The sequence below is a fragment of the Talpa europaea genome, assembly GCF_964194135.1.
Source record: "Talpa europaea genome assembly, chromosome: 7".
In the NCBI taxonomy this organism is placed as follows: Eukaryota; Metazoa; Chordata; class Mammalia; order Eulipotyphla; family Talpidae; genus Talpa; species Talpa europaea.
In genome coordinates this window covers 118404977-118529292 of record NC_140074.1, presented here as the reverse complement: position 1 = coordinate 118529292, position 124316 = coordinate 118404977, and the positions used below count along the sequence as shown (strand labels likewise).

Genomic DNA, 124316 nt, shown 5'->3' with positions numbered 1-124316 from the left:
ATTTTTTTCAGAATCTTTAAATGAGGTGAGTCCATTAGGGATTGGGGTAGTGGCCTCCCTGGTGGATCAAGGGGTTAAGTCTCAGAACTATGAAGCTATCTATAGCACTAGTTCGATCCCCTGCCAAGGATCTAACCCACATAGTGAAGCAGACCTCTCCTGTCTTGCCCGCCACTCCCCTCAGCAGTGTGTTCAATGTGCCTATTCTGCTCCCCACTCTGTCGCTGGTGAATCCTCTCACCACCCCGCACCTCTGGCCTACACCCCAGCTTTTGTGTGCAAAATAAATAAATCTTAAAAAAAAAGGGTTGGGGTGGTGTTTGGTGTTTTCATGTTTATATTGCCAACTCCAAAAATACTAAAATCAGGACTCCATGGATAGTTGTTGAATTAATTTGTTCTTTACAGAGGACACAGAATTTAATTTTATTTTATTATTTTTAAAAAATTTATTTATTTTATTTATACCAGCACTGGGTATAGTCAGAAGAGCCGGAGGGTGAGAGAATTCACCAGACCCAGAGTGGGGAACAGAACAGGCCAACTGACAAAATACACTGCCGAGGGGAGCAGCAGGCGAGTTAGGGGAGGTCTGCGCACCATGTGGGACCCTCGCCCAGTGGCCAGGGATCGAACCGGCACTGCAGCAGCTGCGGGTAGCTTCGCAACCCAGCACTCAACCACTGCGCCACCGGGGAGGCCCTGTGAAATTTTTCAAAATGAACTAATTGTGAAAATTTTCACTTTGATAAATGCTCCCTGAACTTCATTAACTTTAAGGTTGTAAGAATTAGATTATATAGTATTTATAGCATACTTTTTAAAAAAGAAAACATTTATTTTTGTGTAGAGGACCTGGGGTGTAGGCCAGAGGTGTTGGTGGGGGGGATGATTCACCAGAGACAGAGTCGGGAGAGGAACAGGCAGATTTTCTTAAGTACACTGCTAAGAGGAGCAGCAGGCAAGACAGGAGAGGTCTGCTGTGCCATGTGGGTTAGCTTCCTGGCTGGGGATTGAACTCAGGCCATAGAGGTGATAGTGCTGAGACTTAACCCCAGGCAGGCCCCTGTGTTTACGACATACTTTTTTTTTTAATATTTAAAAAGCAGGTTTATTAGGGAAAGGGACAGAAAAGTAAGAGACACTTGTATAGACACAAGCAGGCAGGAAGAGCTGCCCCAAAAGGGACAGGTTTGCTAAGAGAGGACTGCATGGTTGCAGGCTGGAGGTCTTGATGAGAGCTGCCTCTGCTGAGGGACGTCAGCGAAGACAAGTCCTGGCATGGAACAGGTCAAGGGCAGGCAGGAAGGCTGCTGCCCTATAGAGGGAAAGTTAGTGAAAAGTAGCACCTGCATAGTCACAAATGGGCAGAAGGATTGCTGCTACAACATGCTTTTATGCCCACAAATATATGTTATCTGAAACTCAAATTTAACTGAGTATTTTAACTGGCAGTCCTGTCGATTTATCTTAACAATATGCAGTAAATCTCTGACAAGTATTAAGAGCTGGGTTGGGCAATGGAGCACATTAGTGAAAGAAATAAACCCAGCATCCTGGAGTTGACAGTCTAGTCTAGCAAGGAAGACAAACATTAAACAAATTATCATGTACTTAATTTTTTTAAAGATTTATTTATTTATACAAAAACAGGGGTACAGGCCAGAGGCGCGGGAGGGTGAGAGAATTCACCAGAGACAGAGAGGAAAGCAGAACAGGCAGGCGGACCAAAATATACTGCTGAGGGGAGCAGCGGGTGAGACAAGAGAGGTCTGCCCCTCCATGTGGGTATCTCCCTGGCCGGCCAAGGATCAAACTAGTGCTGCAGAGGCTGTGGACAGCTTCACAGTGCTGCGCTCAACCCGCCAACTACCAGGGAGTCCCCATGTACTTAATTTTGATGGTGAAAACGTGCTATTAAAGAAAAGTTTTTTTTTTTTTTAAGATTTATTTATTTTTATACAAGAGCTAGGATACAGGCCAGAGGCAAAGGAGGGTGAGAGGATTCAGCAGAGACAGAGCAGGGAACAGAACAGGCAGACGACCACCAAAGTACACTGCTGAGGGGAGCAGCGGGTGAGACAGGAGAGGTGTACCATGCCATGTGGGAATCTCCCTGGCCAGCCAGGAATGGAACATGTGCTACAGAGGTGGTGGACAGATTCACAGCACTGCGCTCAACCCGCTGTGCCACTGGAGAGGCCCTAAAGAAAAGTTTTAAATAATACCACTGATGACCTTATCAAGTCAAAGTTTAGAAAAGGCTTGCTTCTCATTAGAGGAAAGTACATTTAAATTGAGATCTGAATAAGAGGGCCTTAGGTGGTGAAAGGGGTGGAATGGGGAAAGGCCTTCCATTAGTTAAAAAGACCAGTTGAAGGCCCTTGCGGGAAGAAAGTGTTATAGTACAGGGAGAGGGGCAGCCCAAACCCCGCAAACCTGCCTATTTTATGTAGGGTTCTGCCATCCGCCGCATCAACAGAAAACATATGAGACTTTAATGGGAAGGAACTTTAATACAACTAGGAAACAATACAGGTAAGGCAGAGTCTAGTTTCTAAATGAAGCACCCAAAGTTACCCGTCTCCTCGTGGGGAAAAGTCCATCCATATGGGATTGGCCCAGAGCAAGGCCCCAAAGCCTGCCACAAGTCTAAAGCATCTTCCAGTGGGGACCCACAGAAAAGGGTCAAAAACTACCAGACAAACCCGGAAGGAAAAGAGCAAAATCAACATCAAAATAAAAGCTGCCATTGTCACCTCCCCACGGGTCTCACCCACATCTGTGTCACCCAGTCCACGACCAAAAGACAAGCGCAGTTTCTTCACGTGTCTGTAGGCTTCTCGCGCCTCCTCCAGGTCTCCTGGCTCCATCCTGTTTCCTTCCTCAGTCTCTTCTGCAGCTTCTCCTCTTCCTGCTCAGCTCCACCCTCCTTTGGGTGGGGCAGGGAACCTCCCCCTTTCCTGGGGACCACCCTGTTACAATCCACCCTTTTAATTTTTATTACACCATATCTATGGTGGCACAGAAATTTTCTGCATATGAAAGAAGGGGATTACCAAGGGGAAAAGAACACAGTCTAGCAAGGCTTATAGGACTAAGTACAGTGCTAAGTAGAGGAGATTCCAAAATGAATTTCTGCACCAAGAAACTCAGTGTAGTGACTCTAAAGAATGGGGATAAGAGGAATAGACAGAAAATAAAAATTGAATTCTACTTTCAAGAGGCATGGTTATATATATCTTTGTAGCAATTAACATGTTCTGAGGCATTTCCAAAGATCTAGACTTAATACTTTCATACTGCCATGTCTGATCACCTCAACTGCAGTTATTTACTGGAATGGCCTTGGTGGTTGCTTGAATAACATTTTTGAAATGTGAGGAGAGTTCCAGACTACCAAGTCATTAGAAACCCACTGCTTAATACTCTTGGAGCAAACTAGCTAAAATCCAACCTTTTTTTTTTTTTTGTGGGATCCTCGCTGGCGGCTGGGGAACAAACCTGCGCTGCAGAAGCTCTGGGCAGCCTTGCAGCCCAGCGCTCAACCACTGTGCCACCAGGGGAGGCCCTAAAATCCAACTTTTCAGTGGTAAATTAAAAGTTTTAACATTGGGCCTTCCTGGTGGCGCAAGGGGTTAAGACGCAACCTATGATGCTATCCACAGCCACTGCAGTAGGAGTTTGATAGTCCAGCCAGGGAGCTACCCATATGGCGCAGCAGATCTCTCCTGACTTGCCTGCTGCTCCCCTCAGCAGTGTATTTCAGTCAATCTGTCTGTTCTGTTCCCAGCTGTCTCTGGTGAATCCTCTCACCCCCTGTACCTCTGGACTGTACCCAGTTCTAGTATGCATAAATAAATAAATCTTTAAAAAAAAAGTTTTAATATTCACTCAATACTAGCACTATTGTATTTTACCCCAATTCTTCAGGTCCAGTGGTCATGAAATTCTCAGAAGCATTACTCCAAAATTCTTTGTGAGGATTTACTGATATAAAAGATTAAACTACACCTCCTTTGTGACTTGCAGAGCATGAGCTAAATTGCTTGTTTTCACTATGATCTCATGAGACACAATTGTGAACACCGTTGGGACGCTAAATATAATTAATAGCATCTGATGATCCGACTGCTGCAAACACATTCACCTAAATCCAAATCTCATCTCTTTAAAAACATTAGAATTGCTCAAGGAACACTTCAGAAAAGATGGAAGGAAATGTCCCCTCTGTTTACCTTTCAGTAGTCGAGCCTTTATTTTTCTTAAAAAAAAAAAAATTCAGAAATATATTTAGAAAAAGGAAATGCAAAGAGTATAGGATCAGGTTGTTAGGGGGAAATTGTATCGGGGCTGCCCTGTAACAAGGCTTGGAAGGTCGTCTTTTCTATGGTATGATTAGTACACTAAATATCTCAAGAAAGTGTATTGTCTATACTAAAGTATTTCTAATGCCAATATTCTAGCTAATCTTTCAGAAAAGAGAGCCGGTGACTGTAATTTGCAAACTGCTTAAATATCAAAACCAAAGGGATAATTTTCCTAGAAAAGCCAAACGGCAGAAACAAGTAATCGGCGACTGTTGAAAGAATCTCGCGAGAAGACCCCCATTAAACCATTTTCCGCGATAGTTTGCTGCCCAGCCCTTTTCTTCTCTCTCGCAGGATCACGTTAATCTCGCGATCTTTGGGAAGTTCCGTTGGGGAAGATGGCGGCGGCCTCGAGCACCCTTCTCTTCTTGCCGCCGGGGACTTCAGACTGAGCCTTCCCGGGCATAGTGGGGACTACTTGTGCCCTGCATCCCGGGAGCTCGAACCAACTTGGTTCCCCCGTTAGTGGTGGGGAAAGGCTTGTCCTCTTGTGGAGGATCGAGGCCCTCTCCACCATCAGGATGAAGGCTCAGGGGGAAACCGAGGGTGAGTGACTGAGGGGGAAAACAGAGGGCGGGACACAGCTGGGGGGAACCAATCTGTGAGAAGATGTGGGGAGCCGATGTCTCCGCTGGGGCCACTCTTCTGAGGGCTCAAGAGTCCAGGAGGCGGGATACGTGTGAGTTTTAGATTCTAACAGTGTCTTCCCTGGTCATGGAGAGCTTCGACTTTGAGTTGATGGGGGCTCCCAACTTCTGTGAAGATTTCCTGGTAGGAGCAGTCAATCGTGCCTCTGGGCATTTTTAGTTTAAAGTGATGGAAGACCAGGGAGGTGACTCTAATACCTGCTTACAACTCCCACCAGAGAAGTCTGAATAATGAGAAAAACAGTAGTACACAGCTGTATATTGCAATGAGTGAAGTTATTAGGTCCTTATGATAGTAATAGCCAATAACAGTTCCTATAACGTGGCAGTGCTCAGAGCTTGTGCTATTGTATATTTTAAAATTGTGTTGATTTTCATCCTTTTAATGACTTAGATCCGCTAAAAAACAGCTTTTCGGTGGAACCTTACTTCGAGCTCTAAAGTTCCACACTATAGTTTAAATGCTTCCTTACCATTTGAACACATTTTTGTTGATACAGCTTATGTTATTGTTTACTTATCTTCTCCTTTTAGACTGAGCTTTCTAAATTAGAGACCTTGCCTTGCGTATCACTGTATAGTTGCTAGTACATATAGTTACTAAAAAATGCTTGATTTAAGCAATCATATTTGTCATCACTTTTCTCAGAAAAAAAAAAAAGGAGGGATGAGGAGAGGAAGGATGCTGAGCAATGACAAGTGTAAAAGTGGAAGCTTGAGGAGGAGGGAATTTTTTGTTTGTTTTTATGATTTATTATGCATACAAGAATTGAGGTCTAGGCCAGAGGTGGGGGTAGGGTGAGTGAGGGTGAGAGGATTCACCAGAGACAGAATGGGGAGCAGAACACATGAATCTACTAAAACAGACTGCTGAGGAGAGCAGCAGGCGAGACAGAAAAGGTCTACTGGGCCAAGTGGGTTAGCTCCCTGGCCTGGGATGGAACTCATGCTGCAGTGGCTGGCAATAGCTTGATGGAGCTTTGACTTTAACCCCTGCGCCACCAGGGAGGCCCGAGGTGTGAATTAAATTTTTATCTTGTTTGCTCACTGCTGTATTCTCGGCATGAAAATAGTCCTTGAATGAATGAATCTTGAAAGTGAGAATTAACCAAAAATATATCCAGAGCTATAAGCTGGCTAAAACAGCCACAAAACCAGTTTATCAGAAGATAAGGACATTGAAGGAGTTTGAATTTTGACTTAGATTTCACTGTGTCAACTCAATTGCCAACATACTGTTCCTCTTTCAGTTCTAACATCAACTGTCACTTTTTAATGTAACATCGCCACAACTAATTATGAGCATTTCCTCCTTCAAGTTCAATTATAATGTGTGTCTCTTTTTAATTGTGTGTCTCACATTGTATTGCATGATGGTTAATTCCATATTAACTTATTCACACTCTCTGTCATCTGAGGCACATACTATGTATTAGCATGCAAGAAATGTCATCCATTTCATGAAATGATTTTGTCACTAAATTGGTCTCTTGATCTTGAATAGAAAGCAATTCCATTTTATGGTGCTTGTTAGATTAGGCCCATAAAGTGTGTCCTGTCATTAAACAGAATTTTATTTTTATTTTGTTTTGTGTTTTGAAGTAAATGATGCTAAGTAAATATTTTAATGAAGTTCTTATCAGGATGAAGTGTTGGGGTTTTATTTTGCAAGGAAAAATGGAAGGTCTTCATAGAAGAGTTTCTAATGATGTTTTCTGATTTGTATTGTAGAGTCGGAAAAGCTGAGTAAGATGAGTTCTCTCTTGGAACGGCTCCATGCAAAATTTAACCAAAATAGACCTTGGAGTGAAACCATTAAGCTTGTGCGACAAGTCATGGTGAGGACTATGGTGAAGTGGGTAAAGTTTTGTGCATAGTTAATTATTTAATAAGCTAAGTTCCCTGTGTGGATTTCTCCAAACCAGTTATTAGCATGTGGTCAGTTTTATTTATCATAAAGCATCTGATTTCATGGTTGCTATCAAGTTTAAGAGTCTGTAGAAGGAGGTATATTTATAGAATTGTGTTAATCATGAGTTAATATACTTTAGGTAAAAGAACCTTAGGGATACATCTATAAGAGACACACATGGATATCCTGGTGTAAGAAGACATTGTTCACTTCCTGGTTATGCTCCTTGACTCTAATGTGGTAATACTTTCATTGTATCTATACCACTAGCAGTGTTTGTAGTTCATTCTTAACATAGCTACTCTTTTTAAGTCATTCACCAGTGTGGGGAATTGTTAGCCAGTAAAGTGGAAGATGGGGTAGGTGGTGGGAGTGGTGACTAGATGTTAATCGTTCACCCATATGATTCCAGAGGCAGTTAACTGGTGTAGGAAAACTTTACTTCTGTTTTGAACTGGCTCATGGTCATATGGGTGTATTCACTTTGTAATAATTCTGGATCTCTTTACTTAATGCTTTCTGTATATATGTTATATCTACTTCACTAAAAGTGCCTCTTCCTTTCCACCAGATCTTACTTTCGTTCCAAATAAGTTCAGTTTAGTAGACTTAAAAATGAGCACATCAGTATATTCTGGCAAAAGAATTGAATTTATTGTCTGAAGACTTGTATTTTAGGTTTGCCTCTAATCCTCACTACCTTTGACAAATTATTTAATATTTATGAGTCCTTACCTGGAAAGTAGAGGTGCATACTACCAGTGGAGGCACACAAAACCACCAGTTTGCTTTTTCTTTAAGTATTTATGAATACAAGAATTTGGGTACAGGCCAGAGGTGTGGGGGAGGGGGAGGTGAGAGGGTGCACCAGAAACAGAGTGGGGAACAGAATAAGCAGATTGACTGAGATACGCTGTTCAGGGGAGCAGCGGGCAAGTCAGGAGAGGTCTGCTGCGCCGTGTGGCTCACCTCCCTGGCTGGGATCGAACTCGTGCTACAGTGGCTGCAGATAGCTTCATAGTGCTGTATCTTAACCCCTTGCACCACCAGGGAGGCCCCAGTTTGCTTTTTCACATAGTTTTGTTGTAAAGATCAAATGAGATAATAGATATCAAAGTGTTGTGTTGTTAAAAGATTTCTCTAATTGTAAATTCTACAAGTGTATGTGTATCTTTTGGGTCAGGATTGTGTACAGGAAAGTATTTAAAAAAATGCTTTTAAGGGGCCTCCACGCTGGCACAGCGGTTGAGTGCTGGGTTGCGAAGCTGCCCGCAGCCTCTGCGGCGCCGGTTCGATCCCCGGCTGTTCCCCGGCCACTGGAGGAGGGTCCCACATGGCGCGCAGACCTCTCCTGCCGCCCGCTGCTCCCCTCAGCAGTGTACTTTGGTCCTGCCTGCTCTGCTCCCTGCTCTGGCTCTGGTGAATTCTCTCACCCTCCCGCACTTCTGACTGTACCCAGTGCATGTATAAACGAACAAACAAGTAAATAAATAAATAAATAAACAAACAAACAAATAAATAAACAAACATGCCTCTATATATATATAAATGCTTTTAAGTACTTTAAGATTCGCAACATTTCCAGTCTGGAAGTTCAGAGGTTCTTTTCTTTTCTCTTTTTTTTTTTTTTTTTTTGGAGGGACCCTCACTGGTGGCTGGGGATTGAACTGGCGCTGCAGAGGCTGCGGGCAGCCTCGCAACCCAGCGCTCAACTGCTGCGCCACCAGGGGAGGCCCTCAGAGGTTATTTTCATACTATGAGGTGGATGTGTGGATGTGTTATTGAGATATGTTCTCATTATTTGAGGTATGTTCCATAAATACTATCATTATAGTTTGAGATGTGTTCTATAAATATAATCATGAGTGAGACGTCCATGAGATAGAGGAGTTCCAGATGATTACTAAGACCCTCTTGTAGTACCAAAGGTCACCAGTTTACAAAAATAATGGTGTCCATCATTGATAGCCATCCTTCTTTGTTGAAAGTATAAGAGAAGACACATTATTGATGTGTCAGATTTTTATTCTGCGAGGGTGGAATTAAAGCAGAGATGGATTTAGGATGTGGAAAAGCCTGAAAAACTACCCTAATATCATGAAATTGTTCACAACTGGAAATGTTGTACAGATAGAAACTTCTTTCCTGAATACTGGTAGAAAAGTATGTCTTTTTTTTTTTTTTTTTAAAGATTTATTTATTTATTTATACAAGCACTGGGTACAGTCAGAAGCGCGGGAAGGTGAGAGAATTCACCAGAGCCAGAGCGGGGAACAGAACAGACAGACTGATGAAATACACTGCTGAGGGGAGCAGCGGGTGGCAGGAAAGGTCTGCACGCCATGTGGGACCCTTGCCGGCGAGGCTTGCGGGCAGCTTCGCAGCCCAGTGCTCAAGGGCTGCGCCACCAGGGGAGGCCCTATGCCTTTTGTTTTTATATTTTTGTTTGTTTTTTGGGAGTCCCTTTTCTGGGAGTCAATTTAGTTAGAGTAAGGTCCGGTTGTATTTCTTAGATTACATCATGTAAGCACCTTGTTAGATTTGGGAATTACCAGAGATCAACTACTTCATTTAACTAATTTTAGGATGTAGTTACGTCTACAGAAGACTGATCTCATTTATTAAATTTTATTCGTTCTAGTTTTACCCTGAAGGTTACTTAATTTTAGATCTGGGAATACCTTTTTCTACCTTCATGTGTATGGCTATGGATATATCTATGTATATGAACTTCTCTTCCTTTGGATGGATGGACTGGGAAACAGACATCTGAAGACAATCCAGAGAACATACAGTGTTTAGGCTAAGGCATCTAGTCCACAGACTATCCTGAAGTATTACTACTAGGATAATGTGTATTGTTTACCTGAAACACTGTTGGCTTGATTAATTTTTGCCTTCAATATATTCCTACTTAACACAGGAGAAGAGGGTTGTGATGAGTTCTGGAGGGCACCAACATTTGGTCACCTGTTTGGAGACATTGCAGAAAGCTCTCAAAGGTTTGTAAATATTGACATAGGCTGATTTCTTAAAACCCTCAGTTTAAAATAAACTATACTTGTACTTGATCTATTTGAGATAGGTCAACTGTCCTATGCTAGGTATTGCTCTTGCTTTTATTATGAGATAAGCTCCTTTCTGAACTTCTGAAACATTTATTTTTGATTCTGTACTGAAGGCTGGGAGAGACTTAAAAGATAGTTGTTGAAAGATAACTATAAAATACCAGGGGAAAGTTCTGTTTTTTCCTTTGCAAGTTCTCTTCTAATTAACTGTCATTAAAGATTTTTACAGTATTTATGGACAATGTTTTCAGGAAAATAAGCAAAATAATGAACTTGATTCATGCTTATAATTATTACTCCTGTCTGCTTGGGAAGTAAATGAAAGTAAAATAGATTTTGACCCCACAAATGAACTTGATTCCGCTAGATTTTTTTTTTAATTGTGGTAAAGTGTGCATAACATAAAAACTTATATTTTAACCATTTTTAAATGTACTGTTCAGACGTAATAAGTTTATTCACGTTGTGGTGCAACCAGTCACCACCATTAATCTCTAGAATTTTTCATTTTCAAGCTGAAATTCTCTATCCATTAAGCAATGACTTCTCATTCTAGTCTAGTCAAGTTTTTGTCTCTTAAGAATTTGGCTACTCGTGGAAGTGGAATCATAAAGTATTTATCTTTTTTGTGACTAACTTATTTCACTTATCATGTCTTCAAGATTTATCCATTTTGTAGCATGTATCAAAATTTCTTTTTTAAGAAAGCTGAATAATGTTGTGTATATATATATGTCACATTTTCTTCATTCATCCATCAGTGGTCACTTTGTTGTTCCATCTTTTGACTGTTGTCAATAATGTTGCCATGAACATTGCATGTTTGTTTTTAATGTTAGTTTTGGTGTTAATCTTTTTTATTCTAGCATTAGCAAACAGATGTGTATAAGTTAAAGATAACTTGTCCCAAATGAGTAATAAAAAAGGGAGAAGAGGAAGGTCCAACAGTATTTTCAGCTAGATCTTTTTTTTGACCCATATATTGCCTAAGCATTTGAACTAATAAATGCTTTTGTTTATGGCTTTGGAAGGCTGAAAATACTCAACATGTTTCTATCTTTAAAGATTACAATTTAAGTTATTTGGAGACTCCTTTGTGATTTTCTTTTTTTTTTCTTCACCGTTTCATAGTAACATCTTTACCAGCAATGACTGATCGTTTGGAGTCCATAGCAAGACAGAATGGGTAAGTAACCCATCTGTAGACAGAAATGTTTAACTTAGTGTTGACTTTGGGTGGCTTTATTTATGTGTCTTCTATTAATTTTTGTTTTGATTTGTTCCTGCTAGACTGGGCTCTCATCTCAGTGCCAGTGGCACTGAATGTTACATCACGTCAGATATGTTCTATGTGGAAGTGCAGTTAGATCCTGCAGGACAGCTTTGTGATGTAAAAGTGGCTCACCATGGGGAGAATCCTGTGGTATGTGTTGTTGATATTTCACTGGAATGTGTGGGGTTTACTTAGGGACATTAATTTAAAATGAATTGTTGGGGTTTGAAACAGTTGGGGTTTAGGTTTTTTCATGAGCCACTGTAGAGATGATGCCATGGGCTACAACATTAATAGTCATAGAGTGGAATTTAGAATAATATGGGTACATCTCTGACATCATCCAAAGGCTTTGACAAGTGGAACAACAGAGGAACCCTTTCCATTTCATATCAACAAACATGAGCCGCAATTGTATAATAGGTGATGAGGATACAGAGATAAATACCTCAAAGTTCCTATCCTCATAGAGCTTACTTACAGTCAACAACAGATAATCTTATACATAGCTAATGTCTCTGAAAAATACTGTAGTAGACATGAATGTAAAAATGTGTCAATATGGATTCCAGGGATGGCTTTAAAAAGAGGTTCTAATGTTTAAACAATCTACTGAGAGTTGATTCTTTTGTAAACTATTTCATATATTTTGATTTTTAATTTCCTGCCCCAACCCCATGGATTACAAGTAGGAAGAAAATGCTTTTTGATTACATAAGAACCTTCTATAGTTTTAATGTTTTTGTTAAAAAGCATGTGCTATTAATAAAAGAGAAAAGCTATTGATGTCTTCAGAGATCATAAAGTAGTTTAAAGTTTTAACATAATTTCTTTAATTTCAGAGCTGTCCAGAGCTTGTGCAGCAGCTAAGGTAAGCAAATAACATTTGTATTTTTTATAATGGGAGACAATGCTGTCTTCATAGCTAGGTTTTGAGGCTGGTCAGATGTTACTTTCCCGATGAACAGATTGATTTTCTTGGGTCAAGATTTTATGGAGTCTGTACTTGTTGACTTTTAGAATTGGTTTACCATGATTTCTTACCTACTTAATCTTTCCCAGGGTTTCTCATCCTTGGCACTATTGGCAGTTTAGAATGGAAAATTCTTTGCTCTTCGGAGGTCATCCTGTGCATTGTAGAATTTTTAATGGCCTCCATGTTCTTGCTCCAGTAGTTACTAGTAGTATCTGTTGTGATATGACACTCAAAAATAAAACCAGGGTCTCCCTGGTGGTGCAAGGGGTTAAGACACAACCTATGAAGCTATCCGCAGCCACTTCAGCTCAAGTTCTATCCCAGGCCAGGGAGCAACACACATGGTGCAGCGGACCTCTCCTGAGTCGCCATCTGCTCCCCTCAGCTGTGTACTTTGGTCAACCTGCCTGTTCTGTTCCCCACTCTGTCTCTCTTGAATCTTCTCACCCCCCACACCTCTGGCATGTACCCCAGTTTTTGTATGCATAAATAAATAAATCTAAAAAAAAAATAGCCAGATATTCTTTTTTTTTTTATAACTTTTTTTATTTTTTTATTTTTTTTCTATATTTTATTTATTTATTTATTTTAAGAGGCATGTTTATTTATTTGTTTGTTTGTTTGTTTGTTCGTTTGTTCATGCACTGGGTCCAGTCAGAAGTGCGGGAGGGTGAGAGAATTCACCAGAGCGGGGAGCAGAGCAGGCAGAAGGTCTGAAGTACACTGCTGAGGGGAGCAGTGGGCGGCAGGAGAGGTCTGCGCACCAGGTGGGACCCTCCTCTGGTGGCCAGGGAGCAGCCGGGGATCGAACCGGCGCTGCAGAGGCCACGGGCAGTTTCTCAACCCAGCGCTCAACCGCTGCGCCACCGGGGAGGCCCAATAGCCAGATATTCTTTTTTTTTTTTTTTTATAGAGGCATGCTTTATTTATTTGTTTGCTGGTTTGTTTGTTTGTTTTGTTTATACATGCACTGGGTACAGTCAGAAGCGCGGGAGGGTGAGAGAATTCACCAGAGCCAGAGCGGGGAGCAGAGCAGGCAGACGGACCGAAGTACACTGCTGAGGGGAGCAGCGGGCGGCAGGAGAGGTCTGCGCGCCATGTGGGACCCTCCTCCGATGGCCGGGGAGCAGCCGGGGATCGAACCGGCGCCGCAGAGGCCGCGGGCAGCTTCACAACCCAGCGCTCAACCGCTGCGCCACCGGGGAGGCCCAATAGCCAGATATTCTTAAAGGGAAAAATCTCTTAGTTGAGAATGACTGATCTAACTAGGAATTCTGTGTGGAAGAAAAATAAATAGAACCTAATTATTGAAACAGAAGGAAAAAATTCTTTCCCATGAAAATATATATTTTTTTCACTTTGAGAAAAGTTATTTTACATTTCAGGTGTATTTGTGATAAACTCATCACAGTAAGTTGCTAAACTTGAAGATAGTCTCTTTAATGATCGATGACTTTTTCCATTAGCTTATTTTTCCCCTTTAAATTGAGGGGAGATTTCCCTGCTTGAAATATAAACTCAGAATCACACTCTGGGCATTGAGATAATCTTTTATCGATTTTAGTTTGTTCTTTTTTTTTTTTTTTTAAGATTATTTATTTATACATAGTGTAGGCTCGGGGCCTGGGAGTGAGAGGATTCACCAGAGACAGAGTGGGGAGCAGAACAGGTGGTTCTACTGAAATAAAATGCTGAGGGGAGCAGCAGGTGAGACAGGCGGGGTCTGCTGCACCATATGTGGGTTATCTCCCTGGCCAGGGATCAAACTCATGCTGCAATGGTGATAGCACTGAGACTTAACCCTTAAGTAATGAGGAAGGGCTCAGTTTTATGTTTTAAAAGTAGTGAATTTCTCAGATGCCACATGGAGATGTCTTAGAAAAGGTGTTACTATTGGGCCTCCCCGGTGGCGCAGCGGTTGAGCGCTGGGTTGCGAAGCTGCCCGCAGCCTCTGCGGCGCCGGTTAGATCCCCGGCTGCTCCCCGGCCACCTGAGGAGGGTCCCACATGGCGCGCAGACCTCTCCTGCAGCCCGCTGCTCCCCTCAGCAGTGTACTTCGGTCCTTCTGCCTGCTCTGCTCCCCGCTCTGGCTCTGGTGGATTCTCTCACCCTCCCATGCTTCTGACTGTACCCAGTGCATGTATAAACACAACAAAGAAACAAACAAAACAAAATAAATAAAACATGCCTCTATAAAAAAAAAAAAAAATGAAAAAAAAAAAAGAAAAGGTGTTACTATTGAGGGAAAATGTTTTTTATTCAATTTTCTCAATCATCAGTTTAATGTATTTATAGCCAGATGCACCACATTTGAACCAGCGTTTAAGGAAATGCAATGCTTCAGGGAAAAAAAAAAGCCTTTTTATGATTTAATTGAATCGGTAAGTCTGGGAAAGGTTTATTCTCAGAATACTTCAGAAAAGCATTATTTCCAGATCTAATCTGGAATAGGAGATTACACCAATTTATTTACTGGTGATATTCTAAAGTTAATTTGTCAGAAGAACCTTAAAAGGAATATTAGCCTTTACTTGTTATTTTTAGTCACTTTGTATACATGGTAATTTGAAAAATACATTTTTCTGCTGCTCCTCATTTAATGTCTTCATGGCACTTAGGACAGGAGGTGTCAGTAAATGCTCAATACATGGCCAAGTATCTGACATTTTCAGGCTAATTTAACTTTGCAGACTCCTTTTTTTTTTAATTTGAAAAAAAGAGAATGGTTGAGTTGTGTTGGGTTCCTGATCACAAAAGCCAATTTTACTGAGATTCGAAATTTGAATATTGGATTCTAGGAAGCCATGGTTGTGGTGGTGGTTTTTCTGGGGCCATCTGAGTCATGGTAATATTTTGGAAGATGACTTGCTCCTCCATTACCCATCCCCTTTTCCCTAGGTCTCTAATTTTTTTCTCAGTGCATTTTCACTCTCTACTCTTATGTTGCTGTATTCACACAAATCATCTACCCTCCCTCCATTACCTCTCCATTCATAGCTGTGTCATTTTTTTTTTTTTTTGGTTATTACATTCAATCATCTTGGTTAACATAACAAAAGAAAAGGAAAATGATCTCTGAAAATCAGATCTTATTAATTAGAAGCTAGTGAGTGTATGAATTATGAGGTCTGTTGTGCCATATGGGTAGCTCTCTGGCTGGGGATTGAACTCATGCTGCAGTGGCTATGGATATCTGCATAGGTTGTGTCTTAACCGCTTGCGCCACCAGGGAGGCCCTAGACTTTCTTTTAGCATCTTCTCCAGAAAAATGAGACATAGAAAGGAAAACATTGTCTTCAAGTGCTACTTTAAAAAATTTTTTTTTAAATATTTATCTATGCATACAAGAGGCTGTGGTGCAGGCTAGGGTAGGGGGTTGGTGAGAGGATTCACCTGAGACAGAGTGGAGAGCAGATCAGGTGGATTGACTGAAATACACTGCTGAGAGGAGCAGCCAGCGAGACAGGAGAGGTCTGCTGTGGCATGTGGGTCACCTCCCCTGACTGGGAATTGAACTCGTGCTGCAGTAGCTGTGGGTTGCTTCATAGTACTGCCGCTTAACCCTTTGCGCCACCAGGGAGGCCCTTCAAGTGCTACTTTTTTTTTTTTTTTAAAGGATTTATTTATGCGTACAAGAGCTGGGGTGCAGGCCAGAGGTGTGGGGGAAGATTCACCAGAGACAGAGTGGGGAACAGAACAGGCAGATTGACCAAAGTACACTGCTGAGGGGAGCAGCTGGCAAGTCAGGAGAGGTCTGCTGTGCCATGTGGGTTGCTCCCTGGCTGGCTCGGGATCCAACTCTTGCTGCAGAGGCTGCGGACAGCTTCATGGGTTGTGCCTTAACCCTTTGCGCCACCAGGGAGGCCCTCAAGGACTACTTTTGAATAACTTAAGAAAGTTTAGGGGGCCTCCCAGGTGGCGCAGCAGTTGAGCGCTGGGTTGTGAAGCTGGCCGCTGGCAGCTCTGCGGCGCTGGTTCAATCTCCAGCTGCTCCCCGGCCACCGGAGGAGAGTCCCACATGGCGCGCAGACCTCTCCTGCCGCCCGCTGCTCCCCTCAGCAGTGTACTTCTGTCCTTCTGCCTGCTCTGCTCCCCGCTCTGGCTCTGGTGAATACTCTCACTCTCCTACGCTTCTGACTCTACCCAGTGCATGTATAAACAAAACGAACAAACAAACAAATAAATAAAAACCTGCCTCTATTAAAAAAAAAAAGAAAAGAAAATTTAGGTTATGGAAAAAGATTAAAGTAAATTAACAAAATTAGTTTATAAAAGTATAATTTGGGGAACTTTGCTGATGAAGTCGTAATTGTATATTTTGTTTTCTTTCCCTCTTCTCTATATTTCTCATAGGGAAAAAAATTTTGATGAATTTTCTAAACATCTTAAGGGTCTTGTTAATCTTTATAACCTTCCCGGGGACAAGTAAGTATTTTTATGTTTTCTTTCCTTTTTTGCTTTATTGAGAGAATCAGTATAAATCTATAAAAAATTTTATGCTTCAGAATTTTCCATACTGACAAACTATAGCTCAGCTTCCAACTTTTAAGGGTATTTTAAATAATAACTACTTTAATAGATTATGATGCCAAAATTTTGATAGATTGTAATCCTTGAAATAACTTCAAGATACTAGAAGATACTGATTTCAGGATATTGATTTCTAGACTGAAAGAAATTAATTGTTGTAGAACTGACTTGCCATTTTTATTTTTAACCTCCTTGGGATTTTTGTGAAACCGGCTTGGTTTTTTTAAACAAAATAACCTTTAATAAATTACTATTGGCTTTTTATTTTTATTTTTTTAAAGATTTTTTTTTTTATGCAAGTACTCAGGTACAGGCATACAGGCCAGAGGCGTGGGAGGGTGAGAAAATTCACAAGAGACAGAGCAGGGAGCAGAATAGGCAGACTGACGAAATAAACTGCTGCGGGGAGCAGCGGGTGAGACAGGAGTGGTCTGCCTCGCTGTGTGGGATTCTTGCTGTCTGGCCGGGATCAAACCGGCGCTGCAGAGGCTGCAGACAGCTTCACAGCACAGCGCCCAACCGCCTGTGCCACCAGGGGAGGCCCTCACTATTAAATTTTTTGAGCAGCTATTTTAGTTGCTGCCAATGCAAACTTCACTCTAGGCTTTATATCACTGTTTTTGTGTACATGGAAGTGTATATTTGTCAATTATTTAACTGATTTTTGTTTTTTTCATTTCCCTTAGCAAACTGAAGACTAAAATGTACTTGGCTCTCCAGTCCTTAGAACAGGACCTATCGAAAATGGCAGTTATGTATTGGTAAGTGTTGATTCCATACAACCCATCGGGGTATACCTTTTCCTAAACTTTTTTTTTTTTTTTTTTTTTTTTTTTGTGGGACCCTCGCCGGCAGCCGGGAAACCAACTGGCACTGCAGAGGCTGCGGGTAGCCTCGCAGCCCAGCGCTGAACCACTGCACCACCAGGGGAGGCCCTCCTCAAATTTTATCATGTAGGGGGTTACCTGGGGTCCTATTTTGTACATCTATATGTACTATATACTATACACTATGCGCATTTATATTTTACCTATGTTTTGCATGTTGGCTATTTTTTTTCACTTCCCACTTGATGAATGGATTGCATTTTCTAAGTGTCAGTATCCCTGTGTTGTTAGTTGGTATTCTATAAGTTTCTTTTTCTTTTTTTTTTAAGATTTATTTATTTATGCATATAAGAACTGGAATTCAAGCCAGAGGTGGAGGGGGGGTTGTGTGTGTGTGTGTGAGAGAGAGGATTCACCAGAGACAGAGTGGGGAACAGAGCAGGAAGACTGACTGAAATATACTGCTATGGGGAGCAGCAGGTGAGACAGGAGAGCTCTGCTGCACCATGTGGATAGCTCCCTGTTTGGGCAGGGATCAAACTCGTGCTGCAGTAGCTGTGGATAACTTCCTGGTGCTGTGCTTAACCCCTTGTGCCTCCAAGGAGGACCAATTCCCTTAATTTTAGCTGAAGACTTGTCAGACCTGGCCTCTCATCTGATAAACAATGGTCTACTTTTAATTTTTTTTTTTTAAAGATTTATTTATTTATACAAGCACTGGGTACAGTCAGAAGTGTGGTAGGGTGAGAGAATTCACCAGAGCCAGAGCAGGGAATAGAACAGGCAGACTGATGACACACACTGCTCAGGAGAGCAACGGGTGCGGCAGGAGAGGTCTGTTGCGTCAAGTGGGACCCTCGCCGGTGGCCAGGGATGGAACCTGCGCTACAGAGGCTGCGGGCAGCTTCGCAGCCCAGTGCTCAACCGCTGCACCACCAGGGGAGGTCCCTAATTTTAATTTTTGTTCAACATATTACATACTGACGCATACTTGAAAATAATCCCTTTGTGTTTAAGATGATATATAATTGTTATATGCCTAATTACAAGGCATCATCATTAGGCTATTATTGTAAGGCTTTTAAGAGCTGAACTTGGTAGTACATTGTGTACTAATACCTTGTTCTTAAATACAAGCAAACACAGATTACTTGTTTTGCAGGAAAGCAACCAATGCAAGTCCCTTGGATAAGATTCTTCATGGAAGTGTTGGCTATCTCAGTCCAAGAAGTGGGGGTATGTGATCCTATTTTCTTATTTAGAAAAATACGTTTTAGTTGATGAGTCATTCCATATATTTTCATCTTGGTTTATGAGCAGAGGGGGGAAAGTTGCCAGTCATTTGTGTATTTTTGAATAATTTCTGAGGTATCAATACTCACCCTCTTCTAGTTTTTTTTCATTGTATTAAGTAAATTATTGCCACCAAACTCAATACTTAAGTCATATTTCATAAACTGTTTTTGGAGTATTAGTCTTCTATTTGGGACACTTTTGTTATATACATGTTTATAGAAATTGAAATACTTAAATTTGTAATTTACGTGATAAAAATTGTAATGATGAGTTTTGTTTCTCATAGGTCATTTAATGAATTTAAAATACTATGCCTCTCCTTCTGACCTGCTGGATGATAAAACTACATCTCCCATAATTTTACATGAGAATAATGGTAAGATTTTTAACTGCAAAGCAACTGAAGGTTTTGTTCATTGTTTAAAAAAATAGTTTAAAAAAATGTGAGTGCCTGAACTGTATGTACTTTTGCTTTGCTACTCCCTATTAACTTTGCTATAGCTTCCAAATATTGCCATCCCTACCAGAGCTGGCACCTGATATAGACATCCATATCCATTCATAAGTCGTACATATGTATATATATAAAAATTTAATAAGTGCTTTTGAATAAGTAAATTAATGAAAAGATAAAAAAGTATCTGACTTAAAATAATCCCCTTTTGTCAAAACTTTTTTTTTAATAAGATTTTTTTTTTTAAAACATTTATTTATTTATACGTACAAGAGCTAGGGTACAGGCCAGAGGTGTGGGGGGTGAGAGGATTCACCAGAGACAGAGTGGCGAACAGAACAGACAGACTGACCGAAGAACACCGCTGAAGGGAGCAGCAGGCGAGACAGGAGAGGTCTGCTATGCCCTGTGGGTTGCTCCCTGGTTGGTCAGGAATCGAACTCATGTTGTAGTGGCTGCAGATAGCTTCGTGGGTTGCGTCCTAACACTTGTGCCACCAGAGACACCCTTAAAGATTTATTTATTTATGCATACAAGAGCTGGGGTACAGGTCAGAAATGGGGGGGGTTAGCAGATCCACCAGAGACAGAGTGGGGAACAGAACAGGCAGATTGACTGAAATATACTGCTGAGGGGAGCAGCAGGTGAGACAGGAGAGGTCTGCCTCGTCATGTGGGTTTCTCCCTGGCCGGCCCAGGATCAAACTCATGCCGCAGAGGTTGTGGATTGCTTCATAGTGCGGTGCTTAACCTCTTGTGCCACCAGGGAGACCCCATAACTTTTTCCTTTTTAAGATTATTTATGTATACACAAACTGGGGTGTAGGCCAGAGGTGCGGGGGTTGGGGGTAAGAGGATTCACCAGAGACAGAGTAGGGAGCAGAACAGGCGAATCTACTGAAATACACTGCTGCTGAGAGGAGTAGTGGGTGAGACTGTCTGTCTCGCCATGTGGGTTTGCTCCCTGGCTGGCTGGCAGTCAGTCAAACTCGTGCTGCAGAGGCTGTGGATTGCTTCATAGTGTGGCGCTTAACCCCTTGTGCCACCAGGGAGGCCCCTGGATGTTATTTTTTATTTGCAGTTTAATGTGTTAAAAAATGAGAAATAGGCCAACTGGTGGTGCAAGGCGTTGATTCACAGCACTGTGGGACTGTCGTTAGCCACTGCAGCACAGCATGAGTTTGATCCTCCGTTGGCCAGGGAGCTGGTTCACATGGCACAGCAGACCTCTGTCTCACCTGCTACTCCCCTCAGTAGTGTATTTCAGTTAATCTGCCTGTTCTGCTCTCCACTCTGTCTCTGGTGGTTCCTCTAACCCCTTTTTCCCCCTGCACCTCTAGCCTGTACCCCAGCTCTTGTATGCATAAATAAATAAATCTTTTTAAAAAAAAAATGAGAAATGGCCTAGTACTTCATTTGGTCCCTTTCAATCATTGACTATCCTACAATCATAATCCTTTTTATTTTATTTTTATAAGATTTATTTATTTATGCATACAAAAACTGGGGTACAGGCCAGAGAAGTGTTGAGTGAGAGGATTCTCCAGAAGCAGAGTATGGGCAGAACAGGGGGACTTTCTGAAACACACTGCTGAGGGGAGTAGCAGGCAAGTCAGGAGAGGTCTACTGCACCATGTAGGTCACTCCCTGGCTGGGGATCGAACTCATGCTGCAGTGGCTGCAGATAACGTCATAGGGCTGTGTCTTAACCCCTTGCACCACCAAGGAGGCCCCTCATTATCTTTTTTAAATGCATGATTAAATTTGAGAAAATATGTAAATATCTGTAATGAGTCTTTAAATTTTCATCCTTGGATACATTGTTTCTTGTATTTTGTCTATTTTACTGATAAAAATATATCCTGGTTGGTTAGAAAGGAAACATCTAGCACATCTAAGTATATGGGAATTACAGTATCTGGAAAATTATAGCAGGCATATTTATTATGCATTTTTGCCTTATTTTTAATGTTAAAATCTATATAATTTCTGTGATCTTGATACCCATTTTCTCTTATGTTCGCAGTTCCTCGATCTTTGGGCATGAATGCATCAGTGACAATTGAAGGGACATCTGCTATGTATAAACTCCCAATTGCACCATTAATTATGGGGTCACATCCAGTTGACAACAAATGGTAAGTTAAATATAATTCTAGTGTAGCAAAATCCATTTTTTCAACTTCAAACCCAGTGTGAGACAAAAATTAATTTTACTTGACTCTTCCCACACTTGACTTTTTAGAGATTTCTTGTTTTGTTCATTAAATTTCTCTTTCCTCTCTGAAGTCTGCTTATAGAGCAAATTCTCCTTGCCTAGAGAGAAAGAAAACTACTAATTCTTCTAGTTTAGAGATTGCTCCCTTTTTTTCTTTTGTTTTTTTAAATATTTATTATTTTTTTATGCATACAAGAGCTAGGTACAGGCCAGAGATGCAGGGGGTGTGAGGATTCACCAGAGACAGTGGGGTACAGAACAGCCACACTGACTGAAATACACTGCTGAGGGGATCAGTAGGCGAGACAGAAGAGGTCTGCCTCACCTTGTGCGTTGCTTCTTGGCTGGCTGGGGATCGAACTCATGCTGCAGAGGTTGCGGATTACTTTGTAGTACGGTGCTTAACCCCTTGTACCACCAGGGAGGACCTACTCCCTTTTTTCTTACGGGATTTGGAGTATATTGGAGTAATCACTAGAGAACATGACGTAGGATAATTTTTTTTTTTTTTCCACTAACATGGCTGGTTTTTATTTACAAATAGAGAAAATGGCCTCTTAACTCCACCCTTAGGTGCTCGCCACTTCCCTTTGGGGATCCAGGGATTTGTAGTTTCCGGTGTCTTGATGGAGTGGGGATGGCATCCACAAAGCCTGTATGGAATTAGCTTCACTTTTTGCCATCATGTCCATTGTGTTGAAGATATTGTGTGAATGCTGGGGTACTGTCTTAGATGAAAATTTTTCTCAGGGTTCCCATTGGAAAGCAAACCAGTCTCTCCAGGTTGTCCATTGTAGAAAGCAAGAGTCCTCCATTCTTGGGCCTCCCCAGTGGCGCAGCGGTTGAGCGCTGGGTTGCGAAGCTGCCCGCGGTCTCTGCGGCGCTGGTTCGATCCCCGGCTGCTCCTCGGCCACCACAGGAGGGTCCCACATGGCGCGCAGACCTCCCCTGCCGCCCGCTGCTCCCCTCAGCAGTGTACTTCGGTCCTTCTGCCTGCTCTGCTTCCTGCTCTGGCTCTGGTGAATTCTCTCACCCTCCCGTGCTTCTGACTGTACCCAGTGCATGTATAAACAAAAACAAACAAACGAATAAATAAATAAAGCATGCCTCTATAATAAAAAAAAAAAATTTAAAAAAAAAAAAAGAGTCCTCCATTCCTGGGAAATAGTTTATCAGTCCAAGCAAAAAATCAAAACAAAACAAAAAATCTGGAGGCATTAGCCAAAACAAAACAGCAAAGATATCAAATCACAGGAAAAATATTAAAATTGATTCAACTTATGCAAAAATAGGTTCTCTCAACCTTGATCCCAAATTGTTTCAACAGCGTAGCAAAAGTTTGCAAACCAAGTCTACTTTTATTTTATTTATTTATTTATTTATTTATTTATTTATTTTCAGTTAAGTTCTTTAAGATTTTTTTTTTTTTTTGGTGGGACCCTCGCCCGGGCGGCCGGGGAACAAACTGGCGCTGCAGAGGCTGCGGGCAGCCTCGCAGTCAGCGCTCAACCGCTGCGCCACCAGGGGAGGCTCCCAAGTCTACTTTTAAACCATATTACCTATTTTTGCGTAAAATCACAGAGCAGAATAACTAAACAGCAATTTTAGCTGCTTTGTTGGATACTCCATAAAGGATCAGAGCAAACTCTTGACATCTGGTTGGGATAAATTTTTGATTAAATACTATAAAGGTTAAAAAATAGAATGTTTTGTAATTGGGGAAGTTCAAAGGGTGAACTTTTTTTTTTTTTTTTTAAAGATTTATTTATTTATTTATACAAGCACTGGGTACAGTCAGAAACGCGGGAGGGTGAGAGAATTCACCAGAGCCAGAGAGGAGAGCAGAACAGGCAGAGTGACAAAGTACACTGTTGAGGGGAGCAGCGGGCAGCAGGAGAGGTCTGCGCGCCATGTGGGACCCTCCTCTGGTGGCCGGGGAGCAGCCGGGGATCAAACCGGCGCTGCAGCTGCTGGCAGCTTCGCAACCCAGCGCTCAACCACTGCACCACCGGGGAGGCCAAAGGGTGAACTTTTGATAGCATTTATATGTATTTATTTTATAGAGACATTTCGGAATGGGTGCTTAGATTTTCCTTTTTTTTTTTTTAAGATTTATGTATTTATTTATACAAGCACTGGGTACAGTCAGAAGTGCGGGAGGGTGAGAGAATCCACCAGAGCGGAGAGCAGAGCAGGCAGGCAGACGAAGTACACTGTTGAGGGGAGCAGCGGGCGGCAGGAGAGGTCGGCGTGCCATGTGGGACCCTCGCCCGGCGGCCGGGGAGTGAACCTGGTGCTGCAGAGGCTGCAGGCAGCTTTGCAGCCCAGCGTTCAACCGCTGCGCCACCAGGGAGGCCCGATTTTTCATTTTCAAATCAATTAAAATTCCAAGTCTCTACTATTTTTTTTTTTTTGAAGGACCCCCTCCTTCTCCGCAATCACCAGTTCCAACAGTGTTGATCTTCCTGCCTGTTTCTTCTTGAAATTTCCCCAGCCAATTCCAGTATCTAAAGCATTTGTTCAGAAACTTCAGAACTGCACAGGTGAGTTTTAAGCATCAAAAGGTAATACTTGCTTTATATTTGAAAAGCAAACTTAAAATCCAGATTATCATAGACCTTTTTTAGTTGTGTAGGCATCAGACATATTCATGGGTATAGGTGTCATGGTGCTTTGAACTAGAAAACTTTTTTTTTTTAAGATTTATTTATGCATACAAGAACTGGGGTACAGGCCAGAGGTGCAGGCGATGAGAGGATCCACCAGAGACAGAATGGGGAACAAAACAGGCAGATTGACTGAAATACACTGCTGAGGGGAGCAGCGGGCGAGTCAGGAGAGATCTGCTGCGCCATGTGGGTTTGCTCCCTGGCCAGAGATCAAACTCATGCTGCGGTGGCTACAGTTAGGTTCATAAGTTGCGTCTTAACCCCTTGCACCACCAGAGAGGCCCTGAACTAGCAAATGTTTTTTATAAGTACATTTTGAATATGTGGACAAGTGAAGTAGAAGTTATGAAGGAAATCTGAGCTCTCAGCATTTTGTAATTTTTTTGTGACCATTATATTGATCCTTATTTTTCTAGGAATTCCATTGTTTGAAACTCAACCAACTTATGTACCCCTGTATGAACTGATCACTCAGTTTGAGCTATCAAAGGACCTGGACCCCATTCCTTTGAATCACAACATGCGATTTTATGCTGTAAGTAAGACACTGTGGATTGTTGTCTGTTATTTGAATCTAAGGTCAGAATCTTCCTTTATAGGATTTCTGAAGTCAGATAACTTTCTTTTGGATTGCTGAATCGTATTTTATTCAAACTGGCAGGAAAGTACGGAAATCCTAAAACATACTAAAGGAAGAGTACACCAGTTTCCAAATCAGAAAATAATAGTGTACATTCGGTTTTTGAAATTCCACATGAAAATCTCTTAATTTTATTCTGAACTTTTACAAGCTTGTAAGTAGGTGTTAAGAATTCTTAATTTTTTTTTTTTAACAATTTTCTTTTTTTAAATATTTATTTATTAATTTATACAAGCATTGGGTACAGTCAGAAGCGCGGGAGGGTGAGAGAATTCACCAGAGCCAGAGCGGGGAGCAGAACAGGCAGAACAATGAAATACACTGCTGAGGGGAGCAGTGGGCGGCAGGAGAGGTCTGCACACCATGTGGGACCCTTGCTGGCGGCTGGGGATTGAATGGGCGCTGCAGAGGCTGCGGGCAGCTTCGCAGCCCAGCACTCAACCGCTGTGCCACCAGGGGAGGCCCAAAGAATTCTTAATTCTTTTAAGTGACAGAGCTTTTAATCTGAAAAGGACTTTCTTGCATATCCAGAGCAGAAAGTACTGAAATACACAAATTAAGGCATGTTCCAAAACTTCGCTTGGACTTGAATTTATTTGCATCTTTGATAATAGTCTAGAACAAAGAAATATTTCCCAATATAATTATATAGAGTGAGTCAATATATAGATTTTGCACCTGTGGTTCAGGAGCCACTTTTATACATATTTCTCAGATAATTTTAATGTTAGCTAAGTTAGGAAATCACTAGCAGAGCATTTACTAAAAATTTTTAGGGAAGTGAGTCATTCTTTTTTTTAAAGGATTTATTTATTTATGCATATAAGAGTATACATTTATTTATGCATACAGACCAGAGTTGTGGGGTGGGGGGGGTGAGAGGGATCCACCAGAGACAGAACAAGGAACAGAACAGGCAGACTGACTGAAATACACTGTTGAGGGGAGCAGTGGGCGAGACAGAAGAGTTGGGCTGCTCCCTGGAGGGCCAGGGATCGACGTGCTGCAGAGGCTGTGGATTGCTTCATAGTGTGGTACTTAACCCCTTGCGCCACCAGGGAGGCCCGAGTAATTGATATTTTTAACATCAACTGACCAAAGAATTTCCTGTGGAGCTTTATTATTCACCAAGAAATTGTTGCTGATTTTTGAGGAGTAGGTTTTGTTCTGTTGGTTTTCTGGATAGTTTGTGTATGTAAATACACAAACTGGAGTATATTGAGTAAATAAATAGTATTCATTTCTTTGTTCTTTTTTGCCCAGGCTCTTCCAGGTCAACAGCACTGCTACTTCCTCAACAAGGATGCACCTCTTCCAGATGGCAGAAGTCTACAGGGAACCCTTGTTAGCAAAATTACCTTTCAGCACCCTGGTCGAGTTCCTCTTATCCTAAATCTGATCAGACACCAAGTGGCCTATAACACCCTAATCGGAAGCTGTGTCAAGAGAACTATTCTGAAAGAAGGTACTGCCTTTCCTTTTGATGTATTTACTGGGAGATGGAACTGACTATACTAGTGGTTCTCTAATTTGGTGGCCAATCATATCATCTGCGCAGCTTTTAACTACACACCCAAATGGATGAAATTTGGTGTTTCCACACCCATATGAGTGGAATTAGAACCTCAGTAGGAGGAGTTGGAAATCTTGTTTAAGTTACACAAATTTTTTTTTAAAGATTTATTTATTTTTATACAAGCACTGGGGTACAGGCCAGCTGCGTGGGAGGGTGAGAGGATTCACTGGAGACAGAGCTGGAAACAGAACAGGCAGACTGATGAAATACACTGCTGAGGGGAGCAGTGGGTGAGACAGGAGAGGTCTGCTACGCCATGTGGGACCCTCGCTGGCCAGCTGGGATAGAACCGGCGCTGCAGAGGCTGCGGGCAGCTTCACAGTATGGTGCTCAACCACTTGCATCACCAGGGAGACCCTATAATTAGGGTTTCCTAATTATACAAATAATTTTAATGATCACAGATAATTTTAAAGAACACAAATAATTTTAATAATTGGTATTTGAAAACCACTGTGTTCTGCAATTGCCTTTTACTCTTTTTCTGCATACATTGATGAACAGGGCAGCAGATAGATAAAGGCAGAAATTGGGATGCTTTAAGAAGGGAAGATTTCTGGATACCTAATTTTTGGTTGGTAGGTAATGATTTCTAGCTTTTAACCCTCAGTATATTTCCTTGCCCCATTCTTTGCAGAGCTTAAATCATACTGCTTAAAATGGTGTAAGACCGGGCCTCCCTGGCGGCGCAGGAGGTTGAGCGCAGCACTGTGAAGTGCTCCGCAGCCTCTACAGTGCCGGTTCAATCCCCGCCGGCTGTGGAGCAACCCACATGGCGTGGCAGACCTCTCCTGTCTTGCCCGCTGCTCCCCTCAGCTGTGTATTTTGGTCATTCTACCTGTTCTGCTCCCTGCTCTGTCTCTGGTGAATCTTCTCACCTTCCCACACATCTGGCCTGTACCCCAGTTCTTGTATTGATAAAATAATACTTTAAAAAAAAAAAATCTAAGACCGATACCCTTTTCTCTTTTTTTTTTTTCCCTTTAAAGATTTGTTTATGCATACTAGAGCTGAGGTGCGGGGTGGAGTGAGAGGATTCAACAGAGGCAGAACAGACAGAACAGGCAGAGTGACTGAAATACATTGCTGAAGGGAGCAGTGGGCAAGACAGGAGAGGTCTGCTGCACCATGTGGGTATCTCCCTGGCGGGTGATTGAACTCATGCTCCAGTGGTTGCGGATAACTTCATAGGTTGTGTCTTAACCCCCTGTGCCACCAGGGAGGCCCTGGAGGGACCTGTTCTTAATTAGCGCTTCCTTTTGTACCAATGGTCCTAAGTCTTAACTTTCTTCCATAACCCACACCAGTAGGATCATAGAAACTTGGGCCTGATGTGTTTCTTTTATGTTAATGGATAAAAATCTTTCTGACAAACCTGTTCATCTACATAGGTACAATTTATTTATTTATTTTTAAAAGATTTATTTATTTATGCATACAAGAACTGGGGTACAGGCCAGAGGTGTGGGGGGTGAGAGGATTCACCAGAGACAGAGTGGGGAACAGAACAGGCAGACTGACTGAAATACACTGCTGAGGGGAGCAGCAGGCGAGTCAGGAGAGGTCTGCTGTGCCATGTGGGTACTCCCAGGCTGGGGATCAAACTTGTGCTGCAGTGGCTGTGGACAGCTTTATAGTGCTGACGCTTAACCCCTTGTGCCACTGGGGAGCCCCCGATGCCCTTTTCATTTTCTTCTTTTTTTTTTTTTAATTTATTTATGCATGCAAGAGCTGGGTTGAGGCCGGAGGAGTAGGGAGTGAGAGGATTCACCAGAGACAGTGGGGAGCAGAACAGGCAGATCTACTGAAATACACTACTGAGGGGAGCATTGGGCAGGCAAGGCAGGAGAGGTCTGCTGCACCATGTGGGTCACCTCCCTGGCCAAGTATCAAACTTGTGCTGCAGTGGCTGCAGATAGCTTCATAGTGCTGCATCTTAACACCTTGTGCCACCATAACTTTTTTTTAACTTACGAAGAACTTCAGTGAGAGTGATGTATTAATTCATTTGGTAGGGAAGAAGAAATAAGAAAGCTATATTAGGGGACATCTTTATGGGAATAAAAATTGCTTTAGAAATGAAAAATTTTGGAGAGCTAGAGTAGTGACAGCATAGGCACTTGTGCTTCTGGCCCTTCTCTTTCACCTGTTTGAATCCTAGGATTCTCCAGATGGCTTCAAGGGCTCTAAAAATGAATTTTTATAAGGTAGTTAGGAAATTAGTGCTACAGAGATACGTGCTATTCCTGATAAATTATGTGATCCCTTGTCTGAGCTGCCAGCATGTATTTCCCAGAAACGTACAGTGACAGTTACTTGTATGTGTTTATGGCATAAATAGTTGTAGCCCCTCTGTTCCTGTGCATCAAACTATGGGCTGCACAGCTGAAAGCTGCAAACACTGACAGAAAAGTTTAAGGCAGTGGATGTTTGCTTCTCAGACAGAAGAGAAACTCTTCTTGGCCACATTAATTTTCAGAATTCATTTTTTTTTTAAAGATTTTATTTATTCATGCATACAAGAACCGGGGTATAGTTCAGATGTGCAGAAGAGTGAGAGAATTCACCAGAGACAGAGCGGGAAACAGAACAGGCACACTGACGAAATACACTGCTGAGGGGAGCAGTGGGTGAGACAGGAGAGGTCTGCCATGCCATGTGGGTATTTCATCGGCCTGTTGGGCTTGAACCTGACTGCAGAGGCTGCAGACAGCTTCACAGCGCAGCGCTCAACTGCCTGCGCCACCAGGGAGGCCCTAGAATTCCTTTTTTTTTTTTTTTTTTTTAAGATTTATTTATTTATTTATACAAGAACTGGGGTACAGGCCATAGGCGCGGGAGGGTGAGAGGATTCACCAGAGACAGAGCGGGGAACAGAACAGGCAGACTGACGAAATACACTGCTGAGAGGAGCAGTGGGCGTGATAGGAGAGGTCTGCTGCACCTTGTGGGACCCTCGCCTGCTGGCAGGGATCAAACCAGCACTGTAGAGGCTGCGACAGTTTCACAGCGCTGCGCTCAACCACCTGTGCCACCAGGGGAGGCCCACCTAGAATTCATTTTTAGGCAGGTATTTATATCTGCCAAAATCTTTAATAATTTAAGGATTTAAATGATTTTATATCAGAAAATTGAAGTTTAGTTATTTCTTTATTTTGTAGTATATGAAACATAATCTGGCAGATTCCTTAGAATCTGATTCCTTTTGTCAGTTGTGGAGGACAGTAGGTTTTGCACATTAAAGAAAAATGTGTGAGATTTAGTTTCTAAGGAGAGAGAGAAATAATTTCATTATTGTCTCAGGTCACATTTGGTTGATTAGTTTATATTCCTTTTCTTTGCCTTTTAGATTCTCCTGGGCTCCTCCAGTTTGAAGTATGTCCCCTCTCAGAGTCCCGTTTCAGTGTATCTTTTCAGCACCCTGTGAATGACTCCCTGGTGTGTGGTGAGTTGTATGGGTGGCTAGCACCTCATCTAGGCTAGCAGTTTGGTTCTTTTATCTTTTTGAAAACTCAGAAGCTGACTATCTCAAATACATCTTATATATTTTGTCTTTCAGTGGTAATGGATGTGCAGGACTCAACACATGTGAGCTGTAAACTCTACAAAGGGCTGTCAGATGCACTCATCTGCACAGATGACTTCATTGCCAAAGTTGTTCAAAGGTAGCACTGACCCTTTTCCATCAGAGTCACATTAAGAGGTGTATAAGGAATGTTGTTTTCAGTATTACTGTGAAAATTAAGAGAAATTTAAGAGAAAAGCATTTAGTCACTGCTTTGAATTGCCCTCCTGCTTTTTTTTTTAAAGACTTATTTGTTTTTATACAAGAGCTGGGGTACAGGCCAGAGGTGCAGGAGGGTGAGAGGATTCACCAGAGACAGAGCGGGGAGCAGAACAGGCAGAAGGACTGAAGTACACTGCTGAGGGAAGCAGCGGGTGAGACAGGAGAGGTCTGCTGTGCCATGGGGGTTTCTACCTGGCCGGCCGGGAATCAAACCAGCGCTGCAGAGGCTGTGGACAGCTTCATGGTGCTGCGCTCAACCTGCTGAACCACCAGGGAGGCCACCCTTCTGCTTTTGGATTCAAAAGTGATAGAGCTTTGGATTTTTAAATATCACTATGAGAGAAACAAGAAATGAGGTAGGTAACTTCAGATCCAGTATTAGGGTTCTCATATGAGGGATAGAGCTAAAATAAGCTGTAGCTCTTTTTCCACTTATCCTCTGTGTCACTTTTTAACCTATATAATCACCAAATGGCAGTATGTGGGAATATACTTAAGCCAATCAGCTTAATATATCTTAGAAATATTAATGTGGAATGTCAAGATTTTTATAGAGCATGTACTGGCAGCTTGTCTTGTCAGTAAATTTTATTGGAACACAGCCATGCCTATGGTGACTTTTGAGCTAACGTGGCAGAGTACTTGGGGAAAAAAATCTGATATTCAAAAGGCTAAAATTTCTGGCATTTTAAGAAAGTTTGTTGACATGTTCTAGAGCAAATGTTTTCAGAGTTATGTTTACAAATACAAATTTATCTGTAAGAGAAAAAAAGTACTTTGTTTTAAATTAAAAATTTCATCAGTAGCTCTTTTTTTTTTTTACAGCATAGCTTTGGGGTGATCTAAGCCTTTAAAGTTTAGAATTCAGTGAGTCAAGAGACTTTTTTTATGGTTTGTTAATTAGGATAAATCATATCCATTAATCATGTGAAGCTCCAAAAAAGACATTTTCTTGCAGAGTTTGTTTTCACCAGTTTTCTTTTAGTTGAATACATCTGATTATTTGGACATATGTCTGTGGTCTGTTTTTGGTGTTACCTCAAAAAAGGTTGAAGATTGCTTACTGGTCCAGTCTTTTTAGAATGAATCGAAGATTTGTCATTTCATAGAACCACTCTGGCCTTTTGGGTTACTTGCCTTACTTGAAAACTGCTTGATAGAAACCTCTGGTGCATATCTGAATCTGGTAAAACTAAAGCCTGTTTTTCTAATTGGAAAGATTGGTTTTATCCAGAAGTGAGTGCAATTTTAACTTTTTTTTTTTCCATCTTATCTTATAGATGTATGTCCATCCCTGTGACGATGAGGGCTATTCGGAGGAAAGCTGAAACCATTCAGGCCGACACCCCAGCACTGTCCCTCATTGCAGAGACAGTTGAAGACATGGTGAAAAAGAACCTGCCCCCGGCTAGCAGCCCAGGGTATGGCATGACCACAGGCAACAACCCAATGAGTGGTACCACTACACCAACCAACACCTTTCCGGGGGGTCCCATTACCACCTTGTTTAATATGAGCATGAGCATCAAAGATCGGCATGAGTCGGTGGGCCATGGGGAGGACTTCAGCAAGGTGTCTCAGAACCCAATTCTTACCAGTTTGTTGCAAATCACAGGGAACGGGGGGTCTACCATTGGCTCGAGTCCGACCCCTCCTCATCACACGCCGCCACCTGTCTCTTCGATGGCCGGCAACACCAAGAATCACCCGATGCTCATGAACCTTCTTAAAGATAATCCTGCCCAGGATTTCTCAACCCTTTATGGAAGCAGCCCTTTAGAAAGGCAGAACTCTTCTTCCGGCTCACCCCGGATGGAAATGTGTTCAGGAAGCAACAAGACAAAGAAGAAGAAATCGTCGAGATTACCACCTGAAAAACCCAAGCACCAGACTGAAGATGATTTTCAAAGGGAGTTATTTTCAATGGATGTTGATTCACAGAACCCTATCTTTGATGTCAACATGACAGCTGACACTCTGGACACGCCACACATCACTCCAGCTCCAAGCCAGTGTAGTACTCCCCCAACAACTTACCCACAACCAGTACCTCATCCCCAGCCCAGTATTCAAAGGATGGTCCGTCTATCCAGTTCAGACAGCATTGGCCCAGATGTAACTGATATCCTTTCAGACATTGCAGAAGAAGCCTCTAAGCTTCCTAGCACTAGTGACGATTGCCCCCCCATTGGCACCCCTGTTCGAGATTCTTCAAGCTCTGGGCATTCTCAGAGTGCCCTCTTTGATCCTGATGTCTTTCAGACCAATAATAATGAAAATCCATACACTGATCCAGCTGACCTTATTGCAGATGCTGCTGGTAGCCCCAGTAGTGACTCTCCTACCAACCACTTTTTTCCTGATGGAGTAGACTTCAATCCAGATTTGTTGAATAGCCAGAGCCAAAGTGGTTTTGGAGAAGAATATTTTGATGAAAGCAGCCAAAGTGGAGATAATGATGATTTCAAAGGATTTGCATCTCAGGCACTGAATACTTTGGGTGTGCCAATGCTTGGAAGTGACAATGGGGAGACTAAGTTTAAAAGCAATAGCCAAGCTGACACCGTTGATTTCAGTATTATAACAGTGGCTGGTAAGGCTTTGGGTCCTGCAGATCTTATGGAGCATCACAGTGGTAGCCAAAGTCCTTTACTGACGAGTGGTGACTTAGGGAAAGAAAAGACTCAAAAGAGAAAGGAAGGCAATGGCACCAGTAATAGTAGTCTTTCAGGGCCAGGATTAGATTCCAAACCAGGGAAGCGTAGTCGGACCCCTTCTAATGATGGCAAAAGCAAAGATAAGCCTCCAAAGCGGAAGAAGGCAGACACTGAGGGAAAGTCACCATCTCACAGTTCTAACCGACCTTTCACCCCCCCTACCAGTACAGGAGGATCCAAATCTCCAGGCAGTTCAGGAAGATCTCAGACTCCCCCAGGTGTGGCCACACCACCCATTCCCAAAATCACAATTCAGATTCCTAAGGGAACCGTGATGGTGGGCAAGCCTTCCTCTCACAGTCAGTATACCAGCAGTGGTTCTGTGTCTTCCTCAGGCAGTAAAAGCCACCATAGTCATTCTTCTTCCTCCTCTTCCTCATCTTCTGCTTCCAACTCAGGCAAGATGAAAAGTAGTAAATCAGAAGGTTCATCAAGTTCTAAGTTAAGTAGCAGTATATATTCTAGTCAAGGGTCTTCTGGATCTAGCCAGTCCAAAAATTCATCTCAGTCTGGGGGGAAGCCAGGTTCCTCTCCCATCACCAAGCATGGACTGAGCAGTGGCTCCAGCAGCACCAAGATGAAACCTCAAGGAAAGCCATCATCACTTATGAATCCTTCTTTAAGTAAACCAAACATATCTCCTTCTCATTCAAGACCACCTGGAGGCTCTGATAAGCTTGCTTCTCCAATGAAGCCTGTTCCTGGGACTCCCCCATCATCTAAAGCCAAGTCCCCTATCAGTTCAGGTTCTGGTGGTTCTCATTTGTCTGGAACTAGTTCAAGTGCTGGCATGAAGTCATCTTCAGGGTTAGGATCCTCAGGCTCACTGTCTCAGAAAACTCCCCCATCGTCTAATTCTTGTACAACATCATCATCTTCCTTTTCAAGTGGCTCTTCCATGTCATCCTCGCAGAATCAGCATGGGAGTTCCAAAGGGAAGTCTCCCAGCAGAAATAAGAAGCCGTCCTTAACAGCGGTCATAGATAAATTGAAGCATGGGGTTGTAACCAGTGGCCCTGGGGGTGAAGACCCAATGGATGGTCAGATGGGGGTGAGCACAAATTCTTCTAGTCATCCTATGTCCTCCAAACATAACTTGTCAGGAGGAGAGTTCCAGGGCAAGCGTGAGAAAAGTGATAAAGACAAATCAAAAGTTTCCACTTCAGGAGGCTCAATGGATTCATCTAAGAAGACCTCAGAGTCAAAAAATGTGGGGAGCACGGGTGTGGCAAAAATTATCATCAGCAAGCATGATGGGGGATCCCCCAGCATTAAAGCCAAAGTGACTTTGCAGAAACCTGGGGAAAGTAGTGGCGAAGGGCTCAGGCCTCAGATGGCCTCTTCCAAAAACTATGGCTCGCCACTCATCAGTGGTTCCACTCCAAAGCATGAGCGTGGCTCTCCCAGCCACAGTAAGTCACCAGCATATACCCCCCAGAATCTGGACAGTGAAAGTGAGTCAGGCTCCTCCATTGCAGAAAAATCTTACCAGAACAGTCCCAGCTCAGATGATGGCATCCGACCACTTCCAGAATACAGCACAGAGAAGCATAAGAAGCACAAAAAAGAAAAGAAAAAAGTAAAAGACAAAGATAGGGACAGGGACCGGGATAAAGACCGAGACAAGAAAAAATCTCATAGCATCAAGCCAGAGAGTTGGTCTAAATCACCTATTTCTTCAGACCAGTCCTTGTCTATGACAAGTAACACAATCTTATCTACAGACAGGCCCTCAAGGCTCAGCCCTGACTTTATGATTGGAGAGGAAGATGATGATCTTATGGATGTGGCCCTGATTGGCAATTAGACAAAAACAAGTTTATAGGCAAATCATAAGGGGTTGGTCAGACAGTATGATTTTGTATTTAATACTCTTAAAATGGTATGGTTTTGACACCAAGCTGGGTGAAATTAGAAAGGCATAGCCAGACCCTACTAAAGAGACCACAGGGTTTGATTCTGATTACCAAGAATTACTGTTTCTTTGCCAGAAAAATGTTAAAATACTTGCTTATGAAAGGGAGGGGGTGGGAGGGGTATAGGGAGAGGGAAGGGTGGGAAGCAGTTTTGTGGGAAATATTCATATATATTTTTTTCTCCCTTTTTCCATTTTTAGGCCATGTCTTAAACTCATTTTAGTGCATGTATTTGAAGGGCTGGGCAGGAAATGAAAAAGCAATACATTCCTTGATGCATTTGCATGAAGGTGGCTCACCTTTGTTTGGGTAGTTGTCCATTTGAGGCATGGGCAAATGAAGGACTTTGGTCATTTTGGACACTTAAGTTATGTTTGGTGTCTGTTTCTTAGGAGTGATTGGGGGAGGAAAGATAATTTTAGCTATTTATTTGTAATATTTTAACCCTTTATCTGTTTGTTTTATACAGTGTTTCTAAATCTGTGAGGTTCAGGGTTCACAATGATGGGAGGTGGAAGAGCAAGGCTTATTTGCTGATAGGGAGCTTGTAGCTTGTGCTGATAATGTAGCATCAAGCCCAAGCAAATCAGTCAGCCCACCTTTGGAAGTAATTAGAAAAACCCAAATGGTATTTTTGTTGTAAGGAAGTTTTTCATAAGGTTCACACATCATAGGAATATTATGAAACATCTCCCAGTGGAGGTACTGGGAGAGATTTATAATCTCTTTTCTTAGGGAAAAAAAAAGCTGGGCTGATTTTTTGGGATGTAAACATGTTTTCAGATGCAGTAAGATTTATTGTGGGACAGTCTCCCTGACCCAGTGGCATGCAAACCATTACAGAATTACTAGTTCTCCTATTTCCACAATGTGCCAAAAGTCCACATCCCAGCATTTTGTTTGTAGGAGAACTGAGGCCATTCCTGAGAGCTGGGCTCCTTGTTTCTCTTCATCACAAAGAGAAGGAGTCCAGACTTTAATCACTCCATTGTATGTTCCCTTAGATAAAAGGTAAACAAATTGCAGCCATAGTTCACTTAAAACAATTTCAAGCTCACTTGAAGCAATGGGAGCCTGGAATGCTAGGTGGGCATGAAGATAAACCCTTGCTACTATGTAGCAATACAATTGGACCTTTTTTGAGGATTAGGTCTGAGTCTGGATTTTGGGGACATCATAAGAAGCCCTTGTCCATAAATAATAGAAATCCAGAAGACCGTATGAGTGCAACACAAGTTCTCAGTATTTGGAGGGTCCTCTCAAAATTCTGCGGCCTTACTTTGATTTTGACACCTGCACTGTGCCATTCCTGATGATTCCATTCAGGAACTGTATCAGCAGGATGGGGCAGGGTCCCCAGCACAACTCTTCTGGATTAAAAAAAAAAAAAAGCCAGGTGATTCATTTGTGTATGTGTGTCATGGAGTGACTTCATCAGATATTGAAGATTTCTACGGTCAGCTCTTTTTGCAGGTTGGAGTTAGCTTAGAGTTGGAAAATCAGCTTTGGCTTTCTTTCCTGACTGTCTCTGATTTCCTCTAGTGTTCTCCCTTTTCTGGTCATCAGTTCTCAACAACTCTGCCACTTTTGTGTCCTAAGGTATTAAGAAGTAGGAAACGAAACATTGCAAAGTGGAGCAAGAAAAGTTATCCGTTACCGTATCAGAGTCAAATGTCTTGGGTGACACTAAGGAGGACATGGGCAAGGTGATACCAGAGTGCTTTATCTTGTGATGCTGATACAGTAGCAGCCTCAGACATACAACCAGGTTGGATTTCTCACAAGTTTCTCACCTAGTTTTGAATCCTATCCCATTGGTTTCTGCAGAAGAAAAAAAAATGTTACATGATTTTTAAGTTTGTTCTGGGTGGGGAAAATCTTATGGGGTATGTACTGCATAGTGTCAGGGGCACAGCTCCCCCAAACAGAGCAAACAAATACCAAAATGAGTAAACTGGGAAGCTTTTTCTCTCTTTCTGTCTTCATCCCAGATCAAAGAATCCCGAGTTAGGATCTGGATGAAGGATAAGCCCCTGAATTGTCGATGGGCACACCCCACACACTGACCCAGCATCTGAACTTGCTTAACAGGGAGCCGGGGCTAAACTGCTTCACCCTGCCTGAGAACCAGGGAGCACTGCATTTCTCCACAGGGTGGAGGAGAAGAGGCAGAATAAACCAAGCCTGGGACACCTCCCTCCAGTCTAGGTGTACTCATTCTCCTGTTTCAAAAGACGGCAAGGACATGAAGTCAACTTCTACCTGTCTTCTGCTACTGGTGTCTTGTATTCTTAGTTTGATCTGATTCCTCGTCTGTCTTTTGGCTTCATGTTAGGGGTTCTTGGTCAAAACCTGCTCTGATGTACATGAAGATTTAAGAATCCAATGTGTTCTAAAACAAGTGCTGGGGGGTAGGAGATGAAGCAGGACATAAATTGCCAAAAACGATGTTTGAGGTTGGCGACTCTTGGAAAAGTTTTCCTAAGGCCTAAGTCTGAAAATTGAGTGTAGCAATATCATGAATTGTCAGAAACCCTTTTGGGGAGCCAGTGAGTCATACAGTATCCAATTAAGTCACTTGAAGCAGATGCCAGTATAGGAAACAGATTATTCATGCTCCCTGGGAAGTCTCATTTTCTTTTACCTTTTCCTTTTCATTCCCCTTTCCCCCTTATTTCTACCCTTGAGTTAGTTTTTTGAGGGGTAGGAAGTATTTAACATCTCAGAAGCTAGGCTGGGAAACATGTTCAGCTATAAGAGCTGAGCTTTAAATTTTGAGTTTCAAAAATGTACATCAGGAGCAGATGGGGAGGGTCTTTTCTAAAATCTTTCAAATTTGATTTTCTGTGCATATGGCCGTTCTGTAAATACTTTGGGGTTTTTCATTTTTTTGCAAGTAGACAAAATCTGTGGGATTTTTCCGATTACAAAAGAACCTGTTTATTTACATGCAAATAAATTTCTTTGATAACAAGCAATATGTCTATGTGTAATACATTTATAGCCTTTCATAATTTTCATGTACCCAGCTTTTTTTAAAAAGTCCAGTCAGTCAAAAAATAATTCAAAAGTAAATCTCCCCTATTACCTGAAATGGTTCAATGGAAAGGAAATCATATGTAAAAGTTTCCTTCATTTGATTTCTCTGCTCATCAGTTTCGGCAAATTTATCAGACCTTTCCGGGAGAAAACTACTCTGATGAGACTGAATTAAGCTTTTTACGTGACGTGAAGCAATAATATTAAAAGTATCTGGAAGGAGGCGAATGTAACGCCTATACCTGAGTTTGTAGGCCTGAATCATTTCTGGTGTTAGGTTCCTTGCTTAGCTAGCCCTTTGGAGGATAAAAACTAAAAAGCTACGGGCGGAAATGTGCTTTTAACATTTGTGTCTCTGGCCTCCCTGGTGGCGCAGCGGGTTCAGCGCAGCGCACAGCGCTGTTAGCAGTCCGCAGCCTTCACATGGCGGGCAGACCTCTCCTGTGTTGCCCGCTGCTTCCCTCAGCAGTGTCTTCGGTCTGGCTGCCTGTTTTGTTCCCCACTCTGTCTTTGGTGATTCCTCTCACCCTACCGCGCCTCTGGCCTGTGCCCCAACTATTGTATAAATAAAACATCTTAAAAAAAAAAAAAAACACATTTGTGTCTCAAGTCATCCAGCTGAAAATACGCCTTTAAAAAAAAAAAAAAAAAGGTCTCTAGCACCAGCACCAGTTGCTCTTAAATAAGCTCCTCTTAGACTCAGCAAGTCAGTCACTAACACTGGGACTCAACAAAGATCTTAAGCTCATTTGCTCAGAATACAATCAGGCTCAGTGGCCTGTCAGCACTACTGGAGTTTCACTTTTTCTTTTTTTTTTTGTAACTTTTTTTTTTTATAGAGGCATGTTTTCTTTCTTTCTTTCTTTCTTTCTTTGTTTTGTTTATACATGCACTGGGTACAGTCAGAAGCGCGGGAGGGTGAGAGAATTCACCAGAGCCAGAGCGGGGAGCAGAGCAGGCAGAAGGACCGAAGTACACTGCTGAGGGGAGCAGCGGGCGGCAGGAGAGGTCTGCGCGCCATGTGGGACCCTCCTCTGGTGGCCGCAGAGGCCACGGGCAGCTTCGCAACCCAGCGCTCAACCGCTGCGCCACCGGGGAGGCCCTGGAGTTTCACTTCTAATGGACTCAACCAGGAGCCTTGTTGCTCTACTATGGATTGCTCTTTAATTCACGGAAATTCGATCGTAGATCTTGAGACCCTGAAGGTTGGGGTAGCTGAGGCGTAACGACAGACCAGCTGCTACAGAAAGCCGAGGAGCGAGAACGCCCGCATTGTCTAGGCCAGCGCCCCCGCCCACTCCCTCAGACACGCTTGTTTCTCCCGCCAAAGTGGCGTCAGGATCAGGTTCTCACCAGCCAGAGTCCTGATTGGCGGACTGGCAGGCGCTGGGGCCCATTGGGCGCCGGCGGCGGTCGGGCGGCGGAGGGCGGGGGAAGCCCAAGGCTCCTCCACCTCGCCCGCCCCCTCCGCCACCGAGCGTGCCCCTCCCCCAGCCAAAGGAATGGTCGCCCCGTTCCAGCGCTGCACCCCCTGACCCCAAGGCGCGAGGTGCGGCCTCGCTGCATACCCCCGGGGCCGAAGGCAAACCCAGTCAGCCCCCGGCGCCCCGGACCCATGCACGGGGAGTCCCCCGCCCTGCAGTGGCCCCCCAGGCCTCCTTGCAACACCCGGTAATGCAATCAACGGGGGCGGGGGAGGCGACGGCGGCGGCGGCAACGACGGCGGCGGCGGCAGCCCCAGCACTGCCCCGGCCCGGAGACCCCCAGAGAGGGCAGGAAAATGGCTCCGAGCAGGGACCGCCTGCTGCACTTCGGGTTCAAGACGACAGTGAGTGACGGGGCCGGGGAGTCGGGTGGTCGGGAGGGACGTGCGCCCCGGCACGGGCTGCGGGGCAGAAGCCGCCAGACTTCGGGGGCTGAGAGCGCGGGGGGTTGCTGGCCTGGGGGTGCTGTGTGCCCGCAGAGAGAGGAGGGGTGCGGGCGGAAGAGGGGGCTCCGCCGGGGTGTGCAGCCGTCCTGCCCTGTCCCTCGTCGCCCCGCGAGCACGCGCGCCCTCGCGCCCGCCCGCAGCCCCCCCCTGCACGGGCACGGACACCCCGGCACTTCCCGCCGCGCCTCCCGCGGGGCCGGCCCGGAGGCGAGCGCGGCGCGCGGCGGCCGCCGTGGGCTGCTCGGGTGGGGGAGGGGTGGTCCCGCCGCCGCGGCCGCCGCGCGCTCCTCCCCCCCCCCCACGCCGTTCGGAGCCCGGGCGGCTCTGCCCAATGAGGAGCGGCGTTGCTGGCAGGTGGGGAGTGTTTTTGTTTTGGGTTGAAGTTGAGGCTGAGGAGAGAGAAGAGCTAGCGACGAGCAGTCGTCGCCGCCGCGGGCGCTGCGGGAGGCGGAGGAGGCCCCGCCGGGAGTCGAGAGGTCCCCCCTCCCCGCCGCCGGCCCCGGCCCGCCGCTCTCGCGCCGCCTCCGGGCCCCGGAACTCGCGGGCCTGGGCCCCCCGACTTTGCACTCCGCACGCCGCAGCGCCCGGCCCCGGCCGCACCCGCCGGCCCCATGAGGAGGGACGTGAACGGAGTGACCAAGAGCAGGTTTGAGGTGTGAGCTCGGGCTGGGGCGGGCGGGCGGGCGGGCGGCCCGGGCGGCGTGAGGAAGCGATTCCTGCCTTCCTGCCCCGGGAATCTCGCCCCGCGCGGAGCCTCCTCCCTTGCCTGGCGCCGTCACCCCCGGCCGCCGGCGCCGCCGGACGTCTCCCCGGTGCCCGCGACCCGAAAACCCAGCGCAGCCCGCCGCCCTCTCCCCCCGCCGGGTGGCCGCCCCCCGCCTCTTCCACCCGCGGGCCCCGCCGGGGGATTAGCTGGGGCGCCCTAGTTACCCCTCCCCCCAGTATCTCTCAGCTTTCCAGTCTCTACTGAACCCCTGGTTTGCCTCTCTCCCCCGACAGAAGCAGCATCCCGGCGCCGAGCCACCGGAGCTTGCTTCTGTAGGTTCTGCTGCCGCCGTCGCGGAGCGTTTCTGGCCCGTCGAGGGAGCATTGATGGGCCGGGGGAGGGGGAAGGGAGCCTTTCGCCGAGTTGGAGAGACCGTGGTTAAACTGGGGAAGTGGGGGTGGGGTGGGGGGTAAAGTGGGGTGATGGAGACGCCTCGGGGTTTTGGTGCTGCGTTTGGTTGGGGTATTGTTCTGGGACTTCCTCTTCTTCCCTGTTGAGTCCGTACTTTCTAGCTCATTGTTGTTTCTGGGAACTCTTAGATGTCGGCAGGCTTGGAAAATCCGTTCCAGTCTGTCTCTAAGAACTTTTCCTTCTCTGCTGAGTGAGGGGGGTTTATAGTCATGGAATTGAGAAATGGGTGAGGACGTACGAAAGCCTCTGAAAGCATTTTTAGAGAGTAGTCGTCGCGTTGGGAAGTGATCCCTTTGGGAAGTGAGGTATTATCACTGCGGATGAATTACAGCAACACAGTGATATACAGGAAGGTTTCTTGACGGGATAAGAGAGAGAAACTTCTATAATAAGGGAGTAAATGTTACCTGGCCTTTTCTGGCAGCGAATCAAGCTGACCTGAGATCACTCGCAGCTCAGTGTACATCTCACTTATTCCCCCCCCACACACACACACCATTTCCATTTGAAGGATGAAATTGTGAGAAGGTGAGACAAAAGTTTTGGGAAACTTACCAAGTGCAGAGGGTGAAATTTTTACCGAAAGGTTTTCAGCTTAGTCTCTTCCTTGATTTCTTTGTATGCATATGGGAGAAGTATTTTAATTTATCCACAAAGATCAGTACAGGAAGTGTTTGAAGGAAGTTAAAATTAAGAGCTACAGTATCACTGTTGCAGGCCAGAAGTGAAGAAAATCAAGGAATTGGTCTCCCCAGAGTTTTCATGTTTAACTTAATGGTGGGGAGAAAGTGTTGTAGATACTATCTGGTATTTAATAGAACTTTATGTTCCCCTAATGTAGAGAGATCCAGTAAGCTTAATTTATGGTGGTTTGTATTCAGTACTATAAAAGTTCAGAGTATAGTTAAAGTTACTGTATAGACATTTAACAGTTAACAGGAATCTTGAAAGGGAAGCCGATATTGAAGATTTAAGTGGAAGATAGCCTTTTGCCATTGCAGTCAGCTCTATTATTTTGCCACTCAACTCTTACATTGTGTAATTGTTGGAAAGAGTTTTTTGTAATTTCAAGTAGCATTGCTACTGCCTGTAATAATTATTTCCTATTTAATTCATAGCTTATAGTGGCGGTACTAAAATAATAAGAAAGGGCCTCCCCTGGTGGTGCAGTGGTTGAGCGCTGGGCTACGAGGCTGCCCGCAGCATCTGCAGCGCTGGTTCGTTCCCCAGCGGCCTGTGAGGGTCCCACAAAAAAATAAATAAATAATACATAAAATAATAAAATAATAAGAAAACACTTTTTAAAGCATATCATATCTCTTCACTGCAATTGCTATGTAAATGTATCTAAGAAGATTAAAAAGGGGGAAATCCCTTCTTTGTACAGTGATCATGATTTAAGTGTTTATAAACCAAAAGTGCTCTTCTATGCTGTGAATTATTCCATGCCATAGTATAAATGAGGGGGCTGAAAGTGATGTGTGATAATGAGTGTCGTTATCTGACTAATTCTTAAAATTGGTTATATCTTTACTGACTTAATTTACAAATAGTAAAGAACAATAAACTGTTTAGTCTCTTATGAATTAATAAGCTTACTACTAATTCACTGAAACTATTTTAGGTATTTAACTTTCAGTGGATAAAAGATTTAATATAGGGCCTCCCCAGTGGCGCAGCAGTTGAGCGCTGGATTGCGAAGCTGCCTGCAGTCTCTGTGACGCCGGTTCGATCCCCGGCTGCTCCCCGGCCACCTGAGGAGGGTCCCGCATGGCGCGCAGACCTCTCCTGCCGCCTGCTGCTCCCCTCAGCAGTGTAATTCGGTCCTTCTGCCTGTTCTGCTCCCCGCTCTGGCTCTGGTGAATTCTCTCACCCTCCCGTGCTTCTGACTGTACCCAGTGCTTGTATGAATAAATAAATAAATCTAAAAAAAAAAAAAGTTAAAAAAAAGATTTAATATATAAGATATTTACTGCAGAGTTTTAAAATCAGATTACAGAGTGCTTTTTTTTTATAGAACTGATAGTTTTATGATTGTAAGCAAGTAGCTGAACTCAGAAATGTTTTGAGTACAGGAAATTTTTATAGAAAGTGATAACTAATTTCAACTAGTTGTGGTTACTACAAAAAAGTAGTAACTTTCTCTTTCTTGCCACATTTTCCTCTGGGACAGTACATAACTTACCTTATGTAAGTGAAGTTAAAAAGATAAGAAACTTATCTTTTCACAGTTGAGTCATTTAAATCTTTTCATAGGGAATATTCTTTGTATCCTGATTTTGGCTATTGTGACTGGAGGCCACAGACTTTAAATCTCACATTCAGGGGTAAAGCTGTAAGAGAAAAAGTTTTTAAGTTAAAAATCAAGAGAAATATACCCTTAGCCAGATACGCAGCATCACTCAGAATAGCCAAAGTCAGTGACTGTTGGATAGAAGAGTTTAAAGAGAGAGATGTGAAAAGTATTGTTCTTTGCTGTTTCATTTTGGCATTAAATCTATACAAAAATAGTAACCCTTATAGGTTAAAATAATATGTATTGAATTGTTTTAGTCTCCTAAATTCATTATTCAAATGCCTTTACTATATTGCTGATAGTGAATGTTGCTTTACAGCAAATTTTAGTAATTTCCCTTCAAATTTAGTGACAGTTATTCAGTGCTTCCTACATGCCATGCACTGAGCTAGATGTTTTACTAGAACATCTAGTTACTGGAAGAACTCAGTTCTAATTTTCACATTTCTATTTTACATCTGAGGAAAGTTAGGCCCAGAGAGGTGTTTAAGTTATACAGTAAGAGGGGAGCCAAGATTCCAGTCTGCATTTTTTTCCCCTTCACTTTGTCATTCTGCTGTTTTTAGCATAACATAGCATAAAAGCTCATGAAAATATGTGAAAGAGCTTTTCTAAAGTATATTTTACTTTGTTTGCTATCACGAGAATGAAGTTATCTTTCATTTTAAGTACTGTAACCAATGTTATCTTAACACACAGTGAGATTAGTAACAGATGAGTGTAAATATCTAGGCTAGCCTTTGAATCCAAGTTTAGATTTTTTTCAGTTAAGCCTCTCCACTTTCTCATACTCTTAATAGCTCAATAATGAAAATGTAATACTGTTGGAGGAAATATTCTACCTTATTTGGGTTTATTTAAAAGTCTAACATAAAAAATTACACTCATAACATTAACTGAGACTCAGATACCATTTTACAGTATGGTAGGAAGTGATGAGTTCTAGTTTGGGCATTTTGAATCCCTGTTGATTATTTTTCTTTATGCCTCACTCCTACTCCAATAAATCTTTATTATTTTCTGTAAGATTAGGTGTAATGTTTCTTTTCCTGTTTTATTTATCAACTCAGTTTAACTAATGTGTCCAAAATAAGAAAAAGTAGTATGGCCAGAATATACTGAATTAAGAGAACTGGATATTTGTCAATCTTGATTTTTGCCACTAACAATAATGTCATTTCTTTTAATTTCTCTAATTTGGTCATTCCTCTGCAAAACAAGGGATTTACAATCCGTTATTAAGGTTCCATTTGTTCCAGAGCCCTCTAAATCTGTAATTTTTTCTTTAATTAAACTTTTAATTATGTTGTGGATCATTTTTGTACAGTATTTGTTTTCTCCCCTCAAGTGTAGTTCCTATAAATCTCTCACCACCATATCACCCCTGAACCATCACCATAGTCCCATGTGCTCTTCCCTCCCCTGTTTTGATCCCTCTCCCTCCCCCACTCCTATTGTATGCCTCAGAACTATAGTTTGCCTGCAAATTTTGTTCTTTTTTTTTTGACACTTGTTTGGTTTCCCTGTTGAGTTTGTAATTTTTTTTTTAAAGATTTATTTGTTTATTTATACAAGAACCAGAGTACAGGACAGATCGCAGGAGGGATGAGAGGATTCACCAGAGACAGAGCGGGGAGCAGAACAGGCGGACTGACTGACAAAATCCACTGCTGAGGGGAGCAGCGGGCATGACAGGAGAGGTCTGCAGCGCCATGTGGGACCCTCGTAGGCCGGCTGGGATCAAACCGGCTTTGCAGAGGCTGTGGACAGCTTCACAGTACGGCATTTAACTGCCTGTACCACCAGGGGAGGCCGAGAGTTTGTAATTTTTTAGTAAAAGCAGAGGACCTTATTTCCGTGACTATTGCTTTTGAAGTAATCATTCTAGTATTTCCTTTTCATAGGGTGAGTCACACAGTGCTGTTAATGTTCAATGATGACCTTTTTTTCTCTTAAGGTTTTATCTTCTAATCTAAGGTATAGTTATATAGCAAATAACTGTTTTACAAATTGGTGCATCTGAAAAGGGTTACATATTTTTCCAGTGGCTGAGAGTCTTTTATTCACTTTATTTGAAAGGCCTTAAAATGGGAAAGGGTACTAATACTAAGTAAGGGTACTAAGGAATTTTGTCTTTTTTAAAAGATTTATTTATGCATAGAAGAACTGAGGTGTAGGCCAGAAGTGCGGGGGGGGGGGGGCGGGGGTATGTGAGTGGATTCACCAGTGACTAAGTGAGGAGCAGAACAGGCGGATCCACTGAAATACACTGCTGAGGGGAGTAGTGGGTGAGACAGGAGTGGTCTGCTTTGCCATATGTGGGTTAGCCCCCTGGGAGTTCATCATGGTGATAGCACTGAGACTTAACCCCTATGCTACCAGGGAGGCCCAGGAAGTTTATTTTTAATACTTTACAGATTGGTTCAAAGGTAATTATCTAACATTATAGATGATCCAAATTAGACTTGTAGATCTTTTAGGCTCCTTTGGACAGTCTGTCCTTACTAAATAGTGTTTATCAATGTTTCTTTATTGTGTAATCATGGGGCCTTTCACCTTTTGAAGCATGGTACATTGTGAGATGTACTTCCATTTTAGCCACTAATTTTTTAAAAATCAACCTGTGTATTTATCTTTCTACCATTTACATAAAATAAACCTTTGCGGGCCTCCCTGGTGGCACAGGGGTTAAAGTCAGTGCTGTCAAGCTATAGCCAGCCACTGCATTATGAATTCAGCCGGGGAGCTGGCTCACATGGTGCAGCAGACCTTTCCTGTTTCGCCCTGCTGCTCCCCTAAGCAGTGTATTTCAGTAGCTCTGCCTGTTCTGCTCCCCACTCTGTCTCTGGTGAATCCTCTTACCCTCCTGCGCATCTGACCTGTACCCCAGCTCTTGTGTAAAAACAAGTCTTTAAAAAAAAAAAAAGGTAAACCATTGCACATTGAAAACTATTATGTTTTCCATTAAATTGTTATAAACTTTTCAGTTAGCGAAAACTTTACAGAATGTTCTCTCTCTCTCTCTCTCTGTGTGTGTGTGTGTGTGTGTGTAGAAGTACTGGAGTGTAAGCCAGAGATGTGGGGAATGAGAGGATTCACCAGAGACAGAGTGGGGAGCACAGCAGGTGGATCTGCTGAAATACCCTACTAAAGGGAGCAGTGGGTGAGACTGGATATGTCTGGGCTGTAGGAGTGATGGCACTGAGACAACCCCTAAGCCACCGGGGAGGCCCCAAATGTTTTTTTTTTTTTTTTTTTTTAGATTTATTTTAGTTTTGGGCCTCCCAGGTGGCACAAGGGGTTAAGCAGAGCAGTGAATGAGAAAAGAGAGGTCTGCTGTGCCATATGGGTTCTCTCTGGCTAGCTAGGGATCGAAGTCATGCTGCAGTGGCTGGTGGTAGCTTGATAGCGCTCTTTAACCCCCGGGCCACCAGGGAGGCCCTGTAATCAATTTATATATATATATATATTTAAAGAGTTATTTATTTATATAAGCACTGGGGTAAAGGCCAAAGGCGCAGGAGGGTGAGAGAATTCACCAGAGACAGAGCGGGGAGCAGAACAGGCAGAAGGACCAAAATACACTGCTAAGGGGAGCAGTGGGCGAGACAGGAGAGGTCTGCCACGCCACGTGGAAATCTCCCTGGCTGGCTGGGAATCGAACCCTCACTGCAGAGGCTGCGGACAGCCTCACAGCACTGCGCTCAACCTCTTGCGCCACCGGGGAGGTTGTGTAATCAATTTCTACATTGAAGATTTTCATTCTTTTTATCAGTATATCTGTTAGAAGTAGACACACTTTGAAAGTCTTGTCAGTTTCAACTAAGTTAGTGTTGGTGAGGCTCTTTAATCATAATTTAAAAAATTCTTGTATTTTTATGCCTGGAGTTATTGCCTCTCAAACTTTGGTCTCATTTTTCTTACAAATTAATAAAAGTGCTTTTGTTGTAGGTCAAGGGTTCCATTCTTAGCCTTTTGATTACTGTTTCCTAACTGGTGACATATTGGAAACTGAATTAAAATTTTTAGTAATCTAACTAGTACTGTGGTTTTGGAAGGGTATTTTTAGATGTTCAGAATAAAATATTCCGTTACACCAGGAAAATCTAAGGGAGGGAGGAAGAGGAAAGAATGCCCTTAAACTGACCAAATTTAGCTGCTTGTGCATAGTTGTCTTTACACTGTTTTCCCTATTTAATTTTTCAGACTTAGTGAACACAGTTAGTGATCAGACACCCAAAAATTGACTCAGGAAAGTGAAGACCTACTGTGGTTTTATACTTTTATGTCTTAATGCACATGGGCCCTTTTGATAAAAGATTTTAACTTAGTAGCAAATAACAATAGGTGGTGGCACTGAACTATGCAATAATTGTGCTTGATTCTGCTTACTTAATTATATAACTTTAAAAAACAAAGATAGGTATTCAGCCATAATAAATTCAAAACAAATTAGCATTATATATTGAAGAGTAATAACCTTAAAAAATGGCTTTGCTATATAGTTATTTTCAGCACATATAAAATAGCTAGCAGACATGTGAGTTGTAGCTGTAGATACATAACTTCTTTGTTCCCTGCTCATATTTTCTACAATCTGATTTTATGTTACTCTTTTGGCTTTAATAAGCCTCATATTTGGGCATCCCTGGTGGCACAAGGAGTTAAGTCTCCACAAGATGAAGTAGTCCACAGCTACTGCAGCAGGAGTTCTATCCCCTGCCAGAGAGCTAAACCACATTGTGCAGCAGACCTCTCCTGTCTGGCCCATTGCTCCCCTCAGCAGTGTATTTCAGTCAGTGTGCCTATTCTGTTCCCTACTCTGTCTCTGATGAACCCTCTCACCGCCTCGTACCTCTGGCCTACACCCCAACTCTTGTATGCACAAATAAATAAGTCTAAATCTTTTTTTAATGCCCTATATTTGTCTCATAATCAAGTAGAAATGTAGTCTATTTAATCTACTTTTGCTTAGTCTCTTAAAGTGTTGTGGGGGGGGACTAAACCATGACAGGCAAGAATTCAGTTAGTTATGAAACAAAAGATTGGTAATTTCTTTTGTCAATTTTGTTCTTGGACCTAGAAAATTCTATTAAAATATGAAAAAGGAGGACCTCCCCGGTGGCCTAGTTAAGTCTCAGCACTATCACCACTATGGCCTGAGTTCGATACCCGGCCAGGGAGCTAACCTACATGTGACGCAGCAGTGTATTTCAGTGGATCTGCCTGTTTGGCTCCCTGCTCTGTCTCTGGTGAATCCCGTCACCCCCTGCACCTCTGGCCCATACCCCAGTTCTTCTATGCAAAAAAACTGAAAAAGGAAAATGGAACACTGTAAAAAATAAGGACCAAGTCAGTTTTTTTTTTTTTTTTAAGATTTAATTTATTTATTTATACAAGCACTGGGTACAGTCAGAAGCTTGGGATGGTGAGAGAATTCACCAGAGCGGGGAACAGAACAGGCAGACCGGCGAAATACACTGCTGAGGGGAGTAGTGGGCGCTGCAGGAGAGGTCTGCGCGCCATGTGGGACCCTTGGCGGCGGCCGGGGATAAAACTGGCGCTGCAAAGGCTGCAGGCAGCTTCGCAGCCCAGCACTCAACCACTGCACCACCAGGGGAGGCCCCTAAGTCAGTCTTATACATAACTTTGGTGCTAAGAAATCCTATCTAACAACATGGACTGAAGCTTGGTGATACACCAAAGGCCCACCCAATCTTATATACTCAAATGTACCAACTCCTGTGGTATTTGTTAGTGACTGTGACTTTCTGATTAACTGGAGGATGCAGGCTCATATAATTTCATAAACACTTCAAAGTAAAAAGTGAAAAATTTTCTCAGTTTTACTTATTTGCAAAATAAGATGCCATTGATACAGCTGTTCTGAATGGCTCAAGTTTGCTTTACTATATGCTGAATGAGGGGTTTTACATGGGAGAGGGGATAGGCAAAAAAAAAAGTTTCTAGATTAAAACAGGTCTTTAAATGTAGAGCACTTGCAATGCATGTTTCCTTGGTTGACAGTTAGGCCCTGAGAAGGTAGTTGCCAACTCACTGTGTTCTGAATTGCTGTATCAACAAAGGTTCAGTTTTGTTTTCTTTTTTCCTTTTTTTTTTTTTGAGATGGATGGAAAGAAGAAAAAGAAGGAATTTACAGTTTCTTGAAAAGTAAGAGCTGTAATGTTAACTGCAAGGTTTTCCAGAACTGTTAAACTGTGTCATTTTTTTGAACCAGATTGTATATTTTAATCTTTTATTTTGAAATTAATTTGGAGAGAATAAAATGTTATGGCCATATCATAAAGATTTTACAAAAGGAAATAATTCAGTTCTAAATTTGAAGTAATTGTGAAATAAATACTCTGACATCATATATTGATATATATTCATGCATGGGTGCCTGTGTGTGTGTGTGTGTGTGTGTGTGTGTACACACATATAGGAGTACATATAGGTATCAGTGTATCTATGTGACCTTGGGTAAGTTACTTATCTGGACCTAGGTTTCAATTGTAAGACTTCTTCTAACATGGAAATTCTGTAAATAAATCCTGTAATTTGCTGGAGGTTAGAAATTTGGTATTCAATGTATTGCCAATTTTTTTTTTAATTGCTGGTCTTATATTTCTTGTAACTGCTAGTAAAGACAAAGCCAGTTAGCTTTTATGATCTTTTTTTAAAATATTTTATATAATTCTTACATCATTTTTCATCTTTGCACAATGTATGCATTTTCATTATGGTTATATTCCCCATACAATTGCACCCCTCCCCCTTATTTTGACTCTAGTCCTTCCTCTCCCTGCCCCTTCCTCCCCCCGGCTTTTATGATCTTAATTTATATTCTAGTCTGAATTTCTGCTTGATTTTTTCCTGATAAAAATGAAGGTGGACACTGGTAGAGAAGAAAAACTGCAGTATATCTGATTGTGTGATATCCCAGTGGTTAGTGTCCTGTGATTCAGTTTCGTAGAAATTATGGAAATTGGGCATCCCCCAGTGGTGCAGGGGTTGAGCACTGGGCTGCGGCACTGCCTACAGCCTCTGTAGCTCTGGTTCGATCCCCATCCGCCAGCGAGGGTCCCACATGGCGCAACAGACCTCTCCTGCTGCGTCCGCTGCTCCCCTCAGCAGTATGTTTTGTCAGTCTGCCTGTTCTGTTCCCTGCTCTGGCTCTGGTGAATTCTCTCACTGTCCTGCACTTCTGACTGTACCCAGTGCTTGTATAAATAAATAAATCTTTTTTAAAAATTATGGAAATATATATATATATAAATACATGTATATATAACCTACTTCAGGGCATTAGCTTTGGTGTCGGAGTTTGGCCCTGGCTCTGTCACTTAATAGCTCCATGGCATTGGACAAATGATTTAATCTTTTCAAGTCTCAAATTTTCAGTTTCAAATTTGGAGTAATACCTACTGCTCCAGATTGTGAGGATTAAAATTTATAACCTTTGTGTAGTGTTCCTTTGTGTAGTGTTTGGGAAATTGTCTCCCGTACAGTAAGGGTTTGATAAAATATGCCTATTATATTATTTTGTGGCGTCTTCTGTACACTTGGACTCAAAAAATGATGACTATCATTATTTGTGTATAAGTATTTTAAAGTAGTTTTTGTAAATCATATTTTAAGTTCTTTAAAGGAACTTACTATTAAAAGGAAGAATTCTATTTTCAAGGACAGAATGTAACTATCTCTTTATTCATCTAATTCAGTTTTATATACTGGGTCTGTTAAACAGGAACACCTATGAATTTTATCAGTCTAATTGAACAGTAATAATTTAGCAGTGCTTCAATCTTTAATTTATACTGCAAAATTATTATTTTCATTGTTAGGCAAATGTAGATAAATGTCTTCTAAAATGAGAATCTGGCACCAGATTATAAGTTGACATTTAAGACACTAGATCAGTAAGCTTTTACCCCAGAAACTGGTTATTCTTCCTTCTTTAATTTGTAGGAAATAAAGGTATGGTGTGACTGAAAAGAGACAAATAGAGATGCATTTGTTGTTGAAAAAACACTGCACTGCTAATACCCTTTGCCACACTCATTTTTCTCAGTTTTTTGAAAATTGTTTACATGTCCTTAATGAAAGATGTTCACGTTGAAAGAAAATCACATCATAGCATTTCTGCAACCCATCTATAGGAAATAAACCTTAAGAAAGAATAATTGTATTTAGCTTATATGCCTCAAAAGGTGGATTGTAGAGCCTCCCTGGTGGCACAAGGATTAAGACACAATGTATGAAGCAATCCACAGCCAGTGCAGCACAAGTTAGATTCCTGGCCGGCCGGGGAGCAACCCACATGTTGCAGCAGACCTCTCCTGTCTCGCCCGCTGCTCCCCTCAGCAGTGTCTTTGGTCAGTCGGCCTGTTTTGTTCTCCACTCTGTCTCTGGTGAATTCTTTCACCCCCCACACCTCTGGCTTGTACTCCAGCTCTTGTATGTATAAATAAATAAATAAATCTTAAAAAAAAAAAAAAAACAAAAAACGTGGATTGTAGACCCTCAGTGACATAAATTTCATCTGAGCTCATCAGCTTCTGGTCCAGACAGAAAAGTTTGGCCTAAATATAGGAATCAAGATCTCAAAGGACCTAATGTTGGCACTGCTGTGAACTTACACTGAGCCCTGGGAAAAACCACTCACCCCTTTCTGTCTTTACAGCTCTAAAATAAGATTTCTACTATTTCCCTATCTTTATACAAACTGGATTAATTTTAGAATAAACTTAAAACTCTTAGTAAATGGCTGTCAGAATCACTAGTGAAGACTCTTCACAATATAAATCCTTGAAACCACCATCTGCAACTTGTACATTTTGCATGATCAGATACAACCATGTTTCTCAGAGATTTAAGCAGAAATTAAACAAGTCTAGAAAGAGTAACAGGAAAATTGCTCTTTTATCAGTAGTTCCAGAATTCACTATATAGTGTATAGTTATATACATAGTGTGCCTTTTGTTTTTATGGCAAAGGATATAAGTCTTCTTAAGGGAGTTTGACTGCATAGTGCTGATTCCCATACATAAATGGCGTCCTGCTAGTAACTGTCCTCTTCAATAGGACAGATTTTGAATTACCCCCAAGTAAAATTAATGCTGTGTTTTACACTCTAATGACCTTGTTTCCATTTTGATTTCATCTGAATGTAGAAGAAAATCTTGCGTTAGGTAGATATTTCTTTGCTATTGTGTAAATGTAAGAGGCTCTGAAAGCCTCTTATTTTTCCAATCTTAAATCGCTAAGTATAAAAGCTGTAACTTTAATCCAGTTGACTTGATGCCTGTTGTGGTTGTTGACTGAAAATGAGTTGTTTTGAACAATTCATCCATTACTTGTTTTTGATCCATAGCAGGCATTTATAAGATACTTGGTTAGGCTTGACTAGCACTTGAATTTGTGGCCATGGAACTAAGCAAAGTTAATTGTGTGGACACTGCAAAGTATGGAAATCAACCTGTACTTTGGTTTATTAGACCTAGTCACTGGCCAGCTTAAGTAATACCCCTAAACAGCATTAACAGATATTCTGACTAAACCATACCAAGTGGTAAATTACTTTCAAATACCTGTGCAGTAATTCATAGTTGAACCAAAACCTGTAGTGTATTATCCATATATTGAATAATGGTGATATGATCACCAATTTCAATATAATTCTTCCTCATGATGACTCGGAGTAAGAGAGTAAGAGTTTTATGATATTTCTAGAACCTGAAATATCCATACATAAGACTTTATTCATATTTAGCCCTGTTTTGCAAGTTTTGTTCTTAGGTTTGACTTACAAAACCTGGGCAGCATTTCACACAGTTTTACATAGTATATTGTTAAAGATAAAAGGTAACAATATACTACTATTGAGTTAAAATGAAAATTTAGGAAATAGTATTTTATGAATGAAAATATATATTTCTAGATGAAAGATCAAGTAGAATCAAGTTTTTAATGTCAGAAAGAATTCCAAGAATCAAGATTACCATTTTCTATGGTTAGATTTTTTTTAAGATTTATTTTTATTTATTTATACCAGCACTGGGTACAGTCAGAAGCGCAGGAGAGTGAGCGAATTCACCAGAGCCAGAGCCAGGAGCAGAGCAGGCAGAAGGACTGAAGTGCACTGCTGAGGGGAGCAGTGGGCTGCAGGAGAGGTCTGCGTGCCATGTGGGACCCTTGCCCGGCGGCCGGGTAGCAGCCGGGGATTGAACCGGAGCTGCAGAGGCTGCGGGCAGCTTCGCAACCCAGCGCTCAACCGCTGCGCCACTGGGGAGACCCTGGTTAGATTTTTTAATGTGAAATTTACATTGAAAATGATCTCACGCATATCAGATGGAGCTCTGGAGATCTTTCTGACCTTTCTAACCGCTATCAAATATTTATTCAAAGAAATGCATAATTAACTCATTACATTACCTTTTTAGTCTTGACAGTACCCCATACCTACCTAGGATCTAGTTTTATTTTTCTGTGCTTTTCATGTTCTGGCTCTTGTTAGGTGACTGGGGTTTTGTCTGTATTCCCAGTTAATAGTATTTCTTTATAGATGAATTAATATGAGAATGATAAACCACAGAATTCAGTGCAGCATCAGGTTAGGAACGAGGGGAGATTGTATGTGTTGGTCATTATTTTAATTGAAATCTTTTTTTCCCTTCTGTGGAATTAGGCCAGGATACACATTCAGGTTGAAGGACCATAGTTAGTCCGATAGTGTTTGCATGCAGTTGTACTCAAGAAATGATTAGCTAGAAGACTAAGTAAAACATAGCAGAGAACCAGCTCAGTGACGTTTCTTGCAGCTTTTATTTACTGTGGTTTAGTAAATGATGTGCAAACTGTGAAGGGTTACTGTTATTTTAGCCAAAGGAAACTTTAGCATCGACCTAATCTTTAACTGTCTTAAAGTAGCCTTAGTTTAATGTGTTTCAGTGACATGTCTTTCTGTTTGCCCTCTTCTATTTTATAAAAATGACAGTTATAGGGATCCGCCTATGGTCTAATTTGTGGCCAAAACAGAGTAAACTGCTATTTTAGTATTTATTCTTGGAAGAGAAGTTAAAGTATACTTTTCTTCTCTCTCTCTCTCTCTTTTTTAAAAGATTTATTTATTTATTTATACAAGCACTGGGTACAGTCAGAAGCACGGGAGGGTGAGAGAATTACCAGAGCCAGAGCGGGGAGCAGAGCAGGCAGAAGGACCGAAGCACACTGCTGAGGGGAGCAGCGGGCGGCAGGAGAGGTCTGTGCGCCATGTGGGACCCTCCTCCGGTGGCTGGGGAGCAGCTGAGGATCGAACCGGCACTGCAGGGGCTGTGGGCAACCTCGCAACCCAGCGCTCAACCGCTGCGCCACCAGGGAGGCCCTAATTTTCTTTTCTTTTTTTTATCCCCTCCCCCCCAAAGTATAGTTTTCTATTCACCTTAAAGTGAGTGTCAAGTGAAAAGTAATTCCTCCATCTTTCCCATATTCCAGATAATCATAGTTAACTGTTATCGTGTATCCTTTTATGAGTAATGTGTCTATTATTGTGTTATGTATGGTTATATTCATATTTTATGAACAAACAAGATTATATAAGACATGGTTTAGTGCCTGTTTCTCCACTATTAAAAAATGTTTTGGGCCTCCCCTGGTGGCGCAGCGGTTGAGCGCTGGGCTGCGAAGCTGCCCGCAGCCTCTTCAGCACCAGTTCAATACCCGGCCGCTGGGGAGGGTCCCACATGGCGTTATAGACCTCTCCTGCCATGCCCACTGCTCTACTCAGCAGTGTATTTCGTTGTTCTGCCTGTTCTGTTCCCCGCTCTGGGTCTGGTGAATTCTCTCACCCTCCTGCGCTTCTGACTATACCCCGTGCTTGTATAAATAAATAAATCAATCTTTTTTTAAAAAAGTTTTAATTTACATAAGCAGCAATGGGTACAATTTTATTTTAGAAATTAAAACATTTTAAGTATAAAAATCCCCTTTGATACTGCCTATAACTCTGAACCTCTCAGCTTTACCCCTCTTCACCTAAATAACCTGCTTAAACTTGTTGAGTATCCTTGCAAGTCTTTTCCTGTGCTTTTATAGAGTATTTGTTTTATGTGTGTTTAGGTAATTAGCCTCACACTGTGTCTGTCATTCTAAAATTTTAACTACAATATGCCTTACGTTTGTTAGGTGTATTTCTTTTAACAGCTATATAGTAATACATCAGGTGAATACTGTTCTAGCTATTACTGGATCTTAAGGTTTTCTCATTGGGATTACAATAGATATGCATTGTATATTCTTGAACTGGTGTACATGTGCAGTCCTTTTCTTTTTTTTTTTTTAATTATAAATACCAAGGAAGGATTGCTGCATCATAGGGAATATGCTTTTTTTTTTTAATTTTTAAAAAAGATTTATTTATGCATACAAGAACTGGGGTACAGGCCAGAGGTGGGGGTGTGTGAGAGGATTCACCAGAGACAGGAGTGGGGAGCAGAACATGAAGATCTACTGAAATACACTGCTGAGGGGAGCAGCCGGTGCGACAGGAGAGATCTGCTGCGCCATGTGGGTAGCTCCCTGGCCGGGGATCAAACTCATGCTGCAGTGGCTGTGGACAGCTTCATAGGTTGCGTCTAACCCCTTGTGCCACCAGGGAGGCCCAGAATATGCTTTTAGATTTATTAGATATTGTCAGATTGCCTTTTTTTTTTTTAAGATTTATTTTTATACAAGAACTCTGGGGTATAGGTCAGAGGCACGGGAGGGTGAGAGAATTCACCAGAGACAGAGCAGGGAGCAGAACAGGCAGATGGACCGAAGACACTGCTGAGGCGAGCAGCAGGCGAGGCAGGAGAGGTCTGCCAGGCCATGTGGGTTTCTCCCTAGCCGGCCAGGAATGGAACTGGCGCTTCAGAGCTTGTGGACAGCTTCACAGCACGGTGCTCAACCTGCTGTGCCACCAGGGAGGCCCTCAGAGTGCCTTCTTAACTTATCTTTTGGCAGATCTTTGTAAGTGAATTTGTTTCTCTACATCTTTTCCAGCACTAAGTATTTTTTAACTTTAATGTTTTTCAGTCATAAATGAAAAGTTGTTTTATGTTTGCTTTTTATGTTTATTTTTTAATTTTTATTTTTTAAAGATTTATTTATTTTTATACAAGAGCTGGGGTATAGGCCTGAGGCACAGGAGGGTGAGAGGATTCACCAGAGACAGAGCGGGGAGCAGAACAGGCAGGCGGACCGAAGCACACCGCTGAGGGGAGCAGCGGGTGGAACAGGAGAGGTCTGCCATGCCATGTGGGAATCTCCCTGCTGCAGAGGCTGGGAACCAAACCCATGCTGCAGAGGCTGCAGACAGCTCCACAGCGCCGTGCTCAACCTGCTGCGCCACTGGGGAGGCCCTTTTTTGTGTTTATTTTAAAAGTGTCCCCTGTCTCAAGATTGTAAATATCTTATTCTACTGTTTTTATAACTCTTTTGTTACAATAATTTTTTTTCCATCTGAATTTTTTTTTGATCTACTTGGAGTTTTTTTGTATTAGGGTTGAACTTTCCACCAATATTGGTAACTATTTGTCCTAATATTTAGTCCACTAGTTTTGAAATGCTCTTTCTTTCATAAAACTGATAAAATGAGTTCAAAGGTCTGTTTTTGAACTGTGTTGTTTCTTCTATTATTTTCATTCTTACATTTTATTTTATATTGAATATGATAATATTCAGCTTTTATCAGCAAAATTCTGTAGAGTTCCCTTAAGATCTCACATAATTTTGATAGTTTTACTTTTTTTTTTTTGTGGGACCCTCGCGGGCGGCTGGGGAACAAATCAGCCAGGGGAGGCCCAATAGTTTTACTATTTCTACATTATAGTTTTTAAAGTTATTACAAATTAACTTTTTTTATTACAAATGGACTTTTTTTTTGTTATACTTTCTAATCATTAATTCAGTCAGCAAATATTTGCTGAGCACTGTCTGCGTGCCTAGTATTATAGATGCTAAGGTTATGAAAGTGGACAGGACACATAATCCTACCTATTGGAGTTTAAAATTTAGTGAAGGGAGAATGACATGAAGCAAATGAAAAAGTAAATTTTATGTCTGATATTGGTAAGTACTATAGACAAAAGTGAAAAAGAGAAAGGGAACACATATGGTTCTTGTTTTACATAGAATGGTTAAGACTCATTGTTAAAGGTTAGCATTTGAACAACTGGAAAAAATGATTTCCAGGGAAGGACCAATTCAGGTAAAGGAATGCAGAAATGAGGAGGTTGTGTACCTGATGTATTTGGAGAACAGTGAACAGGTAGTGACTTACCAGATCATGGTGAGGTTGGGTAATAGTGTAGGAAGGACATCAGTTATCGATGAGAATGGGGGTGGGAGGTGGAGAGCAGAGAAGCAGATCATAGATGACCTTTTTGGTCTTTTTTTTTTTTTTCCCTGATGGGAAGTTTTAGAGATTCTTGATTCTTGAGCAGAAGGACTGTGATATAATTTGTGTTTTGAAAGGATCACTTGCTTTTTGGAGACATAGTATATAACTGGTGTTCAAGGGTTGATCTTAGTGGATGTGTAAGACTTAATTGGATTTTGTATATATTCTCAAAGTAAGGCTGTTAAGATTTACTGTAATTAGGAAATTACAAAGTTTAACTCTGAGCTATAAGTGCTAGAAAGCCTTTCATGTGAACAAGTACATGTTTGAAACCTGTTTTTTCTTTTTTTGGGTATCTACTTAGGAGTGGGATTGCTTTATCATATATTGATTCTATGTATGAGAGACTGCAAAACTTTTGAGAGACTGCAAAACTTTTTCACCCATTAGCAGTTATACCATTTACATTCTTACCAGCAGTGTACAGCGAGTAGTTCAAGTTTCTCCATATTCTTGCCTTGCCAACTATTCTCCTTTTTTAAAAAAAATTTTTAAAGATTTATTTATTTATGCATACAAGAACTGGGGTACAGGCCAGAGGTGTAGGGGGTAAGAGGATTCACCAGAGAGAGTGGGGAGCAGAACAGGCAGATTGCTGATGGGAGCAGCAGGAGAGACAGGAGAGGTCTGCTGTGCCATGTGGGTTATCTCCCTGGCTGGGGATAGAACTTGTGCTGCAGTGGCTTTGGATAGCTTCATAGTGCTGAAATCCCCGGAGGCTGGGGATCAAACCAGCGCTGCAGAGGCTGCGGGCAGCTTCGCAGCCCAGCGCTCAACCGCTGGGCCACTAGGGGAGGCCTGATCTGTTCATATTCATTGCACATTTTTCAATTAGGTAATTTGTTTGTTGAGTTGTTTGTTTCACTTATTTGGGTACCACATCTGTGTCATATATATGATTTGCAAATAACTTTTTTATGTGATTTGAATTTTTTTGTTGCAAACCATACTTTTGAATATTAAAATGTGGTGACTAGAAATCACATTCTCCCTTTCTGGCTTTGTTGATTCTACTTTTTTTGTTGTTGTAGTGGTGGTGGTGTTCACTGTTGTTTCTGAACTAACTTTGTAAAGTCTATTCTTTGTCATTTGTGGTCACTGAAATCTCTTCCATTAACTTAGTGCTCAGCAAATCACTGCATAGAGATTTCCTTAAGTATCTGGAACCAAAAATTCTCCCAATCTATGCTGAGGGCCTTTCTGTACATGTTAGGACATGCCTTCAACACTTAGCCAAATGGTTTACAATTATGACTTAGTCTTCACTTCCTGCTTTTGCAAAGTCTCAAGGTCAGAGGTGACAGCTTTAGGGCCTTCTCTTTTCTGAGCATGTGCACAACCTTGGGCATGCGAGTGGCCTTCTGAATTCTCATGAGCTCTTTATTACACCATCATGGACATCTCATTCTCTGTTCATCCCAAACTCTTTTATTTGTCTGTCATTTGCCCCAATTGTTGTCTCTCCCTCAGGCAACAGTGACTAAAAGATGCCTGTAAATATTTTAGACAAAATGGGGGTAGTTGCTCTAATCCTAGTCTCCTTTTGAGCTGGGGAAAATAAAGACAACGCTTTTGAGCTGGTCTTCCAGGACACAACCATCCCAGTCAAAACAAATAAATAACAACTCTTTGAAAATGAAATCTGCTTTGTTTCCTCAGTTAACCAGCAAAGCATGCTCAGTCTGCTGAACTGAGGGTAGGGGTAAATTAAAATGCCATAAAACTCTGTTCTGAGATTCAGCCTTTCCCTTGAATGTAGTCTCTTTAGATTGTTGCAAGCCTTTGGTTACTTTCCAGAGTTGGGGGGAAAAAAGAGAATTTGCCAGTTTTTTTGGTCACCCTTATGGAGGGAATGGGGTTTTGAAATTACTTATTGTGTCATGTTACTGATGTCACAACTGAATACAGTTTTTATTTGATCTTTCTGAAAAGACTCAATTCTTAGGCCTCCCCTGGTGGTGCAGCGGTTGAACGCTGGGCTGCGAAGCTACCCGCAGCCTCTGCAGCACCGGTTCGATTCCCAGCTGCCGGCGAGGGTCCCACATGGCACGCAGGCCTCTCCTGCTGCACCCCACTGCTCCCCCTCAGCAGTGTACTTTGGTCCTTCTGCCTGTTCTGTTCCCCGCTCTTGCTCTGGTGAATTCTCTCACCCTCCCGCGCTTCTGACTGTACCCAGTGTTTGCATAAATCAATCAATCAATCAATCAATCAATCAATCAATCTTTAAAAAAAAGACTCAATTCTCATTCCCTATTTTTGAAATACATCAATTATACTAAAAATATACTTTAATTTGTAATTTTCATTCTGCAGAAGAGTGACACTATCCATGAGTTTGACTGTATCTTCTTAATTTTTATGTACTAATTTTTAACCAGTATAGTCACTAATTATCTAATTCAGTGAATACAAGTGGTTATTGTCTTTGTCCTGTATCATAGAAAGATAACATATCAGTTTAGATTCTGTCTGGTTAATTTGAATTCTTCTCCTCAGTGTAAAAGAAATTATTTTCAGTTTTAGTTTTGTAGGGTATATAATCAGCTTTTACAAATTCTAGAGAATGCAGACAAGAACCAGAAATAATGACAATGAGCAGACATATTAAGAAATTTGACAAGGAAAAACAAATCTTAGTTATATTAGTTATACTTTTGCAATATTAGTAATGTGATTGCTTTGGCTTTAGAGTAAGACCTGAAATAATAAGAAATCATATGTCTTTTCTTTAGTTTGAAGAGATAACCCTTCTGTCATTCAATTCAAAAAGTACTTATATTGTGGCTTTTATTTACATTTATATTGTGGCACTGTGGTTAATTTACCTTCTAAAAGCTTACAGGGGCCTCCCCGGTGGCGCAGCGGTTGAGCGCTGGGTTGTGAAGCTGCCCGTGGCCTCTGCGGCGCAGGTTCGATCCCCGGCTACTCCGTGGCCACCGGAGGAGGGTCCCACATGGCGCGCAGACCTCCCCTGCCGCCCGCTGCTCCCCTCAGCAGTGCACTTTGGTCCTTCTGCCTGCTCTGCTCCCCACTCTGGCTCTGGTGAATTCTCTCACCCTCCCGCTTCTGACTGTACCCAGTGCATGTACAAACAAACAAACAAATAAATAAAAATACATGCCTCTAAAAAAATAAATAAATAAATAAATAAATAAAATAAAATAAAAGCTTACAGGTTGGAGTAGTTAAAACATAAGACAAACTTTAAGCTCTGTAAACTATAAGCAAAGTCTACAGATTATAGAAAGGGTAGAGAACATACCTACCTATAAAATACTGGGATTTTTAAGAGGTTTTAAGTAAGATGTCCCTTATAGTTGCTGAAGTTCTGAAGAAATGAAGAAAACAAGAGAGGCAGATAGGGGCTAAAATATCACTTTTATTACTAACAGAGACCAGGTTTAAAAGATACAATTTACAGTGTGTAAGCCAAATTGTGCCTTTTAACAGAAGTCCTCTAGGGGCACACCTGGATCAAAACTCCCTATGCAGGAAGAATCTGGTCCTCAAGTAGGTGTTCCACCCATTGAGAAGGTAGAATCACAGAGATGAGCCTAGTTTGCTCTTATTCTTCTAAGATAAACCGCTCAGAAAAGTCAGTGTATCTTTATAAGTAAAGAAGTACAGAGAAGCCAAGAAATTCTTTCTGAAAGCCTACAATGGGAAAGAGGTATAGTTCTTTAACAGAGAGGATCAAAGAGTATATGAAGTTAGCGCACAACTTTTAAAAATGGGTAGAGTTCTAGTTAGAAGATATAAAACTACAGAAATGAGAAAGCTTAGACTCTGAGAAGCAAGAAGTTGTCCAATTTTTTAAAAAGATATTTTTATTTATGCATACAAGAATGGGGGAACAGGGGTCTCCCCGGTAGCGCACGGTTGAGCGCTGGGTTGTGAAGCTGCCCCGCAGCCTCTGCAGCTCTGGTTCCATCCCTGGCCACTAGGTGAGGCTCCCACATGGCGCGCAGACCTCTCCTGCCGCCCGCTGCTCCCCTCAGCAGTGTGCTTCGGTCCTTCTGCTTGCTCTGCTCCCCGCTCTGGCTCTGGTGAATTCTCTCACCCTCCCGCACTTCTGACTGTACCCAGTGCTTGTATAAATAAATAAATAAATAGATCTTTTGGAAAAAATGGGGGCACAGGCCAGAGGTGTGGGGGGTGAGAGGACCCACCAGAAACAGAGTGGGGAACAGAATAGGCAGACTGACCAAAGTACATTGCTGAGGGGAGCAGCTGGTGAGCCAGGGGACGTCTGCTGTGCCATGTGGGCAGCTCCCTGGCCAGGGATGGAACTCACGCTGCAGCGGCCGCGGATTGCCTCATAGGTTGCATCTCAACCCCATGTGCCACCAGGGAGGCCCAGTTGTCCAATTTTAATTGAGCATTTTAGTTCTTCATTTCAATTGTGTTACCCTTTGGGAGTTAATTATGAAACAAAAATTAACCCTTAAACAGTAAGTAGTTTGCTCATTTTCAAAGTTATTTGCTATACATGTTTACAGAAATCACCAATTTCTAGTTTTAAAACAGCAAAGTAAAACTATTTCCGGACTTTTGAAAAATCACAGAATCTGGAAAATCTAGAATAATACAGTACCATTGATTCTAAAAGACAGTTATTCACATATTTGCTAGTAATTGTGATGTTCTTCCATTCAAGACTGTATATTCCTTCTATATCCTTTTTCATAAGACTTAATTTTTTAACCTCAGTGTCCTGGGATTCATCTTCTAAATCATATTTACTCAGTTTCTTTTCTCAAATGCGACATTAACATTATTAACAACCACCCAGATTATATAGTAGGGTAGTTTTCTCCCTTAGTCTGGTCCTTTGCTTGCCATTAATGTATTCTGACATTATAATTTTTCTTTTAAAGTTTTTTACAAAAAGTCACACAACTAACTCATAATAAACTAAAACACCGTAAGTTTTTTGTGAAACCAGGTTTATTGTTGTTGTTGTGTTGTTGTTGTTTTTTTTAAATTTAAAGAGCAGGTTTATTAGAAAAGGGATAGAACAGTAAAAGACACTTGCATAGAAACAAGTGGGCAGGAAGAGCTGCCCCGAAGGAACAGGTTTGCTTAGAGAGGCCTGCATGGTTGCAGGCAGGTGACTTTGAGGAGAGCGGCCAACGCTGAGGGAGGTCAGTGAAGAGAAGTCCTGGCATGGTACAGGTCACGGGCAGACAGGAAGCTGCTACCCTGCAGGAGAGAGTTGGTGGAAGGAAGTACCTGCATAGTCACAGGTGGGCAGGCAGAGTGCTCCCTGTTTTGTATTTGGGTATCACTAGTAATTGCGTAATCTAAGTTAAAGATTCTCTCTCTCTTTTTTTAAGATTTATTTATTTATGCATACAAAAGCGGGGGTACACAGGCCAGAGGCATGGAGAGTGAGAGGATTTACCAGAGACAGAGTGGGGAACAGAACAGGCAGACTGACCGGAGTACACTGCTAAGGAGAGCAGCGGGTGAGTCAGGAGAAATCTGCTGTACCATGTGGGTTGCTCCCTGGACTGCCAGGGATTGAACTCATGCTGCAGAGGCTGTGGGCAGCTTCATAGGCTGCGTCCCAACCCCCTGCACCACCAGGGAGGCCCAAAGATTCTTAAACTGCGCCTCCCTAGTGGCGCAGGTGGTTGAGTGCCATGCTGTGAAGCCATCTGCAGCCTCTGCAGCGCAAGTTCAATCCTGGGAGGGCCCCGCATGGCGCGGCAGACCTCTCCTGTCATGCCCGCTGCTCCCCTCAGCAGTGTATTTCGTCATTCTGCCTGTGCTGTTACCTGCTCTGTCTCTGGTGATTCCTCTCACCCTCCCACATATCTGGCCTGTACCCTGGTTCTTGTATAAATAAATAAATAAATAAATCTTTTAAAAAAAAAAGATTCTTCAACTTATGCCTGTTTATTTTGCACTTGGTAGTATCCTTCTGAAATTATGTGAATCCTGATCCTGTCATTCAAGGCATTATTTATCCTAATGAATTTTGTGGTTTTCAAAAGTTTAGTAAATACACATATAATTTTATCTAAGACATCTAGAAAAATGCAAAGAAATTTTGGTTAAACATGGGGATTTGTCTCAATGTGTATTTTCTTCCCTTTTCAAATAGCACTAAAATTATAATAAACAAGTAAAAAAGGAGAAATAAGACCATGGAGGGGGGAATGAGTGGAAGAAGAAACCATTATAGATGAGAATTCTGGCTACTTTCTTTTATATATATATTTTAAAGATTGTTATTTATACAAGCACTGGGTACAGTCAGAAGCGCGGGAGGGCGAGAGAATTTACCAGAGCCAGAGCGGGGAGCAGAGCAGGCAGAAGGACCGAAGTACACTGCTGAGGGGAGCAGTGGGCGGCAGGAGAGGTCTGTGCGCCATGTGGGACCCTCCTCTGGTGGCCTGGGAGCAGCCAGGGATCGAACCGGCTTCGCAGAGGCCGCGGGCAGCTTCGCAACCCAGCGCTCAACCGCTGCGCCACAGGGGACCCCCCCCCCCCATTGACTCTTGATTTAAACAAAGTTTATGGTAAAATTACATGGGATGTGAAAAGTGAAGGTACCGGTAGGAGCTGAATACTTGTATTCCATGGCAGGATGTCAGTGGAGACTTATCTAAATTTGATAAAGCATATTTAGAAAAGTAGAGGTGATTATCAGAAGATTTGATATGGGGCATAGAGATAAAGAAAACCCTGCAGTTTTTCTAAAAAGTTCTCATGTCTTGGGCCTCCCTGGTGCCGCAAGGGGTTAAGGACCGCACTGTGAAGCAATAGTAGCCTCTACAGCACAAGTGAGTTCAATCACCAGCCGGCCAGGGAGCAGCCCACATGGCGAAGCAGATCTCTTCTGTCTCTCCCCGTGCTTCCCTCAGCAGTGTGTTTTGGTGGTTCTGCCTGTTCTGTTCCCCACTCTGTCTCTGATGAGAGACCGCTCTTGTACCCCAGCTCTTGTATGCATAAATAAATAAATCTTTTTTTAAAAATGTTCTCATGTCTTGATTGACTTATATAAAAATTAAGTTACATGGCACATTACAGAGACCTTTTTCCAGATATATATCATCAATTAGTACCAGCCAAACACCCTTTTATCATGCATCTTTTGTTTATGTTGTTTATGTTGTTCATAATAGCACCACTGCCTTGTTCATATCATAGCTTTAGAAGTTTAACAGGCAGATTTTGTCTGTGGACTTGGTATCACTTTTCCTTAATGACTCTCCTTAGATTTCTTTCCTTTCACTTCAAAGAATCTTTGTTCTAATTTAATTTACTGTTTCTTCTGGCCTCTTTCAAATGTAAAATATAACATGCAGTTAGAGTATCTAAAGTACTGTGTGTTTTCTTATATTATTTGAAACGGAGTGCTTTTTCTACAAATAAGTAGCTTGACTATGTGAAAATACTATTGCATTGGAAATATTTCCATAGCAGTATGATGATTTACAATGTGTATTTGTGAGTGAATTGTAAAATTACTATCTGACATATGTCTTGGAAAATTCCACGCATTTTGCCAGTTTTCAGTTTCTGGCACATTTAGATTAGAATTTGTGCGTGAGGAAATCAGGCCTTCTTTTCCTTGATTTACCAAGCCTTGTGGAATTTTGAAATATGATATCAAGCTAAACGAGTTGTTAATTCTTAATTGAATCCCATTAATTTTTGCTGTACTGACCTTAGTAGGTATATGGGGTAAGTGATAGAGAAGGAGGAGAGAGAACATATAATTATAATGCCACTTGGAATTTTTATTTCTTCTAGTTAACTTCATAATTCAAAAAGAATTTTCCAATAGGGCATGGAAAATCTCCAGGATTGAACAGTATCCACAGTGAGTTCCAATTATAGCCTGTGGTTCATCAGAGTTCATGGAGTCCTTGTATATTACTGGGGATAGTTAAAGCCAAGTAAGTAGACTACTCAGTAAAGAGCAGAATGAAAGTATGTACCTCATTTAGATTGAGAAGAATGAATTGGTACACAGTGGATATAGATTTTGGTTAAGTAAACAGAAATCAGGATAAAAGAAAACTCTGCATGCAGAAATAGTTGTTAAATGGTGTCCAAAGCAAAAATTTGACTCTTTTTTTCTAAAGATTTATTTTTTTTATTATGCATACAAGAACTGGGGGGTAAGCCAGAGGTACAAGGGGTGAAAGGATTCACCAGACAGTGGGAAGCACAAAAGGCAGATCTACTGAAATAAACTGCTGAGGAGAGCAGTGGACAAGACAGGGGAGGTCTGATGGTTTATGCGGGTTAGCTCCCTGGCTGGGGATGGAACTCATGCAGTGGCTGGTGATAGCTTGATAGTGCTGAGACTTTAACCCCTGCACCACCAGGGAGGCTCTCAAAAGTTTGGCTTTTTAAGTATTGTACCAGTTTTCTAGATATATTTCTGCTCTGATGTTTTTTATCTAGGGATTGATTTGTTAGGATTAATTTAGTCGTGAGATGGTAATGCTCTGGCAGTATTTTGCTTCTAAAAAGAAATTATATTCCTACTGGGGCAAAATGTTGTGTGGAAGAAATGCAGACTTGTTTTAGGTTTATTTAGCCATGCAAAAATGTTTTTCCTCTTAGATTCTGGCAAGAAAACCAGCCAATTGGAAAAACATCTGGTGTTGGTTGAGGGAATGGCATCATCAGTAAAAATTACTTATAGGAAAAAAATAATTTAAAAAAAATCTGCAGTTTCAACTTTGGATTTCTTTGTTGCCAGGAGGCTCTTTCCCTGTCAGGGAGCCAAAATGAAATCCATGAACTGGAGGGGTACCCAGGGACCCCAAACAATTAAAGGGGAAAAAAACCCATTTTGCTCTTTCCAAGGTCCAGCCATCCACATGCGCAAAGGCAAAGAAACAGACTCTTAGTGTGCTCAGAGATCTTTAATCGGTGTGGAGAAAAAAAGGAGAAAGAATTTCAAATAATAGACTCCCAGACAAACTCCAAAAATTACCTCTCCCCTCATGGGCAAACACTCAGCCAAATAGGGTCTGCCCAAAGCAACGCAGCTGAAGCTCGAAAGCTTGCCGTAAGTCTAAGACTGCTCCTTCTGGGTAACCACAAGAAAGAGTATAGGCAGGTCCCAGAGAGCAGTGATGAGAGACCCGAAACTCAAAATGTGGGCCTCGGTGGCGCAAGGATTAAGACGCAACCTATGAAGCAATCCGCAGTCATTGCAGCACAAGTTTGATTCCTGCTCAGCCAGTGAGCAACCCACATGGCGCAGCAGACCTCTCCTGCATCGCCCGCTGCTCCCCTCAGCCATGTACTTTGGTCAGTCTGCCTGTTCTGTTCCCCACTCCATCTCTGGTGAATCCTCTCAACCCCCATGCCTCTGGCCTGTACCCCAGCTCTTGTATGCATAAATAAATAAATCTTTTTAAAAAAAAAAAACTCAAAATGTGCCATATAATTCACTGCTAGGTAAAGATAATGACTGCTATTATTTCTGCCTAAACAATAAAACTGGCTGAATCAAGCACCAGAAAGAGGTACCCCACATAGCTCTTCCCTCTCCACACATGTTCCCTTTCTCTCCTTTCTACCACTAATACCTATCTGTCTTGCTCCTCCCTCCTTCCTAGCTGCTCCCCATTCAGGAAGTCGAGTTAATGGCCTGCTAGAAATTCTAATCCAAGGCAGATGCATGTAAATAAGGGTGCAGGAAATAGCGCTGAATCCTGCAGGCAAGGTGATGTGCCTCCCCCTTTCACAGCAATTCTGTAACATCTTTATGAAAGTTCATTCTTTTTTTTAAAGATTTATTTATTATGCATACATATTTTATTTATTTTATTAATGGGGTGCAGGCCAGAGTTGCAGGGTAGGGGGGTGAGAAGAGACACCAGAAAGAATGGGAAGCAGAACAGGTGGATTGACTGAAATGACTGCTGAGGGGAGCAGCGGGTGAGACAGGAGAGGTCTGCTGCACGAGGTGGGTCAATTCCCTGGCCTGGGGTTGAACTCATGCTGCAGTGGCTGGCGATAGCTTAATAGTGCTGAGACTTAACCCCTTGTGTCACCAGGGAGGGCCCTGAAAACTCATTCTTAAGCTCTCCCTAAAATTTTTCTCCCACCAAGTAATTTGACCTGTGTTGGGCTATCTTTGTAAGTCACAAGTTTTCGTGCAAATTTATGAAATTTGGATCATGAATATATAAATTTTAAAATGTAAATCTTGTTCTTATAACTTTCACTGTCTATCAACCAAACTAAAACTTAATGGCTTAAAACAATTATTCAGCCTCGTTGCTCCAAAATGTCACTAATGAAGCTGCAGTTATATGGTGACTTGACTGAGGTATAAGTGAGTAAAATGGCCTAAGATCTTGGCGTTATTGTCAGCTGTTTCTCTATTTCCTACATGGTCTCTCATCATTCAGAAGTTTAACCTGGACTTTCTTACATGGTGCGAATGTTTCAAGATGGTAAAACTTCAGTCTCTAGCTGTTTCTACCACATTGGTTTTTTTTGTTTTGTTTTGTTTTGTTTTGTTTTTTAAATATTTATTTGTTTGTTTGTTTATACATGCACTGGGTACAGTCAGAAGCGCAGGAGGTTGAGAGAATTCACCAGAGCCAGAACAGGGAGCAGAGCAGGCAGAAGGACCGAAGTACACTGCTGAGGGGAGCAGCGGGCGGCAGGAGAGGTCTGCGCGCCATATGGGACCCTCCTCCAGTGGCCGTGGAGCAGCCGGGGATCGAACCGGCCTGCAGAGGCTGCGGGCAGCTTCGCAACCCAGCGCTCAACCGCTGCGCCACCAGGGAGTCCCTCTACCACATTGTTTTGATAAGATCACTTCAACCCAGAGTCACAAGGTGGGAAAACAGACTCCACCTTTTGAAGAAGGCTGTAGCAAAATCTAATAGGGAATTACCACAATGAAATAAGATTCACTGGGGAGACCTTTTTTTTGTTTTAAGATTGATTTATTCATGCACATGAGAACTGGGGTACATGCCAGATGTGTGGGAGGGTGAGCAGATTCACCAGAGACAGCGTGGGGAGATCTACTGAAATACACTGCTCAGGAGAGGTCTGCCACGCCATGTGGGATTCTCGCCGGCTGGCCGGGATGGAACCCGCACTGTGGAGGCTGCGGACAGCTTCACAGTGCTGTGCTCAATCGCCTCAGCCACCAGGGGAGGCCCTGGGGAGACTATTATTTATTTATTTTAAAGATTTATTTATTTATGCATAGGGGAGCAGAACAGGCAGACTGAAATACACTACTGAGAGGAGAGGTGGGCGAAACAGGAGAGGTCTGCTGCGCCATATGGGTTGCTCTCTGGCCGGCTGGGGATCGAACTCATGCTGCAGAGGCTGCGAATTGCTTCATAGTGTGGTGCTTAACTCCTTGTGCCACCAGGGAGACCTGTGGGAAGACTTTATTACAAGATTTTACTATGGCCTGCTCTCTGGCTTCAGTGATCAACATGCGTGCAAAATAGGTCCTCCCAAGACCTCCAAAGCCTTTCTCAATAACAAGTAAGTTGTTATTTTTTGAAGTTCAGAGGTGTTTGAATGTCCTCATGTGCAATTCCTTTTGATCCAGACCTATGAACTGAAATGGAATGTTACCTGCCCCATCCCAGCGTACACTGTGTCACAGGAGTAGAATATGGCATTAGACTAATTCCCACTCAAAAAGAGAGGGAGAGTAACAGGAGGTGCATCGGTCCATATCAATCTGAAATCTGGCTAGACAGAAGTCAGAGTCACCTACTCCAGGAGTGCCTTGATTGGAACCCAGTTCTGCTTCCTAGGAATGGTTCCCTAACCTATTGTTCTGAGTGATTCTTGGTATCCAATTCAGGGCTCTTTGCTTTCTGAGAGCTCTCTTGGAGAATGCCTTTGCACATAAGAAATGTCTTTGGAAGCAGAGTAACTTACTCCGCATTTTTCCTTGCTATGGAAAGTTGGGAACCCAGAGGCCTCTCTGCATTTCAAACAGTCTCTGTTCCTTTTAATCCAGCTGGTATAAATTCCTTTAAAATGTTTGGGATTTCCCATGAATCTGATTTATGTTATTCCATGTTCCTGAGGTTACAATGTTATAGCTTATTTTAAGACCTTTCTCTACCTTGGTTGTGTCAGGCTGCTGTGGCATAATTCCTTTAAGCCTCTTAGGGGCTCTTTTGTTTAGTTGAGAGTGGGTTAGACATGGCTTTAAAAATCTCTGAATTCCTACTGTAAGGAACTTAATAGCCATTCCTTGATCTGATATTTACCCCTAGAGGATTTCTTGTTTTGAGAATCTTCATTGACTTCATTGATTTAGAGACAGAAGATGAGAAATAACTTTATTTTCCAATCTAATCAATAGTAAATTCTAGACTACAAGTTCTTTGCAAATTTTTTTTTAAAAATCACAAATTTGGGGCCTCCCCGGTGGCGCAGCGGTTGAGCGCTGGGTTGCAAAACTGCCCGCAGCCTCTGCAGCGCCGGTTCGATACCCGGCTGCTCCCTGGCCACCAGAGGAGGGTCCCACATGGCGCGCAGACCTCTTCCTGCTACCCGCTGCTCCCCTCAGCAGTGTACTTCGGTCCTTCTGCCTGCCCCTCTCCCCGCTCTGGCTCTGGTGAATTCTCTCACCCTCCCGCGCTTCTGACTGTACCCAGTGCTTGTATAAATAAATAAATCTTTAAAAAAAAAAATCACAAATTTGGAGATCTAATTGTTTTTGTTAAATTATTCCTGAATAGAGCAGCATTCTGCATAGATACTAAAGAAATTTACACAAATTGAAGAGGGTATTTATAGATAGAAAGATGCTGGGATACTCTTTTTAGCCTACGGGATAGGGAAAAGAGTCTTATCAGTGATTACCTCACTGGTGCTGATTAGGAAACTCCAGATTGTTTGGTTTAGGATTACACTGTAAGGAGAGGTTGACACTGCCATGATTAAGCATTACATCTGGAAGGGGTCCTGGCTTGAACGACTCCATTTTGGGCGTGCGTGCATGCGTGCGCGTGTGTGTGTGCGTGCGCGCGCATGCGTGTGTCCATGTATTTTAAACACTGTAGTTCTCCCTTTAACGTGTCTCTTACAATACTTTATCACACAACTAAAAGAGACCAATTTGTACTTTTTTTAATATTTTATTTTATATAATTCTTAAATCATTTTTCATTTTTGTACAATGTGTGCATTTTCATTTTGGTTATATTCCCCATACAATTGCACCCCCCCCCCCTTATTTTGACCCTAATCCTTCTTCTCCCCGCCTCCCCCCAGCCCCGTAGTGTGTCTCTGGTTTATAGTTGGCTTGTTGATTTTTGATTTTTACTTTGTATTAATTAGTCTTTTTCCTGGTCCCTTATTTAGGTTTTCTAAATTCCTGCTATGAGTGAGGCCATCCAGTATTTTTCTTTTTCTTTCTGACTTACTTCACTTAGCATGATCCCTTCTAGCTCCATCCATGTTGCTGCAAACTGCATGTGTTTATCTTTTTTGATTGCTGAGTAATAGTCCATGGTGTATATGTACCACATCTTCTTGATCCAGTCATCTATTTTTGGGCATTTGGGTTGCTTCCCATAGCTTAGCTATTGTAAATAGTGCTGCTATAAACATAAGGGTGCAGGTGCCCTTTGGAATTAATGTTTCTGTGTCATTTGGGTAAATACCTAGGAGTGGAATTGCTGGATCATATGGAATCTCTATCTGAATTCTGGTGATTGGTGCATAACTTTATAAGGTTATCAAAAGTTATTGAATATATGCTTAAATGCAGTGAATTTTATGGTGTGTCAATTATATTATCAACCTGTTAGAATGCTGTATGCAAATTAAATGCCATGATAGTGAAAACAGTAATAATTATTACTTTTTTGGGGCCTCCCCGGTGGCGCAGCGGTTGAGCGCTGGGTTGCGAAGCTGCCCGCGGCCACTGCGGTGCCGGTTCGATCCCCGGCTGCTCCCCGGCCACCGGAGGAGGGTCCCACATGGCGCGCAGACCTCTCCTGCCGCCCGCTGCTCCCCTCAGCAGTGTACTTTGGTCCTTCTGCCTGCTCTGCTCCCCGCTCTGGCTCTGGTGAATTCTCTCACCCTCCCGCGCTTCTGACTGTACCCAGTGCATGTATAAACCAACCAACCAAACAAATAAATAAATAAATAAGACATGCCTCTAGAAAATTAAAAAAATAATAATTATTATTACTTTTTTTAATGTGTTTTTTTAAAGATTTATTTATTTATTCATTCATTCATTCATTCATTCATTCATTCATTCATACAAGCACTGGGTACAGTCAGACGCACAGGAGGGTGAGAGAATTCACCAGAGTCAGAGCAGGATGCAGAACAGGCAGAAGGACCGAAGTACAGTGCTGAGGGGAGCAGCGGGCAGCAGGAGAGGTCTGCGCGCCATGTGGGACCCTCCTCTGGTGGCCTGGGAGCAGCCGGGGATCGAACCAGCACTGCAGAGGCTGCGGGCAGCTTCGCAACTCCGCGCTCAACCGCTGCGCCACCGGGGAAGCCCAATAATTATTACTTTTTAATAAGAAAGTTAATGTAGCTAGTGAGTCATAAACTACACCTTCAAATTTTTGTTTTTTCAGGTTATTTGTTAAAATGGTATTCAGTCTGTTTCTGTGCTGATCTTACTTGCTAAACTGAGGGTAACATTGAATTTACTCATTTTTTTTTTTTTCCCAAAGCACTCTACTATAGAGATGGAAAGTGAAGAGATCGTAGAAATCTACTGGAATTTGCAATTAAAGTGAGGCTTTCCAGATCTCTAGAGTATAAATAACATTGGTTACTTCTAGGCACTGTGTTGGTTGCTGTCTACACTGTGATGAACCAGACAGACAAATAAATCCCCTTTCTTCTCAGTACTTACAGTTTGATATAAAGCATACCGTATCAGCTCAGAACTGGTGTTCCAAACTTTGGGGTACTTTGGGATTCATAGAAAAGACAATCACATCCAGTTAGGAAGACTAGAAAAATGATGTGGCATAGATAGCATATCCATTAGATATTTATCTATTTGTATTTACAAAATATGCAAGTTTGGTTGCAAGGGTGCTTTAGAGTAAATAGCATGAACAAAAGAGTAGAGCCTGAGAAGCAAGTGGTCCTTAACTTGTATTTTATTTGTTTCCTTCCTATTGATTATAGTTTACTATATATAATTCAGAGTTGCATGAATTATTAAATTAACCATTATTTAATTTTTTATAGTTTCTTTTGTTTATTGTCAGTTGTTTAGGTAACTAGAAAACTTTGTGGGTACATTTCATACCTCTGTATGTTGCACATGCTTCACTCACCCTCCACTAATACTCCCAACACCATTATTTATTATGCCGCAAAAAAGCTTTTGATTTTAGTTGTTAGGTGTTTCCTAAATTAAGAAGTGTTAATATATGGGGAAAAACATTAAAAAGTTTTTCATTGTTGGGGGGGCCTCCCTGTGGCACAGCGGGTTGAGCGCTGCGCTGTGAAGCTGTCTGCAGCCTCTGCAGCCGCAGATTCGATTCCTGGCCGGCCAGGGAGATTCCCACATGGTGCAGCAGACCTCTCCTGCCTCGCCCACTGCTCCCCTCAGCAGTGTCTTCCATCTGTCTGACTGTTCTGCTCGCTACTCTGTCTCTGGTGAATTCTCTCACCCTCCAGTGCCTCTGACTGTACCCCAGTACTTGTATAAATAAAAATAAATCTTTTTAAAAAAAAAAAGTTTTTCATTGTGGAAAATACATGTAACAAAATTTGCCATCTTAGTCATTTTTCAGTATACAAAATAAGGCGGTTTTCTGTTTATCTTACAATTGTGTCCTTCAGCTTCATGGTGCAATATGAAGTTCACTTATCCTAGTCACATTTCAAGCAGTAATTCAGGAAGGAGTGAAGAAGGGACACACCCTCCTCTCTTAAAGAAACTCCCAAATTTACATGCATAATTTTTTTTTAATATCCTGTTGCTCAGAACTGAGTAACCTGGCCTTATCTAGCTGCAGGGGAAATAATGTCATCTTTCCATATTTTGCTCTTTAAAAATTGGGAATTCTAGGAAATACTTATTGGGGGATAATTAGTATTCTCTGCCAAAATATTCATTTAATTTTGTATATCTTTTATAAAGGCTGAGTAATGAGTCAGATATTTTAATTTCCTTTCTTAGAGTTGGTAACTATAATTTAATCAGCAAGGGTCACTGTTGAGCAAATTTTTTTCTACTTCCTTTCTTTGTTCACTCTGTTATTGCCCACCAGGATTCTTGCTTTTAAGCTTCTTTAATTGGTTTCCTGGTCTTGTTTGTGTGCTGAGCCATGTAACTTTTTAATGTTAGTGAATTGATCCCCAAAACCAATAAGGCACTTTGCTCATTTGAATGAACACATTAAGAAAAAAATCAGGGCCTCCCCTGTGGCGCAGTGATTGAGTGCCATGCTGTGAAGCTGTCCTCAGCCTCTGCAGCGCCGGTTCGATTCCCCGCCGGTCAGGGAGAACCCCACATGGCGAACAGACCTTTCCTGCCTCGTCCACTGCTCCCTTCAGCAGTGTCTTTGGTCCGTCTGCCTGTTCTGCTCCCCGCTCTGGCTCTGGTGAATTCCCTCACCCTCCCACACTTCTGACCTGTACCCAGTTCTTGTATAAATAAATAAATAAATAAATCTTGAAAAAAAAATCAGAAAGGCTAAAATAATAACAAAAAAATACTTCTCACTATTCAGGAACTCTGTTTGATGATGCATTTATAATTTGTAATAAGTAACTTCAAAGGTATATTTCTCAGGTAATTTTTAGAAAAGCAATTATAGTTGTATACAGAGCAATAATAAATGCTAATAATGTATGACAAATCAAATCACTGTTAAAAAAACCTGAATATTAATAAGAATGTCCTAAACTAATGTTAACTCCATAAAAAGAAAAACAAAAGGAAAAAGAGAATGTCCTATTCCTAGAGGACAGGACTGTTGTAGTATATGTTTGTTTGGTTAGGTGCTGATATCCTACCTTGAAACAAATAGAGGGCAGACTGTACCCCAGTACTTGTATAAATAAAAATAAATCTTTTAAAAAAGTTTTTCATTGTGGAAAATACATGTAACAAAATTTTCCATCTTAGTCATTTTTCAGTATACAAAATATGGTGGTTTTATATCTAGTTGCTCCTGTTTTTCTCCTGACCACTTTCTTGTAATTGTTTGTGAATAGTTTATAAAAATACATAGCAGTATAACCCGGTGTTAATATAAAGCCAGGTTACCTAAAAATGTCAGCTGTTTGAACCATCACTTCACTTCCTCTACAGCTAGTATATTTAAATCCTTCAAAAATTCATTGTAATGCATTATAACCTTCACCTGTTGGTTTTGTCATCCTTTATAGTTTTGCACACATATCACACAGTTTGGATTTAGTTGAAATAGAAAATATCTAAAACACTCATATATTCTGCTTCTATGAAATATTAGTTTTATACATAATACCATAAACTGGAGCAGATGCCATATGGGTTTCCTGTATAACATGTAAAATGATTTGGGTCTATCTTTAGGATTATTTTTGAGCTCCATTGATATGTATGTCACAAATAATGAAGTCCTCTGGTTATAGGAGTATGAGTTGTAAATTTTGGGGGTGTTCCTGAGAGCCTCAGTCTATTTTTTTTTTTATTTTATGCATACAAGAGGCCAGAGGTGTGGGGGGTGAGAGGATTCACCAGAGACAGAGCTGGGAACAGAACAGGCAGATCAAATGAAGTACACTGCTGAGGGGAGCAGCGGGAAAGTCAGGAGAGATCTGCTGCGCCATGTAGACTGCTCCCTGGCCAGCCGGGGATTGAACTCGCGCTGCAGAGGCTACAGACAGCTTCACAGGCTGCGTCTTAACCCCTTGCATCACCGGGGAGGCCCCTCAGTCTATTTTATCTGTCCATTCTTTCTCAAAACTTCAGGAAGCATCAGGGTCTCCTGGAGGGCTTGATAAGATTCATAGACAACAACTTTCCCAGTTCTAATTCTGTTGGTTTGGTGTGTAACCTGAGAATTTGCATTTCCAACAAGTTCTGCTTGATGCTGATGTTGCTAGTTAGGTGACCACAGTTTATGAATCACTGATCTTATCTGTTCTTGGAAACTTATGTTACTTAGGTGTAAACAGACGGGAAGGGAAATGCAAACCTAGATGGATGTCCTATATACACAGTCTCTCCCAAATCCCTCCAGAATACTGACTTTTCCTTCTCCCTTTATACCACTACAGAGACAACAATATTCAATCTATAAAGGCTGAAGTAAGGCTGAAATTAGCTGCTGTGTCTTTTACTCCTTTTTTATATCAAGAATTGTAGAAGTCGTGGGATCAAAATTTTGTTTATATTTTTTATTAATTACTGTGTATTACTGTGCATAGTCAAATGAACAAAATGCCTTATTAGGTGAGATACATAGCATTTTAAAAAGTACTTTGAATATACAAAATAAAGAACTTAGCATTTCTTTTTTTTTTTAAGATTTATTATGCATGCAAGAACTGGGGTACAGGGCAGAGGTGTGGGGGCTAAGAGGATTCACCAGAGACAGAGTAGGGAACAGAACAGGCAGATTGACTTAAATACACTTCTGAGGGGAGCAGCAGGCGTGTCAGGAGAGGTCTGCTGCGCCATGTGGGTAGCTCCCTGACCAGGGATTGAACTTGTGCTGCAGTGGCTAGCTTCATAGGTTGCATCTTAACCCCTTGCATGACCAGGGAGGCCTAAACTGAGCTTTTTTTTTTTTGAAGTTTTGTTTTTTTATTTATATAAGCACTGGGTACAGTCAGAAGTGCGGGAGGGTGAGAGAATTCACCAGAGCCAGAGTGGGGAACAGAACAGGCAGATCAACGAAATACACTGCTGAGGGGAGCAGCGGGCAGCAGGAGAGGTCTGCGCGTCATGTGGGACCCTCGCCTGGTGGCTGGGGATCCAACCGGTGTTGCAGAAGCTGCGGGTAGCTTCGCAACCCAACGCTCAACCGCTGCGCCACTGGGGAGGCCCTAAACTTAGCATTTCTAATCTAAAAATGATTCTTTTACTTTTCATGGATTTGATTTGGGTATGGTCTAGTAGATTGTGTGTTTGGTATATCAATTTATGCTACAAATGTCATTGTTTCCCAAGCTTTCTCAAACTGAAGATGTTAGGGGGAAAGGATGTCCTGAGCTAATCCCATACAGGCTTTGTGGACTCCACCCCCAGTCCAGACTAAAGCCATCAAGACATTGGGAAAGACAAATCCCATCACCACCAAAGGGAAGGTGGCTGGAACCTGAGGGTGGAGTTAAGCAGCCAGGTTGGGTATAAAAACCAGACACATGGGTCTTGGGGGGGCTCGCTTTCACTCGCCTCCTGGCTTCACGGCTCCTGGCTTGCAGCCAGCTTTCAGAGTGCCATTTGGGATTCCAGGTCAGCGAATCGGGTAGGACTCATTTAAAACTTTGTCTCCCACTTTTCTCCCTGAGCTGTACATTTCCTCATTTCCCCTTCCCTTGTAAATAAACCTTTTATTAACCTTTCGCGTGTGCCTGCAGTAGAGTATTGATAAGTCCTTTTAAGCGCGCGGGTGAGGACCCACAGTCAGGCACCCCGTTTTGTATCGGGGCTGCCCTATAACAAAGATACGTGTGTTTTTTGGTTTTTTTGGGGGGGAGATTTTTTTTGCTGCCCAACTCTGTGAAGTCTATATTTGCAAGACATTGTTATTTTTATTGTTTACTCTTTTTTTTTTTTTTTTTGGGGTGGGACCCTCACTGGTGGCTGGGGATCAAACCGGTGCTGCAGTGGCTGCGGGCAGCCTCGCAACCCTGCGCTCAACTGCCGCGCCACCAGGGGAGGCCCTTATCGTTTACTCTTGATTATTCAGCTTTTAAAATACATTGCAAACATTCTGTACAATGTTTTCCTGTATAGGAGCATTATCATAATGGTGTGGCATCTTGGAAACCATATCATTTCAGAAAATATGAAGCATGTTTAGGAGGAAATATGATGGCTTTGCTTTGAAAGAATGTATTTGTCAGGCAATGACATTACTTCTATTATAAGATAATCTGTTTGCTATGCTAACATTTGGTAGATGATTGACTTTCCATTACCAGGTCCTGTTAACTTTTGTAAAAATCCTTTTCTCTAGTTCCTCCTCCCTACCCCCCATGCCACTGTTTTTCCTCTAATTGTGAAGAGACCAGCATCATTTTTTTTTTATTTATGCATACAAGAGCTGGGTACAGGCCAGAGATGCGGGGGGTGAGAGGATTCACCAGAGACAGAGTGGGGAACAGAACAGGCAGACTAACCGAAACACACTGCTGAGGAGAGCAGCGGGCGAGACAGGAGTGGTCTGCTTCGCCATGTGGGTTGCTCCCTGGCCGGCTGGGGATCGAACTCGTGCTATAGAGGCTGCAGATTGCTTCATAGTTCAGTGCTTTAACCCCTTGCGCCACCAGGGAGGTCCTGCATCATTTTTTACTTGAAAATGATCTCAGTATATTCCTACTTACTTCTTACTACCAGTTCAGAATTTTTTTTTTAACATATTGTTTAACTTGTTTTTTTTAGAGGCATGTTTATTTATTTGTTTGTTTGTTTGTTTGTTTGTTTGTTTGTTTTGTTTATACATGCACTGGGTACAGTCAGAAGTGCGGGAGGGTGAGAGAATTCACCAGAGCCAGAGCAGGGAGCAGAGCAGGCAGAAGGACCGAAGCACACTGCTGAGGGGAGCAGCGGGCGGCAGGAGAAGTCTGCGCGCCATGTGGGACCCTCCTCTGGTGGCCGGGGAGCAGCCGGGGATCAAACCAGCTCCGCAGAGGCTGCGCGCAGCTTCGCAACCCAGCACTCAACCACTGCGCCACCGGGGAGGCCCCAGTTCAGAATTAATTGCTTTAGGTTCTTCTAATAATTTCACATTTCTGGCCTGGTATGCAAATTTTTGTCACCATCTAACCCCACCATGCACTTAAGAGTTCACCAACTTTATTTGTTGAGTCCCTACAATGTGTCAGGCTCTGTGCTTAATTCTGGAAATATGGTGGCAAACATGCTCTCACAGAGATTTTCCTCTTAGCTGGAAGGCAGGTTTTTATAGTTATTAGAAAATACTTAAATAATTATTCTTTAAATGTGTGAAATTGAGGAGGAAGTACATTCTGTTCGTTACTTCTCTACCTCTTCTGCTTCTCCATTCTTTAAATAATGAAATGCCATGACCTTCATGTTTGTTTCCGGGCATTTACACGTTTCTATCTCCTTCTTTCCCCCAATTTCCTTCTGACAATCCTTTAAGACCTAGGTTATATGTCAGCTGTGAGCAATTACTTGTTTCTCTTGTCCCATTTATCTAGTCCATTATCTCTAATAGTTAGTGGAGTATTATTTCTCTGTTCTTTGTTGTAGAGCTGCTAAGTGCAGAGATAGTCTTATTTTCATTGCATCTCATTACCTAAAAGTACCTGATAGTAATGAGTGATCAATAAGTGTTCATTGCATGAAGTGAGGAGGAATCTCTGTAGTACTTAATAATGGGACTGAACCTGTTTGCCTCAGCTTTAATGACATGTATTTGTCATTTTATTCTGCTTTATATTGGGTATAGCTATTTGTTTTTGTTCTTATTTTTCTTCAGTATAGCTTTCTAGACAAGCTTATAGTTCTGATCTTGGCAATTCTTGTTTAAAAGTAACAATGTGGGTTGTTTGATTAATGTGTTAAAATGATCATTGTGTGCACCAAGAATGCATATGTTGGTACTTATGAAGTATTGTCAGTTTTCTGAGTGATACATACAGTTCAAAAGAGAATGTTCCCTATACCTGATTTCTGAACATCTCCTTGAGTAAGTAAATGTGAGTTAGGTTTGGTGAATCACCTTATTTTAATGGATTTTTAAAATGTTCACTCTATTGTGATGTGATTTTTAAGCTAGTAACCTTTTATAACTCAGTTTCCTTATATGTTAAGTGAGCATGAGGGATAGTATGAAGGTTCAATACAAATAATACATAAAGAATGCTAAAACAGTACCTGGCACATGCCATTCTGACTGCTATTAGTTCATTTTTTCTTTTTCTTTTTTTTTTTTTTAAGATTTATTTATTCATTTTACACAAGCAGTGGGTACAGTCAGAAGTGCGGGAGGGCGAGAGAATTCACCAGAGCCAGAGTGGGAAACAGAACAGGCAGACTGACGAAATACACTGCTGAGGGGAGCAGCGGACACCGCAGGAGAGGTCTGTCATGCCATGTGGGACCCCTACCTGCAGCCGGGGGTCGAACCGCCCAGCCCTCAACTGCTGCGCCACCGGGGGAGGCCCTAGTTCATTTTTTCTAAAAACAAGGAACAGAGTAAATGTCTGAAAGATGATTTTCAAATAAGAGTCTTTGAAAATATGATTTTGGCTTATAATACAACCTATAGTTAATTCACCTGTTAAAAAGATTACCTCTAAACTGTTGAGTGGAACATAATAAAATATTAAGTAACACTTGCCACAATGATTTTGTTTTTGCAGATGTTCTCAAATAGCGATGAAGCGGTAATCAATAAAAAACTTCCCAAAGAACTTCTGTTACGGTAAGTGTGAATGCTAATTTTATGTTGGTTTTTTGGTATATATGACATTTGCCTATTTTGAAATTTTCAGACTTGTTGCTAATTTTCATGTATAGGATCTGGATAATTTGAATTTTTAACTATTGATTATTTTGTTAAACAATTTTACTCTGTTTTCTAGATATAAATCAACATATTTGAGTGTTTAATTTAGTAAAAGTTTTCTCTCACCCAAAATACCTATGATTTTCAAACAATGAAGCAGTCTTTTGAAGATCACAGCTCTTTATTTTAAAGATTACAAGGCAAAAGTTACTTGAAACTTTCTGTATTATACTTATGGATGAATCTTCTCTCCTTAATTCTATCTTCCTCACTCTCAGCATTGATTACAGGGAGGAATTAATAACTGTATACTAGCTTAACACATTACCATGCCAGGATTTGGGAAAAAAAGTTAGGAATTATAATGCCTTCTCTAAGATGTGGAAATGAGTAGCCATAATTTGGGAGACTGAAAAAAAGGGGGAGATTGAAGAAGGATGATAATATGTGCATCACTTAAGTTGGAACACTTGAAATATTTTTTCCACAGCAACATGTTCACAAATGAGAATTTTTTTTTTTAAATCTATGTGCAAGGTTGTTCTTACAACACTATTTCTTTTCTTTTCTTTTTTTTTTTAAAGATTTATTTATTTATTTATACAAGCACTGGGTACAGTCAGAAGCGCGGGAGGGCGAGAGAATTCACCAGTCAGAGCGGAGAGCAGAGCAGGCAGACCGACGAAATACACTGCTGAGGGGAGCAGTGGGCGGCAGGAGAGGTGTGCGTGCCATGTGGGACCCTCACCTGGTGTCCAGGGATCGAACCGGTGCTGCAGAGGCTGTGGGCAGCTTCGCAACCCAGCGCTCAACCGCTGCGCCACCGGGGAGGCCCACAAATGAGAATTTGATTCTAATTTATTACACGTGTTTTATTGAAACTAATCCTATGTACATTATAGTTTATATTTGCTGCTTTTTAGGCTAAGCAGAGAAACTACCAAATATGGTAGGATATCTGTGAGGAAAGGAGCTTGTATTCCAGTTGAATCTGCGTTAAATGATAGGAAGAAGTCCCTTTCTAAATTGGAGACAGAGTGAACTTGATATTGTGTAAAGGAAAGAAATGATTTGACACCATAGAGCATATTACATATAACTGCACTTAAGTTTATAAAATAGTGATTTTGTCTAAACTCTTAAGAACCAAATAGGAAGGAGACTTTCTTGGCATACATTATCGAGTATAGTGTACTAACTATACTAAACATAACTATCAATATAAATAAGTTCGGTCTGGGACATGTCATTTATTGAAATTGATTTTTTTAAGATTTATTTATTTATACAAGCACTGTGTACAGTCAGAAGCACGGGAGGGTGAGAGAATTCACCAGAGTCAGAGCGGGGAGCAGAACAAACAGACTGATGAAATACACTATTAAGGGGAGCAGCCGGCGGCAGGAGAGATCTGCGCGCCATTTGGGACCCTCACCTAGTGGCCAGGGATCGAACCGGAGCTGCAGAGGCTGTGGGGCAGCTTCACAACCCAGCTCTCAACCACTGCGCCACCGGGGAGGCCCTATTGAAATTAATTGAATGTAATATTCCTTAAAAATGTTTAAATTTTGTTGTAAGTATTTAGCTTATGACTAGAAGCAGTAGATTCCCCTGGGAGGGGAAACTACATAATTTGATAATAGAAGAAGAAGAAAAACTTTCATTCTGTCTTTATCTTTCTCTTAAATGTTTGTGGTTTTTTTTTTCACATTTCCATTTGTTCTTTTTAAATTTTTTTTTATTTTTTACATCACTGTTCATTTTTAAACAATATTTGCTTTCCCCCACCCCCTCAGGTGTAGTCCCCATAGAATTTCCTTCACCAGTGCGCCCGCCCGTGCACCATCACCTCAGTCCCTATGCTCCTCCCTCCCTCCTGCTGATCCCTCTCCCTCCTCCTCCCCTGCAGTTTGTCTCTGATTTATAATTGTCTGTTTTTGCTTCGTTGTGTTTTTTTTTTTTTTTAAAGATTTATTTATTTATTTATACAAGCACTGGGTACAGTCAGAAGCGCGGGAGAGTGAGAGAATTCACCAGAGCCAGAGCAGGGAGCAGAGCAGGCAGAAGGACCGAAGTATACTGCTGAGGGGAGCAGCGGGCGGCAGGAGAGGTCTGCGCGCCATGTGGGACCCTCCTCCAGTGGCCGGGGAGCAGCCGGGGATTGAACTGACGCTGCAGAGGCTGCGGGCAGCTTCGCAACTCAGCGCTCAACCGCTGTGCCACCGGGGAGGCCCTGCTTTGTTGTGTTTTGTACTGTTAATATTTTTTACACTGATGTCTTATTTGGTTCTCCTATATTCCTGTTAAAAGTGAAACCATCTGATATTTTTCTTTTTCCTTCTGACTTATTCACTGAGCATAATTCCTTCTAGCTCCATCCACGTTGCTGCAAATGGCATGAGTTTATCTTTTTTGATTGCTGAATAATATTTCATTGTGTATATATACCCTTCTTCTTGATCCAGTCATCTGTTTTTGGGCATTTGGGTTGTTTCCAGGTTTTACCTATTGTAAATAGTGCTGCAGTAAACATAGGGGTACAGGTGTTCTTTTGAATCAGTGTTTTTGTGTCCTTTGGGTACATCCCTAGGAGTGGAATTGCCAGGTCATATGGTAGCTCCATTTTTAGTAGACTGAGGAACCTCTAGACAGCTTTCCATAGTGATCGGACCAGTTTACACTCCTACCAGCAATGTAGGAGAGTTCCTTTTTGAGTATATCCTTGCTAACTTTTGTTGTTGCTAGTTTTTTTGATATGTGCCGTTCTTACTGGTGTAAGGTGGTATCTCAGTGTAGTTTTGATGTGCATTTCCATGATGGTAAGGGATGTTGAACATTTTTTCATATGCGTGTTGGCCATTTGCATTTCCTCTTTGGAGAAATGTCTTTTTTTTTTTTTAATTTATTTAATTATTTATACAAGCACTGGGCACAGTCAGAAGTGCGGAAGGGTGAGAGAATTCACCAGAGCCAGAGCTGGGAACAGAACAGGCAGACTGACGAAATACACTGCTGAGGGGAGCAGCGGGCACACCAGGAGAGATCTGTCGCGCGGCATGTGGGACCCTTGCTGGCGGTTGGGGATTGAACCAGCGCAGCAGAGGCTGCGGGCAGCTTCGCAGCCCAGTGCTTAACCGCTATGCCACCGGGGAGGCCCTGGAGAAATGTCTTTTAAGTTCTTCTGCCATTAAATTTTTTGTTTCTTATTTTTATTTTTTTAAAGATTTATTTATTTTTATACAAGAATTGGGGTACAGGGCCTCCCCGGTGGCGCAGCAGTTGAGCACTGGGTTGCGAAGCTGCCCCGCAGCCTCTGTAGTGCCGGTTCGATCCCCAGCGGCCAGGCGAGGGTCCCACATGGCGCGCAGACTGCTGTACTGCTCTTGCACGTACTGCTCCCCTCAGCAGTGTACTTCATCAGTCTGCCTGCTCTGCTCTTCCCTCTGGCTCTGGTGAGTTCTCTCACCCTCCTGCGCTTCTGACTGGACTGTACCCATTGCTTATATAAATAAATAAATAAATCTTTAAAAAAAAAAATAGAATTGGTACAGGCCACAGATGCGGGGGGTGAGAGGATTCACCAGAGACAGAGCGGGGAACAGAATAGGCAGGCGGACTGAAGTACACTGCTGAGGGGAATAGCGGGCGAGACGAGAGGTCTGTTCCGCCATATGGGTTTTTCCCTGGCCGGCCAGGAATCGAACTCATGCTGCAGTGGCTGCGAATTTCTTCAGAGGTTGCAACTTAACCTCTGCGCCACCAGGGAGGCGCTAAAATTTTTATTTTTAACTTTGTGTTTTGAAAGTGTCTTACAGGACCTCCCCTGGTGGCGCAGTGGAGCGCTAGGCTGCGAGGGCTGCCCGCAGCCTCTGCAGCACTGGTTCGATCCCCGGCCACCAGCGAGGGTCCCACATGGCACGCAGACCTCTCCTGCCGTGCCCGCTGCTCCTCTCAGCAGAGTATTTCATTGGTCTGCCTGTTCTGTTCCCTCTCAGGCTCTGGTGAATTCTCTCACCCTCCCGCACTTCTGACTGTATCCAGTGCTTGTATAAATAAATAAATAAATCTTTTAAAAAAAAAAAAGTTAGAAAAATAGTACAAAGAATTCAAGCTTCCACAAGCATTAGCACTTTATATAACTAAGTGATATAATTATCCAAATCAGGAAATTAACACTGATACAGTACTATTAACTAATCTACAGGATTTATGCAGAGTCCTAATTCGTCCCAGAATACAGAAATATCTTTTATCTGACTCGGGATCCAATCCGGGGTTATGTGTCCCATTAAATTGTCATGCCTGTTTAGTTTCTTTTATTCTGGGTCTTAGTGTTCCTTTGTCTTTCTTTTCTTTTCTTTTTTAAAATATATATTACATCATCCTTTTTGTACAACATATGATTTCCTATGAAATTCCCACCACCAATTCACCCATGCACCATCACCATAGTCCCTCGTGCTCTTCCCACCCCTGTCCTGATCCCTCTCCCTCCTCCTCCCCTACAGACTGCCTCTGGTTTATGGTTGTCTCTTGATTTTGACTTTTACTTTATTATAGTTATTTTTTTCCCTGATCCTTTATCTTTCATACTCATGATACTTTTGAAGAGTATCAGTGAGTTATTTTATAGAAGTTCCCGAATTTGGCTTTGTCAGATGTTGCCTCATGATTAAATTCAGTTTGTACATCTTGGCAAGTATACCACAAAAATTGGCATGCCCATCTCCATGTTTTGAACAGATATATTAACTTTAATCACTTAGTTAAGAAAGTATCTAAGTTTCTCCACTGTAAAATTATTTTTCTAATTGATAAATATCGTGTGGAGAAATATGTTGAGACGTTGTAAGTGTTCTAATACTCTTATCCATTGATTTTAGCATCCATTGATATTACATTTTTTAATAATAAATTTTATTTTTATATTCCCCATACAATTGCAACCCCCTTATTTTGACCCCAATCCCTCCCCTCCCGCCCTCTACCCCCCATAGAGTGTCTCTGGTTCATAGTTTTTTGTTGATTTTGATTTTCACTTTCTTATAGTTATTCATTTTCCTGGTCCCTTATTTAAGTTTTCTAGATTCCTGCTATGAGTGAGACCATCCGGTATTTTTCTTTTTCTTTCTGGCTTATTTCAGCTGAGCATGATCCCTTCCAGCACCATCCATGTTGCTGCAAATTGCATGTGTTTATCTTTTTTGAATGCTGAGTAATATTCCATGGTATATATGTACCACATCTTCTTGATCTAGTCATCTATTTTTGGGTATTTGGGCTGTTTCCAAAGCTTAGCTATTGTAAATAGTGCTGCTATAAACATAGGGGTGCAGGTGCTCTTTGGAATTGATGTTTCTGTGTCCTTTGGGTAAATACCTAGGAGTGGAATTGCTGGATCATATGGAAGCTCTATGTTTAGTAGGTCCAGAAATCTCCACACAGCTCTCCATAGTAGTTGGACCAGTTTGCACTCCCACCAACAGTGCAGAAGAGTTCCTTTTTCTCCACACCCTTGCCAACATTTGTTGTTGCTAGTTTTTTAATATGTGCCATTCTCACTGGTGTGAGTTGGTATCTCATGGTAGTTTTGATTTGCATTTTCCCGATTACAAGTGATGTTGAACATTTTTTCATATGCCTGTTGGCCATTTGCATTTCTTCTTCAGAGAAGTTTCTTTTTAGCTCTTCTGACCATTTTTTGACTGGATTATTTTCTTTGTTGTTGAGTCTCATCAGCTCTTTGCAGATTTTTGTGATCAGTCCTTTATCATTAGTGTTGTGTGCAAAAATGTTCTCCCAGTTGGTGGGGTTTCTCTTTGTTTTTGTTATCGTCTCTTTTGCTGTGCAGAAGCTCTTTAATTTGATGTAGTCCCAGCTGTTTATCTTTGTCTTCACTATCACTGCTTTGGGTGATGTGTCTGTAAAGATGTCTTTGATGTGCATATCCCGTAGTGTTTCGCCTATATTTCCTTCTATGTATTTTATGGTTTCAGGTCTTATGTCTAGTTCTTTAATCCATTTTGAGTTGATTTTTGTGTATGGTGTGAGGTAGTGGTCAAGCTTCATTCTTTTGCATGTAGCAACCCAGTTTCCCAGCACCATTTATTGAACAAACTTTCTTTGCTCCAATGCATAGTCTTTGCTCCTTTGTTAAAGATTAGTTGACCATAAATCTGTGGGTTTATTTCTGGATTTTCTATTCGATTCCATTGGTCTGTTTGTCTGTTATTGTTCCAGTACCATGCAGTTTTGATGATTATGGCTTTGTAGTATAGTTTGAAGTCTGGGCGTGTGATGCCTCCATTCCCTTCTTTTTTTTTCAGGAGAGCTTTGGCTATTCGGGGTTTTTTGTGATTCCATATGAATTTCATCAATAATTGTTCTATTTCTTTGAAGAATGACATTGAAATTTTGATTGGAATAGCATTGAATCTGTATATTGCTTTTGGTAGGATGGCCATTTTAATAATGTTTATTCTTCCAATCCATGAGCAGGGGATGTCTTTCCATTTCTTTGTGTTTTCTTCTATTTCTTTTAACAATGTTTTATAGTTTTCTTTGTATAGGTCCTTTACCTCTTTTGTTAGATTTTCTTCTTGAAGTATTGTCCCCTTGATCATAATGTAGTGACCATTGGGGTCTCTTTTTATCTTTTTGAGTTTGAAATCTGTTTTATCTGATATAAGTATAGCTGTTCCTACTTTCTTTTTTGGTCCATTTGTTTGTACGATTGTTTTCCGTCCTTTAACTTTGAGTCTATTTTTATCTTTTGTAGCTAAATGTGTTTCCTGGAGACAGCAAAAGGTTGGGTTTTGTTTCTTAATCCAGGCTGCAACTCTGTGTCTTTTTATTGAAGAGTTTAGTCCATTTACATTTAGAGTTAATATTGATATGTTAGCATCTGTATTTGCCATTGTGTTTGTCTTTCCTTTGATTTTATTTATTTATTCTTTTAATAACTTTTTTTTTTTTTTTTTGGTCTTCTTTCGTTGTTATTCGTCCCTCTGAGGTTCTGGCTTTAGGATTCCTTGTAGTATTTTTTGGAGTGGGGGTTTAGTCGTAATGAAATTCCGGAGTTTCTGTTTGTCTGGGAAGGTCCTTATTCTTTCTTCATAGAGGAAGGAGAGCTTTGCGGGATAGAGTATTCTTGGTTGGCATCTGTTTTCTTGGAGTCTGTTGACTATGTCCCTCCACTCTCTCCTTGCCCGTAGTGTTTCTTTGGAGAAGTCTGATGTCAGCCTGATTGGCTTTCCTTTGAATGTTATCTGTTTCTTCCCTCTTATCAGCTTCATTATTTTTTCCTTGTCCTGAATTCTTGGGAGCTTTACTATTATGTGTCTTGCTGTATTTTTCCTTTCTTCATGGAAGTTTGGTGTTCTTCTTGCTTCTTGTATATCAATTTTCAGCTCCTTCTTCACATTTGGGAAGTTCTCTTCAATTATCTCTTAGAATATTTTCTCTGTTCCTACACCTCTCTCCTCTCCTTCTGGTATTCCTATAACTCTTATATTTCCTTTCCTCATGGAGTCAGATAGTTCCCGAAGTCTTTCTTCGGTCTTTTTCCTTCGTACTTCTCTTTCCTTTTCTGTTTTGGTTCTTTTTATTTCTGTGTCTTCAAGAGTACTTATTCGTTCTTCCATTTCATCTATTCTGCTTTCATTGCTTTTCCCAGAGTTCTTTAGTTCCTCTATTAATTCTTTGATCTCCTGCATTTCTTTTGCTTCCCCCTTTAAAGACTCAATTTCATTCTTCTGCTCGTTGATTATTTTTCTCATATCATTGTTTTCCTTTATGAGTTCTGTCACTTTTTTAATCATGGCAATTTTAAATTCTCTTTCTGGAAGGCTCAGAAGTTCTTCCAAGTTACTGTCTTTGCAGTCTGGGGGTTTGTTTTCTTTTTGTGGTGTGCTTTTTTTCCTGAGGAGTTGTTAGGTTGCGTGTGGTTCTTCTACTCCCTACTGTCTGTTTTCTGATTTGTCGTATGCATTGGGACACTGTGTTGCTGGGACTGGCCGGCATTTTGGGTGAACTTCTCTGCTCCCCTCTGGCTCCTCCGGGAGCCATCTGTCAGTTTCAAGCAGTCTTTACTGAAGAAAGGTCCCTGTTCTAAAATGCCAATGTGGGGACACACTCCCCTGTGCACCTGGTCTGCCCCGGCGGTGGGTTCCCGCTCCCCCTCTGGGCTTAGACTGCAGGCCAGAGGGGGCCTGGTGTGGGCGAACTTCCCCCGCTCACCTCTGGAGCCTTCTGCAGGCAGTCTTTACTGAAGAAATGTCCCTGTTCTAAAATGGCGATGTGGGACACACTCCCTGCGCGTCCGGTCTCAGGCACACTCCTGTGCGCCCGGTCTGCCCCGGCCATGGGTACCCGCTCCCCCTGTGGGCTCAGACTACTGGTCGGAAGGGGCCTGGGGTGGGCTAACTTCCCAGCTGGCCACTGGCTCCTCCAAGAGCCTTCTGCTGGTTTCGAGTCCCTCTGTGGCGCCAGAGATCTCTCCTAAAGCCCTTGGGGAGCTGTTTTTTTCACCCTGTGGGACAGGGAACAGAGCGGGAATGGTAGGGTAAACCTCAACGGCTTTGGGTTGCTGTGTCTGCCTTGTGCCCCACCGTCATGGAGAACCAACGCCCCAAATTTCGTGCCCCGGGTCTCAGTTCCAAAGCCCTCAGGTCCAGGACGCGGGCTGTAGCCCAGTTCAGTGTCCGCAAGAATGGCGTCTTTTGCACCTCGCTCCCGTGCCTGGGTGCCTGGTTCCTGATTACTCAGTGAGGGACTTTCACCTCAGTGAGGGTCCCCGGGCGTCTCCCCGCAAGCCTAGGTCGCAGGCGCGGGGACCTGGGCAGCCGCGATCCCGATCCGCGTTTGCTTTTCAAGTGTGCAGCTTTTCCGCACAAGCTTACTGGCCGGCCTGGGGCTGTGTGCAGGTCTCCTCCGGGGGTATTTGTTGTTCTCTAATGGCGCCCGGAGCCGTTTGCTCACTGCCCCCGGCAGCGAATCCTGCAGGGTTCTCCACAGCTCCAGTTCACTGGGTGTGGTTGCTGAAATAGTTCCTTTCCACTCACAGTCCCGCTTGATGCGTAGTTTGTTCTTGTTGGTCGTTTTAGTTTGTTTTTTTCCTCCTTTCTGTTGGTCGGAGAGTGCCGTCTTTGTGGGTGGGGGAGGGTAGCAGGGTTCTGTGCTTTCCTCCCTTCTAGTCCTCTTTTTATGGCAACTTTCTTCTTTGGGTAGTTTGCTGGAGTTGTCCCTTTATCTTCCGTGTCCCAGTTCTCACTGGGACCTGCCGCTTTTCCTCCCTATTAACTTTTTTTTAATGGGAGATCTTACTCGCAGCGTCTCCTCCCTGCCATGTTGCTCCGCCTTTTGATATTACATTTTTTAACTGTCGCAGTTGTAACTGTAATGTTTTGCCAAGATTATCTGGCCATAGTTCCTTCTACATTTATTAATTGGAATTTTACCATAAGGATGAGTTTTCCCTTCTGTTCTGTTTACTTATTTATTCAATTATCTTTATCAGTATGGGCTAAAGGATATTTGTTTCATTCTATGAAATGTACTCTTACTACTTATTTTATTGTTCAGTCTGTGTCTTCTAAATTGTGAGTGCCTTTTGAATTTCATTCTATATCTTTGTATTAGTTATTTTTTGAGATACAGTTTAATAAATGTTATACATTTGGTTTGGTTACATCTTACATCTTTCCTGTCCAAATATAAGTTACTCTACAAAGAGAAAAATTGTTTTGTAAGACCATACTGTTTCCTTATAAATGCAAGGCCACAGCCAAGTTAGCCAATGAATTATAACTAAGTGTTCTTGTTTCCTCTTAACTTTGGTTTACTTTAACTTACTTACTGGTTCTTCTTTCCTTTAAAACAAAGTTTATTATTAATGCCCTAGCAAGCTGGAATCCACTGTTTGCATAATGAGAAATTCAGTTAGCAGTATTAACAATACTCTGTTTCAGAGAAGAACCATATGCATTTATTTAGGAGTACTTCTTGAAAAATGGATGTCAGTGTTTATTAGACAAAGACTCTTGTGTCTTTGCTACTGTACAGTGACTATTTCTCAGAGGTTCCTTCTTGAGGATATTGATAACTATAAAAATGACGTGTGTGATTAGACTGCTTGAGCCCACGTGTGCCCTTTTAGCTATAAAACAACATGCAGTTTCAGAATGAGGATGATTATTTGTAAGGATATGACCTTATTTTCTGATTATCTTTTCAACTCTTCGAGGTGCTGGGTCATAATCGTGATATAACATATAATAAAAGTATGTGAGTTGATAGGCATGAACTTTCTAAACTAAGGTGGAAAGAATGAATTTACTGGGATTTTTTTTCTTTGAAGACCACCTCTAGGTTTGGTATTTACTGGGAAGATTCACAGGACTCAGCATATAATCATACTCATGGCTGTGATTTATAATAGGGAAAGGATACAAACCAAAATCCGCAAATGCAAAGGTGCATCTGGTGAAGTGCAGAGGAAACTAGGTGTAAGCTTCCAAGAGTTTTATCCCAGTGGAGTCACGTGGGATTATTCTCTTTATTCTTCGAGCAGCAATTTATGACATTTATAAATGAAATGTTGCCTATCAGGGAATAGTAGGAAACCTCCCAAAGTCCAAGTTCTCAGATACTATCCAAGGGCCAACATTTTACCAGGCATTTTTTCTAAGGATAAATATGCTTTGTTGGGCCTCCCTGGTGGTGCGAGGGGTTAAGACACAAACTGTGAAGCTGTCTGCAGCCACTGCAGCTGCTCCCCTCAGCAGTGTACTTTGGTCAGTCTTCCTGTTCTCTTTCCCACTCTGTCTCTGGTGAATTCTCTCACCCCCCACACCTCTGACCTGAACCCCAGCTCTTGTATGCATAAATAGATAAATCTTTAAAAATAAATAAACAAATCTGCTGGTTTTTGTTTTTTTTTTCCCAAACATGCTATTTTGTATTCTTTTCAAGAAACTTATAATGCCTATGATTGCTAGTAGTTTTTCATTCACTTGCCATTTCTGGGTGGATATATGTGTGTGTTTTCCTGAAGTTCAAGTTCAAAATGATGGAAGCTGTTAAGGATCTGCTTCATTGAAAGCAGTGAGACTAACAGAAATTTGAGAAGTGCCTAGATCAGTTATGGAGAAACTTCTAATGACCTGGATTAAAGAACAGGCACAGAAACATATCCCTCTTGGTCCCATAATGATCATGATCAAACCAAAATATTTGTTTGCGATGTTGAAAGAAAAGACAGCCTAGTAATATGTTGAATTTAAGATTAACTCTTGGTAGTTTAAATGATTCAAGAATCATTATTCATTACATAATATGAAAGTGAGTGGTGCGTTTGTGAGTGCTCATGTAAACTGATTGTGGAAGAATGTTGCTTACCAGAGCAAATCCTCAATATGAATGAAACCTCCTCTTTTGAAAATGGATTCCTGAAAGGACTTTCCTCCTCAAGGAGGCTAAACCAGTGGCATGTTTCAAGGCTTTTGAGGACAAGATAACAGTCTTATTTTGGGGCAATGTTGCAGTCTACAAATTAAAACCCTTTGTGACCTGGTGCAGTGAGAACCTCAAGGCCTTCAAGAGTATCAGTGAGCACACACTGCCAGTGTAGTACAGGAACATTAAGAAGTTAACGGATGACCCAGCTATTCTTCCAAGATGATCTAAATTGCTGTGCCAGCAAAATGGAGAAGTATTATTTGTAGAGCATACCACTTGCTTACTGCTCATAATATTCTCAGTTATCCTGCTTTTATTAGTCATCTTCATCTCAATATTAAAGTGGTGTTTCTCCTTTCAAACACCACCTCTTTGATCCAGCCTGTGGATTAAGTAGTTACAGTAGCTTTTAAAGCCTGCTACCTGAGGAGGATCTTTGCCCAGGCTATTACTGTGACTGAGGAAGACACAGATGCAGTTTTGGAAGGATTGCAACATCTATGACTATATCAAGAACCTTGCTTGGGCTTGGGGTAATGTCACCAAGTTGTGCATGAAGTCATGACTTCAAAGGATTTGCCAAGGATGAAGAGTTTGCAGAAATCAACAAGGCTGTGGTTGAGATGGCAACAACTTTAACCTGACTGAATATGACATTGAGGAGCTCCTGGAAGTGGTTTGTCAGGAACTGAATAAGGAGTTCACTTGTATCAGTCTGAATTTTCAGTTTCTTTTTTTATCCATTTTTTAATCCATTTTTTGCATCATTTGTTTTAATATTCAAATTGGTCCAGATCTGGCCAGAGAGAGTCCCTTCAAACTGTACACTTTTAGAGGGAATATAGAATGGAACAGCCACTATGGAAAAGACTGTGACAACTCCTCATAAATTAGAGTATTATATGACCCAGCAATTCCATTTCTGGATATATTCCCAAAATAATCAGATGTAACACTCCAGGAATCTTCAGTTATCTCAAGGACAGTCATAAAATTCTTAGAACAATTACTTTTGGTTTCCTTAAATCTTCAAATCATACAATTCATGTACTTTTTCCTACTCGCAAAAGGATTTAGCTTCTTTATCAGATCAAAATGACCTTTCAGAGGCTGTTTGTGAATAAGGAGGGCTTCAAGCAGAAGTGAACCATTCATTTTATTCCCAGGGTGCTCTGACCTGTTTTTGCAGGTGGTTTATAGTGGTCAGTTTTCAGGCTTTGAGTAGATAAAATTATTTCAAGTCATAACACTTCAAAACAAATATTTAATCTCTGAAGACTGAGGAAAATTCTGGGAAATAAGTGTTTCCTAACAAAAGTGTTAAGTAAGTTTCATAATTTTCTAAATTAAAATTAAATACATAGAGATTTGGGCCTCCCTGGTGGGGCAGGGGGTTAAGTCTCAGCACTTTGAAGCTTTTGGCAGCCACTGCAGCATGCGTTATATCCCTGGCCAGGGAACTAACCCACATGGTGCAGCAGACCCTTCCAGTCTCACCTGCCACTCCCGACAGCTGTGCGTTTCAGTGGATCCGCCTGTTCTGCTCCCCACTCTGTTTCTGGTGAATCCTCTTACCGCCCCTCCCCCACCTCTGGCCTATACCTCAGTTCTTGTATGCATGAATAAATAAAAAATCTTTTAAAAAAATTTAAGAACAGAAAACCTTAAAATACATAGAAATTTAACTTTATGTAGTTCTAATATTTAGGTGTTACAGTATTTTAGTCTGCTTTTTACTTTATAACTGTTAAGATTCTTTTTAAAGATATAACTCCCCAAGTCTATTTCTTTTGATAGCTATAAGTGTGAAAAAAAAATTTTTTTAATAATAAGAAAATTTTTTTAAAGATTTATTTATTTATGCATACAAGAGCTGAGATGTAGGCCAGAGGTGCCGCTGAGGTGGGAAGGGGTGGGGAGCAGAACAGGCAGGTTGACTGACATACACTGCTGAGGGGAGCAGTGGGTGAGACAGGAAAGTTCTGCTGTGCCGGTGATCAAACTTGTGCTGCAGTGGCTGCCAGTAGCTTCATAGTGCTGAGACTTAATCCTTTGTGCCACAAGGGAGGCCCCTAATATCAGAATTTTTTTGACATCTTTTATTTGATGTAAATAACTGAACTTCTATGGTACTTATATGTACACTATCAAGTAAAAGATATTTTCTCCTCCTGTGTTTCATATGGGCAATAGGATCTTTATAAATTGCTCGTGTTTTTTGTGTGTTCGGAAGAAGTTCTGCCTTTTTGTGCCTTGTGTGTATTATAGCCAGTAATTTATAGGTAAAAATCAAGAGAAACTTATATAATAAAGTTTGTCTTCCTCTCTTTTTAGGATATTCTCTTTTCTGGACGTTGTTACCTTGTGTCGCTGTGCTCAGGTCTCCAGGGTAAGAATGGCTGACATGATTACAGGGAAAGCCCTTCTTGACACTGAGTATTAGTAGGCAAACTGTTTACTTCAGATATCAGTTGTGTGTTGTTATGTCTCAAACAATGTAACTTCACAGTGACATTCCCAAAGCCATGTAATTTTACAGTGGGATTCTACTCTTGTACTTTCTCTAAATTTTTAACTACTTATAACATTCCAGTGAAAAAACATAAAACATACCAGTTAAAAGGTTAGGCTCTACTCACAATAAAAGTGTTGTGTTATGTTTTCCTAGTTCATTTTATACACATACACACACAGAAGTCTCAAGTCTAATTTTCATGTTACATCCCCATATTCTGTCCTCAAAAGATAATAGCTAGATTTTTTAGAGCACACCAGATTCTGTTCTCAGGAGTCAGTTTCTGTATTATACTTAACTGTCCATTTTGGTAGTTGAAATTGTTGTGACGAAATAGAATCTGTTATAGGAAAATTGCTTTATAAAGCCATTCACATTCTTTGTAATATAGATATGTAATAATTAACTTAATAAAATGACTGAGTACCTACAGTTATCTTTTTATGAACTGGATGTTGACTTTTTGCTTATTTGTTTAACAAATAATTATGTATCAGGTACAATTATAGTTGCTGGTATTGTGTTTAAGTGTGTAGATGGACCTAGGATTTCCTTGGTTTCGCCACTGTCATTCCAAAAAAAAACCCAAAACCACAGAAATCCCAACAAAACTTGATGGAAAAAATTAATCTTGTCTTGTAAAGTTTAACATAATATCCAAAAGCCATATTATACCTGTGTATTAGCAATTTTGGAAACAATCAGTAGTGTTTTAATGATTTCTGTTCATGGTCTTCTGTCCCTGGTACTTGAGAGGTAGCACTCTAAACATGTCTGGAACAGATGAGTGGATTGTACTTTATCTCTATAAGGCTGAAGTCAAATCACTGAGATACAATTTAGACCATTATCTAAACCTGTTTAGTTGCAGTGTCTCACCTCATTATTGTTGATTTGAATAAGTATGTAATTGTTTTCATTTTCAGGTTTCTCTTCACTCTTAAAATGTTTTAACTTAAAAGAAAGGAATACTAATTGCCATTTTTATTAAATGTGAATAGTTGATATATCAGTAGTTTGCCTGTTGTCCTCTGCTTGAAGTATTTATTTAATGATTTGTTTTTAAAAAGACTCAAGAAAACCTGACATTGCTAAATTTTAGTCTCAGCAATACTGAAACTAAATATAGACATGTTCCTGCATGTTGGAGAAAGTAGTATAAGGGTCAGGCTAAATCTGAGGTAGACTCAGTGTTTACTAGGTTCTTCTGTTGTCTGTAGTGGCTGTTAACCATTTAAGAAGCCACTGGAAAATAGGGAGCCTCATAAAGAACATAGTGAACTCTTAAGAAAATGTGGAGATTTCTAGAATAATAACTACTTGCTTACCCTCAGGGACACAACATATTTTGTATTGATTGCTTGACAATTACTCTGGGACTTGGAAGTTTATCCACAATTTCTTTTTTTGAATTTTAATATTGAATCCATGATTGGATTTGTTATAGTAAATTAGAGATGATTACTCTTAAGTTTATAATTCAACAATTTTTACTTTCGTTTACACTTTAAAAAGAGCTTTTTAAAAATTTTCTGATTAAAATACAGAAAAATATACAATAAATTAACTCTTACTGGAGTTGTTTGTCACCTAATCCTGAGAAGTTGAATAGCTTGGAAACTTTCTTGCCTACTTCTAGCTTGTTGAAGAGATGCATGAGAAATGTAAACTTTCACTGTTTTAAATTACCTTTGAATTAAGTTGGAGGGAAAGTTGATCACTTGCAAAATGTGTGAATGAGCAAACTGGTAATGGGCAAAGCATTAAGGCTCTATTTAAATACTTGGAAAAATGACAGTGTCTTTTTTAAGTCCCAGGTTCACCATATCAGTTGGAATCTGACCAAGGGGTAGTAAATACGTATTTTGAACATAACAGTATTCTGAGTACTGACTAATCTTTGGTTTCACCCTGGTCTTGTTCCCAGTTTAGTGGTGGAGTAAGAGACTGACTTCTCATAAGGTGAACTATCTCATTTTGGTATTAGAAACTAGACTCTATCCTTTAGAAAATGACTTTGGCTACGATACTTATTTTTTTTTTCTCATCTCCTCAATATAAGATCTTTTAGTAGCTGGTAGTCTCTGTACCCACACATTTATGAGGTAATAGAATTGGAAATAAACTATGAATCAGAAATATGGCAGACCTTTTAGGGGTTAATGATAGGAAAGTGAGAATTTCAGGTCAGTTTAAATAATCAGTACATTGAGTTATGAACTTGAATGTTGCTGGCTTTCCCCTTTTATTACAACTTCTGTTCAATCTGTCTTTTTTCTTCAAACTAGGCATGGAATGTTCTGGCTCTAGATGGCAGTAACTGGCAGCGAATTGACCTGTTTGATTTCCAGAGGGATATTGAGGTATAATTATGTGATGTGTGGCCCCGTTTCTCTTGTTAGAATGTAATTACAACATAGAACAGATTAGCCTCAGCTATATAAATCTCCTTTCCCTGGAGAGAGAGACTATTAATTTAGGGCATCTGAACTTCATGGGAGCCTGCAATGGTTTCAAGAGCTTGTTCACTTTTGAGAGTGAGCAGAATTATTTTATTGAATTAGTACTTAGTTATTTCATATTAATAAGACTAAAATTTTTTGGTTATTTTTGCAGGGGAATGTGAATCTATGTTTGCTTATTTAAAGGAAGTCATTTTGTATTTGTTTATTGGAACATAAGTAGAGTTAGCAACTTGTTAGATGATATTTATACAAATTCTTTTTAAGATCAGCATTTTGGATCTTGGAGAGCCTACAGACAGTTTTTTGTGAAGAATTAAAATAACACCAAAGTCATGTATTGAATGATTTTTACTGGGGAGAGACTTTCTTCTCACTATTCACTCATATAAAATATCTTAATAGGGCCTATTTTATTTCTAAAATGTGGAAGCATAACGACTTAAGCTTAAATTCTTTTAACCTGAATTTGAATTCAGTGGTCCATGTTCTCATCAGGAGAGTGGAAATAGTAACTTTCTCATATTGTTGAAAGGGTTAAGTGAGATTTAGATTTTTGAAAATTGGTTATTGTTGTGATCCAGTGGAACTTAATTGTCTTGAGGGTCCATATAAGAAGTTTTAAAAGCCTCATGTCAGCTTTCTCTTATCTAAAGAAGGTGCTTTTAAAATGACACTGACAATGTACTAGATTTTTATGTTTTTCGCAATTCTCTAATCTTCATGGATGTAAATGTATAAAACAACATGGCCCACAAAGTCATTCAGCATAGCTTTCATTAACAGTTCATTAAGTCTCTGCTGTATTTAGAGTACTATAGAAAACATGATGGAACAACATTAAAAGAGTTAATGTTCAGTACTGGCAAATTTAGCAGGGAAGGCAGACTGCATAAACATAGTGACATAAAAGATCTGCAGAGCACATTTCTCAATGTCTTACAAATTGAGCAAAATAAATAACAATATAGAATTTAGACATGTTTCAAGTAGATGGGTTAATCAGAAAAGCTTTCTCACACTAAGTCGAAATTTTCCTATTGAATTATTAAATTAGGCCTTTTAAATGAGTAGAAGCTTCTTTTGTTTATAAATTATTAAAAATGAGAAAGTCTTCTTGTGAAAAACATTGTAGTGGCTTACCTTTTTGTTTGCCTGTCTTTTTTATTTTTTTACAGGGCCGGGTGGTGGAGAATATTTCGAAGAGATGTGGGGGCTTTTTACGAAAGTTAAGTCTTCGCGGGTGTCTTGGAGTAGGAGACAATGCATTAAGGCAAGAATTAATTAACTGATCATCTTGATTGAAGTAAAGAATAGTACTATTTCACCCAGAAAGGCTAAAATAGTTTTTAAGTTCCTAAGCTGTTTGGAATCCAAATGCACATACACTGCTTATAGTACAAAATACCCAGAAGTAGAAACTGATTTTGAGAATTAAACCAGAGCAAGTACAATAGTATCCCCAAACACCAGATTCCACATATCACAAATGGTTCTTTTAAAGCCTTGAGTAAAATGTTTTTAACTTTCATTTACAAAAGAACCCCCCCATTGTATAGTGAAAATGTTGTAATATGACTCTAGTAATAACACTGATAAAGTGTATTTCTTTCTAAAATGACAGAATTTGAAATTTTCAGCACATAAATTATATAACACTATGATTTATACAGTAAACGTGCAACTTTGAAAGGATTTCTTCTTTATTAACATTAAAAAGATAGAATCAGAAGTAAAGTAACTTGAGAGCCTCCCTGGTGGCACAAGGGGTTAAGCACCACACTGTGAAACAATCCGCAGCCTCTGTAGCACAAGTTTCATCCCTGGCCTGCCAGGGAGAGATTCACATGGTGAAGCAGCCCTCTCCTTTCTCTCCCGCTGCTCCCCTCAGCAGTATATTTTGGTCAGTCTGCCTGTTCTGTTCCCCACTCTGTCTCTGGTGAATCCTCTCACTACCACCCCCCTCCCCCGCCCATCTCTGACCTGTGCCCCAGCTCTTGTATGCATAAATAAAATAATCTTTTAAAAATTTTTAAAATAAAAAAAAGAAGTAACTTGAATTTTTTCTGAATTTTTTAATATCAGTTGCAGTTCTTTTTTTTAGATTTTTATTTATTTATATAAGAACTGGGGTACAGGTCAGAGGTGCAGGAGGGTGAGAGAATTTGCCAGAGACAGAGTGGGGAGCAGAACAGGCAGGCAGACCGAAGACACTGCTGAGGGGAGCAGTGGGCGAGACAGGAGAGGTGTTCCGCACCATGTGGCAATCTCCCTGGCTGGCCAGGAATCAAACCCGTGCTGCAGAGGTTGTGGACAGCTCCACAGCACTATGCTCAACCTGCTGCGCCACCAGGAAGGCCCAGTAACTTGAATTTTAAAAGGTTATTTGAAAATCACTTAGAATTTGCTAGTGGAATGGATGGAAAAAACAAGTTCTTGTACCAATTCACAAACTTTCATACTTTCATCTGCCTTTTTATGATCTCTTGTTTCAACTTAATTGAAAATTTCTTTTTAAAACACTCTTTAGAACCCATGGTTACATTTCAACACATTATTCCTAATGCAGTTCAACAGCAACCACTTATATGAAAATATACATAAAGGCTAAAAAAACAGAACTGCAGAACAGTAGACCCATGTTACAGTGTAACATTAGCTAATAACATACGCAGTGCTGATAACAGTTATTCAGATGCCCCACTCACCCAATCTACTTGGTGGCAACCATAATGTGAATATTAAACCATAATGTGATTTACATTTACTAGGAAAGACTTGTATAGTGATTTGATTATATGGTGTACCAATTGTAAAGTGAAGATCTATTTACTCAAAATTTTTTTTTTTAATTTTTATTTTTTTATTTATTTATACAACAACTGGGGTACAGGCCAGAGGCTCGGGAGGATGAGAGGATTCACCAGAGACAGAGTGGAGAACAAAGCAGGGAGATTGACTGAAATACACTGCTGAGGGGAGCAGCGGGCAAGACAGGAGAAGTCTGCCACGCCATGTGGGTATCTTCCTGGCCAGCCAGGAATTGAACCCACACTGCAAAGGCTGCAGACAGCTTCACAGCGCTTTGCTCAACCCGCTGTGCCACCGGGGAAGCCCTCAAAATAATTTTTACCTTGATTGACAGAAGCATCAATTTTTAAGAGTTTGTGATTAGAAATTAATTCATAATTGTTAACTACTTTGCTGCCAACATCCAACAATAATTTCTTTTCTTTTGTTTAATGCCTAGAATTGTGCCCATTTCACTTTCAAGCTTTTACTTTGTTTCTTTCCCATAAAGGACCTTTGCACAAAACTGTAGGAACATTGAAGTACTGAATTTGAATGGGTGTACAAAGACTACAGATGCGTAAGTATTCTGTTTTAAATGGGTAAGTCATAGCCCCTCATATATGGCCTATGCTTGAGCTTTAAGTGTAGGCAACTAAATATTTTTATCAAATTTCATTTTGATTTCATACGGGAAAGATATTTTATTTTTAAAGATTTATTTATTTATATATACAAGAACTGGGGTACAGGCCAAAGGTGTTGGGGAGTGAGTGGATTCACCAGAGACAGAGTGGGGAACCGAACAGGCAGATGGACTGAAATGCACTGCTGAGGGGAGCAGCAGGCAAGGCAGGAGAGGTCTGCTGCACCATGTGGGTAGCTCTCTGGCGGGGGATTGAACTTGTGCTGAAGTGGCTGCAGATTCATAAATTGCGTCTTAACCCCTTGTGCTACCAGGGTGGCCTAAGGAAAAGATATTTTAAAAGGAGAAAGTGCCATTAAAGTAGAAATGGAGTAAGAAAGCTATTTTGGAATCTGGCCCAAGTCCTATATTAACATTTAAAGTAAAGCATAAAAATTGTAGTTAGTGAGCATGTTATGTGGATACTAATAATATAAATTATTAAGACTACTTATTTCTAGAATATACTGGTAGCTATCATTTAAAAGACAGTAAACAGATAACTATAAAAATATGTAAAATCTTAAGCAGGACTAAACAGCTTTTGATAATGAATTTGAGCACATTTATTAAATAATTCTTTAAATGTATTGTGTCTGTATCAGTCACAATATTAAAGAAATAACATGTAACATTCATCTTGTGAGCTTACAGTCACATATACCACAGACATAGGAGGTAAACCTAAAAGATGTTCACCCCATGGATCTATATTTGGTAATAACATGTATCAAACAACATTTAAATATTATGTAGGAAAATTATTGTCTGTTGTGAAATGAGGTGAAAAAAGTGAAGAATCCTGTTTATACAGGGAAGAGATAGTATTGTTCACTGAATCTTCCTGTTCAGAAAGGCCTCAAGAAAGAGATGGGGGGCCTCCCCGGTGGCGCAGTGGTTGAGCGCTGGGTTGCGAAGCTGCCCGCAGCCTCTGCAGCGCCGGTTCGATCCCCGGCCTCCAAGTGAGGGTCTCACATGGAGCACAGACCTTTCCTGCCGCCCGCTCCTCCCCTCAGCAGTGTACTTCATCATTCTGCCTGCTCTGCTCTCCCCTCTGGCTCTGGTGAATTCTCTCACCCTCCTGCACTTCTGACTGTACCCACTGCTTGTATAAATAAATAAATAAATCTTTTAAAAAAAGAAAGAAAGAAAGAGATGATGGGATCCTTAGAATTGACTGAATGAATGAAAGTAGAAAACACTGCAAGCACATGATGCACACAGTTTATTTTACTGCCTGCTTTGAGGTCACAGCATTGTTTTTTTGAGATCACAACATTAACTTTTTTTTTTTTTAAAGATTCATCTACTTATGCATACAAGAGCTGGGGCACCGGCCAGAGATAAGGAGGGGTGAGAGGATTCACCAGAGACAGAATGGGGTACAGAATAGGTAGACCGACTGAAATACACTGCTGAGGGGAGCAGCAGGCGAGGCAGGAGAGGTCCGCTGCGCCATATGGCTTCTCCCTGGCAGGCCAGGGATCGAACTTGTGCTACAGAGGCTGCAGATCACTTCATATTGCGGTGCTTAACCCCTTGCGCTACCAGGGAGGCCCATCGTTAACTTTTTTTTTTTTCCTTTTTTTTCAAAGATTTATTTATTTATACAAGAACCGGGGTACAGGTCAGAGGGTAAGAGAATTCACCAGAGACAGAGTGGGGAGCAGAACAGGCAGACGGACTGAAGACACTGCTGAGGGGAGCAGCGGGCAAGGCAAGAGAGGTCTGCCATGCCATGTGGGTTTCTCCCTGGCCTGCCAGGAATCGAACCCGCACTGCCTTGGCTGCAGACAGCTTCACAGTGTGGTGCTCAACGCACTGTGCCACCGGGGAGGCCCCCCCCATTGTTAACTTCTAATTTAGAAGATAAAGTTTAATGAGAGACAAATTTACCAATATCCTCCACTCCCCCCCCCACCCCTCTGTTGTCCCTCACAAACTTTATACCAGTAGCTCTACATTTACTTTTATACAAATTCTGTTTGATTTTTGTTTTTCCTTTGAATACTTAATGTTAAAGAGATTAAGATTTTGACCTCTCCTGCCTGCTTATCACTGTACAGGTGCCTTTCTCTTTCTCCTTTTTCTAATAAACCTGTCCTTTTAAAATGTAATAAAAAATAAGGGCCTTCCTGCTGGTGCAAGGATCTAAGATGCAACCTATGAAGCTATCCACAGCCATTGCAGCACAGGGAGCTACCCACATGGCACAGAAGACCTCTCCAGTCTCGCCCTCTCCTCCCTTCAGCAGTGTATTTCAGTCAGTCCACCTGTTCTGTGCCCCACTCTGTCTCTGATGAATCCTCTCACCCCCTGCATCTCTGGCCTGCACCCCAGCTCTTGTATGCATAAATAAATAAATCTTTAACAAAAAGAAATGAGAACAAATGTTTTAAAACTAGGAACAAAGCAATCAGAAGTGAAGAATAAAGATGAGATAACAATCCAAAGAGATCTATATAACAGGTAAATTCAGTAAGCAATTCAAAATCATCCCACAAAGAAAGGCCCAAGCCCAGATGACTTCCCTGGTGCATTCCATCAAGTATTTCAAGAAGAAATAATTATCAGCCTTCAAATTAATAAAGAAAAAGAAGAAACTGGGCCTCCCCAGTGGCACAGCAGTTGAGCGCTGGGTTGCGAAGCTGCCCGCAGCCTTTGCAGCGCCGGTTCGTTCCCCGGCTGCTCCCCAGCCACCGGAGGAGGGTCCCACATGGCGCGCAGACCTCTCCTGCTGCCCGCTGCTCCCCTCAGCAGTGTACTTCTGTCTTTCTGCCTGCTCTGCTTCCCGCTCTGGCTCTGGTGAATTCTCTCACCCTCCTGCGCTTCTGACTGTACCCAGTGCTTGTATAAATAAATAAATAAATCTTTTAAAAATATATATTAAAAAGAAAGAAAGAAAGAAAAAGAAGAAACTTTTCTATGAGACTAGTATTTTTGTGATACCAAAAGCCAGGAAATCACTCTTAAAAGAAGTCTACAAATCAGTATCCCTCAGGAACAGAGATGCAGAAATACTTAACAAAAGTATAGCAATCTGAATTCAGCAACATTTAAAAGGATTTTTAGATCATAAGCAAATAGAATTTATCCCAGAAGTGTAAGTTTTACATCTGAAAATCAATGTAATTTCTCATAGCTATTAGTAAATTAAAGCAGGGATCAGCAAACTTTGTCTAGATGGCATCTGATAAGTAAATGTTTTAGGTTTCTTTGGCCATACAATCTCTATTAGAACTACTCAAACCCTGCTAATGTTTTACAAAAGCAATCAAACAATACATAAACGGAGGAGCTGTGCTCCAATAAAACTTTATTGCTGGGTGCTGAGATTTGGATTTCTTAGAATTTTCACGTGTCACAAAATAATATCTTTTGATTTTCTTTGTACCATTTAAAAATGTCAAAACCATTTTTGCCTTGTGGGCCATATAAAAACAAGCAGCTGGTGAGATTTACTGCTCTCTGGAATAATGTACCAAAACCAGTTGGTCGTTTCAGTGTAATAGGCAACCTCCTAAATGGTCTCCAAATAATGGTTACCTTCTGGTATTCACATCTTTGTGTAATCTTTCCCCTTGATCATGGACTGGACCTAGTGACTCATTTCCAACAATAGAATACTGCAAAAGAGATTGGATGTCACTTTGAAGATTAAATTACAAAAAGACTGTGACTTCTGTCTTACTCTACTGTCTCTCAGGGCTCTGGCTCTGCGGGAAGCAAGCTGACCTGTTTTGGATAGGAGAGGCCCATGTGGCAAGGAACTGATAAATCCAGCCAATAGCCAGCAAGGACCTGAAACCTACCAAAAGCATATGAGTGAGACTGGTACTGGGTCTTCTGAGGTCAGCCAGCAACCACTAGCTGCCTAAATGAGCTTGGAAGGAAAACTGCACCTAGTTCACTTTTGAGATGATTGCAGCTGTGGCCAGTGCTTTGATTGTAGCCTTGTGCTACACCCTGAGTCAGCGGCACCCTGCTAAGCTGCCTGTGCGTGTATTTTTCCTGACACACCAAAAACTGAGATAATTTGTTGTTTTCAGAGACTCAGTTTTGGAGTAATTTGTTACGCAACAACAGATAACTAATAAATAATTAGATACAAGTGTGCATGCCAAAATCCAACATCCATTCACGATAAAAATTCTTAGCAAACAAAAAGGGAACGTCCTTAAAGGCATCTATGAAAAACCTACTGCTGACATCATACTTAACTGTGAAAGACTGAATGCTTTACCCTAAGGTCAGGAGGAAAACAACTATTAGCTTTGACCACTTCTATTCAATATTCTATTGTAAATTCTAGCCAATGCAGTAAGTTTAAAAGAAAAAAATATATACAGATAGGAAAGAAATAAAACTATTTTTATTTGCAGATAACATAATTCTGAAGAAGTACCAGATTTCTGCACTGAAAATCATAAAACATTACTGTGGGAAATCAAAGAACACTTGTTAAGAATATGTAAAAAAAATCTTACAGTCAGTCAGACAGACAGTTCACTTAAAACTTGGGCTAAATTCTTATATAGACATTTCACCAAGGAAGAAATAAATGTCTAATAAGCACAAGAAAGGGTGTGCATTACAGAATTGTAAAGCAGTACAGTGGTATTCCTCTCTATGCCACTAAAATGACTATAATCAGAAGAGCGACAAGGAAAATTTTTGGAAAGGATTTAGAGAACCTGGGATCATCATACAGCGCTGTTGGGAATGTCAGTGATACATCCACTTTAGAAATAATTCCGCAATTATTTAAAAGGCAAGTTTAAGCTTAGTAGAGGGCCTCGCAGTTTTACTCCTGAGCATCTACCCAAAAGAAGCAGAAACACAATCCACACAAAGAAAGACCTAAGAAGCATATTGACCCGTAGACTTTGTGGCTCTTATTTGGATTTTGAACATATCAGTTTGACAGAGACATGTGTGAGAATTACAGAAACTTGAACACAGACTGGCTAGCAGGGTTTTTTTTAAAAGATTTATTTATGCATGTAAGAACTGGGGTACAGGCCAGAGGTGTGGGGGTAAGAGGATTCACCAGAGACAGTGGGGAGCAGAACAGGCTGACTGGCTGAAATGCACTGCTGAGGGGACTAGCAGGTGAGACAGGAAAAATCTGCTGCGCCATGTGGGTAGCTCCCTGGCTGGCTAGAGATAGAACTCATGCTGCAGAGGCTAATTTCATAGTGCTGTGCTTAACCCTTTGCACCACCAGGGAGGCCTTGGCTAGCAGTTGTTAAGGAATCAAAATACTTACCAGAAATATGTCCTGAAATATTTACAGGTGAAATAATATGTCTGGGATTTGCTTTAAAATACTGGGGGTGGTGATGGTCTCACTCATAGCAGGAATCTAGAAAACTTAAATAAGGGACCAGGAAAAAGAATAACTATAAGAAAGAAAATATCAAAATCAACTATCAACTATGAACCAGAGACACTCTGGGGGGGGGGGTGGGGAAAGGAGGGCTTGGGGTCGAAATAAGAGGGTTGTAATTGTATGGGGAATATAAAAAATAAAATTTAAATAAAAATAAATTAATTTTAAAAAAAAGTTGCCCACCATTCCTTTACTGTACTTTTCCCCCCACCTATGATGAAATGTAGAATTGATTAAAAGGTTAACCAAAAAATTAATTAAATAAATAAAATAAAATACTGGGGGTGGGGAGGTGGTGGAGGAGGGATTGGGAATGAGAAATGGATGGAATAGTAGAATGTTGATAAATGTCAAGCTTGATGATAGATGTCCTCTATTATTCACTCTCTGTGTTTGAAATTTCCCATAATCTAAAATAATTAACATAACTTGATCACTGTGAAAAGGTCTTTAAGAAATGCATAAAGGGGGCCTCCCCGGTGGCGCAGCGGTTGAGCGCTGGGTTGCGAAGCTGCCCGCTGCACGGGTTCGTTCCTGGCTGCTCCCCGGCCACTGGAGGAGGGTCCCGCATGGAGCGAAGACCTCTCCTGCCGCGACCTCTCCTGCCGCCGGCTGCTCCCCTCAGCAGTGTACTTCGGTCTTTCTGCCTGCTCTGGCTCGCTCTGGCTCTGGTGAATTCTCTCACCCTCTTGCGCTTCTGACTGTACCCAGTGCTTGAATAAATAAATAAATAAATTAATAAATAAATAAATCTTTAAAAAAAAAGGAATGTAGGTAGTAATATTACATATCTTCTTGCAACACAGTACTGGTCCACCCTTGTAAAATCTGGTTATTTCTTTATTGCTATGCAAAAGGAAATACTTAGCAAAGAATTAAGTGAAAGAGCAGAGACAGAGCTTGCAATCTTTTGTGTTTCACCCCTTGCTAGCAGGTATTACTTAGGATCCTGGAATCCTTGATTTGCAAAATGCATGTAGCACATAAGTGCACATAGCAGCACATGTGTTTGGTATTAATAGCTGTTAACACTTCCAAATATGAATTAAACACCACCTACTTCTCATTCAAATTCTCATTACATGGGACAGACTTTCTTTTCAATGTGAAAGGTCCCAGGATTTATAATTGCTTTTATTTGGGTGTGGAAAATTTATAGTTCCTATATATACATATGTCTTTAGTGGGAATCATGTATGATATATTAAGGATGTCTTCTTATTCATTATTTTCTTTCTCCATTTTTCAGTACATGTACTAGCCTTAGCAAGTTCTGTTCCAAACTCAGGCACCTTGACTTGGCTTCCTGTACATCTATAACAAACATGTCTCTTAAAGCTCTGAGGTAAATTTCTCATAACAGTGTTCAGTAATCAGAACAAATACTTTTTAAAAAATAATTAAAGTTGAAATTGATGGAAACAATGTTTTATGGATATGTACTATAACTTAAAATAGATCTTCTGTTTTACCTCTTGCCCAAATTACAGGATACATTCAGATGAAATGAATAGAGGTAACTAGAATTTCCAAGCAAAGTAGTATAATTTATACAAGAATGATACGGTTTTTGTGAAGGAAGGCTTGTTTTTCCAAAAGTAAAAAAATTAATCACATGTATCATGTGTGATTAAAGCAGCACTTTGGAGTCAGGTCACTAACCAGGTACCTTGAGCAAATGAAACACTTTTGAGCTTTTCCTTATCATTTCTTTGTGTTGTTAACATTAAACAATATTTTTCTTTGATAATACAGCTGAACCATAAAAAGTTGCCATTATTCGAGAGTTTTGTCTTACAAAAATGACAGCTTCATGTGGTTTAGCCTAGTGCATAAAAAGTATGCAGCAGTATTCTACCACCTAGTAAGTACTCAAAAAGTTTCAATTATTTTTATATTAATGTAATGTTTAGGGAACATTATAGAAATTGTATCATAAACGGCTGAAATGCCCACTTTATTTGTAACTTTACCTTTTTTTGACCAGCATTTTATAAATGATTTTAGCTTCACATATTGGTTACACTTGTGAATAGTAAGAATTAAGTTATTAATTAAGTATAGACTTAGTTAAGTAGAATATAATCTAAAAATAGCTCTTTCTAGACCTCCTTGGAAAAAGTATCCAAGACTTTTTCTCATTTAGGACAATATAACAGCATTTATAGTTTATGAAATATTTGCACATAAGTGATCTCATTTATTTGAAAACCTTGTAGATAGGACACTTTATAATTAAGAAAATCTAGAACATTTTTTAGTGCCACGTGCTTGATTCAGCCATGATGTAAGTGAATTGTTGCTGCCCTTAAGTTGTTCAGAGTCTAGTGGGAAGGAAAAAACTACCAAACATGCCATCATATTACAATACAGTGGTAGAAGGGAGTGTGTCCAGTTTGGGGAAAACATAAAGGGAACTGGGATGGATCTTAGACTCAGAGAGGTTCAGGGAATCCTCCTGAACTGACTTGTCTGAAGTCTCACTATTAATGATGAAGAACGAACTTAAACCAGGGTCCTGTGGCTTTATTTTATAATCAAAGCAATATTTTCCACAGATGAGGCTAATATTTTATAGAAGGCAGAAAAGCAACAAAATATATCTTAAATTCAGCCTACTGAAACAGTATTTTAGGTAATTCTCAGATAAGGAAATTTACTGATTCTCTTTTTTTAATGTAAGTTTAAATGTTTTTATTATTATTTTGATAAAAAGAATATTTGATAGAGAAAATTTGGCTTTGAACTTTAATTCTTCATTAATCTGGCAGTTTTAACAAATCTCTTAATTTCCATTTCCTGCCTGGAGACTTCTTAAATGGGTGATAATTACAAGAAGAATATGTTTTGGAAAGTACAAAATTCTGTAAATATCTAATGTATCTGAAGAAAATTTGTGCTTTTTAGTTAAGCTGTATTTGAGATTGCCTTCTTAGTGATATAGTCCCACTTGAGCACTACAGATATTGTTTGCTTTTTTTGTTGTTACAGGATTGTCTATATATTCCAAATCTACATGAAATAAATATGTATATTGTTGTGGGAGAGCACGGGGTTGTTATCCTTTCCCTAACTAAATAATAAAACGAGACTTTGGTTCCTTTGGAATTTATATTTTGTCATGTGTTTTTTTCTTTTTGTTTTATCCCAAGTGAGGGATGTCCACTGTTGGAGCAACTGAACATTTCCTGGTGTGACCAAGTAACCAAGGATGGTATCCAAGCACTAGTGAGAGGCTGTGGGGGTCTCAAGGCCTTATTCTTAAAAGGCTGCACACAGGTAACTCTCCATGTCGTACTATGAAAGACAGAGGACCATTGCCCTTTGTGGGCAGCCCCAAGGTTAACTTGAGGTATATGTAGCTGTTCTGTTATTGACCAAAGACGCATGCTTACCAAAAATTAGTGTTTTCCTCAGAAATATATAAATGAATTAACATTTGACCAACAATAAATTTTTGAGGGGAGGCATTTTGGGAGAGAGAAAATCATTCTGGATGTACACCATAGGCCTGAAAGGTTTTTGTGCCATTCCATCTAAAGAAAATTTTGTGTTGTCACTGCCTGAGACCTGGAACTTCAGTAGGTAGGGAAGGCAGTCTGGCAATTTTCACTGGTTGATTAACCATGAGGAGCATTTTCATAAGTGTGCCAACTATACAGCAACCTACATTTTATAATGTTGATGCTTAATTTCTGCCAGACTCATTACATATCCAACATATTTTTGTCATTACGAATTTTACTCTCAGTGTTTTACAGTGAAAAAAAGAGAAATTGATAAAGTAGCATCTGGAAGGAAATGATTCAAAAATAGGTTTATATGTGACTAATAGATAAAATAGGCTTTTATTAATAGTTATTAAGACCAGTGTTCCATTGAAAATACCCTCATTCTTTAATGATAATGGGGGGACGGGGAGGTTCTCATTGTTTGAAACAGCTTTAGACAATCTCTGCCTTAAAACAACAGCTTGAGCTTCTGGTTTTTTTCATGGAATCCTGAAAAATATTGATTGGAATACATCATTATAATCAATTACTTGCCATCTGTTCTCAGCACTGTACACATGGCACTGATCTTCCAATAGCAGATAAACTGGATTCCTTTCTCAGCTCCTGCTTCAAAAGTTTGTTTTGAAAAAATCTTAAGAGACAGTGTAGAAATTTGAAAATTATCTTAGCTTCCTAATCACTTCAGCAAAATACTGAAGCATATTAAACTTTTCAAAATAAAAATCCATGAACAATGTTTATCTTTTTCTTGATTTGACGACTTTGGTGGGATCGGAATGGATGAAAAATACTGATAAGCACATTAATTATGTGAATTACACTTTATGTGATCATAGGTCATTCTTCTTTTGGAACTTGGTTAGCTATATTGAGAATGTATTGATGAATGTATACACTCTTAGTTATCTTTTAAAACAATGTCAGTAATCATTTTTTCCTCTTTCCTTTTAATCTTTCTAGCTAGAAGATGAAGCTCTCAAGTACATAGGTGCTCACTGTCCTGAACTGGTGACTTTGAACTTGCAGACTTGCTTAGTAAGCAGGCCTTTCTACAACTCTTCAGCATTAATAAGTCATTGTATTTGTAGTTCACATTTGGCTTGTTTAGACTGTTGGTCTTTTTGTGTCTATCCCCAATCTCCTGAATTTTATTCAGAATTTGCCAAAATTACTCAGGCTTCTGGAATATTGGCAGTACACATTTAACTTCTCTCTTGCCTTGAAAATCACATATGGGTGTTGCTTTAGAATGAGAGGTTCTCATAGCAATGGAATAAGTTTATGGGAGTTTTTCCTTCTTTTTGCTAAACCTTCTATATCTTATACCCACCCCCTTATAGTTCACCTGAAATTTGAGAGCTTTGTGGTTTGTTTAGTTTTAAAGTCTCACATGGTACTTATTTTTTTTTTTTAATAGAGGCATGTTTTATTTATTTATTTGTTTGCTTATTTGTTTATACATGCACTGGGTACAGTCAGAAGCACGGGAGGGCGAGAGAATTCACCAGAGCCAGAGCGGGGAGCAGAGCATAAAGTCTCACATTGAAAGTGACACAAAACAACCTACCCTTCCAGCTTCATGGGGATGATGCTGAGGGTGATCTGCTTGGGAGGCTTCCTTTCTTTTTAATTCTGAGTGTCATAGTTGCTAACTACCATAATTTGCTTGATTTCATTTTTGAAATGTAGGTATTGGGCCTGAGAGAAAGAGCATGCACAACTATTATAAATCACCATCTTCAGTATTAGGAGAAAAAGGTTTTTGGCCATCTTCAGATTTCATTTATACACACAGATACTATAAGGGTGTGTGTGTGTGTGTGTGTGTGTGTGTTACCTTCATATAAATAATATATACCTTACATACCATCTACCTTTTTAATTTCATTCCTTTTACCATTTCAGCAGGTAGTATTATACTTGGAATATTTTACTTATTCCCTTCACCTAGATCTTAGTGCATGAGTCATTCCTTCTGGATAATGTGATGTCATGATTTTCAACATGCATGAGACTTCATGTTCTTACTCAGAACTGTTGAAGTGATCAGAGCACATTCTTGATCTGTTCTCTTCTGCTTCACTAATTTGAAACAAAAGTTTAGTAAATTTTACTCTTCCTAAGATTTAAAATATTGATAATAAAACTTTCGTCATCTTTCTTCCTTAGTAATCCCTTGCAGACTTTAAAACATTAAAAAGAAAAAGGCAATATAACCCTATTAGTACTGCCCTAATATTATGTGACACAAATTCTATTGGCCTGCTAAATATGCCTGCTTATTGATTGCTGCTTCCCGTTTATATTTCAGTTATCCGTGTTTAGTAATACACAATATGTCATATTTGACTGGCACTTTTTAAGTAGTTTCACATGTGTATATGTCTCACTAATTCTCAAGACAAATCCTGTATCTGCTTAGCACTGTTTTTATATTTTGATTCAAATGTGTAATATTGAGAACACACTAATATAAGCAGTGAGTACATTTTTTAATGTAACATCTTTCTGTGTTCATTTTATTTTAAAATAATTTTAAACTTACAGAAATCATTTGACTTGGACACGACTATAAATTAAGATATTATAAAACTGAAATATAGAAATAATCTGTGGTTGATACAGAATTGCAGCTGTCTTCTGGTTTCATCTTTTTCACTAACTTACCAGCATCAGTTTTGAATTTATAAATGTTTATACTGTTAAAGTATTGCTGTTCTTACTGTTTTCTAGGATATAAAATAATTCAATTGAAACTACACTATGATGTGCCCCCATGCTGTTCCCAATCCCATTAGGTTAAAAAAAATCCCACTATAGCTTCTTCCCTTCACACCACAACTGAACACAAATTATCTTGCAAACTAAATCAAAAGGAACTGATTAATTTAAATCTGCTTTTATTTGTTTTTGGTTCTTATTTTCACAGAGGTAACATTTTTTCCTTCTGTTTCTTCTGCTAAGTTACTAATATCTATGGGGTTGTTTTTTTTTGCTCTTGTTTTTTAGCAAATCACAGATGACGGTCTTATTACTATATGCAGAGGGTGCCATAAGTTACAGTCCCTCTGTGCCTCCGGCTGCTCCAACATCACAGATGCTATCCTGAATGCTCTAGGTCAGAACTGCCCACGGCTTAGGTAAACATTTCTTGTTTAGCTCAAAAAATGAAGGGACAAGAAGAGAGGACTCCTTTACCTACATTTACTCCTTTGGAACCTTGAAATTTTTAAGGTGGACAACTGTGCAAGGCCCAGTTTTAATACCCAAATACTTGCTTTGTACCTCACTTGATCACATGTAATTGGGGTAATAGTACCCATTTTCTACTTCATGCTATTCATACTAGGGGGGAAAAGTCAACATTTTATTTCATTACTTAAATCTTTATTTAAAATCTTCATTAAAAAGCCTATGAAGACTTTTTCTCTTATTAATGTTTTTGTATAATTCCTTTCTAAATAAAGTTGATAGGCTCAGCCATTTATATTGTTGTAATGATGTTAGAAACATAGCCGAGGATAGTTAAAAGAAACAACAGCCCTACAGGAGACCTTCTTTTGTGCTGACAGTTTCTTAGAGAAAGTTTTTTACCCTGTGCCTCCTTCTCAGTGCCTAAATATGGGATTGGCCAAATATTTACTAAGAATGCTGTATTAACATGCACATGGTATCAAACCCATGTTGATTCTATAAGCACACGCACAACACACTGTCTTGTAATAAATATGGATGACCCCCGTAAATCTTTTTTTTTGTTTTTAAAAATTATGTTAGACGTATTAGCCATTGTTTTAAGTGATTTACCAATATTCAGTTAGTCATCATAATACCATATCAGCACTGTTGGTATCTCTGTATTATAGATGAGAAAACCAAAGCAGAGAGGTCAGGTAGCCTGTTCAAGATCTCATAGCTAAGTCCAGGAGCAAGGCTTCAAACCCAGGCATTCTTTTCCCAGAACCCCTGAAATCAATTGTCTTACATACTAGAATCATTCTAAACTTTGTTAAAACCTTTTTTTCTTTTTTTTTTTTCTTTTTTTTTTTTGTGATCACCTGGCCATGGGCCTAACCATAATTATTGGAAGAAAATTTGCCTACAGTATCAAAATTCCTTAGTAAATTAGACTTCTGGTCAAAATTAATAATATCAAATTCCTAGAGTAAAGTACTTCTCAGGAATAAGTAACCAACCTCCACTCTGAAATTGTCTGTTCCCTTTTTCTGTTTCGAGGGAGGAATTCCTTCAGTCTTAATATTTCATTTTATCATTAGACTACAAAGACTCAAATGTGATCTTCAGAAACCAGGTTTCAGTCAGATCATACTTTCCCACTTGATACAGTGTTCTTGATTTTTAGTTTTTAATGAGTTCTTATATTTTAGCTTTAATTTTTTTCGCTTTCTGTAGTAATTGGTAAGCAAATATAAAATATTCTTTGGTACTATAGTGCAGATGACATAAAATTTTAACAGAGGACCTACTTTTTGACTCCCATTTCTGTGATTGGTATTTTGGTTGTTTTAGCAGGTCATAAATAGAAGAGTGACTGCCAGCTCAGCCTCTCTCCCCACTGGGCCTTCCTGGGAGCCTGTGGGAGGAGGCAGAAAGCTTAAGGATATTTTTTTTCATAAGTATGGAATTTCATATTTGGGACAGGTCTGTAATTAAACAGTCCCTTATAACATTTTTCAAAGCTTTTTAAAACTAAGTGAACTTACATGGAAGATAGGAAAAAGAGAGTGATTTTCTTTAGTAACACATTAACTGAAACAGAGTATTTATCTCCATTTCCTTTGTTTTCTAGGAGCAGGCTGCCCTCTGGGGGTAAGCAGTATGCCATGAAGAAGGCTTTTAAATACATTTTGGCATTAATTACAAGTTTCTATTCTTCTTATTGTGTCACTCTGATGTGGTATTTGCATGACCACTTTATGACTTGATGCAAATGGATGGCAAGATCTGTATACAGATTTGCTTAGCTGTTAATGTCACTATATATTACAGTCCTTAGGGAATAGGAGCTCATTTTCTTAAACACTTGGTATTCTAGTCGACCCAGTTATCAGGGACCAAAAGGCCTGACTTCACTTTTTTTTTTTTTTTTTTTTTTTGACAGAATATTAGAAGTGGCAAGGTGTTCTCAATTAACAGATGTAGGCTTTACAACTCTGGCCAGGGTAAGTTATTTTCTCCATGTCCTGTAGGTTTTGTTCAGGATATATGTTTCAGAAGAATGAACATCGAAGAAATGGACCAGTAGCGGAATTGAGGGTATGGGATATAGTGAGGGTATAGAAGAACTTCTCTGTGGCTACCAATAGTTACAGGTCTGCTGATGGTAGTAACGATAGAGACTGCTCTGGAAATTATGGGATTTCTGGCATTTATGGCAAATGATTGGCAAATATGGCATTAAATTAAGCAGGGACTTACCAGTGCTTTGTGAAAGAAACACACTTGGCTACTTGATATGTGACTGGTGGATAGAGTAATATTGAAAGAGACATTAATTGCCTGATTTTATTTTATTTTTTTAAAGATTTATTTATGTATACAAGAGCTGGGGTACAGGCCAGAGATGTGGGGGGGGGTGAGAGGATTCACCAGAGACAGAGTGGGGAACAGAACAGGCAGACTGACTGAAATACACTGCTGAGGGGAGCAGTGGGCAAGACAAGAGAGGTCTGCCTCGCCATGTGGGTTGCTCCCTGGCCGGCCGGGGATTGAACTCGTCCTGCAGAGGCTGCCGATTTCTTCATAGTGTGGTGCTTAACCTCTTGCGCCACCAGGGAAGCCCTTAATAGCCTGATTTTAAATGGAGAGGTTCTAAGAGATTTTCTGTATTCTCTGGAAAATTTTAATACTTAGAATGATTTATAAATCACTGTATAATAATAGTTTTTAACATTATACTGTCTTTGATCAGTATTGTGGTACATGGGGAAGGACCTTTGTTTCCAGGCAGATTGATGAAATCAGCTGGGTATGGAGCACACCAAGGCATAACTAAATGAGGACATTACACTTACCTCCCACTCTTCCAGAGAGATAATTTTCATTCAGTTGTTTATGTTTGAAAGAATCTCTGTTCAGCAGATTTATTCACTTGGACTTTTAAGATGCCAGATACTTTAAATATACTTGAATGTAAAATAAATGAGAAATTTGACTGTGGTTAAGACCTTTTAAAATGGGGCCTCCCTGGTGGTCTAGAGGTTATATCTCAGTGCTATCACTGCTATGGCCTGGGTTTGATCTCCAATCAGGGAGCTGACCCACATGGCATAGCAGACCTCTCCTGTCTTGCCCACTGCTCCCCTCTGGTCTGTACCTAAACCTCTGGTCTACGCCCCAGTTCTTATATACATAAATATATAAAATAAATCTTAAAAAATAATAATAAAATAAGTAAGGTGTCATTAAAATAAAAAAAAAAGCTTTTTAAATGTATAATTAATGAATAAGGCAAAAAGTGACATTAGGGGGCCTCCCTGGTGGTGCAGCAGGTTAATAAGCACAGCGCTATGAAGCTGTCCGCAGCCTCTGCAGCATGAATTTGATCCCTGGCTAGCCAGGGAGATACCCCACATGGCGTAGCAAACCTCTCCTGTCTCGCCCACTGCTTCCTACAGCAGTGTTTTCAGTCAGTCGGCCTGTTCTGCTCCCAGCTCTGTCTCTGGTGAATCCTCTCACCCTCCCACACCTCTGGCCTGTACCCCAGTTCTTGTATGCATAAATAAATTTTTTTAAAAAAAAGTGACATTAGCATTATACTACCTCTGAAACTTGAGATTTCATCAGTATATTTAATACCACTACTTAGTTTTCTGGTTTAAAATTTTTCCCGTTGTTTTAAATGGTTGTACTATAATATTTGGTTCTGCGTTTTGTAGAATTGCCATGAACTTGAAAAGATGGACCTAGAAGAGTGTGTTCAGGTAAGACTGGATTTTTACTCAGAAATATAATGTTATAGAAACTTTATACATGCACCTAGTAGTATTGGGTTCCCCACCTTACTGTCATGTAGTGCCTGGCAGCACTGCTTACTCCCCATGCATTAAAGTGTCCACCAGCCATGTCATGCAGTGGCACACACATATTTTAAGGAACTACTACCACATGCTGATAAGGTGGCCATTGGAAAGAAAAAGGCCCAAACATTTAGGCTATAAATGGCACTGCCCTTTTTTGACTTAACTAGACCCTGGACCACCTTATACCATTAGTCCTGGAGGCCTGACTCTCTAGAACTCTGCCCTTAGGACAGGCAGACTGACTAGGTAACTCGTTCTCAACATTTTCTTTTATTATCAGTTTTAAGAGTTTTGAAATTATTCAGTGATTGGGGAGAAACTTTTTTTTTTTTTTTTTTTTTTTTTTTTGTGGGGCCCTTGCCAGTGCCCGGGGATCGAACTGGCGCTGCAGAGGCTGCGGGCAGCCTCGCAACCCAGCGCTCAACTGCTGCGCCACCAGGGGAGGCCCAGGGGGAGAAACTTTTTTTTTTTTATAGAGGCATGTTTTTATTTATTTGTTTGTTTGCTTTGTTTATACATGCACTGGGTACATTCAGAAGCAAGGGAGGGTGAGAGAATCCACCAGAGCCAGAGTGGGGAGCAGAGCAGGCAGAAGGACCAAAGTACACTGCTGAGGGGAGCAGCGGGCGGCAGGAGAGGTCTGCGCGCCATGTGGGACCCTCCTCCGGTGGCCGGGGAGCAGCCGGGGATCGAACCGGCGCCGCAGAGGTCGCCGGCAGCTTCGCAACCCAGCGCTCAACCACTGCGCCACCAGGGAGGCCCCGGGAGAAACTTTTTTTTAATAACATGTCCAGATACTACTTGGAGACTTGACTAAACAGAAACTTGTTCTTACTAAACTGAAATTTGTTTAAATCCCTCTGTGTCCCTTTCCAGTGTTAGTCTTTCTGGGTGGTATACATACACCTGGCTATTCCAGCCTTCTACCCCTCACTTTTTCTTAGCCTCTGTGAAGTCTTACACAGTTAAAGTACCTTAAGAGTTGGGAAAAGGGCCCTCCCTGGTGGCGAAGGCGGTTGAGCGCTACACTGTGAGGCTGTTCGCAGTCTCTGAAGCACGGGTTTGATCCCAGCTGACCGGCGAAAATCATACATGGCGCAGCCGGACCTCTCCTGTAGTGCCCGCTGCTCCCCTCAGCAGTGTATTTCGTCAGTCTACCTGTTTTGTTCCCTGCTCAGTCTCTGGTGAATCTCTCAACCTCCCGTGTATCTGGCCTGTTCCCCGGTTCTTATATAAATGAATCTTTTAAAAAAGAGAGAGAGAGTTGGGAAAAGGAGCATTGATTTACTTTCAGTCCCAAGGCAACTATAAAAGACTTTTCTTTCTTTAGTTAAAGCAGATTCCAGCAGTCTCTTCTTCCATCCTGGGAAGATAACTGACATGCAAGTTATCAAACCTGAGTTATAGCATACTTTATAAAGTACAGGCCAATTATCTAAATACTTGAGGATGTTCCTACTTTAATTTTTTTCTTGGAGCCGTATCTTCTGATTCTTTTTTTTTTTTTTTTTTTTTTTTAAGATTTATTTATTTATTTATTTATACAAGCACTGGGTACAGTCAGAGCGCAGGAGGGGGAGAGAATTAACCAGAGCCAGAGCGGGGAACAGAACAGGCAGAAGGACCGAAGTACACTGCTGAGGGGAGCAGCGGGCGGCAGGAGAGGTCTGCGCGCCATGCGGGACCCTCCTCCAGTGGCCGGGGAGCAGCCGGGGATCAAACTGGCGCCGCAGAGGCCGCGGGCAGCTTCGCAACCCAGAGCTCAACTGCTTCGCCACCAGGGAGGCCCTTCTGATTCTTTTTTGTGATGGTTTTGATGAGGTAGAAAAAAGACCAGAGATTGTAGAAGTCATATGTGAACAGAGTTTGACTGGTTTCAAAAACAGAACAGAATTCTCAGCAGAGCTGTTGAAAGATGAAGCTAAGCGATAACTAGATGTGTTCAATAGATTTTCAAACAACAGGTTCAAGCAGCTGATGGGATTTCAACCTTAAGGTTATTATTTGTTAATTATCCTCGGATCTAGACTACAAGTATAATGGAGAACGAGGTATATGGCCCATGATTGTATTTGGAATTATACCTAAAAAAGCTTATGTCTTTCTTTCAGATAACAGATAGCACATTAATCCAACTTTCTATACACTGTCCTCGACTTCAAGTATTGGTGAGTTTGACTTTGAAAGTTGTTTTTTTTTTTTTTTAATAGAGGCATGTTTTTTTTATTTATTTGTTTGTTTGTTTGTTTGTTTTGTTTATACATGCACTGGGTACAGTCAGAAGCGCGGGAGGGTGAGAGAATTCACCAGAGCCAGAGGAGGGAGCAGAGCAGGCAGAAGGACCGAAGTACACTGCTGAGGGGAGCAGTGGGCGGCAGGAGAGGTCTGCTCGCCATGTGGGACCCTCCTCCGGTGGCCGGGGAGCAGCCGGGGATCAAACCGGCGCAGCGGAGGCCGAGCAGCTTCGCAACCCAGCGCTCAACCACTGCGCCACCAGGGAGGCCCTGACTTTGAAAGTTTTATGTGTTTATCAGATTTAATCAAAACAGCACTATAGTTAGTCCTTACTTCCCTCTTAGTGTGTGGTTACCATTTGGGGAAGGCATATTTCTCCATATTGCTAATTTAAAGAGAACCAAGGGAGGGCCTCCCTGGTCGTACTGGGGTTAAAGTCTCAGCTTATCAGGTTATCACCAGCCACTGCAGCATGAGTGTGATCCTGGGCCAGGGAGCTGACCCACATGGCACAGCAGACCTCTCCTGTTTCACCTGCTGCTCCCCTCAGCAGTGTATTTCAGTAGATCTATCTGTTCTGTTCCCCACTCTATCCCTGGTAAATCCTCTCACCCCACACACCTCTGGCCTGTATCCCAGTTGTTGTATGCATAAATAAATAAATCTTTTAAAAAACTTCATAAAATTTTTTTTTAAGTGGACCAAGGGAGAACCTGAAGGGAAACTCTGAAATAGAAACTGGAAAAATCAAATGCTTTCTGTACCAATAATTGGAGAAAATGGAAATAAGATGGAGAGTATGAGTTCTACCTTCTACATTAATTACATTCCAGCCTGTATGGTGTTTAATTCTCCAGATATATAAGAGACTAGATGGCCTAAAATATAGTTGTTGGTTTTTTTTTTTTAAGATTTATATATTTATGCGCAAGAGCTGGGGTGAAGGCCAAAGGTGTGAGGGGTGAGAGAATTCACCAGAGACAGAGTGGGGAACAGAATAGGCAGATTGACCGAGGGGAACAGCGGGCAAGTCAGGAGAGGTCTGCCTCGCCATGTGGGTTGCTCCCTGGCCGGCTGGGGATCAAGCTTGTGCTGCAGGGACTATGGACAGCTACAGAGGCTGGGGATAGCTTCATAGGTTGCGTCTTGGAGGCGGCGTGGGGGGTGCTAAAATATACTTTGAATCACCTTGGGATCAGATGTTCCTATAAAACAAAACCAATCAAGACTTTACTGGGGGGAGTTCTCTACTACTGCTCCCATTAACACTACAGGAAACCATTCTAATGGACTGTTCTCTATCTAGGCTAATTTTTGGTACATTTAGAGGCATGCTGCTATCCAAAATAGGGTCATTGGTTCTTAGAAGGAATCCAGGCATTCAAGGAAAATTTGTAAAGCAAAAAGATTTATATGAAGCAGTGACCACACAGGACAGTTGTAAAGAGAATCATCTCCAGTTAATTAACTGTTTGCTCATATTGCAGATATTCAATTAATCCAAGTTCCAGAAAATTTTGTGCAGAAAAAACTCAAGCCCCATTTGTCCCTGTTAGATGTGGAGTGGGGAGAGGGCATTGTATCTCATTTTGTTTATATACTACTTCATTGTCATAAAAATTGAGAAAAACACACAGAAATCCTGTTCATTGATTGTCATTAGCAGGACCCCAGCAACTCTAGTTTTCTTTCTTCATTTCACCACATCTGCTGATGGCTCCATGTACATCAAAATAAACCAGGAAGGTCTCATTTCCAGTTTTACATAGGCCTCTGACTGGAAGAATGCCGTTAGATAATTTGTGTCCTTTTTTCCTCTATTTGGCTACAGAGTCTGTCTCACTGTGAACTGATCACAGACGATGGAATTCGCCACCTCGGGAATGGAGCCTGTGCCCATGACCAACTGGAGGTGATTGAACTGGACAACTGCCCACTCATCACAGATGCATCCCTGGAGCACTTGAAGAGCTGTCACAGCCTTGAGCGGATAGAACTCTATGACTGCCAACAAATCACGCGGGCTGGAATCAAGAGACTCAGGGTAAAGATGGTTGCATCACTCTCCAGCTCTTCTTCTCGACATCCTTTCCTTCCTTTTTTGTTCCCCTCCCCAAACCATGTCCTTTTTTCCCTCATAATTACATTCCTGTGGTTTTTCTATATAATTGGACATTGAGCAAAGAGAGGAAAAGTGAGAGCACAAACCTAATGGTACATAGTCTTCACCTGTTATCCTACATGGACATTTAGTAGGAAAATACCCACTGAAGAGAAGAAAAGTAGGTCTCCTCCCAGCAGACTCTCCAGTAGTGTCCAGGGCTTAATCACATGCCAAGAGTCAAAAAAGCACATGCCAGATTTTGTTTCCAGAAAACGAAAGGAATAACAAAATAGTTATGTGGAATTTGGGAATTTAATATGTATTTCCTTTTCTTAAATCTCCACATCTCCGTGTCCCAACCCTTTTCTTAGTTTGTTTGATTTATTTATTTTTAAAGATTCAGTTTTATTTATTTCTGCATATAAGAACTGGGGGGGTAGGCCAGAGGTGCGGGGGTGAGAAGCTTCACCAGAGACAAAGTGAGGAACAGAATAGATCTACTGAAACACAATGCTGAGGGGAGCAGTGGGCAAGATAGGAGAGGTCTGCTGCACCATGTGGATAGCTACCTGGCCAGGGATTGAACTCATATCCCAGTGTCTGGCGATAGCTTGATAGCACTGAGACTTTAACCCCTGTGCCACTAGGGAGGCCCCTGTGTTATTTTTTTAAGATAGCAAATGTATCATACAGTTTTTTTCCTTTTTCTGTTTACCCCATCCTTCATAATTGAGAGACCCATGTGTAGCCAAATGACCAGAGACAGATTGCCAGCAAGGAGATTATAAAAGGTTGGACAAATCTATATGTTAGATTATTCAGCTCTGCAGACATGTTTTGGAACATTTGCTTCACATCTGCTGTGGGAAAGGCATTGTCATTAACCCTTACCACCAACCTCCAAAAAATCCATCTTGGCCACGTGGTGTCTGGGTGCATAAAGGAACACCAATCTCACCTTGAGTTCCAGTTGACTTAGGTCTTCCTCTCCTTTCAGATAGAGGAATTGAGCACAGCTGTAATGCCAAGGCTTTATAGCCACATTTCTTCCTCACCAAGAGGAGAGCCACCGGTCAGCCAGAAGCTCTTCCATCTCTGAATTCTCAAGACTATTTATCTTGTCTTCAAATCATATAGCATTTTTTTTAAAGATTTATTTATTTATCCATTCATTCATTTATTTAATTATACAAGTACTGGGTACAGTCAGAAGCACGGGAGGGTGAGAGAATTCACCATAGCCAGAGCGGGGAGCAGAGCAGGCAGAAGGACCGAAGTACACTGCTGAGGGGAGCAGCGGGCAGCAGGAGAGGTCTGTGTGCCAAATCACATAGCGTTTTTTCATTTTAGTTTAGCTTTTTATGTGCATAAGCTCCCTAAGAGCAGGATCTTCATCTTTTTTTTTTTTAAAGCTTTATTTATGCATACAAGAACAGGGTGTAAGCCAGAGGTGTGGGAGTGAGAGGATTCACCAGAGACAGAGCAGAGAGCAGAACAGCTGGATCTACTGAAATACATGCTGAGGGGAGCAGCAGGTGAGACAGGAGAGGTGTGCTGCACCATGTGGGTCAGCTCCCTGTCCGGGGATTGAACTCCTGCTGCAGTGGCTGCGATTAGCTTGATAACACTGTGACTTAACCCCTTGCTCCACCAGCGAGGCCCCAAGTTGTAGACAATGTTTTTTCTAATACTTATTTAGTTAAAGATTTAGTTATGCATGCATGCAAGAACTGGGTACAGGCCAGAGGTATGGGAATGAGAGGATTCACCAGAGACAGAATGGGGAACAGAATGGGCAGATTGACTGAAATACACTGCTGAGGGGAGCAGTGGGCCAGAGAGGAGAGTCTGCTGCGCATGTGGGTAGCTCCCTGGCTGCGGATCAAACTCCTGCTGCATTGGCTATGGACAGCTTCATAGGTTGCGCCTTAACCCCTTGCACCACCAGGGAGGCCCTTTTTCTGATATTTAAAAAAAAAATCTCAGGGCCTCCCTGGTGGCACAAGGGGTTAAGTTTCAGCACTAAGAAGCTATCTGCAGCCACTGCAGCACGAATTTGATCCGACCCCAGCCAGGGAGCTGACCCACATGACACAGCAGATGTCTCCTGTCTCACCCGCTGCTCCCTTCAGCAGTGAATTTAAGTCAGTCTGCCTGTTCTGCTCCCCGACTCTGTCTGTTGAATCCTCTCATGCCCCTCCACACCTCTGGCCTACACCCTAGTTCTTGTATGCATAAATAAATAAAATAAGTCTTTAAAAATATATATTGTCCACAACAAATTGAGGGAAATTATTTTAAGCTTGCATAATTTCTTCCACCTACGGGAATCCAACTACAAGCCCTTTTGGTATAGGTTAAAAGCCTGCTGTGACATTTTTCCCCGGTTTTGTTTGTTCCTTTTTTTGTTTATAGAGTAAGTACTAACATAATTTAATTTAGTCATTTAAAATGGTTGATAAAATGGAACCCAAGCCTCTCAACATCCGGACTGGTACTTAGCCTCTGCCCTGCTGTCATGTCCACCTGACCTGTTAGTGATTTTTCTGAAAAGCAATCTTTCTTTCTGTGTTTCAGCCCTCTCTCTTAGTAATGTTTCTGTCTTGTTTCAGACCCATTTACCCAATATTAAAGTCCACGCCTACTTCGCACCTGTCACTCCACCCCCATCAGTAGGGGGCAGCAGACAGCGCTTCTGCAGATGCTGCATCATCCTATGACAATGGAGGTGGTCAGCCTCGGTGAACTGAGTATTTAATGACACTTCAGAGTTACTGCGGAGTCTCCAGTGGAAGCGACCCCAGAGTTCTGGGCAAGGGTTACAAAGTGAGGGCAGCATCCAAATCCCCAGAGCTACTGACACATACGCATACCTACCGTCACCCCCACCTACTCTAGCTCTGTGATCTGGGGACTGAAGTCTGCACTGGCTTTTATCAAGTGGATTGGTAAAAGGTACCCATTCCTGTCAGGCAAGCCCAGAAAAAGATCATAGGCAAGGTAAAGGGAAGGGGGCATTCCAGCAAACCCAGTGTTACTGCTACTGCGGTTTCTTTATTTTGTTTAGGGGGTTCTTTGGAGATTTTGGAACAGCAACTGCAGTCTTCGGGGGTCAAGGAAAGCATTCAAAAAAAAAAAAAAACTATATGTTGTATCCAGGGACCAGAGAGAGAATTTCTTTGCATCCTATAAATGGTAGCCATCCATTGTGAGATGACTACAGAGCTTCTGTGCTTCCTAGTTCCCATGCCAACATGCTGAGCATGCTCACAAGAAGGCTCATCCATTCCTCTCCTGTGTTTTAGTATTTGGCCCAGAGGTTTCCTAAATGGTTGCATTGAAATCACTGTGGTCCAAATGTGATTACTTATTCACCCAGATTGTCACTCTCTGTAGCACACTTGTGCACCTGTCTTTTGTTCTCTGTTGCTCCCTCTTGCACTTTTGCTCAGTCTGTCACCTCTTCATAGTCTGCTTACTCACACTCAATTGTTACTCTTTTGTTGCTGTTGTGTTTACAGTTTGCATTTTGGATGATTAGTTGGGGTTACCGAACATTTTTAAAAGAGACATTATCAATAAATATTTTTTTAATTCTAAATTTTACCATCAGGGGACCCTGCCTGAATCTTTGCCACTCTGAAGGGAAATTATAACAAAAGCAAGAAAAGTTATGAGAAGATACTGAGCTAAAACTATT

The 124316-nt window shown here is 41.2% G+C and overlaps 2 protein-coding genes across 7 annotated transcripts; both read left to right on the top strand.

Annotated features, from left to right (window-relative positions):
- Nucleotides 1-4891: 4891 nt before the first annotated feature.
- MED1 (mediator complex subunit 1) lies at nucleotides 4892-36897 on the top strand (the record flags this gene model as incomplete). 3 transcript variants are annotated; one of them, XM_084238671.1, is made up of 18 exons in its annotated part: nucleotides 4892-4916; nucleotides 6749-6855; nucleotides 9853-9931; nucleotides 11129-11183; nucleotides 11288-11420; nucleotides 12113-12141; nucleotides 16600-16671; nucleotides 17463-17537; nucleotides 18766-18839; nucleotides 19186-19275; nucleotides 21379-21490; nucleotides 23989-24113; nucleotides 24656-24774; nucleotides 26143-26344; nucleotides 29805-29900; nucleotides 30015-30120; nucleotides 31523-31663; nucleotides 36867-36897. In XM_084238671.1, 18 exons carry the CDS (start codon nucleotides 4892-4894, stop codon nucleotides 36895-36897), a joined length of 1671 nt encoding a protein of 556 aa, XP_084094797.1. The 3 variants fall into 3 exon arrangements, with proteins under 3 accessions (XP_084094797.1, XP_084094796.1, XP_084094795.1); XM_084238670.1 differs by lacking the exon at nucleotides 36867-36897 and adding an exon at nucleotides 31858-32026; XM_084238669.1 differs by lacking the exon at nucleotides 36867-36897 and having other exon boundaries at nucleotides 31523-34766.
- A 2797-nt stretch (nucleotides 36898-39694) lies between these two features.
- FBXL20 (F-box and leucine rich repeat protein 20) lies at nucleotides 39695-123336 on the top strand (the record flags this gene model as incomplete). Of its 4 annotated transcripts, none has more annotated exons than XM_084236709.1 (15): nucleotides 39695-39742; nucleotides 80273-80334; nucleotides 94210-94264; nucleotides 96679-96753; nucleotides 98031-98125; nucleotides 100154-100222; nucleotides 106969-107064; nucleotides 108872-108998; nucleotides 110195-110269; nucleotides 112244-112374; nucleotides 114357-114417; nucleotides 116134-116178; nucleotides 118389-118445; nucleotides 120344-120556; nucleotides 123229-123336. In XM_084236709.1, 15 exons carry the CDS (start codon nucleotides 39695-39697, stop codon nucleotides 123334-123336), a joined length of 1317 nt encoding a protein of 438 aa, XP_084092835.1. The 4 variants fall into 4 exon arrangements, with proteins under 4 accessions (XP_084092835.1, XP_084092836.1, XP_084092834.1 ...); XM_084236708.1 differs by lacking the exon at nucleotides 39695-39742 and adding an exon at nucleotides 40176-40497; XM_084236710.1 differs by lacking the exon at nucleotides 106969-107064.
- Nucleotides 123337-124316: the final 980 nt, after the last annotated feature.